Source organism: Astatotilapia calliptera, chromosome 12 (genome assembly GCF_900246225.1).
Source record: "Astatotilapia calliptera chromosome 12, fAstCal1.2, whole genome shotgun sequence".
NCBI lineage: Eukaryota > Metazoa > Chordata > Actinopteri > Cichliformes > Cichlidae > Astatotilapia > Astatotilapia calliptera.
The window spans coordinates 1,895,938-2,040,116 of NC_039313.1; the positions used below are offsets into that span (position 1 = coordinate 1,895,938).

The 144,179-nt window shown below is 41.1% G+C and overlaps 2 protein-coding genes across 3 annotated transcripts; one reads left to right on the forward strand and one right to left on the reverse strand.

The window, feature by feature from the left end:
* Positions 1-40,891: 40,891 nt before the first annotated feature.
* LOC113033212 (steroidogenic factor 1-like) lies at positions 40,892-58,965 on the forward strand. The gene is made up of 7 exons (XM_026186750.1): positions 40,892-41,164; positions 42,566-42,684; positions 43,023-43,164; positions 43,700-44,355; positions 51,624-51,743; positions 52,577-52,724; positions 56,909-58,965. Exons 1-7 carry the CDS (start codon positions 40,933-40,935, stop codon positions 57,160-57,162), a joined length of 1,671 nt encoding a protein of 556 aa, XP_026042535.1. The 5' UTR covers positions 40,892-40,932; the 3' UTR covers positions 57,163-58,965.
* Positions 58,966-60,129: 1,164 nt separating this feature from the next.
* adgrd2 (adhesion G protein-coupled receptor D2) lies at positions 60,130-117,603 on the reverse strand. Of its 2 annotated transcripts, XM_026186752.1 has the most exons (25): positions 117,155-117,603; positions 116,916-116,973; positions 116,600-116,824; positions 115,888-116,517; positions 114,349-114,471; positions 108,572-108,666; positions 107,283-107,564; positions 102,911-103,022; positions 98,743-98,877; positions 98,511-98,619; positions 90,984-91,089; positions 90,841-90,896; positions 90,566-90,692; positions 90,310-90,413; positions 89,978-90,080; positions 86,272-86,425; positions 83,417-83,550; positions 81,977-82,092; positions 79,937-80,057; positions 72,566-72,607; positions 72,396-72,449; positions 72,155-72,302; positions 64,623-64,681; positions 64,506-64,536; positions 60,130-62,211 (listed from the first exon to the last, which is right to left on the reverse strand). In XM_026186752.1, exons 1-25 carry the CDS (start codon positions 117,197-117,199, stop codon positions 62,204-62,206), a joined length of 3,177 nt encoding a protein of 1,058 aa, XP_026042537.1. In that variant the 5' UTR covers positions 117,200-117,603; the 3' UTR covers positions 60,130-62,203. The 2 variants fall into 2 exon arrangements, with proteins under 2 accessions (XP_026042537.1, XP_026042536.1); XM_026186751.1 differs by lacking the exon at positions 60,130-62,211 and having other exon boundaries at positions 63,961-64,536.
* Positions 117,604-144,179: the final 26,576 nt, after the last annotated feature.

The following is a 144,179-nucleotide window of genomic DNA, read 5'->3' on the forward strand; positions in this document are numbered from 1 at the left end:
ATAGAATAAACAACATCACAATGATATATGGGAATATGACAGTAAATACTAAATGTTAAACATTATTGTGCAGCACATAAGATCAACAGAACACAGTGTGCTTTGAGGTAGGAGCCAAAAAGGGTGTAGTTTGTGGGTGTGATCACCCGTGTGTACACCTGTGAGCATGGACGCGCTTGTTTTTTTTAAAAGGTTCCTTCATGTAATGATCTGCTAGAGGGTGTGGGGGGGCCACAGCCCCGTCCTCCAGGGCATGAAGCAGGTATGGAGGAGATCAAAACTCCAGACATCCAGAGGCCCCCAGAACACAAGAGACCAAGGAAGACCAACAGAGGGGCAGCTGCGCCACTGTTCCAGTAAGAGCTGAGGAGAGTCCCAGATGAGGGCTCACTCAGCAGCCGCGGAGCAGAAGCCAGGGGGGGTTGCAGTGACGCGCCCGTGAGCTCCGCCAGCAGCCAGCTGCGCCTGAGTGACCGAGCCCCAGGCCGAGAGGCCGGGGGCACCCCGCCTCCGAAGTGGCCCGAGCGAGCCCCAGGCTCCAGGCCCCGATAAGCGGCCGCCAAGGAGTGAGCCGGTGTGTACCTGGACGCCCATCCCCGGACACAAAGAACCACCAACGCACCGACACCTGAGGGAGTCCGCCACTGGCAGGGGAAGTGGTGGTGGGGGGAGATAGGCCTCCAAACCTTGGAGGGCCTGAGTTGTCCCCAGAGAGGTGGCGTCTGATACCCAACCTGACATATAGACACAGACATACAGGCACACACAGATACAAACATCCATTCCCACCCTCATGCTCTCATATGCACTCACTCCACACTCAACCAACGTGGAGACAGACATAAAGAGACGCTGTACACACGATCACACTCCCCAAGCGTACTCTACAAACCGGGTCTAGGTGCCCCCGCCCCTGGAGGGGGGAACTGCACCCAGACCCAGGTGGTGTTTCCCTTTTCCCTGCGGTGGGGGGAGGCAGACCGCCCCGACTCCGCAGCAGCAGGAAGGCTCCACACTCCAGACCGCAGTCGGACGGCCAACTCCTCCTCCTAGCCCCCCTGCTCCAGCAGGTCGCAGAGAATGGGGGTGAGAGAAGACTCCAAACCTCCCTCCACCCGCTCATTGTAGTGTTGATGCATGTGTGTTCTAAGGTGCATTTAAAACCCAGGAGCGCATGGAGCTACCTGCCAAGGAGCAGCAGGTACGCGCATGGTCCCTCCTGCTGGCCCTCAATGTCTACGTGTATTTAAAATCCATCCAGCTGCTGTTTGAGTAACAACTGCTAAAACTGCAGTACCCAGGTCAGTGGTGCGTCATCATTCCAGATGAGTTTATGGTCTCAGTCACTAGTTTCATGTGTTACTGAAGAAAATATTAGATCTTTGAAATGAGGTGACTTTTGTTGTGATTTGGCACTATATAAAGAAAATTGAATTGAAATGAATTGAATGTTCCCCACCGGAGTCGGTAATATTTAATGATTGTGTACTACAGTGTCACAGTCAGAGCCGCGCCATTCATGAAGTGTGGTTTCAGATGGTGATGACCAAAGCTCATAGTTTGAGCCTGAGCGTGCTGATCGTGCTCCGTTTCACTAAAGTTCGACTCTCATTACCACACAGCACTGGAGTGTTGAAAGAAATGATTTTAAATACTAATCTGTCACAACATCAGTTCTGAACCATCGTGGCAAAAACATGGCGATGTGGATTTTGACAGACTGTCCTGGGTTACAGCAAAGGTCCCCAACCACCGGGCCGAGGACCGGCATCGGGCTGCGGGTCATTTTGTACCGAGCTGCAAAGAAATAATACGTTTGTTTCAAAAAGGGTTTTATTTTCATTCGTCTTTGGGGTTCTTTAGTTTACAGTGTACACAGACACACACACACTCAGGGCCTCTCAGCCAGGCTTGTTCCTCACATTTGAGTTTGTGGTTCCTGAGCTGTTGGTTTACACAGTATGTTAGACAAAGAGTGTAGTACAAAACATAAATTATGGTCCAACTAAAAGCTTCATACAGTACAGATATAAAATATAAACTGCTGTTGACTGGTATAGACATTGTAACAAACGGGCCTCAGTGGAAGAAGCATACACAGCCACAAATTTTGATACAGGCACAATCTGGGTTACCAGAAGATCACAACAACTGGCAAGTTTTTCATCCTTACAAATGTAGCAACAGGCTTTCCAGCTGTACAGGATTTATTGTTGCAACAATGATCAAACCCAAATGTTCTTACTTTCTTTGCTAGGCTTAGTAGACGTCTACAATCTTATACCAGGTTATATTAGACTGAAAAAATAGCTCACAGGATACCAGCATTAATGTTTCTATTTAAAATGTATCATCACTTATAGTGACATTTGCAACACTTTATGGAATCAAAGTAATGTAAAATAAAGCAGTTTATTATATTCACCTTCATCACTCAGAAATCACATTTTTAAAAGTATAATATTACATTAGGTTTCTCTGTAAATTGATGGGTTACAAACAAACCTCAATAACTCCTGCAGTATTTTACTTGATCTTATTTGATCGTACTGTTCCTTCATGATTGTCTAATGATGGGAAATAAAGACCCAGTGTTGGCTCATAATAAATCCCTCGTATCGTGACTTGGGCTACATCTTATGTAAACTGTACAGCAGGAGCAACCACGTGGTCAGATGTGGTTTGATTACAGTTTATGGTGTAGTTTTCATCTAGGCCAACAGATGATCCTGTAATTACCTGCATCATCCTCTAAGCTCAGTGGTACTATCTAAAGAGCTGTGGTGATGTCATTTGGTATATCACAACACTGCATTGCCAAAATTGTTCACTCATCCATCCAAATAATGAAATTCAGGTATTCCAATCATTTCCATGGCCACAGGTGTATAAAATCAAGCACACAGGCGTGCAGACTGCATGAATGAGTCGCTCTCAGGAGCTCAGTGAATTCCAGTGTGGTACCGTGACAGGATGCCACCTGTGCAACAAGTCCAGAAATTTCCTCGCTACCAAATATTCCACAGTCATACTGCAGTTATAACAAAGTGGGAATGTTTGGGAATGTTCTCTGGGTACCTCAGCTTTGTGCCACTGCTCACAGACATGCATGTTACACTAATCGCCATCTCTCTATGGTGACCCTGTGAGAGACTGGCAACCCATCCAGGATGTACCTTGCTTCTTGTCCCATATTAGCTGTAACAGGCTCTAGTCACCATTCTTACCCTGAAATGACAAAGGGTCAAATAATTCAGCAAGGAAAGTGTGCAGAATCCATCCATACACATCCAGTGCAGCAAGATGCGGGTGCTTCTCAGCATGTATGAAAGAATAAACGATTTAAAAGAAGAGGGCCTCGTCCAGCAGATGGACACAGGGTTTGGTATATTATCTACCACCCAGCCCTCCTCTGTAAACTGACTGGTGCTTGTACCTTTGTACTCAGCTGATCATTCAAAGGACTTGCTACTAAGTCCCATTCACACATTCACACAGTGCCCAAGCAGTTTGTAATTCTTCTCTGGGGTTCATTACGCTGCCCAAGAAGTTAGGGATCGATTCACCGACCTAACGCTTTACATTCAACCTACTTTCAAAATATTCTTACTGTTTTGTCCCTGAATCGGGCACATGTTAAAGTGCACACAGGTCAGTGAGTGATGGTTCTAAGTGGGGCTGCTGATTGCATCATGAGCGCAGAGCAGGCTGGAGGTCCAGGAGACATCGCTTTATCTCCTCAAGGCTGATGGAGTGGCTTTTAACAGGTTGTCCTAACCCTCCTGCCCCCAACCGCCCGCCACCCCAACTAGCCTCTAATCAGATCACAGCTAGTCAAGGCTGCTGATTCCCTTGGGCACAACACCACCACTGACAGATGGAGGGCTAGGGTGGTGGGGGTGTGACAGGATGGATTTCAGACACGATTATGTAAGAGCCCAGAACCTGAGGCTTACTATCTGCAGGAGATAACCATCTTGCTGCGAAAGCGTGTTTATTTGCCTCGTGTGTTGGTGTTTCTGGTCTCACCTTGGCACACAGCATCACACGCTGCCCTTCACAAATGCTAGCCACTGAGATTGTGTTATCTCTACCACAGTCCAACATCCTCTCTCTTTGATAAAACACATAGATGTTTTACACAGTGATAAGATTCCTGGCCTGGACCCCTCAGTTGTACAGGACAACCAATGCTTCACAACTTCAGGATGGAATCTAAACAGTCAGGATTTTTCTCTTTCCGTTCTTTATCTCATTTAAGCTTCACAATTATAATTAAACGTTCTCTAAAGAAGCACTTTTTTCATCTAATGAGTCTTAAATCTACAAAATGAAATAATTTATTCAGTAAAAAGACTCAAACCAGTCAAAGTCAGGTGAAGTAAGTTAATAGTGATCAGTAGTAGTTTTTATGGCTACCTCACGACAAGACTCTCGGGTTCTGTTTCCAACCACACACCATGTCAGTAAGTTCAGGTAATCTTGGTGCACCATGGAAATAAAGCTTACACCCGAAAGGGAATCCACCCATCCAAGGTTTGTTGTCATTATCCATCCTCTTTCATTGTAGTGGAAACAAAACTCCACGGCAGATGGTGATTTCTCTCTGTGATATTGTGAAGTCGTGACTTTTCTTTCTTAAGTGCCACGAGATGTCTTATGATTTGGTAAATATATAAGTCAGATGAATGTTACATTTATAATGTGGCAACTCCAAACACAACATGAATCTAAATCAACTGCGTATGCGCTCAAGGTCATGTGATGTATTGAGTGTAGGCTGTATGTAAAGGATGGACATGGTCACCTGGTCTGAACAATGAAGCCCATGATGCACGTTTAAGTTGAATGTTCACACACCTGCGAGGTTTTAATGCATGTTTAGTGTGATACCCACAACATGCTCAGTGAACACTAAAGCTAAATATTTTGGCGATAACTTTAAAAGCATTTGAGCACTATTAAATATATTCGAGCACTGCAATTCAGATTTTAAATGTTTAGCATCAATCCTTCATGTTTAAGGAAGCGTTAAAAAGAGGTGATGATGTCCAGGCAGGTAGCTGAGAGACTTTCAGCAGGCTGTGTGTGTTTGGTGCTTACTGACGTAACACCTGATCTATTTTTCTTTTACAACAACTTTGTCAGAAAAAATTCCAACTGACCAGCCTAGAGGAACAGTTTCTTAGTATCACAGGACATTTTTAGGTTTGGCCACAGATGGAAAAACGTGGTCTGACATGTCCTGGTCAAAAATGACTCCAGAACTAGTCCTGGAAGCCATGATGATGCCATCCACTGACGTACCTGGTTAGACGCCATGTTTCTGAGGGTTTTAGCTTCAGATCCAAGAACTTCAGACATTTATGACTTTTAGATAAGAAATTCATTTTGAGTATAGTTTGGTTAAATGTATTTCATCCCACTAAACTATGATGTCATTGTTTCACGTGCTGCTTTAACCAAAATATTTTCTGCTTATATTCCAAGAAGCGCTTTGTCAGCATTCAGAGATTCTCCTCAGGTGTGCTTCACTGATAACACAGCTCTCAAATCTGTGAACTGCACAAAAGCACAAAGCATTGATTCAGTCAGTGAAGTTGTTACTTTTGTGCACAGATATCAGATGTGCTGCTGCATAAATCTTTCAAGCATGCGTCCCAGTTAAGGTGAAGGACTTCCTGAGGACATATTTATTTTGACTAATGATGGTACAATAAACACAAAATTCTCAAATGCAGATTCAGGTTCGACCAAAAGTTTCGCCATGTTATTTGTATGTGTAGTAGAAGTCACTACCAGAACTATAGCATGCTGTGTAAAAGTCTCAAGCCCAATAGCAAACATACATGGGAATAAAACCTATGGGATAGTCGGTATGACCGTCTTTATCATGTAATAAAACCTGAGCAGGAAACAGCTGCACTACTCTGCTAACCCAACAGTCCTCTGCTAACCCCCTATGAACAAGCGCTTTGGTGACAGAGGGAAGGAAAAACTCCCTTTCAACAGGAAGAAACGTCCAGGAGGATTCAGGGTCACCTGATCCGGCCCCAGCTGCATGCTAAATCAGAAAGGAAAGTTTCAAGCTTTTGGATGTTGTCACTTCTATTTCTGAGCACCATTAAAGCACAGGAAGCTCCCCTGAATGAAAGGTGTCGCCACTCAGACTAGACAACTGCATAAGCACCGATAAAGAAGGAAAAGCTGAGACAGAGGAAGTTTCCTAATTGTGTAAGAACGATCATAGTGAAAGAAAATCTCATCATCCTGTAATTAGTGTCATTTAACCAAACTGTAGTTTTGTGGGAAAATTTAGAACAAATAAAGAAAAAGCAACAGCAGAACTTTGAAATGATTGTGTGTAAAGACAGACATAATGCTGTATTAGAGCTGTATTATATGAATTAGAGGGAGCCTCCTCAGTGAGTTTGATAAAATGCAGGTTTCATGCTAATGAAGAGCGTTTCCTCTCAGACGTACATGTTCAGTGGTGCCTTACAGCTGTGTGTGCTGAACATGACGAAAGGCCATCGACACTCGGAGGAGATTAAACGGTTCATTTTTGCTGTGTAAGGAACAAAGAATGAGAATAAATAAAATACTGTTTTAAGATGTTCATGTACGTTCTCTCTTTGTATCCTATTCTCTACATCCACCTACACATTAATTTAGTTTTGGTCGACTTTATTTGCGTCACTTGAGAGATGTGTCAAGGTTAGAACTGCTTTACTAAACTCCGCCTGTTTTAGCATCTTCTGGCGCGCACACTCCACCACGCTCCCGAAGCGTGCCTTCACCTGGTGTGGTCCTCCTCTGGCCCTCCTTCGTACGCTGTTCCTCTCATCTTGTTCCCCTTGACCCTGACATGCTGTGACCTGAGGCTGATAACGGGACAGCAGACCGCCATTCCTCACCCTTTGCCAGCTGACATGCTTCCAGCAGGAAGGAATAACCTTGTTCCCTCACATTTTTCTCTGTGCTCCTGAATCTAATCCCTGGTTGTCTCTCTTTTTGCTTTCATTCACTTTTAGTGATGCAGCTGCTTTAAAGCCATACAAATAAAACTAGTTATGAACACTGAAAAGCTTCTTTCAGATTCTGGGTTTTTCACGTGTCGATAACTGGGACAGAATTATATTCCAATGATATGGAGGGAAAAAGAAATGACGTTCTTTATGTCGGTGCATTTGTCTTCATGGGCATAAAGACTTTTTCTGTTAAAATGTTATTTATCCAAACTGGCAAATATCATACAAAGAGAGTTGGTTTAATGGGAGCCTACACACGACCTGAACCCCGAACCTCGGGGACCGTGGCATTTATGGAAGACCACACACATCGAAATAAAGATTTCTGTGGTTAAATCATGAACTGTACAATAAATTATGCATCTGTAAATTCATTCACAAACTCATTTTGTATTATTTTATTAGTAATTTATTATTTAATAATTACATTTTAAACAAAAACTATTTTTAAATCTATTTGTTCCACGTGAATTATTAATTGATAATGAATTATAAATCCAAAATGAGTTTCACAACAAAAGAGTTAACTTCTCAATCAAAACTTCCTTTTACAAACATTTTACAATTCCAAATTAGAAAACAGATTTTTCAAAATCGTTTTTAAAACACAATAAAAAAGAGAAATAATTGTTTTCAAAAATCAAAGATTTATTTCTCATATTTAAAACGGTGATTCTACTCCTCATTTCAAAATCTCATTTCTGAAATCCTGACGCAGAGCGAATCAGCCCCACGGTGCGATGCTTGTGCACTACATTGTTATAAACTGTATATTCCACTCAGTCATGGATGTCAGTGATAAATCAGCAGTGATTCACCTGCAAGTAGGTAAAACCATCGCGTGTCCGCTTGTTTATTTTCCACTTAAACCTTTCACAATAAAGCTCAAGATCCTGTTGAGACTTTTCAAAATAAACTGAATCACGTGAAAGGATATGCAGAGTGTTTACGGATGAGAAGCAAAAAAGAGCCGTCAGGTGCTAAAAAATCAACCTTAGACTCAAACGTTCGAACAGGCTTTTCCCCGCAGCACGCCGTGGAATAAATACAAAGAAAATGGCAGCCGTTACAACGTATGTCTAAAAATGTATCGTTTCATATACTTCACGCAAGTCGAGCTGCCCGAGATTCACAGAATTTACAGAAAATGTTACATTTTTGCGATTTATATCGTTATCGGGACGATAGATGTCTTATATTGGGATATGAGATTTTGGTCATATCCCACAGCCCTACTTGAACCTGTTCCAAACAGGTTCACCACCAATCTTAGAAATATGGTATCTAAGCAGATTCTTACTCTGGATGGCATTACCTTGGCCTCCAGTAACGCTGTGAGGAACCTTGGAGTCATTTTTGACCAGGACATGTCCTTCAACGCACATATTAAACAAATATGTAAGACTGCGTTCTTCCATTTGTGCAACATCTCTAAAGTTAGAAATATCCTGTCTCAGAGTGACGCTGAAAAACTAGTTCATGCATTTATTACTTCCAGGCTGGACGACTGTAATTCATTATTATCAGGAAGTCCTAAAAACTCCCTGAAAAGCCTTCAGCTAATCCAAAATGCTGCAGCAAGAGTCCTGACAGGGACTAGAAAGAGAGAGCAGATTTCTCCTTGCTCATAGGCGGTCATATGATTGTTGGGTTTTTCTCTGTATCTATTATTGTACTACTGTGCAATATAAAGCACCTTGAGGTGAGGTGAGGTTGTGATTTGGTACTGTATAAATAAAATTGAATTGAATGTTTTTTTTCTGGCTCCCAAATCTGAGGAAAGTAGCCCTGTACATCTTGACCATGTTTGGCTCCACATACAGCTGTGAGGCAGCTTTCTCCACAATGAACATAATAAAAACTAAATATTGTTCCAGGCTCACCAATGCGCACCTACACATGTGTATGAGAATGGCCCTGACACCATTCCAGCCCAGATTTACAATCCTGGTAGGGAAACGTAAAGCTCAATTCTCTCACTGAACAACAGAAAGTAGGAAGTGGAATATAAGGGGGAAGAAAGAGAAACTGTAAAATTGATACAGGGCAGTGATACAAGGAATGAGAGAACGGAAGAGCACAGCAGCTTACAAAACACGTAGCCATGTTAGCACGTTACCTTCAACAGGTGGTCAGGCTGAGTCCCCAGGTGCACGCTGGGAAGTCCAGCTCTACCTTTCAGTGCAGAGCCTCTTCAGTCGTCACATATCCGTGTCGAGTGTAAATCCCGAGGATGAACGGCCTTTGTGCAAGCAAACATACAATTCTTAGCAGTGCAAAACTACGACCACAAACAGTGTAGCAAAACCCAGGCAGCCAGCAGCCTGCGTCTGTCCAACCAATCAGAGGGGTCCATGCACCGCATTGCTTCGGGATTTCAGAAATCCTGTTAGCTTATGGATTACCTATTATATTAACTTTTTCCCCAAACCTTTATTTAAACATCAGTACAATACAAAGTGGAATTAAACAGTACTACATTAAAGGTGTTGTACTTACAAAAATTGTAAACCATAAACAAACAAATAAACATTATTCAGAACCTACAATATACATATGCTAGGGGGAGAAGTTTAGCTGATTAAGCCAAAGAGTAAAGTGATTGAAGGATCTTCTGTTTTTCACATACAACCATAGTTTTTATAGCTTTTGGGTTAGTACTATTCTGAAATAAAGATCTGATAGATTTATTGTTGCTTTTAGAATTCTTAGAAAAGCAAATCTTATCAACGAAAGTGTGTACTGGAGATGCCAACGACCTTTGGTATGAAGCGATATTAGGTACATTCTTAAAAAGCATACAAACCCCTAATGGTATTGAGCCAAATACTTTAGTATAATCATTATAATTTATAGCTAAATTGAAATGTAGACAAAATTCTTCCATCCATCCATCTTTATCCGAGGCCGGGTCGCGGGGGCAGCAGCCTAAGCAGAGAGGCCCAGACCTCCCTCTCCCCAGCCACCCTTCGGAGGAAGCTCATTTCTGCCGCTTGTGTCCGCGATCTCGTTCTTTCGGTCACTACCCACAGCTCGTGGCCATAGGTGAGGGTAGGGACGTAGATCAACCCGCTGCTTCACACTCGGCTGCGAACGGTTCCAAGGTAAGCTGGAGGCCATCACCCGATGAAGCCAACAGAACCACATCATCCGCGAAAAGCAGAGATGAGATTCTGAGGCCACCGAAGCGAAAGCCCTCCGCCACTTGGCTGCACCTAGAAATCCTGTCCATAAAAATTATGAACAGAATCGGTGACAAAGGGCAGCCCTGGCGAAGCCCATCACCCACCGCAATGCGGACCAAGCTCTTGCAACGGTTGTATAAGGATCGAATGGCCCGTAGCAATGGGCCAAACACCCCATACTCCTGCAACACCTCCCACAGGACACCCCGAGGGACACGGTCGAATGCCTTCTCCAAGTCCACAAAACACATGTAGACTGGTTGGGCAAACTCCCATGCACCCTCAAGTATCCTGGAGAGGATAAAGAGCTGGTCCAGTGTTCCGCGACCAGGACGAAAACTGCATTGTTCCTTCTGTATCCGAGGTTCGACTAACGGACGAACTCTCCTTTCCAGCACCCTGGCATAGACTTTCCCAAAATTCTTCATAGGAGAAAAGCGTACCATTTGAATCGAATAACTGGTTGGCTAAAACAATGTTATTCCTAAACCACCTAAGAAGAGAGATTTTCTTTTAAATAGGATATCGCTGTTATTCCAGATACTGTGTGGACTAAAGTTATGTTTGTAAACAAGAGTCCAAAAAGCTTGACGATGAAAAGCAGAGATGTTTATAGGGATTTTATCAATATCAAAATTACAAGGAAAAATTCAGTGCCACCTAACTTAGAAAACATGAACACAGGTGTAGTATTCCAAATGGAAGTAGGATTATTAATTACATTATTTTGAATGTGTTATTTAGAGTGTTCAAATCTAACACATTAAGTCCTCCATTGACATAGGAGTTCATAAGAACTGTTTTTTTATTTAGTGTGTCCTATTTTTCCAGATAAAGTTGAAAAGTAACTTATCAGCCTCTTTTATGAGTTTATTATCAAGGTGCAATGCCAATGCTGCGTATGTAAGACGAGAGATGCCTTCTGCTTTAGTTATTAATACTCTGCCTTTTAATGATAAATCTCTTAAGAGCCACTGAGTAAATCTGTGTTTGAGTTTCTCTAGAATAGGATAAAAATGTTGTGTGATTCTTCTTTCCTGGTTTTTGGTTATTATGATACCTAAATAACGAACTTCTTGTTTTATTGGAATGTTACACAAAGTTGTTTTCAAACATTCTTTTATCGCCATAAGTTCACATTTAGGAACAATCAAGTACAATTCAATCCAGAAGCTTTGGAAAATGTGGAGATTGTTTCAATAGCAATAGAGATTTGATATTCATGTTTTAGGAATAATGTAGTGTCATCCGCTAACTGTGTTATGATTAAATCTTTGCCAATTAGCGATATACCTTTTACATTGTTTGACTTCATATGGTGAGACAATAGTTGGGCAATTAATAACAATTAACTTGTCTTATCCCTCTTTGTGTAGCAGGAGACTACTGTACCCATACGGCTGTGGGGGGAGCTTCTGGTAACGAAGTAAAGTTGGGAAACTTCACCCGAACGTGCTGAGTCCAGTGTCCTCATTATACATGGTGTCAGAAGTGCGAACGGCGGGTCTCCACGGTATTTTCGAGTACAGTACAGTTAACTTGCGAGAGAAGTTTTTGCATGGGTGACCCGAAAAAGACCGGCATGCAGGTGAAATGTGGCCGAGGCAGTTAACAGTGCTAGCAACAAGACGCACGTGCTCGGTCGAGCACGAGCCTCACATGTCGGAGGAAGGAGACGGGGTCGGCGCACCGGAAAGCTTGGATTCTGAACGCGAAGAAGCCAGGGATCCACACATCACGATGGCGACCACGGTACAAATAACTCCCCCAGAAACATTTGACTTTTCTCGTCCTGCCGACTGGCCAAAGTGGATCAGAAGGTTTGAAAGATTTCGCATTGCAACTGCTCTCGACAATAAATCAGATGAGTATCAGGTTAACTCACTCCTGTACGCTATGGGAGATGCTGCTGATGACGTTTTGGCAGTGTTACCACTGTGCGATGCAGATAAAAAGAAATATGCAACTCTCAAAGAGGCATTTGACAAACATTACGTAGGAAAACACAACATAATTTTTGAAAGAGCACAGTTTAACTCCAGACGGCAACAGGAAGGGGAAAGTACAGAGTCGTTCATCACTGCTGTGCACAAACTTGCAGAAAATTGTGTATTTGGAGCACTCAAAGACGAACTCATAAGGGACAGAATTGTGGTTGGCATAAAAGACAAAAGACTGTCCGAGCAGCTGCAAATGGACTCAGAGTTGACTCTTGCTAAAGCCATTGAGAAAGTTAGGCAGAGTGAAACGGTAAAGACACAACAATCAATACTTCACAGCAGCGCGGCAGTGGAGAAAACAATGAACATGGACACAATACGGACAAATACAAAACGTGGGAAAAACGCAGACGTGGCAGAAGAAAGAACAAAAGCCAATCAAGCAAAGTGAAAATGTGGCCGCTGTGGTCGCAAGAACAAACACTCATGGAAAGAATGTCCAGCCAAAGAGGTACAGTGTCGAAAATGTCAGAAGAAAGGACACTTTGCTGCGGTCTGTCGCAGTAGTGAAGCTGCAGTAGTGAAGCTGCAGTAGTGAAGCTGCAGTAGTGAAGCTGCAGTAGTGAAGCTGCAGCGCTACACGAAGTGACAGAAAATCAGAAAGATGCAGACAGCGAGGATGTGTGTTCTTGGGAGAAGTAGGGACTGAGAGGTCACAGCCCTGGGTGCAAAAGGTCAAGTTAAATGGGGAAAATGTATATTTTAAGCTCGACACAGGGCGGATGTTACGTCTATTCCAGAGGGTTTGTACAGTCCAGACAGGGATGGTAAGCTGCAGAGACCCAGAAAGAAGTTACTCGGGCCGGGCAGTTGCCCACTCAATGTTAAAGGCAGCTTCGAGGCACAGCTAGCAGTGAAAGGGCGCGGTGTTTCTCAAGACGTCTACCTTGTGTCAGGTTTAGTACAGCCACTGCTAAGCAGGCCAGCGTGTGAGGCTCTGGGTCTTGTGTGCAGAGTAACGGAATTGGTGACAGATTTCAGGGCAGCATACCCCGATGTTTTTAAAGGTTTGGGCATGCTGAAGGAGCCTTACCACATCGAGCTAGAACAAGGAGCTGTAGCCCTATCCGCCCCAAGACCTGTTCCTCTTCCCCTCAGAGATGCCGTGAGAAACGCGCTGCACAGAATGGAAGAAATGGGAGTTATCTCCAAAGTCACTGAGCCTACAGAGTGGTGTTCAGGCGTGGTATAACATCGGCGCCGGAACATTTCCAAAGGAGAATGTCACAGATGCTGGAAGATTTTGAAGGGGTGATTTGTCACGCCGATGATGTTCTTGTATACAGCAGAGACAGACAGGAGCACGACCAGAGGTTGCACTGTGTGCTCCAAATGTTTCAGAAGGAGGGTCTCACTCTGAATGAGAAGTGTGAGTTTGCTAAATGTCAAATAATCTTTGTGGGAAACAGAGTGTCAGCAAACGGCATTGAGGCTGATCCCAACAAGGTAACAGCAATCCAGCAGCTGCCGCAGCCTCAGAGTGTGGAAGATGTGCGCCATCTCATGGGCATGGCCAACTATCTTGCCAAGTTTATGCCACAACTAGCCACATTCACCACACCATTAAAGGAACTGGGGCGACCGTGGCTCAGGGGGTTGGGAATCGCATCTGTAACCGGAAAGTCGCCGGTTCGATCCCTGGGCTCTCTGTCCTGGTCCTTGGGCAAGACACTTTACCCTACTTTCCTACTGGTGTTGGCCAGAGGGGCCGATGGTGCGATATGGCAGCCTCACCTCTGTCAGTCTGCCCCAGGGCAGCTGTGGCTACAACCGTAGCTGCCTCCACCAGTGTATGAATGTGAGAGTGAATGAATAGTGGCATTGTAAAGCGCTTTGAGTGCCTTGAAAAGCGCTATATAAATGCAATCCATTATTATTATTAACTGCTAAAAGACAGAAACGAGTGGATATGGGCGGAGCCACAGGAAACAGCGTTTCAGAGACTAAAGGGGATATTAAGCTCTCCAGAAGTGCTCGCTCAGTACTCCAACTCAGCAGATACACGAGTCGCTGCAGATGCATCGCCATACGGTATTGGAGCTGTTCTCACTCAGAAACAGTCTGACAACTCCTGGCGACCGGTCACATACATCTCAAGAGGTCTCACAGACACGGAGAGACGCTACGCGCAGATAGAAAAGGAGGCGCTCGCTGTAACGTGGGCGTGTGAAAGACTGTCATCTTACCTCATGGGCCTACAGTTCACTCTAATCACAGATCACAAAGCCCTGGTCCCTCTTCTGAGCACAAGAGGCCTGGACGACCTGCCTCCACGCATCCTGAGATTCCTCCTCAGGCTGCTGCGCTTTTCTTTCACCATTGTCCATGTTCCAGGGAAGAACCTCGTCACCGCTGATGTCCTCTCACGAGCACCGCTGGCGGGGCCTCCTTCTGCTGAGGAAAAGCTGGAAAAAGAGGTGGAGGTTTTCATGGACTGTGTAGTTTCCCATCTCCCAGCCACAGATAAAAGGCTGGAGGAGATTAAGTTGGTTGATTCAATGCAGAGAGGTCTATTAACACATAGTGAGTGAGAAACGTGACTAAAGAGGAAATACTCAATGCATCATGGGAATCCCCCGGCAGCCTACACCTACTGCAGCATAATTAAGGGAGGATTCAGGGTCACCTGGTCCAGCCCTAACTATATGCTTTAGCAAAAAGGAAAGTTTGAAGCCTAATCTTGGAAGTAGAGATAGTGTCTGTCTCCTGAATCCAAACTGGAAGCTAAAATTAAAGCAAATACTTAACAATCGTTATCTAATAAGCCAATTGGTCTCCAATTATCAATCATTAATAGTTAATTAATATCAATCAACGTGGTCAAACTTTGACTCATTGAACTGGGAAGTTGTTGGTTTCCTATGCTTTCTGCAAAAACCTCAAGAAGAAAGGGAGACAACTCTTCAGAAAAAGTTTGATATAATTCTGCAGTAAGACCATCGGTGCCTGGAGATTTATTATTTTTTAATAGCCCAATTGCATCTTTGACTTCTTCTAATGAGATGGGTTGATCACATAATACAGAATCTTCTTTAACATTACAATCACTTTTAACATTCAGTGATTCTAAGAGGTGATCTGAAGCTTCCTGAAAAAAATGTAGAGCTATAAAGTTCCTTATAAAAACAGTGTTTAGAGATTAATCTGTAATCCTCTGTTATAACCCCATTTATCTTTAATTTTCTAGTATTATTTATGCTTGAGTGTTTCTTTTCTAAGCTGATGAAATAATGAGAATTACGCTCACCTTCTTCAAGTCATTTAGATCTGGATCTGATAAAAGCTCCTTTTGCTTTGTCTGAGTAAAGGCGATCTAATTTATCTTGTAATTTAGCAAAGTTCAATATATCCTCTTCAGTTAAAGTGTCAATTTGTTTATTAGATAACTGTGTAATTTGAGAGATTGTATTTTCTTCCTCTAATCTTTTTGATTTCGCATTAAGGCTGCCAGCCTTCCTTAAATATTTGCCAATTTCAAATTTTAGTAATTCCCAGTTATTTCCATACTTTAAATCTTCTTGAGCTATAGACCAATCGTTTGAGATCAGTTCTTTAAGATCCTTTTTCACGTCGTCTTTCTGTAATAATGAGCTGTTGAGTTTCCAATATGTAGATTTAACAACAGAAGATTTAGGGAAGGAAGTTACATTTATTTTCATATATATGGCTTTATGATCTGTTGCTGGAGAAGGCCATGCACCTACATCTATGCTGTCGCTATCAAAACATTCTGAATCTAACCAAAAGTCTGTCCTTGAATGTCGTGAGTTGGAATTGTTGCACCAAGTAAACATTTTGGTATGAGCATATTTAAATCTCCTGTCTATGAGCTCAAGGCGTAGCATAACAGCTTTCAATGTAGTATTAATTCTGTTCGAATGTCCTGGAGGAAACGTATAAGATAATAATATATAAATAAATATATAATATAAAATAATTTGGCATTTGGAAATTTATTTAACCAGCTAGATTGTTTTTTTCAATCTTCAAAAAGAAATTATCATTTTCTAGCTTCGTATATGTTAGTTACAACTAAAACTAAATCGTTATATTTTATGACGACATATGTAATGACCTGCAGAATCACATTCTGTATGTAAAACATCCCCATTATATCTGTTTTTCAGGACTGATACCCCTGCTGATCGTTCCGTTCCATGAGAAAACCATATCGAATTTCCCCATTGAGAAAAACTAACATCATTGAGAATAGAGTGAGATTCTCATAAAGAACACGTTGTAAACAAACCTAAGAACTGAGATTCAGGGAACATTTTATTTTGCTTTCTTTATAATGGGCCACAGCTTCAGTCTGTTTTCTTTGTCCTCTCTCGTCAGGTCTTCAGTTAACCGCAGATGATTATTCTGAAGGAAAGGATTGTTCTTGGCAGCTTTCCACACCGCATCATGAATTCTCCTTGAGATGAACCGGATGATGATCCCTCTGGGTCTCGGGTCATTTTGTTTAGGTTTCCCCACTCGATGAGCGACGTCTAAGATCCCTGCAAGCTTTTCCCTTTCTGCTGGCAGAATCATTTGGCATATGTCAATCGCCTTCTTCTTTCTCCAGCTCTGGTACCCCATACAGTCTCAGGTTCCAACGGCGGTTGTAGCGTTCAACTTTAGAAATGCGTTCGTCACATTTCTGTGTAAGTGTTTCGTTCTTCTCAACCCTCTTCTCAATGTCCATAATCTTATCACTTATATCCTTTAGCTCTGTACGAACTGTTCCTACCATTTCTTCTATGGTGTCGCTCCTGGTGTTGATCAGATTGATCAGGGTGTTGACAGCATTAGCTTTCAGGGAGTCACCATCAGAGTGACTGGTAGATAATGTTGGTTTTTTAGCCACTGGTGGCTTGGAAGGTGTTACTGGTAGTGGTGGAAATTCTTCCTCAACCAACTGCTGACAATCCATTTCTTTCAGGTAGTTATGGTCGCTAGCTAGCATGCTAGTTGCATGTGGTTTGCTCGAGTTGCTCAACCTTTTCTGAGCAGATTTCGACATGTTGTTATTAAATTTGGTTTCAGATTTATCAGGTTTAATACGCTGATCTTCAAAAAAGTCTTGGAAGCTAGAAAGACGTCAAATAGGTGCTAAAAATCTGCTTTCTTATATTCTAGTGCTGAGCGCTCGAAAAAATCCTCCTCTTCATGCCGACATCTTGCCCGCTCCTATTATATTAACTACTGGATTAACTAGTTAATAGCTGATCTGTGAGCTAACAGGAAAGGGAAATGAATTTCGAAATGAGGAGTAGAATCACCATTTTAAATGTCAGAAATAAATTTTTGATTTTTTTGAAAACATTTACTTATTTCTTTTTTTTTTTTATTGTGTTTTTAAAAATTTTTCTAAATCTGTTTTTTTAATTTGGAATTGGAAAATTACAGAGCCCCGCAAGGGAGATTGGAGAAAAAAATAAAGAACTTTTGCGAGATCTCGCAAAAGTTTTGCGAGATAGGAGATAGAAGTTTTGCGCAACATAGGGCGCATGCTTCGCAGGTCGCATTTGAAGGCCGTGTCACTAGCTGATCCATGCCACGCATGTGTGAAAGGCGTCTACTTCCGCTCAAAGCATTTTACGATAGTTACGGGTCAGAGTATCTGTTAAGATGTTAACAATAATAAGGATCTCTTATAATGTTTGCAGCAATGAAACATTTCAGTATAATGTACACAAAAAACGAAAAAACGAAAAAAAAAGAACGAGTTCCGCCCCGGCGACAGAAAGGAGGAGAGAGCGAGTGGAAGTGAGAGAGAAAGATAGAAACCTCCTCCTGGCCGTGACAGATGATGATGTCCGCTATCACTGTCAATTGTCAGTAAACACTTCATCTGGCTGACGAATCTTCACGTGACACATTACTAAGTCTATATTATTAAGTCTGTAATTAGGTGCCATTCTTCTTATTTTACAGCGCTGTTGTTCAATCGGGGGAAGATCTCCATTGAGGAGAAAAGCATGAATTTGTTTGTATACGAAGGTCGAAAAAGAGGCAGAGCTGTTGAGAAATGCTAGGAGCTAACTGGGCGCTAAACATGTCATTCAAATATATTAACTGTCGCAATGTTGGCAAGCAAAGAGAAGAAGTGACGTAAGATTTGCGCATGCGCGGTGCGGATCGGGTTTCCGGTAGGGATCGGGTAGTGACAGGCCGAGTCTATCCTTCGTGGCCCAACCTTTCAAAGCGCGGCCCAGTATCCAACAATGGAGGCAGCTACTTAGTTATAATATTAGTCTTTATGGGTCGCAAAATAAACTTTTAATATATTTTCAGGTGTGAATGTAGCTGTGTAAATTTAAAATATCTGCTCGGTTTATCAAGACTAGGGATGGGTATCGTTTAGGTTTTATCCAATACCGGTGCCAAACCGGTACTTTTGAAACGGTGCCGGTGCTTAAAGAATGGAGAACACACACTTTGTCCAAAAACCTCCTATGTTTTTATTTTTAGCAGTCTCTTTCTTTTTCTGCAACACGTGACGTGTAACACATGTAACTACGACGGTGTTTGCTAGTTCACCTTACATGCATTAACGTAATAACGTGGTTAGCCCACTCAACGTAAATTACACACCAACAACATTAAGCTACTCATGCAGAGAAGAACGGCTGCTGCTGCCATCATCATCCTCATCATTTCAGCTACACTGGCAGGGCTAGGGGCCAGGACTCTCCTCTTCGGGTTCTTGGGGGATGTTGCTAACTCCGGGTCGATAACAGGCACCACACCCGCAGTAGATGTGCTCGGTGTGAGGTCTCGCAGCAAGCTATCAAATACGGCGCATTTCTCGGCTTTTAACAAAATGCTATACGTCGCCAGGTGTTTCATCAGATTTGAGGAGTTACCTCCTTTGACAGTATCACAGTATCAGCTTAAAGCACTTGTTGCTGCTGAGTTTGCATCTTTTGCTGTGAAGTACAGCCAGACTTTGACCGCTTCGCCTTGGACATTTTTAATCTGTAGCTCTGCTCTAAAAGAACGTACGTACCTGGACCCGCCTACTATCCTCGGAAAGGTAAAATGATTGGCTAGAATCCAAAGTGTATGACATCTCAGGAAAAAAAAGCACCGAAATAAAGCACCGAAATGTGCGCTGCTTTTCGGTTTGGTTACTACCGTTTATGTCAGAACCGGTGCCATCATGGCACCAGATACCGGTACCCATCCCTAATCAAGACATCACATATTTGTAAAAGTTCGGAGACGTCTGTTACCCACCAGCTCAAAGCTGACCTGGAGGTCGAGGCCCACTAGAGCCGGGGGGAACACCGCACTCCCGGCACATTATGGCTCGACCTCCCGGTCAGCTTCGTGGCGGCCTGCAAAGGATGCGGCCTATTTTGCGAGATCTCGCAAAAGTTCATCTTCAATTTTTTTTCCCCTAAGGTCTCTTGCGGGGCTCCGTATGTTTCAATCTACTTTATATTATGTAAAACTTATTAGTTTTAGTTGGTTTTGTCCTACTAAACACTGGACATTGGATAGATGTGGCCAATTCTTGACATCTATAGAAAGTCTCCATTTTTCTGACCATTGCACCATTTCCCTCTGTGTAATATATGAATGTCTGAGCCTCTGTATTGATATTTCATTAACATGTCTGTAAAAACTGACATGATCAAGCACTAGTGTTGTCAACCTAGCGGCGGTGGCAACAACACAACGTGCATCGGCACCGAAACATCGGCCTGCACCAGAACTTGTGACTTCAATTTCATCACATGGCTCAGGCTGACAGGAGATGAATGGTAAGCGTAAAAGTGCCAGACTTAAGAGGGTTCATGTAAATGTCTTTTCACACTTAGTTTTATCTTTGCTATAATAGACTCAATTCCTATATGGCTAAACTGCTTTCTCAGTTTCAAAGAAAACTGATTTTTCTCTCCCACATCTGCTGAGGCGGTTCTTAAATAGTATTGTTGTTATTCAGCGATAACACACAGACTCACAATGAAGACTCCATTTGGAGGAAAGCCGGTTAAAGTTTTAGAGTTCTTCATCTTTTTAGTGAAGTTGTGAAAATTCTTCAGATATATTCATTAGTATTTTTCCTTTTTATTGTCACATGCTGCACTCCATGTGCCATCTTCCACCTCAGTGAAGTATGCTGTCAAATACAAGGACATTTCCAAGAAAGTTCAACATAGTTTTGCTCTAATCAGAAAGAAATCGTAGAATGTTTATATTAGCATACCGTTTTTCATATTCAATTTGTGAAGAAAAAATGCAATAATGTGTAGTGAAGTGGAAAAAAAGCTTAAAATGTGGTTTCTACAATGCATTCACCACTGGGAAAATATATATAATTTAAACACACACACAGACAGTCTGAGTCTGCAGGACTGTGGGGTAAAGACTGGTAAAGGGAGCTGGTGTGATGGAGAAAAGCAAAGTAAATATACTGAAGAGTTGCTGTGATAAAAAAAAAGGAAAAGGTTTACAGTGAGTTGTATGTGAGGCTGACACTGAGGAAGAAGACTTTCACTGTACTGACTGGCTCCACCCTCTCTCTATTTTTAAGGCTGGGCTGCAGTTTTTCCTTTTTGCTAACCCTGATCGTTAGCGTTGGATCAGGTGAGCCTGAGTCCTCCCTCAGTCACGCTGCAATCAGGCTGATGGAGAGTGTTTTTTCTTCGCTTACCTCTTTTGACTCTTGATGTTTTACAGACCATTTAGCATTTAATTATTAGTTATTAATATTACCTGGCTCTCTTCCACAGTGTGTCTTTAGTCCCGTCTCCTCTCACCTACAGATGGTCGCCCCTCCCTGACCCTATTTCTGCTGGAGGTTTGTTCATCACAACAATGTGATTGCTCTCAGGGGCTCATTTAACTGTTAGGTTCTCTGTATTATTGTTGGGTCTTCACCTTACTTAAAGCGCTTAGAGGTGAGTGTTGTTGTGGTTTGTTGCTATATAAATAAAACTGAATTAACTTAAATTGAAATTAAACTGAGCTGGAAAGGAGTTGCAGCACTTTAGGCTCATTGTCTGTTGTCAAGCTCTGTTTTGCATTTTATGTATTTTATGACTATTGTTCCTTTTATTAATTTTGTTCTTTGTAAGGTGACCTTGGGTTTCTGAAAGGCGCCCTCAAATAAAATGCATTATTATTATTATTATTATTATTATTATTATTATTATTATTATTATTATTATTATTATTATTATTATTATTATTATAAGGGTGGTACAAGACATGTATGAGGACAGCAAGACAGTGGTGACATGTGCAGTAGGAGTGATTGGCTGATTCAAGGTGGGAATGGGATTACATTAGAGATCTGCTCTGAGCCCCTTCTTGATTGTGGTGGTGATCACAGGCTGACAGATGAGGCAGGCAGGAGTCTCAGTGCAACTATGATGTTTGGGGATCGCATTGTGATCTGTAGTGAGAGTAGGGAGCAGGTGGAAGAGAGCCTGGAGAGGTGGTTATGCACTGGAGAGAAGAAGAATGCCAAGACAGACAGAATACATGTGCAAGAGAGGCAACTGTGAGATGATCTGGAGATGGCAGAGGAAGGATAGTTGAGATATTGGACAAACAATGTTGAGTATGGAGTTGCCAGGCATGGAGAAATGAGGATGGCCTCAAAGAAGCTTCGTGGATGCAGTGAGGAACGATATGCAGAGGGTTGGTGGAGAAAGGATGATGCACCAGAAAAGTAGGATGGGGTGCACGCAGAGGATCTGCTGTGAGAACACATTTAAAGAGAGAATGATTTCAAGTATCATACTGTTACTATTATATACACCTTACTGCATAAATGTTCTCAATTAAACACAAAGAGTTTTCTTTATTTGCAAATTTGAAATGTCTAATTTGATCTTGATGCATGCATTACACAAATGCATTGTCAGTCATGCATTGATCCATGCACTTATGTAAACTGCAGCTTGCAACATGACATGACACTCTCATGTGTCCATTTAGACAAATTCAATTATAGAAAAAAGCAGAACAACAAAAACTAACACACGAACCAAAAACTAACTTGTGAACAATGCACGGGCATGCAGGATTAAATGCAATGTGAGGGTCACAGTGTTCTACGTGTAAGAGACGAGCCTTTGCAAACCTGGCCTCTGCTGTTCACCACAGGAGAAGTTTCCTCCACGGTTAGCCTCAGACCCTCACCTTTCACTCGACTGTGTTAACTGTCATTAAAAACCATATGCAACACTGTGAAACCATATCAATCAGCCAAATAGATATACAAGTGTACTAATATCAATGTGTTCCACACAGTAACACATGAGCCTGCCCTGTTTGAAAGGAACACACGGTTACTGTGCTGTCAAAGATTTGTAGGCATTCACAGAAACAGTATGTGTACCTTTGAATGTAGCATAATTACTCAGGGGCATCTGGACCATCACATGCCCCTGAGCGGCATTGGAACTAACAACGAAAGCGACTCCATTGATTTTAATTGAGTTCACATTTTGCCACTCTGTTTTGTAAGTAAGTGCATTCAGAACTGCCTTTCTCGCTTCAGTGTTTTGCTTGTTCTTGAGTCTGATGTCCATGGTTTTTCAGAAGCATCTTTTATGGCGGCTAATTACCAACCACCCTGTCACGGCCTTGAAAATGAATGTAATTCTGGATAAATCTACACTTGAACATCTGGTGTCCAGATAATAACATTTCTCTGCACTGCTCTCATACTGCAATAAAAAAATAATGTTTAGCATTAGCGATGCTGGAAATGGTGATTGTGTGGTGAGGAGGACGGATTTTAAAGGAATCAAACCCAATAGGCATCATCTTCAATTTGCAGTTGATTATATCCATAAATATATATGAAAAAACAACAAACAAAAACACTCTCGCTGCAGAAAGGGAGCACGAGGCATTTTAAAAATGTTAGGAATGGTTCACAGAGAACGGCTGTAAACATTCTCATAGAGAGGAGCTGAAGAAGCTCCTGCACACGTTCAGCAGTTTGGCTTACTTGGTGGATCCCTCCCTTTGAGCCATGCGTGCTCCAAGGATCAACATGGTTAAGTAGTTTTGTTGTCCAAATAAAAAGTCTTTTATCCTGTAAAGCTCTTTAACATTTCAGATAATGTCAGAAAATGTTAAAAAATGTTAAAAAAAACTGCAGTGAGTGGCTGCGTTTGCTTTTCTTTACATATGCATGTGGAGCATTGATAAATGGCAGGTTGTGTGAACTCCTGTGATGCATGTTTTGTATTTGATCTCACTTATTGTACTTTAATGCAAAGCAGCTCACATGAAGGTTGGTTAATTGGTGAATGTAAGTTGGTCATAATTGTGTATTTGAGTTTAAATGATTATTAGCTCTATGATGAGAGGATCGTGGGTACTTCTCTTCCCTCCCTCCAGGACATCTACTACACCCTCCCTCTGCATTACAGGTGACTCCACTCATCCATCCAACAGCTTCTTCAGTTGCTGCCATTGGGAAGGAGACTGAAGAGTCTTTGTCCATCAGGCTGTCAGGATGCTGAAGTCTCTCCGTGCTCTGTCTCTCTTGACTCTCACAAACACCACCTCTTCCCTCTGGACACCCCCTCTGAACCTCCACCATCGCCCTTTCACTGACTCCCCCACCTTACTTGCCCACAAGCACTCAGATTGTGTTGGACACTCTTGTTTATATAGGATTGTACTGTGTTGTGCCATTTAGTCAAAACCACTGGAATACCGGAGATGCAAGGTGTCCTTTAGTGGTGTTTCTGTGATGCACTTCATGTAACTGGTCTCACTGTTTCTGTTCCTGAACCAAACCAAAGCAACATGCTGGTGAAAAACTAAACACGAAACTATGAGTGAAACAAACCAAACTGAGATCCTCAATCAGTCTTAACAGTAAATAACTATTAGCTCTTGTCTAATTCACTATCACATTGCCTTTTAACTATTTACTAAAATGATAAATTAGTATTTATAAATGATGATAAATTACTATTATTACAAAATGCCTCTTTTTGTCTGTCTTTCTGTGTTAGCCATGCGTCACACTGGTGACACAGTGTTCCCCTGCACCATAGTTGCTGGGATAGACTCCAAGACCCCGAAACGGGAGGTTGAGTCAAATCACACAAACAAAATATTTTGTTGTGAGAATGAGTGAAGAAAAGCAAGAAACTGATCAAATCAGTCCCGCTGCCTGCCTTTTGTTGATGGCCAAAGATGGCCAAACAGAGCAGAAAGACAAGGCCGGATGCTGGAAAGTACTCGGAGATATACACAATTTGGAATTTCATGTAATTTGTTGCCAGCAGTCATAACAGACGAGAACACCGGGCTCATCTAGGTGTGCAGCTTTTCTGGAACTACACAAGCATTGATGTCGTTGATAGTCGTGTTTATAATGCTCAATAGATACATAGATAGATTAAAATCAACATTTTCACATTTGATGCAACCCATTATCATACTGAGTGAGTGGTTTGGTGCTTAAACCCAGTAAAAACAGCACAAGCTGAAAGTCAAAGGAGTGATCTCTCCTTTTGTTTGTGAGGTGCCTTTCTTTCCCATCTGCCTTAATGATATATTCATGTATCGTATGTTGATCGCACAACATACACACAACACCACAGACGGACAGATAATGATGAGAAATGCTTTATTTACCCCACACCTGTGCAGTTCTGTGAGCCTCAGTAAGTGATGGTCAGGATTATTAATGATTAACAGTTTATTCATTATGTCTTCTACACTGTAGCTTCCAGAGCATCCGTTTACTGCGACTGCATTCAAATCAAATCTGTTCGGTGTTTGGGTTACAATATTTGAATGTGTGTGAAAAGTGATATTAAAGCAGTGCAGTGATGAGATGCAGATTAATGCTTGTTTGACTGAACATCAAGTTGACTCATAAATCACTGATTCAGTTTGTAGAATTATTAATAAATGAACGTTATCATTAATATAACTTCTCATTCATTTTCTGAAGTGTTTTGTAAGTAAAAGGTAAATAAGGTGAAGAGCCACGTGGTCAGGATGTGAAAGGATGGTGATTTACTGTTTTTGTGTCCGTTTGTCTTATTGTGCGTTTTCTATTGAGCCACGGCAGCTTATATAAATAAATAAATCCTTTGAAAGTTATGATTTGATTCGGTATTATTATATAAACTGTTTTCTCCCCAATAGTCGATTTACCCTCAAACAAAGTAAAATGCCTGGGTAATATTACTAGATTATTAGTAATCACATTTGCTTCATAGGTAAATGTTTCTTTCCTCATTATTTCTCTTTGTTAATGAGATGTGCTGCAGATTCCAGTGGAAATAGAGGCAAGCAGCGATAGTGACACAGTGATTTAAAAGGCTGATGCAGACACTGCACGAGCTTAATTACAGCTTTATGCTGTTTGAGATGAAAAACAACATTTTCATTGGGGTTTATTTTTAGTTTTCCCTTGACAACGACAGCTTTCCTTGCTTGGCTGTTGTATTAAAGAAAGTCATTTCTTACATACCTGTTAGTATAATGGGTTTAGCTTTATTGCTAAATTGTCTGTTGGTAACATGGCCACCATTTGTAGTTTATTCGATGCCGAACAATTCTTACATATATCTTATAGAGCTTTTCTATTTTATACAACAATCCTCATTCAAACAGGACTTTTTTCTACAGCTAAGTGCTTTCTGTCTAATGTTTCATGCACATTCACACTCCAACGAACACATCAGGAGCAGCTCAGGGTTCAATGACTCGCCCAAGAATACTTTGGCATACAGACTGAAGCAACCAAGGATCGAACAACTCACCTTCCAGTTAGCAGAGGTCTGGTTCTGTGTCCTAACAAAACTATTGTGTATTCATTTAAATTTTATTGATAACTATTTGTATAATATATGACCATGTTCCATAAAGCCTAACAATGCACTGGCAACGTACCCAGAGTGTTATCCAATAGGCTCCTGTATCTACATGAGTCTGAATTAGTTGGTTAAGAATTCGAATGAATGGATGTTTTACATAAATTCCCCCATTAGTGGGTTCATTTTAAATAACACCATTTCCAACTGCTTCACATGGGAATTCAAGGAAGTGGTTCATTACACAGTTTCTGCCAGCTGTGATGGATTACTATACGGGAGATATATTTAAGTGCAATCAAGGTTGCAGTTCAGCCTTAGCTAACAATGTTTTTCTATTGTTAACAGAACACAAAAGCCAACTTCACAGAGAAGCGCGGCTAAGAATAGGACTGTTTCAAAATCACGAACATTATCAAGGGCAGAAAGTGGTGATTTACTATCCCCCCACCCCGTCCACAAGCCCACAGACACATGCAGAGAAACCTCAGTCTTTGTACTGTGTGCCAAACGTGGAACGTACAACACTGAGATGATGTTATTGGGCTGTGGAAAAAAGTGAGTTAGAATTTTACCTTTCAAAGACATTTAAACAATTCTTCATAGAATAATTTATGGCAATGAAATTACAGTCAAAGTTTTGCCACAGTAAAAATGATTTCACGTATAAATTCTTGCTTATGTGTCTATAAACCCCACTGACGTATCTAGTTTTTGAAAGATAACTAAAGTCATACATTTGAAACAGTGATTTCTGGATGCTTGATCATCATGTGATGAAGCGCTCGGCTGCAAATTATTACAAGTTGACACAAAGAGAAAAAACTTTTTGGTAGTTAGTGGTGAAACACATCACATTTTAAACATTAAAATCACAAAATCAAGTTCAGTGTACTTGCTGCCATCGGGAAGGAGACGGTAGAGCCTGCAGACCAGAGCAGCAGACTGAGAGACAGCTTGGTCCATCAGGCTGTCAACTATCAAGGTCAACACAAACAAGGACATCGGGGTCAAGCGCATGATTGCTTCAGGTGTGTGGAGGCAGAAGACAAGCCCCTTTTCTACCAGAACACACACCTGTACACACACACCTGTACACACACACCTGTACACACACACACACACACACACACACACACACACACACACACACACACACACACACACACACACACACACACCTATATTAGAAAGACAGAGGAGAGGGAAAGGTTCGTACGAGACATTTTATGCTCAAATATACGCATACTGCATTATTTATCTAGAAACCATCAGTACTGACTTAGTGCCACGTTAGTGCCACTTAGTCCCCCACATGATTTGTGCAATACCCAAGTCTATCTTTGTAACCTGTAGTTTTCCTGAGCCAGGTGAAGAGTACCCCATTAAGAAAAAAGGAACAAAGGCCAAAAACTTTCAAATGCTCTGTTCTCTCAGGCATCAGGCCTACGTCAGGGGTGTAGCTCAGGAGGTAGAGCAGGTCATCGACTGATCGGAAGGCTGGTGGCTCAATCCCTGGCTCCCCCAGTCTGCATGCCAAATATCTTTAGGCAAGATATTAACCTCAAGTTGGTCTCCGATGCATCCATCAAGCCCCACTAGAGTGTGGATGGTAGTTAGTGGGCAGAGAAGATAGTGAATGTGGCATGTTGTATAGAGCGCTTTGAGTACTCTGGGAGCAAAGCTTCATATAAGAATCAGACATTTTACACAAAAGCAGTGTAACAACAATGTGAACACTGAGTTGGACTGCACTGAGGAGTCCACTCGTGTTTATTTTTGGGTGGAAGTATACACCTAGTATTGTGGCTTCAGGCTGTTTGTAACTCTGGTTACATGCATTATTAACTGATAGATGCATTATTTGGGGTCCCTTTAAATCAACCAGAATTCAATTATTAGGTTCTTAAAATTATGCTTATGTAATATGCTGTATGTTGTGAAAGACGTCAGGCAGTGGTTAAAATAAACCAACAGGGGGCACACGTCAGCCAGACAAGTCAGCAACTATTAGCAAGCAATCACTATTTTCCTTTTTAATGAACAAACCATTTAATGCAACATTTGTGCAGGTGAATCTGGAGTAAATTTAAAGAAGAGCTGTGGTTCATTGTATGGAGCACAGAGATATATTAGGGCTTTTTGTTTTGACCTTGTAGGACAACACTGCGGAAAAACCCTGCCAAGTTTGCTTGCTTTCCTTGCTATTGTAGTCATTCTATTTAATTTCCCTTTTCTAAGTGGCTTGTTGTGGTTGTGCCCCGACTTGGTCAAGGACAAACACGAGGACACTGAATGTGGGCTGTTTAGCACAAAATCCCACTCCTCGTCTTTTCTTATCGTGCAACACGAAGCCCTGATGCTCTCACCTGTTCACCAAGCTGTCAACTCAGCTATAGATTACCCAATTTACTTATATGAACTTGATTAAATGAAAAGGCTAATGGTATTTGGTAATGTGCTCTGTAAGACCAGGTCACTTGTATGGAAGAGGAACATTGTCAAAAAAAAATCTGTGAAAACTTGAGGGATAAATTTGTATCAAAAGCCCATTTTTGAAGCTAACTCAGTGCCTAACTATCACAGTTTTATACACAGTGTGTGGTTTCAGCTGAAGCACTGTCGATCAGTCTGTGCAGGCAGATTTAGTCACTTCATAGAAAATAGCCCTGATTTACAGCATGGATGAATGCATGGCAATAAGACTTCTTGTGAATACTGAGCAGTTAAATTAAGTCACAAGGAATTTTGAGTCCATGTGTGCTTTAAAAGCAAAGCTCATGGATTCCTAAGAGATGAGGACCTGGCCTCTCATGACCTTTGGACAAATCCAGTGAACAGTTGAAACTTTCACTGTAAAAGCGTCACACAGAAACAGAACGTCTGCTCTTGTGTTTATACAAAGTGAAGGACAGTCTGAAGACTGTGCCGCTGTTGACACTCCTGTGTTCTCTGACTTTGATAAAATGTTTGATTTTCTTGTGGTAATAGGCCATTAGCAAAGAAAAGTACTGTCTGGTAAATTGTATATACTTTCAAATATCATCCTTCCAGTCTAACAGAAAAAATCAAATACTCAGAAGTCGAGCTGCACTGGTGCAGTAGCTGATCATCTAAGCACACCCTGATGCTTAAAGCAACATTTGTGAGTGCAGATGATAAATATAGATGATAGGCAAATAAATAAATAACCAATACTTTTTTTTTTTTCTAGTGCAATGAACAATGCATTTATTTACAGTGGGGGTAAATGTACACCACGCAATAGGTCTCCAGAGTGCTCCCTCAACTCCTGTGTTGTGCCTTCTCCCAAGTGCTGGTATTCCGTGCGCTCTGCTCCCGTGCCTGCGCACAGCCTGTGCGTCCTGCAGTCCCGTGTTCCGCTCTCATGGAGTCTAACTCAACGATCCTGCACCGGAGGAAGCTCCATCGCTATGTTAAGTAGCTCCCCCGACGAGCCTGATCAGAAGCAGGTGTGTGAGAACCTAGGCGTGACCGGCAGCCGGCAGGGCCACGCCCATCAGGTCTGCAGGTGGCTGTCCTTCATCCTTCAGCCACACCCGCAGACACCCACACGTACACACACCAACATGGAACACAAGAGCACAGTGCAGCAAACATACATCCAATACAATAATAATAACAATAATGGTCCACACTGTTCACGGACCTCGAGTCCCCGGAACCGGGTCCGTGACACATGTGCTACGTGCATCGGGACTAAGCAACCCAGCTCTGTGACTTCACATGTTCTGCAACTTTGTCAATGAGTTGTTGAGGTTGAGTTTATCATAGAATATCTAGGAGGGAAGAAATTTCATAAACTGACATTACTTTATATTACAGTACCAGTGGGCTCTTTAGGAAGGCCCATTTTTTTACAAATGTTTGTCGAGGCAGACGCCATGGCTAGGAGCTTGATTTTACACACCCGTGGCAATGCGACTGATTGAAACATTTGGATTTAACAATTACACAAAAGTGTGGTTTAATACTTTTATCCATACAGTGTAACTGTCAATGAATATGTGACAACCCCACACATCCTCAACAAGTTACAGCAACTTGTGTGTTGTTCCTGATTGCTAATACTAATTTCTCAGGATCAAATCGGTCTATTACTTTTTTCACAGCAGAAGCAACTGAAGCCCATTATAACCTATTTCATCTTTCACCAGGGATTCAGAAGTTATGCTTTTTGGTAAAAAATGCTACCATCTGAAATATTATTTATGTTGGTTCACCAAAAACAGATTAGTGACAAACAAAACCCTTACTGTCTAATTGAAACTTTGTCCTCAACCTAGGCAATATGCTTGTGCATGCAAGTCCATTTTGAACAACTGTGCTCTGTACAGCCGTGTATGGTAACCCCTTCCTGTAATAATCAGCAATTATGCAGTCTTTTCCATGGTTGTGGTATATCTTGAGAGAGAAGGATTATGGAGATTCAAAGGGAGAAGTTATTTTTTTTGGGCCTGGGGCTCGGTCACTCAGGCACAGCTGGCGGCCGGCGGAGCTCACGGGCGCGTCACTGCAACCCCCCCTGGCTTCTGCTCCGCGGCTGCTGAGTGAGCTCTCATCTGGGACTCTCCTCAGCTCTTACTGGGACAGTGGCGCGGCTGCCCCTCTGTTGGTCTTCCATGGTCTCTTGTATTCTGGGGGCCTCTGGATGTCTGGAGTTTTGATCTCCTCCATACCCGCTTCACACCCTGGAGGACGGGGCTGTGGCCCCCCCACACTCCCTAGCAGATCGTTACATGGAGAAACCTTTGGAATACAAGCGCGCTGATCCACACAGGTATGCACACGGGTGTTCACTGCTCGTAGACCCAAATTACACCTTTCTTGGCTGCTACTTCGAAGCACATCTGTCCTGCGTGCTGCACAACAACATTGAATATTTAGTATTTACTGCTGTTTACACTTAGCTAGATTAATGCGATGGTGTTGTGTTTAGTATGTTGCTTTGTTTCTTTTTTTTGTCTTTTTTTGCTTGTTTTCTATTCTTCTCTCAACAGGTGATCCAGGAGATTTTTTTTTCTCCCCCCCTTTCTCACTGTCCCTCTCCCCTTCTGTTTTTCCTTTCCTTCCTCTTTCTTTCTCCCTTTCCTATCCCTCACTCATGTCTGTCCCGTCTGTAACATCTGAAAATTGTATTGTATCTTTATTTGTTTCAGACATATAAAACAAAAAACAATATATACACACTACATATATTTTCATTTACAGATACGAATATATATGTAGATATACACACACACACGTATGTGTTCAGATAAACAAAAAATATATAATGAAATAAAACAAAATCGTCTGACATAATGTAACAATGTTTGGTCTGAAAAATATAATAAATAATAAAAACAAAGATCGACCAAATGGACCAATACGGCAATGCCACGATGATCCATTTGGCAAAGTAAATCCATTGGGTATCCTTGTTGGTCTTCAGACAACAATTCTGACGGCTAAAGAACCAAATGGGACAGGCGAGGAAAAAAATAAAATAAAATAAAATAAATAAATAAAATAAATAACCAATACTGATGCAAACAAACTACAACTAAGGCAAAATGATGCAACAGAATATATAAACACTACTTTGTTGAATTATCTCCACCAAGGAGTTTCTGTTGTTTTGTCATGTTTGCATGTGTGAGTCTGTGAACACAACAGCATGAATTCTCATGAAAATCTGTAGAGGTCTAGAGTGGGGTCCTATTAACAATACAATAACTCAGTCTGGCTCATATCCACCAAGGTCTCGAAGCCTCACACCTTAGAAACTGTGAGTCTTATGAGTGTGGTGCGTACGCTCAGCGTTTAGAAAGAGCATCGTCACATTTGACCTCTGATCTTAATTTTACACTTCAGACCGATACTTCAAGTTGACCCAAAAACACATTATTTTTTCTTCAGTATGTTTAAAAACAAAACAACTTTAATACAAACAAAATTCAGTTCCCATAAAAGTAAATACTGCTGAGAGAGTACGGCATTGCATGGACGTATTGAAGTGTTGTACTGCACTGATGCAGGTTTGCACTCTCACAGTGCTTTCTTGTTGTTCATATTCTACATACCCCATGCATGTGATATTCCTGAGTTTGTGCAGCATGTTGGAGACTGTAGTGTCTGTAAATGACGTGCAAAACTTTCCATATTTCCAAAAAGAAAAGACGTTTACGGGTCAAACTGCAACAGTCAATAATTGTAAACACTGTCACGTCGTGTCCATGACAGGAAACAAATTCAGTGGTTCCCCTCAAATCTTTTTTATTTTTCAGTACTTGTGAATATTTTACATGTTACACCATATTTCATAAAATGATGAAGTTGCAGAAATGAAAATGAAACCGATCACATACCAGATCCAGTTTTCTGCCAGTCATACAAAGCTTTGGCTGCAGCTGACCTGATGATGGTGCGGTGTGAGCTTTTAGCCCAGGGACGCTTCTTAACCTAAGTCATCATCAGTAATGACCTTCACACGCATGCTAACCCTGTGAATTTGTCATTTTTGCTTAAAGATTACTCTTCAAAATCTTGGAAATAAGAGGACAAAGAAAAGGACATGATTCTAAGATATACACATCAAAAGTCTTTTACATTTTTTCCCATGACTGCCTGCTGTTTGCTGTCCTGATTTAAAGCAGAAGAGAGACAGATGAAGAGAAGAAAACATTAGGCTGCTTCATTTAAAGACAACTTTTTAAAAAAAATATTGAAGTAAGTGCAGTAAAAACTTTCCATCTAACACCAAGGTGGTACACAAAAACACCAAATACTGCAAAACGTTTTTCAAACTGCACATTGATGTTGATGCTGGAAGCTCTTTCATTTCAGGGGCTCTTTCTGCCCCCGAAGGGCGAGAGCTGGACTAAACTGTTGATGCTTTGTGCTGATGTCAGCAGTGGTAATATGGAAGTGGAGCGTAGTATAGTAATCTTTTTGTGTCACTGTGATGTCATATAATGTTGTGTAGAGAAAATAATGAGCTCCAACAAAGAAAGTGCCAACGTCCACTAAAATGAAATCTGTCATTGGTTTCACACACAATTTGAAAATGAAATGTTGAAAACTGTGCAACAAACTTCAATTCAGTTTTATTTATGCAGCGCTTCATCACAACAACAGTCACCTGAAGGCAGTAGTTTGTTTTTCCTCATGTGGACAAAGAACGTAAAAAGATCACAACATCCACTAAGATCCATCGTGTCCCTGGAAAATTGTCCAGCGTTAGACACACGATGCTTAAAATGCACAAAAAATAAGAAGAATGACCTGTTCAATAAAGTTATCCACATTCTGGCTTTATAGTGTTTCCATTAAGAGCTTTCCTATTTGGGTCGTACAAACAGGAGATAGTCCTACAACCTATGACCTCCTGACCCAGTATGAACCTTCCAGATCCCTCAGGTCATCTGGATCTGGTCTTTTATCAGTTCCCAGAGTCAGAACCAGACACGGAGAAGCTGCATTCAGCTTTTATGCTCCTTATATCTGGAACAAACTCCCAGAAAGCCTCAGATCAGCTGAAACACTCAGTTTATTTAAATCCAGGTTGAAGACTCACCTGTTCTCAGCTGCATTTGAATAAAGCACCAAATCCACACTTTAAGCTTAAATTTCAAAACTTACATTTAACTACTGATTTTATCTACTGTTCTGATTTTATCTGTTTTGATTTTATATACTGTTGTTTGTTTGTTAATTAGTTAGTTAGTTTATTTGCTTGTTTTAATCAATTTTAAATCATGCTTTTTATTTGTTCTTGTTTCTAATGTCTCTGTAAAGCACTTTGAATCACCTTGTTGTTGAATTGTGCTGTACAAATAAACTTGCCTTGCCTATAAAAGAGGTGGATGTTAACCCAAACAGGTCTCAGCTGACTCTGTGAAAGTTAAAAAGATTAAGTTTGTTATTTAACACATCAAACTGACTGCATATCTACTTACAGTGTGTTTTTGCCTGCCGTCAGTGTTGAGCTTGCTGTGCATCATAATGAGGAGGGTCCATGTCCCAGCTCATGTTTGTAGCACACACGGATGCCTCATTAAAACAACCAAAGTTAGGTTGCAGTGAAATGTGTTTGATCTGCAGAGTTAATTAATACAAACATCTTTTCCTCCACATTAATGGAGGAAGTCAATGACTGACATGTCTTAATGAGTTGAGTAGTATTGAATTACACAGTAATATGTAGAAAACAGAGTCCACCACCTGCTGCCCGCACTGTGGCAGCATGTTGAAAGTAAAATGTCTTTCCAATATAGAAGCTGCAGAATGAAACTGAGTCAGTCCATTTAACCAGCCCTTTGAGCTCCTTCCAAATGGTCTGTGGACTGCTGGTTATGGGAACGTAACATTTCTCGTGGCGATGATACAGAATGAATCAGAGCAACTGAGCTGTTCATCGTCACAGTAATAGTTTCACTTCTGGGGATCATAGCCAACACAACTCTCAGCGCTCAAGTACTGTTTATATTGCTAATCTGAAAACCTTGAAGCTATTCTGACATAGTGATTACAACCTCTTCAGCTCACTGCTTTATCACGTAGTGATGCAGGGAAAACAAAATCCCCTCACTGGTATTTACATAAACCCAATCTTACTCATTTTGTTTCCAACTTTCCAGATCCCACTAACACAGATACGTATTTGGACACACTTGTTGTCCTGACAGAGCAAAACGAATGTTTCCTGATCAGCAGTTTAACTTCTTCATTGAGTAGCCTCTAAATTTGGAAGCTGTGCTTCGGTTTGTGTCTTTCTAACGTGTTTACAGTCCCTCCTCCAATGACGAAGAAAAATGTTAGCTTAAACAAAATGAACCAACCGCAGTCGTAACCCTGGGCAACCAGAATATGTCGTTTAAAAAAGAAAAAAAGAAAACTTTTGTTTTGTCAGTCAGTGAAACAAAGAAATAATTGTTATAACTAATAAACATCAAAAATATTTTTAAATATAAAAATGGCCAAAGTTTCCCCAAAGGACAGGTTGAGGGAAGAGTTAAAATGATCTATACCTGTAATGTTTGAGACTCTAAGCATTATTTTGACATGTTGGTAGAAGGAAGTCAGGCTCAGACCACCAACACTTACAGAAAGTTCAAGCCAAGCTTAGCATTTGTTCAGAAATAAGGAGATTTGTAATCTGCCTGCTTTTCTGCATCTTTATCTTGATCACAGATGGGCCTGAGTCCTGTCAGCGATGGGATTTCATTCTGCTTTGATGGCTCATTGGAGTCTAATCATCACATTGAATATCTCAATAAAACATGTTCAAGTCATTCGACAGTGCTGTCCTTGCTGAAATAGATATATGTAGGATAGGAAAGTTTTGTCAAAGTATCAAAAGAGTTTCTTTTCTTTTCTTTTCTTTTCTTTTCTTTTGGGTGGAAACACACAGACCACACCAGCACAGAGAGCCAGTCTTTCACCTTTTAAAGTCTACTGGTGACTCCTCTGATTCAGGGTTGTGTTTCCTTTCCTTAGAACTTTTGGAAATAATTTTACCAGAAAAACTGTTCTTCATGCTAACATGTGCGAGCCTTCATTTCAGATGTGTCATTTCCTCTAATTTCTGAAAATGTTTGTAACTAAAACTAAAACCAACTCCAGACCAGTCGACAGTGGACGATAGCAGACTAACTCTCCAGGATTTCTTCTTAAACAATCACAGTCAGACCCACAGTCTGATTTTCTTTCGCACTTGCAGCAAAGTTGCATTAAATTCTTCAAATACATGATGGTAGAGTAAAACTACAAATATGAGATGGAGGGTAGCCTTGAAAGCACGGCAGCTGAGAAATCTTTCCAAGAATTGAACCCATTTCAGTTTGTAATATTGTTGTGTAATGTATACTTGTGAGTGACATACAAAGAGACCCATTCATTATAGTTCAGATGATTTTGCTTTAATTATTTTTTAACAACCAAGTCCTGTAAAAGAGAATCAATAAGCTGACAATCTGAAATCTTACAAACTATCTTTAAATTTTCCAAACAAAGAAAAACTTCCTGCTGCCACTTTCACCCAGTGATTGCAAAGCAATCTGCTTTTATCCACAAAGATCCTGCAACTGTAGCACAAAACAGCTGTGTGTGTGTGTGTGTGTGTGTGTGTGTGTGTGTGTGTGACTGTGGGAAGTGGGGGTGGGGGGTAGATGAACAAATAAAAGGGTGAAGTCAAAACACCAGCCAGGCCGTAGCTCTTCTCATTTATTTGTTGTACAAATATATCTGGGAGACAGAGACAGAGTTGTCGGATGCTTAGCTCACTGACCTGTAGCCACAGCACACTTGCAAAACAAAATCATGCCAGAGACAAACAGGAGATAGGCCATATTTCTTGGTCCCTGTGACAGAAGGGTGAGGTGAGGTGCTGGGATGGGGGTCTCCTCCTGCCAGCTTGTCTGGGTAGGTGCCCTGTGCTCCCTAATAATCGGAGCTGCAGATATAGGCCAAGGCAGGACCTTGTTGTGAGGTCAGAAGGGAAGCACGGTGATCGATAGAAGCGGTCTCCCTGAGCAAACACTTCAGTGGTAGATATGTGCTGTGGTTAGCTTAATGGTCTTTGCATTAAGCAGTTAGACATAACTCATCAATGTCCACCAACAAACTAGGGAAAGGGCAGCAATGATTAATGGTCTATATGTTTAAATGTATCCCGACATCCTGAGCACACTGAAAAGTCAGAAACTCATTTTTCCCAAACCCCAAATTAAATTGGAGACACTACAGTTACCGAAAGATCTGGGCGGGTGGGGAGTGCCAAACATAGAAAATTATGTTCTCTCAATGCAAGCGAGGATTCATGAACATTCTGGGCTGCCACGGCTAAATATTGAGGAAGTATTATGTAAACCATCCTCACCTGTTAGCTTTCTAGGGAAACGCCTAAATGACTTACCTCACGTAACAAAGCACAACCCACTGATATATAATGCTATGTGGACGTGGGGAAAACTGAGAAAACTTTTTAACAGTAGTCATCCGTTTAATATTTTGTCAATGCTTATAAATAATCCAGACCTTCTGACATAGTGTTGAGCTTTGTGGGATGGCATAAAGTAGGTGTAAAGAGGTTTTAAGACCTCTTTATACATGGTGAGTTTAAATCATTTGAATCCCTGAAGTCCCAGTATTCTGTGTCAAAGACTGAGTTTTATAAGTATTCGCAATTGAGACAATATGTGTTAAAAAATGCTAAATCATTACAAATCTCAACTGCCTCTTCTCGGTTGGAGAAGTTTCTTCTGGATAAAAGGGAGCATAAACATTTTGTATCAAAGTTTGATTCAGAGATTTATGCCCTAATTGTGGATAAACTGGCATGGTTGAGAAAATCTTGGGGGACGTTGCTTAAATGTGAAATAGATATACAGGCATGGGACAAAATCCTGCTCCTTCCATCTAAAATCTCTGTTTGTAACCGATTTAAAGAACTGCAGCACAAAATTTTGCACAATGTGTATATTTCTCCGTATATTTATAGTAAGTATAATATGGGAACATCTCCAAATTGTCTCCAGCGTAAGGCCGGAGTGGGCACTAGATTTCATTGCTTGTGGGAATGTGCTATTATCCAGTCACTTTGGAAAGAGGTCTGCGCCAATGTTAGTACAGCCATTGGTCATCAGGTGACAGAAAACCCATTAATGTGTTTATTGGGATATATTCCTGTCTCACTGGTACAACATGAGCATGTGATTCAGTCACTGTTAATGTTGGCCAGGAAAAGCATTATGTTGAGATGGGAGGGGGCTGAGCCTCCCTCCATTCCTCTATGGAAGTCGCTCATCATTGATGTTATGACTCTGATCAGGCCGGGACATCATATTGATGGGAGCTCCCGAATTTTTGTGGACAAATGTAAGAAACCACTGGAAACACTGGGAGCAACCTGTAAACTGGATTCTAATGGACAACAATTATGGACATAATTTATCACAAGTTCTCTGTGGACTCTGGACAATGTGTAATATTCTAGTGCTGTGCAGTCTTACTGTCTTGGATGTGAAGCAGTCTTGTATTTGTTGGGGAAAAAAAGTTAAATAAAAGTAAAAAAAAAAAGAAGAAAAAAAAGAGAAACTCACTTTTTCTTTTTTCATTGTACCGATAAAGGAAAACAAAAAGTGGACCCTAGTGTGTTTGTTACCATGACGCTTATAAAATATCCATTTATTCTGATGCCAGGTGAAGGCCAGCCACAGACACAACGTGCTGCTGCAGTGTGCCTCACAGAGGAAAACTAAACATTACAAAAACATTTTAAACGTATAAAATTCAATATGTGAAATCAGATTTATGATGCAGTTGTTCTTGTTCCCATGCTACCACTAGGGGGTGCCAAATTTAAAGGACTCCAAATCAATACACTGCCTTTGAAATCTCATCAAGCTGTGTTTTATTGTCATCAGGTTTCATGTCCTGGTCCTGGGTCGGTGACCCAGCGCTTTGTGTTTACTGTTATTATGTTCTAGTTTATTCTGTTTTGTATTTGTTCGTAGGGTTTGAGTCGTGTGTTTACTGCTCCGATCATCCCTACCTGTGTCTGTACTGAGTCTGAATCCTGCATTTTGGGTCCACCACAGAAAACCAGAGTTTTTGTTTTTGTCTGGATATCCTAAACTGCTGCAACACACATACTGTGGAAAAAACAAGGCCAGGAGCACTGAAGGTGCAATCAAGCTCTTTAACTATGGTGTAGACACGAAAACAAGTGGAGCAGTAGTATGTAAAAGTATGTGAACAGCACTGTGGAGAGAAACAGAGTGCCAGACAGGATTCTCCAATGCTGGAGAATGGAGAAGTGCACTGGTACTGAATTTCAAGAACAAGGGTGATGTGAGGAACACCTAGAAGGTCAGTAAGAATCTCACTGCATCCAAGAGAAGAACTGTGGTGCTGTAGGAGAAAGTGACAGAGAAGTACATGACAGTGGTGCATGAAATGCATTCGGACAGCAAAACAGTTGTGAGATGGGTTCAAGGTGGAGATGGGATTACATCAGGCAGCTCTGAGCCTTTTCTTGTTTGCAGTGCGGATAGACAGATGATAGACAGATGCTTAGGAGTTTTCCTAAGCAAGATGTTTGCACAAATTACTGTAAGTGAGAGTGGGCGGGTGGAAGAGAGCCGGGATAGCTGAAGGTATACGCTGGAGAGAAGACGAATGAAAAACAGAATATATGTGTGTGAATGAGAAGGAGACAGGTGGAAACAAACATGTGCAGAGGAGGGTTAGAGGATAGACTGGACAAAGTATGGAGCCTCCAGGCAGAAGGAAACAAAGAAGAGCTCAGTGGAGGTTCATGAAGGTGGATGTTCAAAGGGTGGCAGAGGAGGATCCCAGGGATGAAACTGTAACTGTGTGTAACTGTATTGTTGCAGTTTTATTGTGGAACAGGTGTCTTATGTAAATGAGACCTTGAGTCTCAGTGGGCTGAAGGTAATGAAGGTTAGATAAATAAATAAAATGGAAACAGATGATCTGCTGTGGCGGCAAATAAAACAAGAACCCAGAAGAAGTGTGATAAGCAGCAGACACTCAAATTTCATTTCACCAAATCTGAAGTAAAAAGTCCTTGTAGGTCATAACATAATATACTTTTACTCTGACAGTCCATTAGAAATGTTAGTAAAGGCACCAAAAGCAAAGCATGGCAGAAATGCTGCACCAGGGAAACTGTCCAAAGAGGTCAAAAGTGTCTTTCATCCCAGGCTGTAAATGCTGCAGTTTGTGGGACTTCATTTTTCCGCTCTGGATTTTGTCCTCTGGTAATACTGTCTTTATTACATCACTGGACCTGTTTTCTTGTAAACTGAAGAAACACAAAACAAACAGGCCCACCTCCTCAAGGACAGTCAGCGGTCTATGAAACTGTTCTGATATGAATGAATGTGAGAGTTTTGCAGCACAACTGCAGTCACCATTGTGTTCATCCGGTCTTTAAAAATCACACTGGGGGCCTAACAGTTGAGGACTCTCAGCTTTGTCCGTCTCACAGTGACCCCCAGCGCCCTGACGGATCTTCAGGAGCCACCCACGGCTTCCTGCATCAGCTAACAATAGGCAGTTGGACTTTTTCTTTGCGCTTACCAAGCAAAATGACTTGTCAGAGTCAATTATTATTAATGGCGATCTGTATCGTTTTGCTGAAACACCCTCTTATGTGCTGGCACCACTCTGTAGTATGTAATCAATCAGCAAGTGCAGATAAATATAGCAATCTGCCTCATGAAGTAGCAAACATGGTCTCAACAGCCAGTGTAACAATAAGCTGATAGACTTACTAAGCAATATCTATATGTAGGCCTATAAGGAGTTAGCCTGTAGCATAATTAGGTTTAGGGTTTTTAGGCTTATACGATTAAACATAAACTCATTTTTAAAATCTCTTCTGATTACATGAAATGTGCAACACACTCACATAAAAACTAACAAAACTACAGTAACAATATCTTTTAGAGTAATCGTACAGAAATACGCTAAAACACTAAAACAGCCTGTTTCGTTTTTCCCAGTTATTATTATTAACGTTAAATTGTTTTAAGCCTACCAGAGTTGAAACATTTCTTTTTCTACTGTAATGCAACCATGTGGATCATTCAAATGATGAAAGAAGAAAACAAAGATCGAAAGAAAACACGCGTGTTTTATTCTCTAAACGTCGAAAGCTGAGCGCTTTTCTAATCTTCTCTGACAATTTATTCATTCACTTGCACGTTTAGTGCGTCTCCTCCATCGGCTCGGCTCTTCTGTCCAGGCATTTTTCTGTGGCTGCGGAGAGCATCTGTCACATGACTCGGCATCCACCAATAGCAGCGTGGCAGCCTAACTTTGGCGATAAGGGAATCGCAGTAAAGAGCGAGCGAAGGAAAGGAGTTTCACTCTGAGCTCGTGAATGGTCATCATCGTACTACACTTTCTATTGGCCCTTCTGGCTCCTAAAGCATCCCGATATAGACAGCACTCACCCGGAATTCTGTTGGCCTTTCTTTCTTTCTTTTTTATTTTGCTCTCCTCTGCAGCCCATGCAAGGCTGCTGCAACACCTACATCCAGGTTTTAATCATCAGACAATCATCACTGCCTGCCTGCTGTCTGCTGCTCAAATGTTGGGAGACAAGGCTCACGGTAAGTGCCTCCGTTTTCCTACATGGCCTTCTACACTCCAGCTTCTGTCACCTTCACAGCTGTGACTTTTTATTTTAACCAAATGCTTGTCAAGAAACAAAAATCAGCGACATGCAGTCAGAAAAATATTCAAAGAAACACACAAGCTCCAAAGAGCCACAACGCGTCGTTTAATTATTAAGTTAATTCAGACTGTTTGAAAATAAGACGGCAGCATTTTTTCCTCAATGCAAATTTCAATTAACTGAAACAATCATCAGTCCAGGAAAACATCTGTCATTTTTTTTACATTGTTTTAAAATCTTGAAATATTGCTGCTCTGTGAAAAATAAAGAAAAAAATATGATATTGCTTATGATCTAATAATAATACTACCCGTCAAACTGCGAGGCCTCCACACTTCACTGTTCAGCGGCCTTCATTTCGTTTTACCGCCGATGTGTGCGGACAGTTTCTACAGAAACGTCAAAGACAAACAAACAAAAACGGTAAAAATAAAAAACTAAAAGTAAACATTTGGCCGGATAATCAGTCACCGCCGCGTGTGTCTGTAGGTTCATGAACGACGTCAGCTTAGAGACTGAACCACGAGACTCAGCAGCGGAGTCAGATCAGGTGAAAGCAACAAAACCACAACAACAAACTGCAGACACATTTCGTTGTTAAGAATAGTCTGTCAGTTATTTCATAATGCAATAGAGAGAGTCTCATTGATGCCGATAGTGGCTGTATGTAGATTCATTTTTATTTGACTTTTCTTAATTTAAAATAAAAAAATAAAAAACAGGTAGATATACGCATAACGTTTTTCTGCGGTATGCCTCCGTAGAGATGAGCTTCTCTAACAACACACAAAATTAAAGCTTAAATTTACTTAAATAACCTTTCGGGCAAAAGTCTTTAAATACATCCGCTCTTGTGTTTTTCATCTAATTTGTTTTTATTTATTTTTTATTTTTATGTATTTAAAAAAATATAATTTATTCATTTAAAATCTTACATAACCCAATAATTCCACTCCTACATAACATTTATTTAACTGTATGATGTAAACACATTTCATAATTTACATCTAGAAATGCCTGTAAAAAAATTAAATGATTTATTGCAATTTATGTATTTAAACTTCTATTAGAAAAAAAACACATTATCGTTATTTCATATCACATTCACATGAAAACAAACTGTCAAAGGTTGAGATGAAACTACAATAAATTGTAGGAAAATGATTAAGTGCCGAAAAGTAAAAAGTCATGTTTGTTGGAATAATGCACAATATTACGCGAATCTGTATTTTTTTTTAATTCGTTTTTTATAATTGATAATTCTTTTAAAAAACACGGCAGAAATAATTATCAGAGGCGATTTGCATGGTAGACTCACTGTGCGTGTGTGTGGCAGGTGTGACTTTAAAGGTGATGGAGTACACATACGACGAGGACCTGGAAGAGCTGTGTCCTGTGTGCGGAGACAAAGTGTCTGGATATCACTACGGCCTGCTCACCTGTGAGAGCTGCAAGGTACGCAAACGGTAGCCATGCGCGAGGACATGCGCGAGGACATGGTTTTTTTATTTATTTGAAAATGAGCGCTAACCACAAACCTGCTGCTAATTATTGCTTCTCCAGCTGTTAGAAATAACTGCTGAACTTGTCTGAATTTAATGTCCGTGAAACATAAATGCAGCGAAAAATGGACACTTACGTTATCCCAATTTAGCTAACGTGTGAAGGCTTTAATGTTAATGAAATGTGCTTCGAAATAATTAAATCTAAATACAAAAACGGCAGTCGCTCTCGACCTTTTATTTTGAAATCTAAACCCAGTCGTTTGATACCAGTGTGTCGCTCGTTTTCAGGGCTTCTTCAAGAGGACAGTGCAGAACAACAAGAGGTACACGTGTGCGGAAAACCAGGAGTGTAAAATAGACAAGACCCAGAGGAAAAGATGTCCCTTCTGTCGGTTCCAGAAATGCCTCAGTGTTGGGATGCGGCTGGAAGGTAAACTACTACAATAATAATAATAATAATAATAATAATAATAATAATAATAATAATAATAATGAAACAGGGACATTTTGCCTGTGATTTGCCACCATTTATTTTAATATGATAAAATAAATCTAATAAATAATATTAAAGTCTATCTGAGGCCACTTCTTTATGCGATGGTGCTGGCTATCATGCAGTGTTTCCTGCACACATGGGATGGGATTGATTCCCAGACAGCAATGCAAAGGAAAGCACCTGCTTCCGTAGCAGAAAAACGACACATTCTTGTCTTGCTGATAAAATTCTGGAGACTCCCCGGGGAAGAAGGAGTAAAGCTGCACAGACTCCTCGGGGATTCTTCTCAGCCCTAAAAAGGGAAGCAAAAAATAAAAAAAAGACCGACAAGGCTGTTAATTACTTTGTAGGAATACTGTGAACAAGAGTTTAGTGCTCATAAAGCTCAGCACGTCTGCACAGTGTAAGAGGCAGTCGATGGTTTTTGGGTCTGTAAACCTGTTTTCTCCTTTTGTCTCATGTGTGACAGCGGTGCGTGCAGACCGCATGCGTGGGGGTAGGAATAAATTTGGCCCCATGTACAAGAGAGACAGGGCCTTGAAACAGCAGAAGAAAGCTTTGATACGATCCAACGGTTTCAAGTTGGAGAGCACGGCTCCTCCGCCAGCCTCTCCTCTGCAGGCAGACTACGGCTTCACTGGCACCTTGCACACCCTTCCCACCATCTCTAAAAGCCTGCTCCCCTCCACCCCGAGCTCCATCACTCCCACAGACTACGAGGCTAATCTCTACGGACCCCCGTCTTTGGGTATGGCCATGCAGTCACACGTGCCCCTCACCACCCAGTACCAGTACACAGCCTTTCCCGGAAGGGCGATTAAAGCCGAGTGTCCTGACTACACCAGCTCCCCTGAGACTCTTACAGGATACCCTTACCCAGACATGTACCCCTCAGCCTCGCCGCAACCCCCCAGCCTGCCGCCACTGGTTCTGGAGCTGCTGCGCTGTGACCCGGACGAGCTGGTTGTCCAGAACAAGATTGTGACTCACCTGCAACAGGAGCAAAACGGCCGGGGTCGGCTGGAAAAGCCCAGCACCTTCAGCCTCATGTGTCGGATGGCAGACCAGACTCTGTTCTCCATAGTGGAGTGGGCTCGGAGCTGCATCTTCTTTAAGGAGCTGAGGGTGAGTAGCAAACTCTTTACCGTGTTGAGTGTTTGAAATGAACCGTACATGGTTTCACTTGCAAAACATGTGACAAAGACACAATACATGTACATACAGGCTCCATGCAGTATTTTAGTAAACCTGAGATCTACCAGAAAATGCTTCATAACCCAAAATTAGAATTTTCATGTGGCGCATTCACCCAAAAAGAATCTGTCGGTTTAGATTTGAGGGATGTTTTCTCAGACTCAGCCGCTTGAGTCCCACATTTGGTTTTCCAAGAATTCACAAATAAAAACTGAAATAAAAGATACGAAAGAAAACACATATTGATCCAGTGACAATCAAGCAGTAAAAGCCGAACATTTCTGAAGATCTTTTATGGTTATGTCTAAAATATGCAGAAGTGAAAAAATAAAAGTTCATCACGCTCACAAAAGCTTTTTACAAGGACGGCTGAATCCATTCTTCCTTTGTTTCTGTTTGCTGTTTGTCAGAAAAAGGGAGCACGGTGCCGCGATGTTACCGTTTCTGAAAAGGATTAAGACGATGGCTTGTTTTAAGTCTGTATTAATAAGTTCACAGGCTTTCAGACCCAACAAACACATGAATGCAATTCAAATGTGATGAAGCTGGCGCCCACGGCTGACTCACAATCCACTCGCAGTCCATTCAGAAAGTGTTCCCAGCACGACTGCTGCTGCTATCACGTTCTCATAGAGGCTCTCACTTGCTTGAATTCATGTGAATGCTATTTCTGATTTCACATTTCTCAAATGTCCCGTTAATTTTTACTGCAGAGGAGAATTTCTTTTTCATAACTCTTAAAATATGTTTTTTTTCCTCTAAACGAACAGAAAGAAGTGCTCTATTAAACTTCAATAATTATGATGTATGACAGTAATGACAGATTAAAGCGAAAACAAGGGTCTTTCTAAGGTGTTGAGCAACCAGAACAGCTTTAATTCTTCAAATCTCTCTAAATCTGCTGAAGGGAGAAACACCATTCTGCCAAAAAAATCTTCTCTTATTTGGTCGAGTATGCTGGTGACATGTCATACAGGTGTTTGGTTGGGCTGAGATCTGGTGTGTGAAGGCCAGTGCATAAACCTGATGATTGTGGCCCGTAGATGGGGATAAGCAAACCTAAACCATGGCAGCAAAAGGCCTCACCAAGCATAACAGAGTCAACCTTTTCCTTTAATTTGTCACCAGTCCCCATTATTACATTATATGATGTCCTGTTACAGTCAGTGCCTTCAATAAGTTTTTCTTGAAAAATCAGTGTTCCTGATATTGAACTGTTATTTCCAACACTGCGCAGCTCTAAAAAGCTGCAGTTGGAGTAACTGGACTAGTTGGTCTGATGTCGTTTAGCTGTGTAACACAGCACTTTCAGCCTCTTATTTCCTCCTGGTAGGTGATAATATCACACACACCTCAGAGAATGATGATCAAACATCTGTCTGTGTGCCGACCCGTCTGTGTACGCTGTAAGCTTTAGCAGCGCAGTCAGAACGAAGTCAGAACTCACTGCGCTGCTGCTGATGGCACTGCTGCACGCACACCTCGTATTCTGAGTGAAAATGGAGAATTATTATTCTTTCCTGACAAATCAGACAGGTAACACAACAAAGACGAAAATGTCACCTTCTTCAATAAGTCATGATATGATGTGTCTGTGCTGACGAACAATCATCTGTCAACCAGCCATGGCCAAAGGGATTCTACCAATTAAACAGTTTAACTAGCAACAAAAGGTTGATGCTGTCCTTGGTGTGATTTGGTCCTTGGTGTCTTTTCATCAGATGCAGTTTATTTACTGAGGTACAGTCAGAGCAGTTCTGCTCCTTTCCTGCTTCACACGCAGTCACGTCTAGATATTTACTCCTGGGTCTTGGATGTGAGGAGCCAGTGGTTCATATTCTTGCATGTGAAAAGCATTGAGTGGTTTCCTTATGACTGGATTTACTGCTTGCAGCAAAAAGATCACGCATACAGCAATTTATGCAGTCAAGTCAAAAACTAATCATGCAAAATTACCAAAAAAAGAAAACACAAGAAAACCTACAATGATCGTCAGATAAACCTTTCTGTGAGTCCAACCTGCATGCAGGGAGATGGAATTTGAATTGTAACAGTTCTTCCCATTGAGCTCAGTTTTTCTTTCTCCAGTGACAAACACTAACCCCCACCCCTCTCTCCCCCACCCCTCTCTCCCCCACCCCTCTCTCCCCCATTGTCAGAGGCCGAACAGTTTTTTAAAATGTTAAATATAAGAATGTTTTTCCAAAATCCTTCATGGGTTTTGCTCTGGTCTACAGATCCGATGAATTTTAACATCTAATAAGACTAATAAGACGTAACATCTTATTAGTTTCAAACATTAAACACAGTATTAGGCCCTCTGATGTTTTTGTACGATTTTGTAAGCTCTTTGTGTGTGTGTGTGTGTGTGTGTGTGTGTGTGTGTGTGTGTGTGTGTGTGTGTGTGTTTGGAAAGCTTTATTGAGTAAGTGTAGCTCACAGCTTCCAGATTTTATAACATTTTATTCGAGCTCACTGTCCTGCTCAAATAGCAACTCAAAGTATGAACTGAATGGACTAAAAATGATTATTTGTTTCTGAGAACATCGATGCATGCTGATTAATTTATTTTATTGTTACTTATTTATTGTTATTTTATTGTTACTTTGTCTGTTTATTGTCGCAGAGACAAAGCTCCCATTGTGGGGATGATGGTTTTTTTGGTTGCATCTTCTCACACTAACACAACGAGGTATCTTTATACTGCGTCTGTGCCTGTGTGAGGGGATACTTGGCCAAACTGCTGCTCAGTCTCAGCAGCACAGGAGGAACACACAGCAGCTCATCATATTTTGTTATCAACAAATATCATCAGAATATACAGTAAATTTTAATATCTGATCATTTTAATCCAGCTGCAGACATTTAATTCTTTCTACTGATAATGTACAAAGTGTGTGTTGGTATACAGTCGACACAAGCACAGTACAAAGTTTTGGGATAAATGGGATAAATATCCTCTCAGTTTTAGTTAAAAAGATGTTCTAGTGTTTGGTCCTGACAGCTCCTCTAAGGAGGTCAGGACCTTGGCCTCCTCACCAGTAACATCAAATCATCTGCTTGGGATCATCTTTGACCAACATCTAAATATTGAATCTGACTAAGCTCGCTAAGCTCATCCAGTCTCGTTTCCTTCATCGAAGATATATCCCCCCAAAATCAAATCTTTACTGTCATTCAATCATCTGGAACTTTAACTGCTGCTCCTGCTTAGCCAGTTTCCTGTTGGTGCAGAATACAGCAGCAAGTCAACAGCTACTCAGGACTCACATATCATACCTATTTGCGCTTTCCAGTTTGGCTGAATCTGTGGTTTGTTTTATACAACTGCTGAAAAGTCATTTTTAAAAATCTTTCCCTCTATATTGCATCTATTTGTAGGTATAGAAGTGTGTTGGAATTAATGTTGGACCGCATGGTTGACAATGCGTCTGCATGTTGGAACATGCATGCTTATACATTTGAGCTGAGGAGCACTTTTAACTCTGTGATGCACAAATACATTTATATTAATTATAATTATTATTACTACTTCACTTTATGTGAAGCAACAGTAGAGCATTATGCTCGGCCTATCTCTTCAGTGATTGTCAGAAACCCACTGCACTCATGGTGTCACAGAGTCACAAAACCAAAATGTAAATTTTGTGGAAGAAACACAAAAAACAACACATTATGACAAAATATGCACACGCTGGAACATTCCACAACATGCCCATTCCCAGTTATTAATTTACAGCTAGAAACATAATAATGGTCATTTATTCTCACCAATTATCAGTGATATTTAAAATAATGTAAATGGAGAAGGTATTACTGGGGGGGGGGGGATACACCTCTGAAGATTAGCATGGGTTACACAAATACTTCATGTTAGTCTTCAAATAATGCAAACTAATTAAAAACTGAATATAAGATACAAAGGTGATTTTCTTTTTGCTAATATCAAATTATTTACTCGTACATATATATAACCCGGCAGCAGGAAATCAATGAGAGCTAACCTTAGCCTTCTGTAACCTTAGGCTTTGTTATTTAATATAAAACATTTTAATCAGACTTAGAAATAGTTGTAATTACAGCATATAATTTGTAGCTTTCATTTAAAAGAGCACATTATTATAATTAGTAGTAGTCATAGTACTAGTAGCAGGACTGCTAGTACATGCTGCACAATTATTTTTCCTGCTTGGACAAACAGACATAATCAATCACGACAGAACAATAATAAATACGAGTGCTTCTTTTTTTAACCCATTGCTTGGTAGTTGGAAGGCAACGTGATGGTATTATAATATCTGATATATATAACATTCTTAGTAAGATATGTTGTAAATGCATTTTCAAGCAAGTATTGCTGCTATAGAGAAACCTAAATCTGACAAACAACAGATTTACTTTGGACTGGTTTGGTTCTCACGGACTTCATGAAATGTCTAATTCTAGATGTCAGACTAAACAACAGCTTTTAAAACATAATTATATCGCTTCAGATTTGAAATATGTTCTAATTTGCATTAATGTCTAATTCCCCGTTCATAAAAGTTTTGTCAGGCCATGAACCAAAATACGGAAAAAGATGAATAATGCTGGTTTTCCTCTTATATCCTTATTTTGAAGTGACAGCTTTTCTCACAAGTTTCATTTCCCTGCCAGGAGTCTCCTTTTATACACATCCAATGTACTTGTGCTGACATTTACACCATTTTTATGCACAGTGGACAGCCAACATGGACAGTGAGAACAAAGCTGTGCATATTTTGCCAAGAAAGCCTCCCGCTGAAAGAGCCGTTTCCCTGGGCTGGATAATTACATTCCATGCAGACGATAACGGGGGAATGTCAGCTCTCCATCGCAGCTCTTCTCTGCGCTTGCCTACATTGTTACTAAATTATTTGCAGAATGAAAGCTATCGATTGCTGCAATTTCCCCAGAGGTGGCCTTTGTCTGTCATATGTTTGACCTTCTGCTCACCTGGTGATGATGGAAAACGTGGCTGAGATGCACACAATGAACACAAACGCTACTAAAGGCTGGAAATTTTACTTAAAATACACGTTATTCATGAAAATATGGACAGAAGGCAAAAACTGCATTTTGGAATGACTGCAGGGTCAAACTTATTAAAGATCACATCTAAATATTAAATCAAAAACTTTGGATTAGTTGAATGTTGCTTTCTGGTCATGAATTATTGCTTGTGTTCTTTGCTCCCCAGAGTGTGTGATATATTAGTGAACGTGCACTCAGAGTGTTACCGCAGTACTCCAAGTGTTTCGCTAGTTACTAAACACAGGTGCACAGAAAGCAAACAACCCCCAGGTTTGTTTGAAAAACTGTCATATCACTTCTCTATCAAAGCTCAGAAGATAAATAACTGACTGATTGGCATGCAAGAAGCTCTGCTGCTATATTCCCATGCTTGCACTGGTGCTGCATGCACATTTCTGTTCCCAAGTTGCCACTTTGACCAGAACTGTCAAAACTAATATATTTTCTTAAAAGTCACTAACACCATATTTGTTAGCTGGCAGGGCCAGGTCCAGCCTCTGCAACTCAAAATGTAATAGCTGTCTTTGGAAGATCAAGGCTGGAAACAGACCTAGAAGGAATGGTGAAGTACATTCATCATTCTCTACCTCGAGAATAAAGCTGTGTTCATATCAGATCATTCTGCCTTGCAGTACTTGGGCCAGTATAGTTGCTGGAACGCTTTTGGAACCCTGAACAGTTAAAACAAGGGTTCAGCTGATAGCTGGAATCAAGTTAAAGTGTTTTGAGATATAATCAATAAGTCCTCTGATTTAGATTTTTTTGTAGCCCTGTTCCTTTGTTCTGTTGTCATTACAAAAAAGCAAACTTCAATCATATAGCTGTGGCTGTCCAATAAGAAGAAAGTAGCAAGAAGCCCAAATTATTACACCAAAGTTTAACCAGACTTTATTTTATCAATGTGAAAACCAACTGATGACCAAATGAAGCCATCTGTGAGGTTACTGCTGACACAACAAAGCATAGAAATAGAATTAGGGGTTGTTTTTGCTACATTCAGAATCTAGAAAATTTGCTTACAGCTTTTTTAACCAAATAGGTGATGATTTTTAAAAATTCCTGAACTGCCAACCCGCCCATCGGTGACCTTTTCCACATGCAACACAGATATCGCTTGGGAAATATCATCACGGTTGGCTGCTCTGCAGAGGAATGGATACAGTATCAGTGTGCGGTTGCGATGTCAGTAAAGGCAGTAGACTATGACAGACAACATTTACAGTTTCCTGTCATTTCATAAAATATGGCCCTCACAGGTAATATGACACTTAACACGTATATACCTGACATATCAGTTTCAACCCAGCAGAGACACAAACATTAAGAATCCATGTGGCAAATGAAAGAAATGCCTTCCTTCTACACTCAGCCTGCTATTTCTGAGCTTTTTTTTGTGGGCCGCAGCTGAGTGTCCAACTTCTCTTGGAGAGGAAGCAAAGGAGGTCGCCGAGACCTCTTGCTTCCTTAACCCCTTCCTTTATCACTGCACGCCCAGACCCCCACCACTGCACCGGTGCAGATGAGTGTTGTGGCAAGACTGCAACCTCTGTGACTGATATATAGCTTCATTCAGATGGACTGTAATTCTGTCAGCTCCATGTCAGATGAATGGGGTCTGGGCCTATTAGCAGCTGCGACCGCAAAATTACTGACTGCTGTGTCCTTCACTTTACAGACAATATTGTGGCAGCAGGATTATGGGTGTGATACAGTCGGGTGGGGGGAAACACATATGCACCCATCCCCCAGAGCAGAGCAGAAAAGGGAAAGGTGGGGGTGCTGGGGAGAGGTGAGGAGGCTGGAGAGGTCCTAGGTGTTGCTGGGCCAGTATGAAAGGAGAGTACACACACACACACACACACACACACACACACACACACACACACACACACACACACACACACACACACACACACACACACACACAGATGTTTTGCTATTAAAAGCCTAATTTTTCCCCCCATAGTCCTTTTATTTTTAAACTAATTGGTGACAGTGGTGTAAATATTTTTCGTCTTTCTGGTCAGAAACGAGCTCAATGTGAGAGCGAGTTTATCAAACAATATGAGATGTCTTTTGTTTTCCACTGAGTTCATCTTTGTTCTTTGTCTGCTTTTCTTGCGTCTGTCTGTCTGCGTTTCCTGAAGGTGGGAGATCAAATGAAGCTGCTTCATAACTGCTGGTCTGAACTGCTCGTCCTGGATCACATTTTCAGACAAGTGCAACACGCAAAGGAAGACAGCATTCTGCTGGTGACCGGCCAGGAGGTAACAACTCCCTCGCACAACTTCCCATCAGCACACCACCCAGTGTGCTCCACACATTGCACCCAATCCAGAGGAGTTTTGTTTTTACTGTTTTCGTATAAAAATATATATACACTATGTTTAGCAGTATTCATTTATATTTCACTGGCTGTTGATATCTGTACTAACATATTCTGATCCTAACAGTAGTTCAAATTCTAATGCAAAATCTCCATGCTCTAAACTAAATATAGAGAGACATATGTGTCTCATCAAAAAAAACATATAGTTTTTTTTATTTGCCAACAATTATTAGTGAAATAAACTTAACAGACATATAGAAAAAAAGGGAAACTCTGGAAAGGCCGTTTATCCAATAAATCTCTCAAAGTCCAGTTTAGTGTTAAAGTTAAGGCTATTTATGTTTCTTTGTCTTTATTTAATTCACCTTACATCAGTGTTTGCAAGCATATATAATTCTGGTGGTTAGACTGTCATCACTGTGAGGTGCAGGGACTCTGGAATTTCCCCGGGATCGATATTCTCTACAAAATGGGTGCAGTTAACCTCGGGGAACAAGTAAGCTTTAGTGTTTGGAAAGTCAAATACTTAACATGACACTGTGGAAAAAAAATAAAATGTCACACTTATGTACTCAGAGGTGATCCAAGCCTTTGGGTTTTGAATGTAATCGTGTCCCCCGCTCACTGCTGCCCCATCCAGGGGGAGTGGATTTGTTAGCCATGTGCTAAACAGGCAAAAAATCCTCCAACGCACTAACCCGGGATATTTGTCTTTGCTAAAGTCTCATGAATATAAGGGGCAAAGGAAATAACCAGTAGCCCGTGTTGCAGGTGGAGCTGTCATCCATCCTGTCTCAGGCTGAGGGGACACTCTCCAGTCTGGTCCAAAGAGGTCAGGAGCTGGCAGCGAGGCTGCGGGTGCTGCAGGTCGACCGCAGAGAGATCGCCTGTCTGAAATTCCTCCTCCTTTTCAACCCAAGTGAGTCATCTTGTTTGTGCATCATTGCTGCAATACAATGAGGGGATGCATTATGACGGCAAATAACTAGCATCCGGCACCGTTACCGTTGCTTCCATCCAACTTACTACGATGTTTTTACAAACTGCTGATAAGTTTCTCAGCTTAGAGGCTGAAGGAGGAGACACAATACAGACATTTCAGATAGAAAGTCTCTTCTTCTAAAAATGATTATTTAAGTACAGTAAGAGGGAACCTTTTGACCTTTTTTGCAAATAAAACTGTTTTGAAAAGTGTGGACTTATGTGTGTGGTCTGTAAATCACGCATTTTTCAAAGGCTAGCAGATGCAAAAATCAATCAACTTCATGGAGCTGCACGGCCATACTGGTGCTGTCTTTTCTCAGATTGCGAATAGCAACACTGACATCCTAATGAAAAAAATGTCACAATTGCAGATAATCTGCAGGAGCCTTTTTATCTATGAGGTTACAAGTGTTTTCCAAACTGGCCTTTTTCCCTCCAATAAATTCACTTAATTAAATTTCTAGGCTTGACAAAAGCTGATATTAACAAAGACATCCTCCTCCATTGTCCACTAATGGCATTCAAAAGAAGCGTAATGGATGGGTCTATCATTTGATAGCAGGGCCGGCATTCATGTAGCGGCTTGTGCAGATGGAGAGAGCATAAATGTGGCTCGAACAGATTCCCTGAAGTGTTTGCTGTTTAGCGCTGGCAAAGCAGGGAACAAAGAGCTTTTTGAATGAGGAGAGCACTTGTCATAGGCAGAAAATATTTGCTGCCTTTGGCAGTGGCTCCTTTGCTTGCTCTGTTGCTTTCCCTCATCTTCAGAGTCAGGTTTGTCAGGGGTAATTTAATTGCCCTTAAGCAGTTTGAAAAGATGATTCAGAACATTGATTCAAAACATTTAATTACTGCGTGAATGGATTCTCAACGATGAGCTCAGCTGATGCTGAATGCCAGTCCACCAGAGGGCTCGGCTATTGTCTCACATGCACCGCGCACGCATAAAAACACACACGCAGCCACCCACACGCATTCACCTTACTAAATACATAAAGTATAGGTACATCATACACATAAAGCTAGTACTGAAAAAAGGCCATGTGGACATTGGTTGCACACAACTGTTTTTCTTTGGCAGAAACTTAAACAACTGAGTTAAACCAACACAACTTATTCATATTCAATAAGCCTGTGCATGTTGTGTTGATAAAACGCGACTGAAACATGTTCAGATGAAGTAAGTTGAGCTCTTGGAATATTTTAATTCTTCGCAATTTTGTCATTTTATTTGAACATTACTCAATAACCTTTACCCCAATACTACTTGGTCACTTAAATACTACATGTTGACTTCATATTACATAATGTTCAACAAAGTCTAGAGTGTGGTTAACATAAAAGCTGAATGGATCTACAATGACTACCATCCTCTTTATCCGGGTTGCAGGGGTATAACCCTGAACTGACAGCTCTATCACATAGAGACAAACAACCATTTGCACTCACATTCACGGTAATTAAGAATCACAAATTAACTTAACTCTAATAACTGCACGACTTTTAACTGTGGGAGGAAATCAGAGCACCCAGAGAGAAACCACTGCAAACTAGGCAGATTGTGGATTTGAACCCAGAACCTTCTTGCTATGAGGCAACAGCACTAACCACCAATCCAGAATTAACAAAAGCAGGAAAGCTGTGATTTCAAGGCTTGATGCAGAATTTTCTGTACGTTTTTGTCCTTGACAAGTTAAACCACAATAAATAGCGATAGCATGCACGGTGTGTGTGCAGTTGTCTGCCTCCTATAACTCCACTGATTTTACTGCAGCTTGAAATCTCGTGTGATCTTGTGAATTTCATGAGTCCAGCAACTAACCACTCTCACTAGATTGTATCAGGTCATCTCAACAAGAACAAATTAAACAGATCCTGCATGATTTAATTACATTCAAGAAAGAAACATGAACTTTTTGTGTTCAAATTACAAGGAAGCCTTTTTTAATGTAACAACCACCCAATTTACTGTTTTCGGTAAACTGAAAAAAGTAGAGGCGGCTGCTCGACTTGCCTGAGATGGATGCCTTCCTCAAACCACGATCCAAAGAGTGCGAGACTGGAATCCCGTGCAGGGTCGCGAGATTTAACGTTGCTATATTATTGACTTACTTCAATCAAACATGATATGAACAATTTAATCTACCCTCTCTGCATATCATGTAGCTTCTACACTATATAGTTACACTTAACTTTAAAGCATGAGGCACTTGTGTTAAATACACGCAAGATGCTTACGTAAATCCAAGAGATGGCCAATCCCTTTTTTTTCAGTGTATTTATCCCTCAAATGAATGATTTATGAGCGCTTTTAAACCGATTTTGAAATAAAGCCTTGAGTCCTGCTGCACCTTTTGCTCTGAGAGGGAAAAATGTTCTTTTCTTGGCCAGTTCTGGTTGGTCAGTAATGGTAACCTTTACGTCCAAATTTGGCTAAAAAGTGAAGCCGACTTTTCATAATTAAAAAAAAATGTTAAAATTGAATATAGATCAGACCAGGTCATTGTGTGTTGCACGTAGAGCTTGTATGGCCCTCAAATCACTTGCAACACACATCTTTGTGTGCTACATTTTTGCCAGCCCTTCCCAACCTCCACCCATCCATGGCCCATAATGGCCCCCACCTGTGTCTGGCTCTGCTGGAGGTCTCTTCCCGTTAAAAGGGCTTTATTTCTCCACCACTATTTAAAATGTTGGGTTGAATCGCTGCTATATAAGTAAACTGTTATACTTGGTAGTGGAGTGGTTAGCACTGATATGGAGAAAGGTCTGGATTCAAATCTGCTGTGTTTGAGGAATGCACACGTGTTCAGCGCTCTTCCTTTGAACCTGAGGTGACGTTCGTTGTTGTCAAAAGCGTCTTTTTAACTTATTTTTGCTGGGTGGGAACAGATTACAAACACCAACCACAAAGCCTGTAGAACCTTCATACCGGTGGCTTAACGAGCTGTTCATGTTACTGATAACGCAGCCTTCAAACTGGGCTGAAATGAACCTTCAGCATCATCAAACAGCTAATAATATTGTTCATTCATCGTTTTGTGCTCATCACAACCAGGCCCCGCCCTTCGAGTTAACAGGATTGTTTTGTTTGGGTCTGCACGATATGACTCTGCCTCAGTTTGTGTTTCTGATGCTGTTGGTACAACTGCAATTCCAAGGTGAAAATGTGCAGCTGTGGTGAAGATGAAAAACCCTGTGTATATATATATATATATATATATATATATATATATATATACATGTAAAGCCAAGGTTAACTGACATAGCAGAACAATAGTTAGATACTTAGAAATGTTTCTAAATGAAAATGGTCTTTACACAGAGCGCTGCCGGCTATGATCAGTGTGAATCGCTCCATAAGCCTTTACAGAGGTAACTAATTTTCACATTGGTGTGAAAAACATACCTGCAAATCTTTTCTGAAGCAGCTCCCAGTCCTCTCTGGTCCATAGTTAACTTTTGATAATAAAACTTTAGTCTCAAGAAGACAGAAATGTGCAGAACAAATTATAACAAGTTATTTTACTTCAAATGGCTAAATGGTGCTGAGTCAACGCTCATCACTGTGGTGACCCATGCAGGGTTTAGTCTGGGGCGTGGTTGTTTGTTAAGCCACTGACATAAAAAGACGAGTTTGTGAAAAAGGAAACATCTGATGTCTTGTTCCAGCTCCACACTGTGCTGATGTACTTCATCCCCAAGTTCACAAAACATTTAAACAGCTTTGATGTTTGTTGGCTTGAATTCCTATTTTTTGACTTTGGAGATGTGCATTTTATACACAACATCCTCCATGTGTGACATTCATGGTGATGGGTAGGGTTTAACATTCTTTATAGAATTTGTTCTGTTGTCTGAACAGGCTGCCAATGTCAAATTTTATATATGAGACAGACTTTGCACAACATCTGCTAGAAAAGCCACATTTCTACTGCAAAAATGTGTCTGTTTACATATGACTTCAAACCCAGCATTAACCAAACCGACCTTGGTCTCCACCTTGGACAGCTCACCGGTGATGTGGCGCATATTAATAAATGAATGATTTCTTTCTGCACTCGTCAGCCAGTTTGTAATTGCTCACACATTAACCTGAACTAACTTTGCTCTCTTTAGATGTAAAATTGCTGGAGAACCAGGCGTTTGTGGAGGGCGTCCAGGAGCAGGTGAACGCTGCTCTGCTGGAGTACACCCTGTCTGCCTACCCTCAGTTCCAAGAGAAGTTCAGCCAGCTGCTGGTACGGTTGCCGGAGCTGCGCTCCCTCAGCACGCAGGCCGAGGACTACCTATGCTACATGCATGTGAGTGGAGAGGTGCCCTGCAACAACCTGCTGATCGAGATGCTGCACGCTAAGAGGGCGTGTGTGTGAGGAGCGTGAGCAGGACGCTCCGCCACCATATATTATTTGTCTAGGTGAGAGTGTGTGTGGACGGAAAAGAGCGAGTGACGAAAATGTTGAATGACACTAGACAGGTTCCCCCGGGTCACCTTTGTGGCACTTTTTATGTTTTGAGTTGGATGGAAAAAAAGTTCCTTAAAGTTTGGAATTATAAAGCTGCGTGTGTGCTCACCGGTAGTTTGGAGATTTTGAATATTAATGTTTTCATGTCCTGCAGAGCTACATTAACGTGACCTTATACCTATAAACTGGATTTTCTAACTTGTTTTCAAGCATCTAAAGTTCGACCTGCGTATAGAGTTACATTCTATCTATTTTGAGCAAATATAACATGAATTCCACAGAGCTGCCCATCAAACAGTTACTCTTTAGATACACGTCATTCATTGCCACCTTTTTCAATCTGTAACATTCACACTCAAAATATCTTTGTCGTATCGCTACCAAATTTTGACAAGGCCTTCAGCGTGAAATTTGCAGTCACATCACTGGATGGAGGTATTTGCTGGATGAGCAAATGTTTACTTTTTACAGCAAATATTTGTTTTCTCTTTCCAAAGTAATATTTTAATATCTGAATGAGACGTTTTTGATCCCAGTATCTGATGCTACATCCTAGATGCTTATCCTAGATTATCTTTATTATTTTGATGATGTCATGTCGTCAGACTAGAGTAGCACTGCTAGAGAAGCCCAACAGACATAAATAAAGTTTAGTTTAAATCTATCTAGATGTTAATATATAAATGCCAAGGCAGTATTGAGAAAAACACATTAAGTGTTTTATCAAACAACAAGAAGAGAAAGTGAGAGAGAGGCAGAGAAGAGAGAGACAAACAACGCAGGAGATAAAAGAGAGAAACTGTACACAGCGAAGCTTTGGAGCTGACAGGAGCTACAATAGACGCATCAATGTGCACTTGGTAATGACAATGACAGCAAACACGTGAGAAGCACGTCTGTAATGTTTGTCCTTCGGCTCAGTCCGTAAAGATGCAGGGAAGTAAAAGGTGCATCTGGTCACATTTGGCTCATCCATGCGAGTCACGTGCTCATTCACACTGGTGTCACTTTTCAACACATCGGGCTGCACGCCATCCAGGAGTGATGCGTCTCACGCGGATTTTGATCAGATGATCCAAACTTGTTGCTTTCAGTAAGTTCCTTTGTTTTCAGAAAATTACAAAAGGAGGTGAAAACCCACATCTCAGTAGCCCTCGACTGCTTTGTGCTTCTGAACTGAGGTTTAAAGAGTTTCAGTTTTCCTTGAAAAAACATGATTTGAGCAAACACACAAAACAAATTTGTGAGGACTATTTTCAGCCACCATTGTCCATGTGGTGGACGGTAGCAGGACAGGGGACTGTTATGTGACATGTTAAAAGGAATGTTTGTGTCCTGTGTCACGCTTAAAGGGGACCTGTTCTGTTCACTTAGAGAGTAGCTTTAATTACAGTTACAAGTTAAAATACATTACCCTACTGGATACACTCAAGCTCGTTTAGCCCCGCCCCCTTTAAATGGTGGGTGGAGCTTCTGTGGTCACAGCCAGGTGACCATGTTTGGGATGCACACGTTCAAACGTATTAATAACTGAATTATTGGCAGCTTCTAAAAACAAAACACTGAAGTATAATATTGTATTATTGTTGTACCTTGATTTGGTGCTACATAAATAAAACTGAAGTGAAACATAAGAGAAGGATATTAATGAATCTGGTTAAGCTCATTTCAGCTTCACTTAACATGCTTGAATAAATAATTACAGACGTATACGTGTGTGTGATGTCTCCTGTAACAGCGTCCAGTCAGAGGGAAAACATTCAGGCTCACAGGGATTTCTCTTTATTTGACTTCATTATTTGAATGTTTAATATGAACATCCACCTCTGTAACAGGACACAAGACTAAATATAAAATTGGAAACTCCACTACAGATTCCCTTTAAGTGACAGCAATATTTAGAGATATCTGATGACTTTGCTGATGCATTTGCTTGTTTGTTTGTTTTTAAAATTATGTACATAAACAAAAATCAGGTGTTATTCTCATTTGTTGAAATTTGACCTCCAATTTTCAGGATAAATAGTTCATTTGTTTATTCAGCCTTAAGAATGTTAGAAGTTATTTATCTTCATTCTCCGCCCACTGCTCCATTCTGATGACATCATCACGGATGTTGGTGACAGTGCTAGCTTACAACAAGCTGTACAGCTGACCTGTGGTTGTTGACGTGTTGCTTAGTGGGCATTTCTCTTCAGATTTAGCGAGCACTACGTGAAAGAGCAACGTGTGCAACGACTCGCGGAGCCAAACTTTGTACCACAAAGAATAATGACAGCGTGCTTTAAACCGAGGCAGTCGAGCATCCACTGCATCGCAGCCCTGAAGTCTGTGTTTGCAGCATCATCTGTGGCACTTCCTTTGTTCTGTCCCACGCTGGGTTAGGGTCTCACACAGTCAGAGTGACAGTGAGAGTTAAAAACAGTCAAATGTTTTAATGTTGTGCAGCTGTTTAAGATCATTTGTTATTGGTCCACTGATGTGGGCGTCGACAATCACTCCTCCAGCCTTACCTTTACGTCTGTCACACCACCTGCACACACGCACACACACGCACACACACACTTAGTGTTCCAATTGAGATAGTTATGTGTAATCACTCTGTATAGTATATTTATGTTGTGAAGTGAATATCTGCTGCAAGATAAAGATACATTTCAGCACAAAAACGTTCTCTGCTTTATGTTGAGGTCAAATTGCTACTACTGTGGAGCTGATTCTCTTGTTTTCACTTTCTTTGTTCTGGTCTTGGTTCTCTCTTCTTTCCTGTGAGTTGAGCGTCTGTCCTGTCTTAAACTGAAGTGCTTTTCTCCTCAAAGAGAGAGTGACCAAAATCTTTTTTTGTTTTTTAAATATATTTTATTGTAACAGCATCAAACCAATAAAAAAAAATCAATGAAGTAAAGCTCGATTGGTGTGTTGGCTGTTTTTACACAACATTCATCAGCTTTGCACTAAAGGCACAGAGCGTTGTTTCACTGTGGAAATATTCCCGTCAGTTATGTTATGTTGTACAACACGAGTGACATCCTGACAGGAATGTCAGTGGTTTGAAATATACAACAGTTATACTGACAGTTCTTCCAAAGGGTAGCATGTCTTTTAAAGATGTTTTTATTTATGCATTTAAAAAATATTTTTAACCTCCCAACATCTACCAGCTGATCAGTGACCTGTCTAGGGTTTGTTTGTTAGCCACATGCTAAACAGGCAGACTAGACAAACAACATGTTTCTGTCTAAAGCTTCTGTTGGCGTTTCAAATAAAATTCTATTTAAAGGTGTAGATGTTAATTTAATCACAGACAGGTCGCCAATGATCTGGTGGATATTAAGCGATTAAGGATGCCAGAACAGAAACTGTCTTCCTCTACTGTCCAACTACATAATCTCTAAATATGCACGATTTATAAAAACATGTCAAATTCTTACTTTGATATCTGAACAGTATTTTGATCATTTCCCCTCCACATACTGAGACCGTTGTTGCTGTAGAACAAATTACACGAGCACACAGTTACTGTGGCAAATAACACGAGCCAGATACATCCGATTTCAGGCACAAACATACTCATTGCTCCACTTGTTTGTTGAGATCTGGTCAGTACAAATCTGTGTTTTACACTCCACATGTTGAACTGTACGTCTACAGTCTTACTTTATGAACATTAAACCCACATTAATAATCTGAGTGGTCCGCTGAATCTGTTCCTTTTTCTCATCTTTAATGCTAAGCTGGATTCGGAGCTATTTCCACTGAACTTGTGGGCAGGAGGAAGCCGAATGAAGCCTGGCATTTATTGTGCATGAGATTTAAACGAATGAGAGAGCAACATGTCTAAATGTGTCTAAATGGGAAATATGATTAGATAACCATCCCATATACAAAGACACTTGCACATGGTTGTATTAGAAATTCATTATGGCAGCAGCTTCCAGTTGTTCCTGTTGTTTCCTGAATATGATGCAGAATTCCCTGGAACAGTTTTCAGGGAGGTACTTTAGATCTGCAATCACAGAAACCTGGAAAAAGCTCTAACTGACTGACAACAGGAGCACCGCGAAACACCTCCGAGCTGATGTTATTTGGGTGAAGTGAGGGTGAAGGTTACTGTGACAAAATATTTCTACAGACATTTAAACAAGTGGCCACAAACTCAAAGGTCTCCCGAGAAAAAAAACGAAACATCACTAATTTGTGTCGGATTATATGCACCTGTATATAAAAGATGGACACGCTTCCTCGTGTTTTCTGGACTCAGTATATTTTGCAGCCTGAATGTTTCGGGTGGGATCGTGCTGGTGTTCTGTGCAGGCCCGATCCACAGATATGCGCTAATTAGTGCTTAGCTGAAGACAGACTAATTAATGCGACCAAAATGGAGCACACTGCCCCACGCAGTATTTGTCAGATAACGCTGATGGGGGAGGAGTTAGCACACACCTGTTGGTTACAGGTGCCTGTCAGGAAAAGCAGCATCAGGCTGTAAACATGCTTTTTAATGCTGTCGAGTTTACGGGGACTGATTTGGATTTGGCATCGCACTTGTGCCCCTTTCTCTAATTAACAAAAGATGGAATGATAGAATCTATCGCTGCGCTGCGGGTCACCTGTGGGACATTGGATTTGCTCACAGTTAAGTGTGAGGTCGTAAAACCTGCTTCTGATTTTGCACTTTGAACTGAAAAACATGGGCACATTGTTCTGGAGCAACAACAGTGAACAGAGCACATTTTTGTGTGTGGACTGCGTGTCCTGGGATTTAAAAGCCTCTTCAGTCCAACATTTGCCAGACATCAAATGACTAAACTATCAGACGGATTCTGATGAGATCTGAGAAGAGGACAGTGACGGCATCGGGGCTTCATCTTCATCCATTTTTCAGCGTCATGACGATGGTGAAGATGCGTGTGTAGATACTGAGTGTAGGTTCCACTCCATTTGTAGTTCAACAACCTGCGTTGAAATAGCAAAGTGAAAGGCATTAGCTATGACTCCCGGCTCCGTCTGACATTTAATGTTGTCTGCGTTACGGGAGTGAGAGCATGTTTGTGTACAAAAGAGAAGAGGGGGACCGAGAGGAATGAAAGGCTGAGCGAGAGAGAGCAGGTGCTGGAGTGGTTAATGGCTGACAGCATGAATGGCCAGCGCTGAATTTTTCTGATTAAGGGAATGAACTTCTGCTTTGTCTCTGCTGTCAACAATGAACGCCCGCAGCACTCCAAACCGTCCTCCTAGGCGCCTAAACATTTAATGAATCTATTCCAAACTTCCTTCTCTCTACCGGCGGCCAATTTGGAGCCATTGAAGACAACCTAGCCCTCTGGAAATATGGGGACCATCTGTTGTGTGTGTCTGCACATTCATCTTTATGAAAGACAGCTATGCGGCCTAATGCTACACGCTAAGCAGGAAATAGAGACAATGGGAGAAAAGGTAACCTGCCCCTCCTTAATTTTTGCACCCCAGCTCTCTCTATTAAATGTGGATTTTCTTCACACCATTGGAAGGAATCTCATCATCCTAAGTGAAAAATTACAGCTACTATGTTTTCTTCTGCTCTTTGTGCAACAAGCATTGAAATTACTCTAAAAACAGCATTCCACATTCTAACAGCATTATAGAGCTCTTATACTATTAAAAGATAATATCAACAAAAGCCCACTGAAGTATATGAGTCACTTCATTCAGCCAACTCAAATGTCAAATGAGGAATTTGAATGAGCATAATTGCAGATGCTTATTTCTATTTTGTTCTCAAGGCTTTTTTGAATACGCCATGTAGTGTAGTTTGAAGGCAGATAAAGAAGAAACAGGTAGGATTCGAAGCACTCCTAACACTGGAATCTGTGAAGGCACAGAGGCCACAGATGGATATTAAAACGGTAGAGGCAGCCAACAGCACGCAGTCATTTTCAGAAACCTATAGGTGATGGCATTGACCAAACTCATCTCACAAAGAGTGAATAAACGCAGCTCTGCCATCAGAGGTTCTCTGATCAGAATGATCACAGAAGTATGGAGCACCCACCATCAGGCCAGGGTTAAGGTTTCATGTGCACATAGAAACAAAGGTTTAATTACACACTCTTTCTACACGTCCGGTCAGTGTAATGGTCGGCAGACTTGTACCGACCGCTCAAGCTGCTTTAACTTTACACACCAATTACAGTTCGGGCTTCAGTATCTTGCCCAAGGACACTTAAAACTGCACACTGGAGGAACAAGGGGCAGGTTGTCCCCACATCAGGTAGTGCAGGGACAACCTGAACCAACTGATGAGCCACAGCTGTCCATAATTCTAAGCCACAAGGACAGTTGTTGGCTACTATACAACAACTGGATATTAAGTGGTCAACAATGCGATTTACTTCTCTGGTACACAGCAAAATCTCCAGTGTTAAATTAACACTAGAGAGTGTCTATATGGGTCCACACCTCTGAGTGTTAAATTAACACTTTTGACAGTGTTATATGTTTAAAAGTAACCCAGTCAGTTTTGAAGATTAACAATGACTAACACTGAGCAGTGCTGATTTTCTAACACTGGAAAATAACTCAAAATGTTAGAAATATTCCAGTGTTAGAAAATCAGCACTGCTGTGGACCCATATAGACACTCTCTAGTGTTAATTTAACACTGGAGATTTTGCTGTGTACTGACGCCGACAATGAGCTGACAGGATTTCACAGATTTCATTTATTTTATGACCCCCTGAAATCCTGTGATTGTCTGATTTTTGCACACTGTGATACATCCAGTTTGCCCGTCTGAAATGGAGAGCACCAAGTAAGGCTTGTGAGCGAGTCCAGCAACAGACTTCAAATCAATTCAATGCAAAAACATTCATATTTTCAACAACTGCTGTTTGTTGTTTTTTTCAGAGAGGGTGTCTCTGTGTGAAGAAGAGCTCCTGCTGCTGTTTACTGTGCAGTTCAGTCACTGCTGCTCACATCAGACCAAAACAACTCGTGGCCTTTAATTCAGTCGTTCCACTTCACTGTTCACCGGCTGCCCTGCATTGCTGTGTTTGCTGTCAGTTTGTAATTATTTATTGCTGCTTCTCCTTAATTCTGACTTTCAGCTCGGTGCCACTATTTCAGCTCATCATGTTTGATACTTTCTTCTTTTCCTCACAAGTTCTCTTTGCATCATTTTCTCTGTTCTGCTGTTGAACTTGTGGTGTGAACGTAAAGCAACACATTCCCAACCAACTCAAACACAGTATCGGGGGATTTTAGCTCTGTACCTGATGGCTTGAACCCCGTCAGCTGTACCACCTGTTAACGACAAAAACACGATACATTCTTAGTCAGCAGATGTAATAGAAAACATTATGTATTGATAACGCATACACATGACTTACTTGGTTTCCGGATCCTGGGTTCAAAAAGAAACTCACAAAGCTCTCCTTTCTGAAACTCTCTGCAAGCACAAAATACACCTAATTGCATTTAAACTTTGCATTTGTCTTTGAGGACACACACAGTTGCTTATGCAAGGCCAAAGTAGTCTTATAAGCACATCACAGTACAAAGGAAGCTTTATAAAACACGGAGAGAATGAAAAATGCAAACAATTTGAATGACAAAAGAGCATTATGAGAATTTTCATGGAGAACTTTTTTCTTTTGTTTCTGCCTCTGTTTATTAACAATGAAGCGTTTAATCACTGCTTATGTCAGCAGGACAGATGGGATCAACTCATCTATGAAAAGAGCCGAGTCTGAAGCACACTATTAAAACGTATCATTCATTCAATCATCATGGCCAGGGGTCGGCAACCTTTCTGATGAGGCAAGGCAAGTTTATTTGTACAGCACAATTCAACAACAAGGTGATTCAAAGTGCTTTACAGAGACATTAGAAACAAGAACAAACAAAAAGCATGATTTAAAATTGATTAAAACAAGCAAATAAACTAACTAACTAATTAACAAACAAACAAACAACAGTATATAAAATCAAAACAGATAAAATCAGAACAGTAGATAAAATCAGTAGTTAAATGTAAGTTTTGAAATTTAAGCTTAAAGTGTGGATTTGGTGCTTTATTCAAATGCAGCTGAGAACAGGTGAGTCTTCAACCTGGATTTAAATAAACTGAGTGTTTCAGCTGATCTGAGGCTTTCTGGGAGTTTGTTCCAGATATAAGGAGCATAAAAGCTGAATGCAGCTTCTCCGTGTCTGGTTCTGACTCTGGGAACTGATAAAAGACCGGATCCAGATGACCTGAGGGATCTGGAAGGTTCATACTGGGTCAGGAGGTCATTGATGTATTTTGGTCCTAAACCATTCAGAGCTTTATAGACCAGCATCAGAACTTTAAAGTCTATCCTCTGACGGACAGGCAGCCAGTGTAAAGACCTCAGAGCTGGACTGATGTGGTCCACTTTTTTGGTCTTAGTGAGGACTCGAGCAGCAGAGTTCTGAATGAGCTGTAGTTGTCTGACTGATTTTTTAGGTAGACCTGTAAAGATGCTGTTACAGTAATCAAGCCTACTAAAGATGAATGCAGGGACTAGTTTTTCCAGGTCCTGTTGAGACATCAGATCTTTTATCCTTGATATATTCTTGAGGTGATAGTAAGCTGACTTTGTTATTGTCTTAATGTGTTTTTGAGGAGTGCATCTAAAATTCCCCCAGAGGTCAGTGTGCCATATGATTGCATTAGCAATAAATTTAATAATGCTCTATACTAACAGTTACTCACTCTATAGAACCACTTTATAGAATTGTATTTGTTCGCAGATGTTGGCAGCTGTCAGCGAACAGTTATCAGCTATATGAAACAAATCCATAACAAGAACTCCATAACAGCAAATGAACTGTACAACAGAAAATGCAAATGCTATTTATGGCCTCCTCACAACAATGATAAGAAAAATAAACTGGGCCAATATGGCATGTTTGTTAATACAGAGACACACATGTTAATGTGATCGCTGGTCTCCGAGTGTCCAGCGTTCAGACGGCTACCTGAGGACTCGTGTGAGAGAAAATCTGCTCACACAGACATGTAGAGCCAAACACTGTCAGTAAGGCCTCTGCAATGTTCTGAAGACAGTTAAACCTGTCAGGTAGTGACGTCCAGCAGGTGAACATGCAGCTCCATGAACACGCACAGCTGTGGATTCCAGCTGTGCTCGTAGTTCTGCAAACTTTGACCCCACAGAGTCAAGCTTTTCAGTTCAATCAGCTGCATTTCGATGTCCTCTGTGTCCAACCAGTTAACGAGAGACAAATCCAGCTGCTCATTAAAGCTTTCTGGTTTGAATGGCTTGAATCTGGTAGTTGGGGTTGTTAGCTAACATACTGTCATTAAGAAGCAGCACAACTAATGTGTCTATGCGAGCTAATTTGCGATGTGCAAAGTGACAAACAAACAAGAGAGTAAAGCTGATCAGCTGATCATTGATCAGTTTCATGATTGAAGTAGCAACAGTAGAGGGAGGGGGGATATGGAGGACCACAAGAGCCTCGAAATAAAGAATTCTGTGCTTAAATAATGAATTGTACAATTCTGCATTTGTAAATTCATTTTTGAATTCCAATTTAATAAACTTCATTTCAAAAACCATTTTCGAATTGCACTTTAATATTAAGTGATTTTCAAAATGCTTCAATTTCCCTTTCCTGTTTGCTCAGGGATTAATTTTTGGATTAGCAGTTGGATTAACAACTTCATTTTAAAAATCCTGCTGCTATTCAAATTAGCCACACCGTGGGATGTAAGGAGCTCTCTGATTGGTTGGTCAGACACAGGCTGTCTGCCTGGACTTTTGTAGCTCATAGCTTCGCCCTGCTAAGAAGCGTGTGTGCTCGTGCAAAGGCCGTCCAACCTCGGGATTTACACTCGGCTCTACACGGATAAATGAAGAATGAAGGAACCCTGCAGCGAAACGGAGAGCCCAACCTCTGACTGAGTGCCTGTTTATGCAGTCTGACCACCTGTGAAGGTAACATGCTAACATGGCTAACGCTAGCATCACCGCACGTAGCCCCGTTATTTTAAGGTCATCTTAGCTTAGCTTCTTCACAAATAAAGCTGGAAGCAGCTCAGACTGTTAGAACCAGCACTGAGGCCTGTTACATTTATACAGTGTTAGAGCGACGGCCTTTAAACTAGCGATTAAAATGCTGACAGTAAACCCGTCAGTCCAGATGTTACCACATTACTTTGTGATACTTAAGAGTTAAAACAACTGAGACAGGCTGATTAAAACTGGAGATCACACTACTGGTTTCAGTTCATTTAATATGTGAGTGCACTGATTCATTCTCAACTGGACATAAACGATGATCAAAGGTTGTATGTATGAGGAATTCATCCAATCCCAGCCTCTAACACAGTGCGCTGAATCTTAGCTTTGAATGTCCAATATATTCTAATCAGTGCAATGTAAGCATTCACTGAACCCACAGTATCTACACCTGTGTGGCAAATGTGTGGTAAAGACACAGATAATGAAATTTAATTATTAATACAATATACATCATGAGAAACAAAAGCTGAAATTGATTCAGCTCAGTACTTTTCTCTGTATGCTGTGATTATAAAGGCCTTAAATTCTGTGATATATACTGTAAATGATTTTCACAGAGGTCTTAAAGTAGTTAAATCACTGCTGATAGTCTGGTTGTTCATATTTTCACGTTTTTGTGTCTGTAGGGCTGTTTGATGACGATGTGGACTCCTCTGGGACATGAGGACACACCCACATCTGTTCCATACTGCAGCCATTAGGGCTGCCACGATTTGTCGACTAGTCACGATTACGTCGACTATCAAAATCGTCGACGACTAATTTAATAGTCGAAGCTTCGTTTGAAGCTTTGTAAGATCACAAAAGACGCAGGAATAAGTAGCAGGATTTAAGAGTGTAATAACGGACTGAAACAGAAGATGGCAGCACTGCATGTACAAGGATGCCAGCTGCCGTTAAACCCCGAAGAAGAACAAGCTGTGTCCCAGAATTCATAGCGCAGCCCAGCTCAGTTTCCACCAATGGTGGCAGCTAGTTAGTTTTAATATTACTTATTATTCTTTCTGGGTCACAAAATAAACGTTTAACATATTTTCAGGCTTGAATGTAGCTGTGTAAACCTCAAATATCTGCTCAGTTTATCAAGACACCACATATTTTCAAAAGCGCTCCGACGTTTTCGGAGACGTCTGTTACCCACTAGCTCGTTAGCGAGCCGGGGGCAAGGCTCACTAGAGCCATGAGAACACCGGACTCCCGGCCGTCACTTAGATAACTTTAAAATGTTATTGTTTGGCTTTTTTTAGTATTTTATTTGTTCCTGAGTAAATCAGTTTGTCTGAGATTAAAGTTATAGTTTTTACACAGCTGAATAAACGTCAAGCAGACAGCTGATTATCAGAAGTGTGAGATGCTCCAGAATATACTCCGGTGTCCTGTTATATTTTAGATAGCAAGGAGTTTATTAAACTTCACCGAAACAATCTGCAAGTTTAATTAAAATTTAATAAACTATCATCTTGTCTTTATTTTTAGTTAGCACAGACCTTAAACACTTAAAGCTGTAAGCTAATGATAGTTATATGAGAGCAGATGCTGCTGGTGCAATAAGCTGTAGTTTTACGTCCAATGGATGATGATCTGATTAGTCGACTAATCGCAAAAATAATCGGTGACTAGTCGACTATCAGAATAATCGTTTGTGGCAGCCCTAGCAGCCATTGATGCTGTTACGGGTGTGAGTCAGCTTTGGGGCCTCAGACGCACACACTGGAAAACCAGCACCTGGACTTCATGCAGGAGAGACTGCATGAAGTTTTTATCTGATGTCAAATGTATAGAAATCATACATATACCAACAAGACTGTACATCACTGTCACCACAGCGTCTGTTTTCATTCACCAGGTATTATGGCTGTAATACCTGGTGGGCCGGTCTCTAGGCCGATGTTCTGTCCCAGTCCAGCCCTGCGCACGACACGCAGTGAATTAATCTGAGAAGGTGCTTTAAAAAATAAATGGCCGGGCCAGCGCTGCACATCGCAAATTAGCTCGCATAGACACATTAGTTATGCCGCTTCTTAATGACGGTATCTTAGCTAACAACCCCAACTACCAGATTCAACTTGTAATTGGCTAAAAATAACTTCGCCTACCGGTGAGAGGGACGTTGCTAGCTGACAGTTTTTTCAAGTGATGTTGAAATTTCCACGTTCCAACACTTCAAATGCTTCAGCAGCTGTTCGCTCAGCGCAGCATCAGCACTGCGGAAATACACGGATACATCCGTAGACTCGAGACAGATAAAACCAGAAAGCTTTAATGAGCAGCTGGATTTGTCTCGCATTAACTGGCTGGACACAGAGGACATGCGCGTGGCTCTTGTGGTCCTCCATAGGGGGAGAGAATGAGAGGAGAAGAAACAGCTGTGCAGCAAAGACACAGAATAAATCCAGCTTTGCGTCTTTTTCCATTGTAGCTGAAGTCCGGGACAAACTGTGTTCCTTTTCAGCTCAATACGAAACGCGTAATATTTTCTCTGAATACGAGACAGGTTGGCAACTCTACTAACTAACCTTATGAATAAAATAAAGTTCACTATCAGTAACATCATAGCACCACCCAGCTGTATAGAAACTCTGTCATGCTAGCTCACGCAGTACGCGTTATTGCAACTGACTGTAAAAAGTCAGCACAACGAAAATAAACTCCAGCTAAACTTGGTTTATATCTGACCCAGATAGACTGCAGCTCATAACTTCTCACCTGAAGTTCAGTTCACCTGACACTCGGACCGGCAGCCGCCCCGGGTCTCTCCTCCTCCTGCCTCCCCTTTCCCTCATCCACCTGCTGGCCTCTGTGGAAGCTCCGCCACAGCCACCACCAAATAACTGAGTTATTTTTCACATCGGCCAGCATCTGCCCAATCCACCACCTTTTGTTTATACCGTTACAAAACAAAAGAAATCATCGGCCCATAAAAACGAAAAATCACGGCCAGTCCAACTATGGTCGTGCCATCAGTTAACCCTTCGTGTGCCCAGGGTTGCCGACCCCCGATCATGGCTAATGACTTCTGAGGGAAGTCTTGTTCAGAGATGACGATCTTTCAGTGACCTGAAATATGGAGAATAGATTTTTCTTGTTTTTAATGACCTGCTGAAGGTTGGTCCAGCATCCCTGTCAGGACTGTTTGAAAGTGTTGTTTTAGATGATTTACATCACAAACATTACAGAACATATTCTTTGGCACTGATATAGTGATGCAGCTGTCACAGCAATGTGACCCAACATGTTCATAAATGATGCTGACTCAGTGCATTTAAATACGCTGCTGAGGTGTCCTTCACAAACATCGACGTAACAATCTGGGCAAGAGACTCAGCGTTTCACATCACAGACAGCTCGTCATCTCTAATAGAATATTTGAAGCAAACATGCTGTTTTTCTTGACCTTAACTCAAGTTAGTTTTTATTTATATAGCTCAATTTCCAAACAACAACCATCTCAATCATCATAGCAGGGAGGAAGAACTCCACTGAACCAAGCACATAAGGAAGTTATCATGCTTCTACAGGTTGATGGTCCCCTGATTTAGCCCTAACAGGGGACCATGTTAGGGATTGGGTTAGCTGACCAGAGGGGCCGATGGCGCGATATGGCAGCCTTGCTTCTGTCAGTCTGCCCCAGGGCAGCTGTGGCTACAACCGTAGCTGCCTCCACCAGTGTGTGAATGTGAGAGTGAATGAATAGTGGCATTGTAAAGCGCTTTTCGGGGCCCTCAAAGCGCTATATAAATGCAATCCATTATCATTATAACAATAAGTTCTATGATAACAAACTCACTCATATTCACGCCTGGATGAGTTTTCCAGAATCATTTTGATATGAAATGTTTCTAAATGTCACAGTGTTGTTACTGAGTTTGTGCCTTCGTCCAAATACTGAACTAAGTCACCTGACTAACCTTCTAGTTTGCTTAATGTGTGCATTAAAGTACATATCTTGGTTATAAATCAGACTCCATGGTTCTCACTATTCTTCTAGAGGTGAAAAATAACTCGTGCAAGACTTTTTGTCTTCAAAACATGCCTTTAGTTTAACTGAAGGATTTGCAGATAAATATAACTGCACCACAATAATACTTCATTCAATGTTTTCTTATGATAATATTCACAATGGCCAAAAGTCAGTTGATGATGGCTGCATCACATCCACAGCATCTGATAAGTCTGAAGGATGGCTGATTTATTATAGTTTCCACAATAACAGTTTTTGTAACTCACAAAGACTCATAACACTGAAGCTGGATCAAGGTGATGTTTTCTTGCTGTCTCCAGAGGAGGCAGCCGCTGTGTAGTGTTCACAGAAACATCATTCAGCTACACTGCAGTGGGATTGCTTCATCAGATAGGGTCATAATCAGATTCATTTTGTGTTTTGCATTGGGTGATAAACCTGTTGAGTCATAAATGTATAAAGTGTGATCAAACATTATCATAAAAAAACTTTTTAATCAGCCAAAGCCCAACAATAAGACGATTATGGTGATTGTGAGGCAAATATACAGGCGGGTCTATGTGCATTTAGATAACCAGGGCTACAGAACCTGAAAACATGTAGATGCTAATAATCACTGTCTGTTTCATGGAGTTTGCAAAAAGTTTTTTTGAGATTGCTCCGCCCACCTCACCCACCTCCCTATTCAGTTTTGTTCTCAGTGTTGGGGTGAGAGCAGGCTGGGCAGTTTGCTCTGGGTCATTACTTATTGCACTGTACATCTGACCAGTGCTGCAGCGTTTGGCTGAATCTGAGCCTTCTTCTAACAGCAGACACATGATCAGTAAACTCCAATCAGTGTTCTTAACAAAATGTGTGATATTTGAGTGAGGAGCACATCACGTCAGCTCACCGTTCTTGATGACCATGGATGTGGAAGTAGTGCCGGCAGGTACAGACGTCTCACTGGTCTCAGGGCTGGAGGTCGTCGGTAGGCTGTGGCCCCAGGAAGTGATCGGGGTCCTCTGAGAAGGTAGGAAGCTGGTTGGCTGGGAGCAGTTCTGCCAAAACATCACAATCCAGTCCATATTTCAGTCCACTTTTCTGAAGAGGGAATTTATTTTCTGTCCCGATGGATCCTTCTGCCCACTCACCGTGAAAGATAAGGCCTTTCTCTTTTCTTTGATCCTCTTTATGGCATTCCTCACCTAAATGAGAAGCAGTCTTTACACCCACTGATTTGTCCAAAAGGCTTGCAGCCTCACATAATGCACAAGGATGTGCTCTGATTTTGCAGGACAAAAGCTGGACTGAATGCATTTACCTCACTGTTGTAAACAGCATAGACTAAGAAGATGTACAGACCCTGTGGAGAGAAGAGAGGTGCACTAAGAAGCACGTATGAAGACAGAAAAGAATCATCTCCATTCATACTGACTATATGGATTTCACTGCTCTGTTTTGTAACCTCGCTCAAACAAAGCTTTCATACTGTGGTACCGTCATTCGATGTGGTTTTCTACTCCTGACAAGAGCTGCAGTTAGAGTCAGCAAATTTCAGCTTCAGCTCAACTGAACGCAATACTACAAATTTTAGAGCTGCATTTCATGGCTCCCCAAAAAGCTGATTCTGTTCATGTGGACGTAGAAACGATTCATCACTCATCCAAGTGACTTCATCAGTCTCAGCTGTAGGTTTCCTCAACCTGATAATCAGAGCACTGTTCATTGATCAGTGCCCATGAGTACCATTCACAGAGAGTTGGAAAGTAATCAGATGTTGTGCTAATAATGTAGGTAAAATATAATAATTACATGTAAAATACTTAAGGCTGTATAGAAATACTTACTGAGATGTGTGACCACTAACCATGTCATATATCAACTTGTCCAAGTGACCCCAGTCACATAGCCCTAGATTGTCAGTGACAGCTGGTCACCACCTGTGTATTACCCAGCTGGCACAACCCTTTTTGTGATTGCTTTGGTTGCTCCAATAGTGCTGCAATTGTAGTTTGAATGGAAGCGATGGACTCTACAAACACTGTCCAGGTTCTCTCAGTCGTAGTGAAACTTTGAAAAATGTGACACAAACTGGAAATGGAGATTAATCGCCTTCAAAGTAAAAGCTGTATCTTCTGAAAAATGGCTGCAAAGGCAAAGCTTCTCCATCTTCAGTCTGTGCCACACTTTTTCAGTTGCATTGCTGCTCAGCTAGTGTTTGCAGACAAACATGCATCTATGGGGAATGAGCCAGCAATCAGAACAATAGCTATGAAGGTTTTTACTGCAGCAGCTTGCTTTCACCCAGCAAAGACAGCACCCTCCAGAAACCACTGCCAAGCAGTAACCAGTATTAGTATCACATCCACTATGGCAGACAACTACTGATGATGTGATGTGAGAACTGAACAGGCTGGATTCACAGATTTTGAATTCTGTCAGAATGAGGCTGTCAGACGCCCAAATCAGAAATAAAATAAAATCCTCAGCAAAGAATTCCTCTTCTTCATAATAACTCCACTTTATAAGCATTTTGAATGTAAGCATTCATCCTGTGTGCAACACACCCACCACCCCTCCTCTTCAAATATCCAGCCTTGCGTGTCTCTTACTTTGTCTGAGCTCACAGACTCATTTCTAATTGCGTCCCTTATTACTCCCAAAGACAATGTTAGCATCTCCCATCTTTTTGTTGTGCAACTCTGCCAGACGTTGACTGATCTCACTAGCATGTTGTGACGCTCTCCTTGCACTCTTCCTCCACCTTCATTACCTCTGCTTCTTGCATCTTCACCGTTACACCTGTTGCCTTCCCATTCACACATATATATCCTGTCTTCTGCTCTCGACATACATTCCCCTTCTCTACAGAGCATACCTCCACATTTCCAGGTTTCCCCCACCTGCTCCCTACTCTCACTGCAGATCAGTGTTGTCTAATAACATCATTATCACAAAGAGTCTCCTGCCTGACCTCATCTGTCAGCTTGTCCAGCAACATTTAATCTTTTCCCTCACTTGCTGCTCCTTCTTTAATCCCTTTCTGATGCAAACCTCCCAGTTTCTCCAGGCCTGGGACCAGCATTGAGAGTACACTGGTTTGTGGTTCCCCATGGCTGGTTTCTGTTATGCTAGGTCTTTATTATTGTTAATATTTGGTTTCTTGTTAAATTATTGCCTTTGTGTGTATAAATAAGCATGTTCTGTGTGACATAGCTCTTACTAAAGCCTCTGTGTTCTTACTAGTATTTTAAGTACATATATCCAACATGTCTTTAGTTCTTAATTCTTTTGATTATGAAAACAAATGTAATTTTACTAAAAATTAAAAATATATTTTTTTCATTATTAAGTTACTTTTGTTCTCGGGTCATAGTTAAAAACTACAGTGTGTAAAATGAATGATAAATGTAAACAGATGTCGTGAAACATTTAAATACTGCAGTCAGTTCATTGTATGATTAATAGGTAACTGGCTTGAATGGTTCAACTACTGAACTGGACAGTGTGTGAACATTTATTAATTCATCAGCGTTATTTGTTTTCCAACACATGTTATGTCTTTTCCTGGAGTAACACTTTTAATTTCAGACTTTGCTGAAGGTGCAGAAGACATGCAGTCTCATAAATGCTCATGTAAATACAAAGAGATGGGACTATAGTAGCTATGCTGTACTATAGCTACTGTACCCCCCTCCACCATAACCTGCAGTGTGTCTAACCTCAAATGATATGTTATTATTCTTTCTCTCTACACCCTTGTTTTTTCTTTTTTGTGGAAAGAAGAAGAAGACAGGCTGGCCCAGCATCCTCCTCCTACCTACATGAGGAAAAACTCCTACTGTAGTGTTATCTGCCCTCAGCTGGACACTGGCAGTAAATCTAAATTAACTAGCAGCTCTCTGAGGGTCACCCAGGGGCTAGCTCATTTTGATTAATTAAAGACCTGGGAAGGGCAAAGAGGGGTGGGAGGTTTAGGAAAGGACAAGAGAAGAAGGAAGGAGGCAGAGAGGGAGAGATGCACAGAAAGCTACAAGAATAACAGAGCCAGTGTGTGGAAAGAGGGACGTAAGGATGAATGTGAGAGAGGAACTGAGTCCTGTGTTATCAGGAGAGCTCGAAGTAGATGTGGTATGACCTGTGGTTCAAAGTACTGACTGCCACCTCCCACACACACACACACACACACACACGCACATAAACAGAACACAAAGACATATTAAAGTATTTTGTGGTGAACTGCTGCAGCTTGGCGGTGGTGCACTTTTAGAGCTCAAGTCAGTGATGTCACTTCCTGCATCGTCATGATCATCTATCAGATAAACAAAACTTGTCTTCTGTCAGCACTCAGATATATGAACATCTGCCAAAAGTTCTTCAAACCAACTACTTATTGAAGTTTAGTGATATAGGAGGTGTCTCCAGCATCTCTCACACACACACACACACACACACACACACACACACACACACACACACACACACACACACACACACACACAAAACAACAGCAGATATCACAGCAAAAAATAAAAAATCATATTACTGCTAAAATACTGATACTAATGACTACTGAGAGAAAGTTGTTCATTGTGACCTGGTGAATGTTGAAAGATTAAAATATGCCCATATGGAAAAGATATTTATAGGTCTTATAAAGTTTGTATCTGTCTTGTGTGAAACTTGTATGAAAAGCATACAAGAATGAAAACAGATATAAGATCCCTTGAAAAATGATATAAATGAAACTTGTATCTTTTGGATATTTACTAAAACAATATATGAAAGTGGCCACTTTCATGAGTGAATCATATCAGCCTTATATGAGTCACTATATGAAGAAGGCCACATCTGATGCAAGTCTTTTATAAGTTTATTCTATTTCTTTTCCATATGGGGAGCAACTCAGTGGCACCATGATCCTGTATGCACTGTTTTTATGTATTTATTTTTTCCATGCATCTCGAAAACTACTCTGTTAAACAACGCTGCAGATGCTTTACATTCTGTAAAGGCCTGTGCTGGAGATGTGTCTGTGGCTGCATTCTCTTATGAAAGCTGGTATTTGAGGTATAACTGGGGTTAATCTTATTAGATATAAGTCCCTGTAGCAGTAATGAAGAAATGGAGCCTGCAATGCTGTTTTTTCTTCTTTCTCCCATAGTGTGGATGTTTTCTGTCTCCTTACAACCTTCTTCTCTTTTCCCTTCTCTTCCCTTTACTCCTAATGGCTGCTCCACCATTAGCCTGGTTCTGCCGGATGTTTTTTCCTGGTGCTTGCTCATAGGTAATTATCTGATTGTTGGTGTGTCTCCCTAATTTTGTTGAGTCATGAATTGGCTTGAACTGAAAGGCAGCCTGATTGCTCATCTCTGTTGCAGGTACTTGTTGGCTTTGGTTGGCATACAGTCAGTTTTAATGCCATACTGCTTTTTATTGCTACAAACTGTGTGTTAGGTTATTGTCTAAATGACTGAAGAATGTACGTATAAGGACATCACTGTATCAATAATGTGATTGTAATGTGATTTCACATTACACAATACTTCTGACATTTCATACGTATGCTGTCTTTGGGAGTAGTGTTAAAAAGATGGCATACATTGTCATTGCTATGCAGATCATATCCAGCTTTATTTATTCAGACATGTCTGCAGTAATCATGTTATCGCCTGGATTTCAGTCCCGCCTTCAATAGAAGGTTATTCTCATTAGATCCCCGCCTGCTTATGAGTCTGCATGTGGCGTTCTCATTTATCATCAAACCTGACAATCGCCCTAAAACTCCTTCACTTCATGCAGAACACTGCAGGCTTACATGTGCTTCCTACAGTTTCCTAAAGTACAATGAGAGGCTTCAGCTATCAGGACCCTCTACTATGGAACCAGCCCCCAGTTTGAATTATAGTTGTATTATTGTTCATGAATACAAGTGAATTGAATTGAGTTGAATTGGATTTGAACTTTAGGATTAAAATGAGTCTTTTTGATCAAGCTTATAATTGAAGTGAAACTGAATCCCCTGGTGTGGTGCAATAGACTTCTGAGAGGCTTCCCATGATGCACTGAGCATTTCTTCTTCACTCATCACTTTTCAGGCTCTGTGTGTTTATACACCACTACTGTACTGAATTTTAATAGAGGTGGTATTCTCCAGAGGTGGGACCAAGTCATTGTTTTGCAAGTCTCAAGTAAGTCTCAAGTCTTTATCCTCAAGTCTCAAGTCAAGTCTCAAGTAATGTCAGGCCAGTCAGAGTCGAGTCTCAAGTCACTGGTGTAAAAGTCCGAGTCAAGTCACAAGTCTGAAACTTTGAATTTCAAGTCCTTTCGAGTCTTTAAAAAAAAACGAAAAAATAATGTTGCAGTTATGCTAAATGTAAATATTAGACCATGTAATTTTAAAATCTGTGTTTTTCTCAACACATGACAAAATAGTGAACTTAGAAAATATACACAAATTGTGAAATTGCACCTCTTTAGAATGCAGCTCAATTAAACCTAGCTCCAAGAATAATTTTCACCGACAGTTCTGAGATAAGCTGCATGTTATTCTTGGATGCGGTTGTAGAACCGGCTTTAAAATCGCATGACAAAAATATCATACACATTTAAAAAAAACTGTATCATCAACGTAGCCTGGACAACATTTGCTAGTTAGATGAAGTCAGCTATCTCATCGTAGCATATTTATATGCATATTTATAATCATACGGCTCTTGGAGTGAGTGCACACACTCATGAAGTTTAGTAACTTCCGGTCACTGCAACAAGCCCAGGTACAGTTTACCGACGGATGGGTGCAGGACCTTGAAATGCACCGTGTAGAACGAAAGACCATCGTACATATCATAAGTTTACCAGTCTCACAAATCGTCGTCATAAATACACATTCATTAACCGTTTATTAATAGGACCTTTGAGCTTAACGGTAATTAATTAGTAGTGGAAATAATTTCTGGTAGCATCACAGAAATGTAGCAGTGACAATAATACTGTAATCTGTAATCGTACTGGGCAATTAGTGATACAATAATAATACAACAGCTTCTTGACATTTTTGTGTTTCTTTTTATCGCTGTGTAACTGATTTTAATTGAAAGCCTGCGTGCGCTAGTACTGCTTGCCACGAGTTCCCAGAATCCTTTGCGGTTTTACCCCTGAATGACGTCACATTTTCAATCTCTATATAATATGCATGTTAAATTTTATATTTGGGGTAAAATATCAAGTCTTTTCAAGTAAACCGGTTCAAGTCCAATTCAAGTCCCAAGTCATTGGTGTAAAAGTCCAAGTCAAGTCACAAGTCTTAGAACATTTTTTCAAGTCAAGTCTAAAGTCATAAAATTAATGACTCGAGTCTGACTCGAGTCCAAGTCATGTGACTCGAGTCCACACCTCTGGTATTCTCCGCTGTTGTGCTGGTTACACTAACATGTATCGTCACAACATCACAGCACTGGATACACTTCACTATGCAGCTGCTAACCAAGAAGGTGGAGGAAGACTGAACCACTGGAAGAGGCTGGGGTTCTTTGTTTCCCTCTTTACAACAAAAGTGCAAAATGCTTTAAACCTTTTTTAATACATTTCATCATTTTAACAATAAACCTTTTTGACAAAAGTAACCAAGTAATTGATTGCTTGAATACCTAATTCAACCCATTCAAGTGAAAAGGCCGCCCGAATGAGCCAATGGGAGATTCTTAAACATTTATTGGGTGTTCAAAGACTTTCCACGCTACACAACACATTCACCAATTCACGAACACATCCATATTGCACTTTATTCTATGCACTTTTTAAATTTTTTGAATCACACCCACTCACTGACTGATGCACCTGGAGCTACTCTCAGTATAGAATTGTTCCCTTGAAAAGCCGAGGTTAAAAGCACTGACATTCCAGTTAGTAGATAACCCCCAATACATAAGCAACTGTAATGTTGCAGTAATTATGATTAATAAAACACAAATGTTACTTTTCACAAGACAGTCTACAGTTACACCTCTGCTTTCTAACCATACAAAACAACCAATACTTGTTATTGTCTCTTTGTTGTATCATTTGAAGTATGCGGTTATCTGAGAGCATCTCATTGGGCAGTTACCTTCAGGGAGTCCTCTGTGCTGTTTGGTCCAAAGACCTCTGTGGTGTGTTTTATTAATGTTTCATCACGCTGAGCTTGTGTATTATATGTTTCTGTATGCCATTTACTCATTTAAGAGCCTCTCCTGTAGATGACATGTGCACGTCATAAAGCCAGAAGTGTGGCTTTTGGCATCAAAAGTCTAAATGAATGATGTAATTTGAATTCTCCTCTCTGAGTAAATGAAGAAGAAAGATTATATATCACATCGACACATTGTCTAAATCAGGGCTGCCCAATCCCAGTCCTCGAGAGCTACTATCCTGCAGCTTTTAGATGCATCCCTACTCCAACACAGCTGAATCAAATGAATGGCTTGTTATCAGGCCTTTGCCAAACACGATGGCATGCTGAAGAGGTAATCAAACCATTTGATTCAGCTGTGTTGGAGTAGGGATGCATCTAAAAGCTGCAGGATAGTAGCTCTCGAGGACTGGGATTGGGCAGCCCTGGTCTAAATGAACACAATTCAGCTGCTGTTTTGTTTCCTTTTGCAAGTAACCACTAATATTACAGCAATATGCAAAGAGCTGGGGCTTTGCTTACCTGGAAGGAGTTGAGAGCAATGAAAATATAGGCAACTACCACAGACAGATGGACAAGCACGCCACACAGCCAGGTCAGACCCAGGACAGGCAGCAGGATCAGAACTGGACGGGTCACAGCCCTGCAAGCACACATGTACATGAAACATCCATGAACACCGGGTGTGTGCAAAGATGAGCTCGAGGTCTCACACCTATGAAAGAAAATTCACCTTGTGTTGATTCCTGAGTACTTTTCTTTCTCTTTGTTAACCCTGTTATAAAACTTGAGGACAGACAGAAGGAACAAGCAGAGCGGAGTTTTCAAGTTATTTTGATGACATTTTCTTCTCAGATATTTCCTCCTTGAATTCTCATCAAAGATCTCTCCATAGCTAAAGATTTTACCGCCTACCACAGTCATGCTCCTGTTCCTTTGCAATCTTTCTTTCAATGATCCCGGTGCTTATACGGCCAATAACCATTTCATGGGGCAAGGCAGAAGAGGTTGCCTTTGTTCAAACCACTATTGTTGTCACACTGCTGCACCTGGGTAGAGAGATTGAGTTTTCAGACTACACTGTGTCTGCAAGGACAAAGCCAACACTCTCTTCCCTTTTATTTTTGAAAGTCGTTTTCCCTCTAATCTCTTCAATTGACGTAACACTGGCACAGACTTTTAGTCTGTTTGTGAGGGAACGAAGAGACAGCGAGAGCGAGAGGGGGAAACAGCTTTGGGCTGAGATAAAAAGGAAGAGAGCTGCTTGATGCTGGGTTGAAGCATTTTGTTTACCTGAATCTGAAATTATCATCAGGTAAAATATGTGAGATCCCAGTTTCTCCTTCAGACAGCAAGACTTTCTAATTGTAATATTTTGACCTGTGCATTATCCTCTGACAAGCACATTACTGAAGAATGCCCACACATTCTACATATAAAATATCTACAGGTACATGTAGATGTGCATTAAATAATAATTTCTTCCCTACCTGTAATGATTTTAACATCTTAACCACTTTTTAAAGAATATCTGCTTAATTGGAAGCAGAAAACTAACATTTATAGGATGTAATGGGAAATATATTTGCACGGTTTAAAAAAGTAACGTTTATTTGGGCCTAAAACAAAAGACACACCTTAAACCGGTCGATGATGAAAGAGTGGATATTAAGGGGGTAAACATCAAATGGTTTGGATTCATTTTGTCCAGAAAATGAAAACTCGACTGTGTCTGAAATAATATTTACGTAAAAAACAACAAAAACTCACCACAGATCTGCATTTTAACAGGAAAAGAAAAAAGCATATCGTAGCAGAGCTACTAAGTTTAACTGTAGCACTGCAACAGAACTGGGTGGAAGTCGTGTTTGCTGCTCAGCATTTGGAAGACTAATACATTTTTACATGTATGTAATTAACAGTTAGTGTAGCAGGACAACAACACTTTGTTGTTTCTGCCACAACTTTAAGGGCAACAATGACTGTTACATAAAACGAACAAACACCGTACTGTACGACATCTACAGAGAGCGTTTGGCTGTCCTCTTCCTCTGTGCCTCTTCCAATCCTGGTGGGGAACTCATTTTTTCAGGTATCCTAATTTTAAGAGGACTTGATAGGAACAGAAATGCTAAATAGGAGAAGGGAACAATCCGGTCCTTTAATGTGAGGAGAAATTCTAAAGAAAAGTGCTTTAAAGAATAACAGTTGTAGCAAAGTTGTAGCAACCGCACGCACACACACGCACGCACGCACGCACGCACGCACGCACGCACGCACACACACACACACACACACAGAAACAATTGTGCAGGGCCCAGGTGTTAAGCTGATAAGCACTTACAACTCCCACAGTAAACTCCCCGTCTCTCACACTGTCTCTATTCATCATGGGTTGCTCAACCAAAAAGAAAATAGCAAGCTTGTGTGTATCTGTGTGAAGAGAGAGAGAGGCAGAGCGAGTTTGGCCAGACAACAGAAGAAAAAAAATCGTAGGAGAGCACAGAAAAAGCAGGAGGAGAGGGAGTGACAGAGAGTGCTACAAACTTTATTGTATCTCACCAGGTAAGGTCATAGGTTTGCATCTTTGATGCTGAGCTTGGACTGAGCATCTTAGCACGGCGACGAGCGCTGGAAACAGTCACCATGACAACCCGACACAGCACAACCGCATTGACCTGCAGGCAGAGGACAACAGCATCAACACGGCCTCCGGCAAACACAAGACGTGCCACTGCAGAACCACTTGGCCTCCAGCTCACATGAGGAGGAGGGAGATGTTCCCCTTCTGCTCAGGCTGCAGGAAATCAAATCACAGCAAACAGCATTCAGTGAATGCAGTGTACGTGATTTCAGTTTGCACAGCTCCTCGCCTCTGTCAGGTGGAGGGAACAGAATATACAAATTAAGGAAACACTCACTGTTATGATTCTGCAACAAATCCAGAATGACCTGATACTCTCATTAAGACATCCAGGTATTTGTTTATATATTTGTATTTCTATTAGTAAAATTTACCGTATGAATAGGCAAACCAAATAAATGCATTTTGTCATAAAGCATTTTTAATAATCTTTTAAAAATATAAAATTTGCATTTTTTGCCCCCACATTTGAGTAGCAGGTTCTTTGCAGCTCCTTGTTGATGCATTGTGATGTCATTTTTGTCTACTCTCCAGTTTGTGTTTGGTTTGGTGACTCTGTGTTTCCCTCCCTGAGCCTGGATCTGTTGAAGTCTTCCCATTAAAAGCGGGTTCTTCCTTCCCACTGTCTCATAGGGAATCATTTGATCTTTTGGATGATAATATTCTCCTCTAATATTGCGGTGTTTTAACCTTATAAAATGAAGTGATTGAAAAGAATGGGAACTTATATGTAACACATTTAAATATTCTTAAAAAACATAAAAAACACCACACAAACAGACACATAAGACAAAGTGTAAAGTCTCTTCATCAGGATATAAGTGGCTACAAATAAAAATGTTATTTTTTGTAAACTTTCTTTTCAATCTCACATCACTTGAACCTTCTACTGTTAAAAACGACTCTGTTAGTAACAATAGATGATCTCTAATTTTTTAGTATAAGGATAGTTACTTATGTGGTTACTGTTGGCTTAATTATGGCAACAGCATTCTGTCAGATTATGTCTAAGATTTATTACATCATGGTGATGGTGGTGGTCAGAGGGCCCGGTGGCGCCAGTGTCCGGCAGCCTCGCCTCTGTCAGTGCACCCCAGGGTGGCTGTGGCTACAATGTAGCTGCCATCACCAGTGTGTGAATGTGTGTGTGAATGGGTGGATGACTGAATGTAGTGTGAAGCGCTTTGGGGTCCTTAAGGACTAGAAAAGCGCTATACAAATGCAGGCCATTTACCATCTATAAACTTTCATGAAATTTGGAACAAAATGTGCGACATGAAATTTTGTTTGCTTGGCCAATAAAGATACTGAATAGAATGAAAATCAGCGACAGATACAGCAAAAATAAGATTACATACTGTCAAGACAAATATCACAGGTCCCACAAAGGCCCAGATTGTATCGGTCTTCACATTGAGCCAGCAATGATCGTCTGCTTTGTATTTGTCCATGGATATCACCAGGGTTACCCCAACAACCAGAACAGGCACACCTGAAAACAGTTTAATAACAGAACAACTGCATATCAAATAATACTATGAGTTATAGTTATAGTTCTATATTTTTACTTCATTTACAGTTTTTTGTGCTTATTAAATTGGTTTTGGGATTTTTGTCTCAGTTTGGTGTGGTATATTACATTATTAGTATGTTAGTGTTCGGTTTTTAAATACATCATTTTTATTATAATGTGTGCATTTTTCAAGGAAATTTTATAAGAAGTTATAAAAGACACAACAGATGTCACGTCTCATCCTCAATGTGCGCCAAGGCTCTCTCACGCCAGTTCTTCACACAAAGACCAAATCCAAAGATATTTCCTCTAATTTTAAATTATTTACTTTTGTAATTCCATAATATGAAAGTTTTGTTTCTAAAGTTCTGTTTTTACTTGTAGTTTTTAGTTTATCGTGCTGAACTATACCAGCCTTGCTGTGCTGGTGTCACAGAGGCGACACGTTTAAAGACGTTGCTTCAACAGAGGAGCGCTATGAAGCCTGTCCCACTGAATGTCTCCTCTGAAGGGTAACTCTGCACATCTGCATGGAGAGATGAGAGGAACACCTGAAAACTGTTTGTGCTTCACTTCTCATCATATGACAAAACACGCAGACTCACAGATGGATCTGGGAAGTTTGAAAGTCAGGTGCAGGAAACTTGTTTTGTTTGGTTTGTTTGCTATTTAGTAGGAATCATGTCTAGAATATAAAAGAGTTCATCTGCAGTTTGACTGATTAACTACTGTAAGCATGTGTAACATGTGGCTTTAGACAACATCAGGGCTCGCCATCATTCTGCTTCTGCACATCTTTCACAGTTTCACTGGCCACCAGTACCAGCTGAGCCAAGCTACAGATCAAAACACAGTTTGGTTGTTGGATGACTTCTGTGCCGTAGTGGTATCTAGTGACAGCAGACATGAGCACATGTTTGAAAGGAATGAAAGTTGGACAAAGAAACATAAGCAGAACTACTTAGTGGCCACTATGTGCTACAGTGACGTCTACATTTTACACTTTTAATGTAGCAGCATCTTCTCTAGACTCAAAGTAAAGCTAGTTAACTCAGTCTTCTTCCCAATCATTGTCTTATTCTTGTAGCAGCTGAACTACGTAATGTAGCTTTAAAAGTGACCTTGTCAGGGATTTGTGAACGCACAGAAACAATAAACGTGTACTCTCTCTGTGGTTAGATTATCTGTATCCTTTGAGGAACCACTTTATAGACAGAATAATTTGACACTGTTGTTAAAGCAGCTGTACCTATTTTTGTTGTTAATACAAATTTCGTCAAAATGTCATTCAGACTGCTGAAAGACTGTGACGGACTTTGCAGTTATTACATTTAAATAATGCACAAATAGCCCAAAAGGTGAGTTTGTAAGGAGAGCCAACCAAACCAAAACTAACTGTCTGTTTAACATACACGACCATTCTTGTTGTATTTATGCTGCTAAATGTTGTTTATGCTACACTGAGCCCACTCAACAAAGTGAACACTTTACTATCATTAAGGCCACTTTGGTGAATATTAGTGATGTGCACAAAAGCATCGGCTCTTTGTATTAACTGTCTTCCCACATCCATCACACACAGCATCACTTCTATGCTGAACGTAAACGCAGCTATGATCTGTGAACAAGTCAAGACTGTGTGTTTTGTGCTCTAATGTTTTGTGACTCGGGTTTCTCATTGACTCCCACTCTTGCGGAGGCGTAGCACGCACATGAATGAGAGGCGGGAGGCGATTGTAGTTCCTATTAACAGGGTGTTTCCGACTATCCCGCTAATTGCAGAGTTTACTTTTGTCTGGATGTCATATTTACGATTAAAAACAAATTTAATCAAGATAGATATTTACATTTTCATATAGGAATTGATCCTGAAACATGAAACGCTGGTAATGGAAGTATAAATATTTCAGGATTGCGTCACTACCCCTCAGTCAGTGAGTGAGACGAGGACAGCGGTGAGGAGGAGAGTGCGAGTGCATCGCAGAAACACATACATATAACTGACAGCAGCAAATGAAGCAGCATCTGGCTGCAGTTTAAAGAAGCAGATACTAAGAGGAGAAATCACATCAGCCCATCCAAGCTGAGGCTTCTGAGTTTTCTGAATGTCAGCCTGCACTGAGGACAGACTGCTGAGTTTGTTCTGCTTCTGTTCAGTGGATTTGTAAGAATCCTGCTTTTGAAACAGAACAAATACACTAAATTAGGCAATTATAAGGCTTCTCATAAAAACGCTAAATGCAAAAGGGTTTATCAACACACAAAGCATTCATATTTGCCAAATAAAGCTAAAATATGAGGCTACAGATGATAACAAATTAAGAGCCATTTGGGAGCCAAAAGAGCCGGCTCTTCTTTGGGAGCCGTGCCACAAGAGCCAGCTCTCTGAAAAGAGCCAAACTTCCCATAACTAGTAAATATTTGAAGATTTGGGAAGATGAAGAGTCTTTCTGCCATTATCAGGAGTTTATTTGAGAATTAACTGTTATAAAGTTTTGTGATATTGTAAAGTTGATTTGAAAAGATTTTATTTAAAGATGATGAAATGGAATTAATCCTTGTTGGACTTGTTGCCACTCACTCAATGGCGACACTCTGAGTTTCTAATCTGATATTAAGTTTTTAGAATGAATGTTTCTTTCTGAATGTCATAAACCAGACTGAAATTTGACAAGCTGCTTCAGTGAGATTAGAGTTTACCCCAGCCAATGGCATAGTAGACTTTCATCCTGCGGTCCTCGCTGATATTGACAGACACGACTTTACTCCACAGTAGCAAGCCCTCCACCAGCATCCAGGAAAAAGAAGCCATGAATAAGAGATGAAGTAGTGCAGTCACCAGGAAGCATGCTGTCTGCAGGATTTAAGGAATACAAAAGCAAAGGTGAGCTGTGGGCTGAGCTGCATTGTTAATTACCTCCCTGAATCATGGATGAAAACGATTTTGTTGGTCATGGCTTTGCAGATTTTCATAAAACATAGCCATTAATTACTGGTTAATGGTTATACTTAAAAATTGTGCTAATGACACATGGCTGTATATTTCTGCTATGCTCACAGACTACTCACAGCATGAAGTCATAACATGCACTTATATCATTTACTGCAGTGCACTTTCTCTGCTGAGTCACTGATCAGACTATAAATAGATCCAGGCAGATCCAGGTAGTAATCAACTGGCCCGCACATATGATTAGCCAGGGGCGGAGCGGGGGTGTGGCTTAATGGGCTTAAGCCCGGGTTGTTTTGTCAGAAGCCCGGGGTCTTTTGGAGTGTAATTTTTTCATAGTTAGATGCCTGGCTGACAACTGTATAAAACAAAAACTACACACAATATTCGAAGCACATAGTGCACACTGTGGGAATTTACGACTGTGCGTGAATCCCCCCTGATATTGGTATGATCCGAGCTCAGACAGACTGAGCGAGGGGGCGGGGCAGCTGCTGCCTGCGAGTGCCCTGTTGGAGAAACGCAGCCAGGCAGACAGAGGAGAACTGAAGTTCGACCAGGTACCAAAGCAAATCATTTGTACTGTACAAATAATGTAAATATGACGGTGAATCACGAAAGATTGATATCAAACTGATCACTTGACCCATATTACGTTACTCGCTCTTCAAGTGAATCAACAAATGGCGAAATGAAAAGCCGAACAACAACAAAGCTGTTTCTTTAGAGAGTCTCAGCTTACATGTGTTTATTTCATATTTTCAGTTGTTTCCCTCCACGGCTAAACAAAGCGTTTCAGTAATGCACTGATATACAAGAATGGACATTAGAGGCTTCTTTCAAAGAAAAACTCAGGTAGATGTTATTTTATATATTATGCTTTGTATGTTGTTCAGTATATTTCTATGCAAAACAAGAGGAACTTCAACACACAGCAGTATATTCACAGTTGAAACCAGATATTTACACTTTATGGAAAACACAAGAACAGTTTTTTTACTGTACAACATCAATTTAAAGTAAACTTGTTTTGTTTTAGATAAATAAATATTGAAATATCTTTCGAATTAGTTAAATGTCAGAATAAAGAGAGACAGAGCTTCTGTTTTTATCACTTTCAAATTTAGGAGTACATGTACACTAAGTTTATTGTTAATTAATAAGAAACTCCAGACGATTCCATTCTGAGCTGAAGAAGCTTCTGATTGGTTCGTAGAGTCCATGTGAGTAAACTGGTGGCACAGCTGTGGATGCATATAAGGCAAAACACAGAGCCTGTTTCTGTGACATGGGAACATCAAGAGATGTCAACAAAACACCAGGAAGAGAACTGTGGAGCTCCATAAGTGTGGCTCAGAATAAAGTTAACAAACATGTTTTTTATATTTATCAATCTAAAAAAATAAACATTTAGTCTGATTTGATGTTACAATTAAAAAAGTGTTTTTATCTGAAGAGTAAATATCTGGTTTCAACTGTATATTTAATGATTTTCAGCACAAAGAGGGAGAGAGGAACAGAGATGAACAAGAGCAGGTGAGACTCACATGTTAGTCAAATGGTTGTTTACCAGAAGTATCACCGTATCACAGGTCCTCATGTATCTCGTACCTAGTGTTTCTTTTTAGGTTTACTATTTTTCAAATTCTATATTTATTAAGTTCTGCAGGCTTGTTTGCACAACAAGACTAAATAATTATATAAACTTTTCTCAATCTAAATATTGTACTTTGGTAGAATTAAAAAATAAGTGTAGTGCAGGTCTATGATGATTTTTAGTGCTGCTATCATCTAGTTCTGATTCTGGTTCTGTCTTGGTTAAGTCCTCAGTAGTCCTGATTTTGAACTGTTGTAGTCCTGTTTTAATTCCGGATCAGTTAGCTGTGTTTTTACTCACAGACCCGACTCTTGGAACGTCAGACCCGATGCCCTTTTCTGTCAGTTCTTGCCCTTGGATGCCTCTGCAGAGGAGACCACTATATTATCGCCGCCTGTATCGCTGGATTTCTGATGTGGGAGAGCGAGTCCCAGGTTCCCTGATCCAGGTAACGACCCATCCTCAGTTTGATCCCAGGTCATCCATTGGTGGCATGCGGCCAGGTTCACGTGCTATCCAGACTTGGACTGCATGATAATTTTCCTGCAATGTTTGTTTTGGTGGCCTTCCCTCAAAAAGGATGACCGGGAGTATGTGTCAGCTTGTCAGGCGTGTGTCCAAAGTAAGGCTTCCAGTTCCATGCCCGCAGGATTCCTCTGGGGGCATTGGACCCACATGTCTCTGGACTTCATCACCGCCCTTCCTCCTTCAGCAGGTAACATAATTATCCTCACTACTGTTGACCACTTTTCTAAACAACCCATTTTATCACCCAAAGTGCCATCCGCACTGGAGATGGCCCAGCTAATGACTGATGATGGGCTCCAGCTGCATCGTGTCAGACTGTGGCTCTCACTTTGCCTCACAGGTGAGGAAAGAGTTCTGCTCCATTCTGGGAGCCCAGATTTCACCCAGAGACTAATGGTCAGGTGCAGAGGACAAATCAGGAGCTGCAGGCCTCTCTTCAATACACCTGGAGTTCCCAGGTGGAACTCCAGGTTGGCCTGGGTCGAGTATGCGCATAACTCCCTGACATCCTCAGCGACTGGGCTCCCGCTATTGATAGGCTATCAGTGATTCTTGTTGCCCTCTGTGGAAGGTGAGTGTTTGGTACCACCTGTTTAACACCATCTCGGCAGGTGTTGGCAACTCAGGAGGGCGACACAAACAGCCCTGCTCTGGACGAAAGAGCAGAATAAACAATGTGCGCATCGCGGTAGGACACTTGAACCGCGTTACTCACCTGGTCAAAAGGTTTGGCTTTCCAGCAAGCGTTTTAGGTACAGACTGAATCCCGCAAACTCTCTCCTAATTACATCGGAACATTTGAGATCGACTTTCTAATTAACCCTGTCACAGTTTGTTTGTTTGCAACATGTGCATCCATGTTCCACGTCTCTCAGCTCAAGCCCACCGTTTCCAGCCACTGTAAATAAGTTCACCAAACTTCATTCTGAGTCCGCGATTGAGTCTTTTAGACTCTGACATAAAAGGAATACAAACTGAAACATAACCACATGACAAACATCATTTTATTCATTTAAATATGAAATGTAGTGAAAAAAATCTTCGTTATTTGCATATTCTTCACACTTAAATGTTTCAGATAAAGCAATTATCAATAAACAATTAATAATAAATTATCAATTTATTAAGAGCAAAAAGCTTTTTACAAAATCCACATTCTGATAGCGTAGGATTAGGATCAACACTGATGCTGATATCGCTCTAAATGACCTATAAAAATTCAGATATTTTCCACTTGGGTGTCCAAACAGGATTTTTCTTTGTTTTTAAATGGGGGATATTCATTTTATTTTTAAAACACTTGATGTGTTCAATTATATGCAAAGACTCACCTCGTTTTCAGAAGCCCAACTGCTGCACATCAACAGCAGCTCAGCCACTCCCAGAGCAACTATAAGGTTCTTATGGACAGTTGTGCGGTCTGATTTAGGGACACTGTACAAACACACACACGCAAGGACACACAGTAAAAATATGTGAGCAAAGCTCTTACAGCAGTTCTCGGGATTAAAAAAGTTTTACTGCGATGCTGTTCACACATCTACAGAGCACAATGTTCTGCTTTTTTCCGCTCCATTTATTGATGGGAATCTAGCAGGGTTATATGAAATGCTTTTCACCCTTGATGCTTTACAGAGTGCACTCTGTGACGTTTGTGACTCACCCCACGGAGATGAAGAGGATGAAGGTGAAGAGGAGGCCACACAGAGACACTCCACAGCCAATGAACGTCAGCACCTGCAGAGCTTTTTCATTCTCTGGGCTCCTCTGACACAGTAACACACATTTACAGACACACACACACACACACACGCACACACACACAGAGCAAATGTTGTATTAATAGCTCATAGTGAAGATGAAAGCACAAATAAAATCCAGAGTACCACAGCCGTGACAGCTGAGTAGAGGAATATTACCTGGGCTTCATACACCTGCAGCAGTAATGCAAAGTTGGTGGTGTGGTTGCAGTAGCACACAGTATATCCATACTGCTTGGACACTATTTCACAGCCCTTGGTATTCCACCACCCACCAGCGTCTGGGCTAATAAGACACAATTTATTCAACAAACACAATTTACATATGTACATCCCCATTTTTGATTAAAAAATTACATTTATTCTGGTTTTATGGGGAATTTAAAGAAATTCAAAATACAAATCCTTAAAAAAAACCTGTAATTTTTACTTACGTTAGATTAAAATCCCAGAAGGCACACACGGGATCATACACAGTACCATCTGGATTCTGTATAGAACATATGAGAAATATGAATATAGTTATAAAAAATGGTAGACATGTACAGTTAGCAGAAAATAGAGAGATTTTGTTGACCTGTACTCTATGTTGGAGCTGGAAGCGAACTGCCATGCTAACTGGTTGGTCATCTCCCAGTACTGTGGTAGAAATGACTGAAGAACCCAAGATGGTGCCTAAATACCTGGTTTGGCACAAAAGATTGTGAATTCTCACAGTGAAAGCACACAAGGTAGAACCAAGTATAAAGAACAGGCACCAAAACCTTTTATCTGAAACAAATACTGATGAATCTTTGTACGTTTGTAAGGTCTTTACCTTACAAGATAAATCTACTGCTGTTGTGATTTGGTGCTGTACAAAAAAAAAAAACTGAATTAAATAACCTGAGGATGAAATTTCAACAGAACAGTATGTAGAAATGTTGGGCGATCGTGGCTCAAGATTTGGGAGTTCGCCTTGTAATCGGAAGGTTGCCGGTTTGAGCCCCGGCTCCGACAGCCATCTCTAGACCCAGCAGTCTTAGCTAATTATAGGCCAACCTTCCTTTCATATCAAACATCCTTGAAAGAGCAGTTGTCAAACAGCTAACAGATCATCTGCAGAGGCTTATTTGAAGAGTTTCAGTCAGGTTTCAGAGCTCAGCACAGCACAGAAACAGCTTTAGTGAAGGTTACAAATGATCTTCTTATGGCCTCTGACAGTGGACTCATCTCTGTGCTTGTCCTGCTAGACCTCAGTGCAGCGTTCGATACTGTCGACCATAATATCCTATTAGAGCGATTAGAACATGCTGTAGGTATTACAGGTACTGTGCTGCAGTGGTTTGTATCATATCTATCTAATAGACTCCAGTTTGTGCATGTAAATGGAGAGTCCTCTTCACACACTGAGGTTAATTATGGAGTTCCACAGGGTTCAGTGCTAGGACCAATTCTGTTTACATTATACATGCTTCCCTTAGGCAGCATCATTAGAAGACATAGCATACATTTACACTGCTATGCAGATGACACCCAGCTCTATCTGTCCATGAAGCCAGATAACACACACCAATGAGTTAAACTGCAGGAATGTCTTAAAGACATAAAGACCTGGATGGCCGCTAACTTTCTGCTTCTTAATTCAGATAAAACTGAGGTTATTGTACTCGGCCCTGAAAAGCTTAGAAATATGGTATCTAAGCAGATTCTTACTCTGGATGGCATTACCTTGGCCTCCAGTAACACTGTGAGGAACCCTGGAGTCATTTTTGACCAGGACATGTCCTTCAATGCACATATTAAACAAATATGTAAGACTGCGTTCTTCCATTTGTGCAACATCTCTAAAATTAGAAATATCCTGTCTCAGAGTGACGCTGAAAAACTAGTTCATGCATTTATTACTTCCAGGCTGGACGACTGTAATTCATTATTATCAGGATGTCCTAAAAACTCCCTGAAAAGCCTTCAGCTGATCCAAAATGCTGCAGCAAGAGTCCTGACAGGGACTAGAAAGAGAGAGCATATTTCTCCTGTTTTGGCTTCCTGTTAAATCCAGAATTCAAAATCCTGCTCCTCACATACAAGGTCTTAAATAATCAGGCCCCATCTTATCTTAATGACCTTGTAGTACCATATCACCCTATTAGAGCACTTCGCTCTCGCTCTGCAGGCCTACTTGTTGTTCCTAGAGTATTTAAAAGTAGAATGGGAGGCAGAGCCTTCAGTTTTCAGGCCCCTCTTCTGTGGAACCAGCTTCCAGTTTGGATTCAGGAGACAGACACTATCTCTACTTTCAAGATTAGGCTTCAAACTTTCCTTTTTGCTAAAGCATATAGTTAGGGCTGGACCAGGTGACCCTGAATCCTCCCTTAGTTATGCTGCAGTAGACGTAGGCTGCCGGGGGATTCCCATGATGCATTGAGTTTTTCCTTTCCAGTCACCTTTCTCACTCACTATGTATTAACAGACCTCTCTGCACTGAATCATATCTGTTATTAACCTCTGTCTCTCTTCCACAGCATGTCTTTTATCCTGTCTTCCTTCTCTCACCCCAACCGGTCGCAGCAGATGGCCCCGCCCCTCCCTGAGCCTGGTTCTGCTGGAGGTTTCTTCCTGTTAAAAGGGAGTTTTTCCTTCCCACTGTCGCCAAAGTGCTGCTCATAGGGGTCATATGATTGTTGGGTTTTTCTCTGTATCTATGAAGCGCCTTGAGGTGACTTTTGTTGTGATTTGGCGCTATATAAATAAAATTGAATTGAATTGAATTGAATTGACAGTCTCGGTTGTTGTGTCCTTGGGCAAGACACTTCACCCGTTGCCTACTGGTGGTGGTCAGAGGGCCCAGTGGCGCCAGTGTCCGGCAGCCTCGCCTCTGTCAGTGCGCCCCAGGGCAGCTGTGGCTACAATGTAGCTGCCATCACCAGTGTGTGAATGTGTGTGTGAATGGGTGGATGTGTAAAGCGCTTTGGGGTCCTTAGTGACTAAGTAAAGCGCTATACAAATACAGACCATTTACCATTTAGAAATGCTGCCATGTTCTGTCAGTTACTCTGGGAATGTTACTGTTGAAATGCTTCTGAATGCAGCGCATTTTTAAAATAAAAGTGTATTATATATTATTATACAGATTATTTCATATAGATTTTCTGCTATTTTGCAATGCATTCAAGCAGATAAGGACTCTTTTTTTGGAGCCTTTTCTGGTCTTGTTAACTATAAAGAGAGAGCTACACCTTTTAATATGATGTTTTTTCTGTTTTTGACTATCATGACTATTTACATTTTAGATTCTAACTGAAGGCATCAAAACTATGAATGAACACATATGTATGTATTAAACAAAAAGTGTGAAATAACATGAAAAAACATGTTTTATATTTTAGATTCTTCAAAATAGCCGCCCTGTTGCTTTGACTACTGCTTTGCACGCTCTTGGCATTCTCTCGATGAGCTTCATGAGGTCGTCACCTGAAATGGTTTCCAACAGTCTTGAAGGAGTTCCCAGAGATGCTGAGCACCTGTTGGCCCTTTTGCCTTCACTCTGCAGTCCATCTCATCCCAAACCATCTCCACTGGAATTAGGTCTGGTGACGGGAGGCCAGGCTATGTGGCGCAGCACTCCATCACTCTTCTTCTTGGTCAGGATGCTGTGGTAGCTATGATGGTTCAGTGTGCCTTCAATGTTGAAGGCACAGTGTGTCAACAGTGTCACCAGCAAAGCACCATCATAATAACATTCCTCCTCCTCCATGCTTCATGATGGGAGCCATGCATGTAGAGATCATCCATTTCCCCGTTTCTGTGTCACACAGGTGGAACCAAAGAGCTCAAATTTGGACTCATCAGACCAAAGCACAGATGTCCACAGGTCTAATATCCATTTCTTGTGTTTCTTGGCCCAAACAAATCTCTTCTACTTGTTGCTTTTCCTTAGTCGTGGTTTCTCAGCAGCTATTTGACCATAAAGGCCTGATTCACACAGTCTGCTCTGAACAGCTGATGTAGAGATGTGTCTGCTACTGGAACTCTGTGTGGCATTAATCTGAGGTGCCGTTAACTTGTGATTTCTGAGGCTGGTGACTCGGAAGAACGTATCCTCAGCAGCAGAGGGACTCTGGGTCTTCCTTTCCTGCAGCGGTCCTCATGTGAGCCAGTTTTGTCATAGTGCTTGATGGTTTTTGCGACTGCACTTGGGGACATATTCAAAGTTTTAGCAATTTTTCGACTCACTGACCTTCAGTTGTTAAAGTGATGATGGACTGTCCTTTTTTTACGTAGCTGATTGGTTCTTGCCATAATATGAATTCTAACAGTTGTCAAATACAACACAACTGATGGTCCCAGCTCCATTAAGAAGGCAACAACTAAACCCTCACAAGGCACACCTGTGAAGTGAAATCGAGTTCAGGTGACTACGTCATGAAGCTCACTGAGAGAAGGCCAAGGGTTTGTACCGCTGTCAACAAAGCAAAGGGCAGCTACTTTCAGAAATCTAAAATATAAGACATATTTAGAGTTATTCATCAATTGTTTCTTTGCTACATAATTCCATATATCTTGCTTCATATAGTTGATGTCTTTGGTATGTATCTACAATGTAGAAAGTAATACAAATAAAGAAAAAACAATAAATGAGAAAATATAGCAGATCCCGGGAATAACATCGGAGATCTCTGTCCAGAAGAGCGCAGTCCTGGGAACAGCTAAGATACTGCGCAGGACCCTCAAGCTCCCAGGCCTCTGGTAGAGGACCCGAGCTTGAAGGATAAACCGCTCGCAGGGGCGTGCTGGGTGTTTTTTTTTTTTTTGTATATATATATATATATATATATATATATATATATATATATATATATATATCCTCAGATACTCAACTAATCAAAGTGATGTCATGACAAAAATGAATGACCAACAAAACATTTTTTCTCCTTCATTTCTGTCAAACACAGCTGTATGAGACGTTTCTCGCGGTTAGTATCATGGTTGCTAGGCAACCTGAACAGCGCTACGTAGGCTAGACCGTCCCATTTCACAAGCCTCTCACTTCCGCACTTCTCGTACTTATAGTACGCACCGTACGTAGTACGCGTAGTGCGCGTACTTCAAGCGTGCAGACCCTGAATTGGGACACAGCCAGAGACTAAATACACATAAGAGATGATCAAGGGAAGTGGAAACACATGAGGGGGAACAGCTGATACACATGAACCTAATGACAGGACAGGGAAAGTGAAACTACATACACTGACATTAGACACAGACTTTCAAAGTAAAACAGGAAACATGGGGATTAGACGTGACCTGAACTGAACATAACCACACACACATGACACATGACAGGTAGACGCATGAACCAGGAGGAGATGACATAAACAACTAAGAAACAAAGGACTGAACTGCAACCTTGAAATTAACTAGATGAACTAAACTAGGGCACAAATGAATACCAAAATATATAAAAACTCAAACACTGGACCCAGCCCATGACAAAAAATGAATGTACTCCCTAAACTTTTTGGAATGTAAAGTATCACACAGATTTTCTCCATGAAGTTATTATTGTACTTAACACATGTGAGTAATAAGCGTCAAACTAAGAGTGAATTGCTTATGAGAGTGAGCCTACTGGACAGTTTCAACTACGCCTTTTTCTTTGTAACTCAACTTCAAAAGCCAGGATTCTGGGGTTGCCTCAGTACTGTTAATGCTGAGTCCGTGTTTTGAGGGTACCATTCAATAAAACTTGATGTTGAGCCATCTGTTTGTTTAAAAATTACTGAAATCATTGATCTGAATTCACATTTTTACCCAAATTTGAGCCAGCACACCGGGCTTCTCTGAGAAGTCAGAAATTAATCACCTTTATTATAAAATAGTAGATTTGACTAGAACATAATTGTTCAGTATTTAGCACGTTGCTTCAGAGAAAGGAGGCTATCTGATTGAATTGCCCGGTCAGCTGGGACCTCTCTGCATGGAGTTTGCATCTCCCTGTGCCTGTGTGGGTTCATATGCGTGTTAGGTTAATTGCTGATTCTAAATTGGCTATGGATGTGAGGTATATAAATTTCAAAGAAAACAGCAAGTTGACTGTTATTCTAAACCATTCTGAGTCATCATTAATTTGTTGTCTCCTCCTGCAGAGTAGTTCACCCGCCGTGTCTTCGTGCAACGCAGAAACAGTAAATGGATGGTCTCTACATGCATGGTTTCCATCATGAAGGATGGAGGAGGAGGATTGTTGTTATGATGTTATGAACACACACTGAGCCAGCATGGCTAACACAAAATCTTGCAGCAACATGCCATCCTGGTTTGCGTTTAGTTGGACCATCATTTATTTTTGAAAAGGTCAGTGACCCCAAACAGGCCGTGTACGTGTTATTTGACCAAGAATCAAATTTGAGTCCTTCAAGACTTTTGGAAAACATTACAGATGACGACCTCATGAAGCTCATCAAGAATGTCAATGTGTGTGTGTGTGTGTGTGTGTGTGCATGTTCTCTCTATTTTTATATTATAATAATAAATGAACCAGTGTTTTAATATTATTTTAATCAAACTTGAATCAAGATAAATGGTGTACTTTTGTAAGGGATGTAATTATTTTTACATCTGTGTACAGTGTGAAATTCTTAAAATAAAAAAATAGGTTATAAGGTGAAAAAAACTTGATGCAGTCTAGCAATACATTTTTTATATAATAATGTAATACCAGCCAGGTTTTCTTTTTTCAACTAGAGCATTAAAATGTCTATAGCACACTGGATTAGTGTATCCTGTATCACTTTGAAATTCCTTGATGTCTTGGTTCCCAACATTAAAAAAGTATTTGGTGTATTATTAAAACAGGAAAATAGTCATTTACAACCTCAGCAAAAAGCTAACTGACTAAGCTATAACCATTTCTGTACTGAAATAAACAGAGAAATTTTACAATGCACAAGTTCACTGGTTTCTCCAGCTTCTCACTCTGAAGCCAATAACTGTATCTTTAGTTTTCATGAAAAAGTTTACATAAATATACAGCTGTAATTTTTCATTTTGACAGATAAAGCTAAAACCTTGAGTAATAACTGATTGTAATTTGGTGGTTTTCAAGCATGGGAGGTGGAGATACTGTATACCTGTATACTGGTGTTGTGGGCAACATGGGGAAATGCCTCAACTACTAATAAGTCACAGGTTAGCTGACCTGCTGCTGCTGTTCTGAGCTTTACTTCTTTATTCAGCTGAATTGAAATTATACAGTTTATAAGCTGATATTTGATGAGCCACGATGGCTATTCTTCAGCTCCGAGTCAGTATAAAGCTTTCAAATCATTAAATTGGACTTTAGCAAGAATCATAATATTAAATGGTAAATGGTAAATGGCCTGTATTTATATAGCGCTTTACTAGTCCCTAAGGACCCCAAAGCGCTTTACATATCCAGTCATCCACCCGTTCACGCACACATTCACACACTGGTGATGGCAAGCTACATATATTAGATTGAAATCAAGAAGCAAGTCATGCTGAAATGCATCTAGGCCAGGCATTCTCATAGTGAAGAGTGCTGCGGCTCACTTAAAACCACAGTGTTTTAATGCTTTGATGTCATCAACAAAATATGTGGCATATTGTCTAAAGTCTTAGATTTTGTCTTAAATCTTCACACTAATCAAAATATAAGAGAAAGTAATGTATTTTCTTTGAAACTTTATCCAAAAATGATCAACAATACAGACTGTTGGCTATAAACAGCTAATGCAAGCCAGTGATATGCAGAGTGTTAAATGGGAATAAATGATCCAGGTGCTTATTGGGACAGTTGCTTTGAAACATGGTCTAAATTAACTGCAATTTCATTAAAAACTATATGCACCAAATACCCAGTCGAAATTCATCTAAAAGAATTATTTCAACAAATCAGGTTTTAAAGCCTTTTGCCCGGGAGTTACTTCTCTCACATAACTCCAGAATAATCCTCCATATAAACGTAAACATAAACTGCAGTGCTGTAAATTATATTGAAATTTTCATTTTATCAAATGTCAATGTTTGCTGAAAAGTCCCATCTTTTTACATCACAGTCACAACTTTATGGATAACACATGACAGTGGGTTAAACTTTTACCTTTGGCTGCCATCAGTGACGGTGGGCTCCATGGTGATGTTCTCCTCAGGATTGAAAAAAGGCCGCAGAGAGCCGTACCACATGTTGACCAGCGTGAGCTTATGGAAACCTGCACATGTGATAAAATACGATGGCAAAGGTTTGTCAGGTTGAACCAAGAAAAAGAACATGTTTTGTTTTTGCTTGCTTGAAGAGCAAGACAGGGAAGATGGTTTTTGTAGCAATCTCCAACCATTGTTATGGAGATCCTGCATCTTCTGATGTGGGACTGAAATACAGTCTAGGATGGTTGGCGTCTCTGTTTCAGGTCCACAGAAACTCGATCCTCTGAATACTTCCTGCAGCTTCTGCTGCTGCACCACCAATTCTACGAACAGGAGTAAAAAGGTTTAGATACATTATTCATCATTTTAATGCTTATAGTACATATTACAACTCGTGTTATATTCATTTAGTAACACACGTTTACACTTTTTCAGTAGCAGGTTTAAACCAAAGTCTCAAAACAATGACAATAATGTGATTTACAAAGACTGAAAACATCTTAGCAGAAAGCTAAGATACAGAGGTGGGAAGTAATGAAGTACAAATACTTTGTTACTGCATGTCAGCAGCACTTTCAGTTATCTGTACTTTACATGAATATTATTTTTTCTGACAACTTTTTACTTTTACTCCCAACATTTTTAACACAGATCTGTACTTTCTACTCCTTACATTTTCAAAGCAGGCCCGTTACTTCAGGCTCAGCAGTATCATTTATAGCGTTTATACTTAGCAGGTAAAACTGGGCCGAGTGCATGTGTCCATATGTTGTAGTCGAGCTTCTAGAGGAATAAACATGAGTAATGTTTCTACACAACGTAACATTTGTACACATTTTCACCCAGCCCAACAAACATCAGCAAACACACAAACTGTTTGTGTGCAGTTAATATCACATATAGTATAATCTTACAATAAAATATTAGTCATTCTCCCTGTGAATAATACGTTTTACTTTGAGTACATTTCAGAGACTGTACCTTTTCACTTTTACTTGAGTAAAGAAGTAGAATCAGTACTGCAACTTTTACTGGAGTATTTTTTAACTCAAGTATCTGTACTTCTACATAAATACAAAAATGTCTGTACCTTTGCCACCTCAGCAAGATAGAACATCTTCCGTAGCAACATTATTTCTATACTGCACCAAACCAGGACTTTAATCTAATAATAGACAGTTTCTTGTTGCAGAGGTGCTTCAAGCTTTATAAGTTTTACAATTTTGTATTTTTACATAACTCAAACATCATCAGAAATTTAAAAAAGTCCTGAAAGCAAATAAAACAAACCAGACAAAGAAATGAGACCAGAATATTAGATTGTAATTATTACATATCTGTGAGTGGGAGATCACATTTGCGGCCTTTTGCTTTTAGTATCAGTGACTTTCAGACTAAATATTATGTTATTATTAATGTTATTATTAGTGATAAGTTCAAACTAAAGATGTCACCCAGAAGCTACACAGTTGCCATTTTCCTAATAATTTTTCCACCAGAACTCTGAAGTGATAACAGGAAACTGAACACGACCTTGTGTTGTGAGGTTTTGTTGTCATGTAGTTTTGTCTCAGACTCTCTATAATTCAATTACAATTCAATTCAATTAATTACACAAACTCACAACAGTCACCTTGAGGTGCTTTATATTGTAAGGTAGACCCTACAATAATACACACAGGGAAAAACTGGGGGGGGGGGGGGGTCATATGATTGTTGGGTTGGGGGTCAGCTGCTTTATGGTGTGGGTAATAAAGTTCAGAGAATTTGTTAGTGACCATGTTTACATTTGGCTCAGTGAAGTTTGGACTTTACTCTCATATTTTATTTTTTATTTTCTCCATGTTTTATTTTTCAAGGCTAAGAGTGAGCATTGTTTACATGCTTATTGTTTTTCCATCGTGTTTTTTAATTGCTACGACCAATGCTGCATTCATGTGTTCATCCAGTCAGTATATATTAAAAAAATACTATGTTATTTTATCCCAAGACCCAGACCGCATGCAGTGTTTGTTATTGATTCTTTGGAATTGAACTGAATTGTATTCAGTCTGAGAGCATCTGAGTTTTGTTACTTATGTTTCTAGTTTTGGTTCTTGTTTGCTTTCATCTCTGTTCCATTTTTCATGTCCAGTCTGTCTTTGTCTCGTCTCTGTGTCCTGCCTCCATCTGTCTGATCTGTGCTTTGTCCTTTTTCTTCCCAGTCTGTCATGTCTCCATCACTGTTTATTCCCCAGTTGGTTAAATCAAATGAAGAATTGAATTTATTTCTTCTCCTCATATACAAGGTCTTGAATATTCATGTCCCATCACAACTTAAACACCTCACAGTACCTTATCGCCCCAACAGAGCACTTCCCCCTCAGACTGCATCCTATTTCTGGTTCCTGGGTTTTTAAAAGGAGAACAGGAAACAGCTGTCATGCCATCAGCTGTCAGGACCCCTGTCTTGTAGAACCAATTCCCAATCTGGATTCAGGAAACAGACCATCTTTCTACGTTTAAGATTAGGCTTTAAATTTTCCTTTAAAAAAAAAAAAAAAAAGCTTATAGTTATGCCTGGATCAGGTGACCTTGAATACATCCTTAGTGATGGTGCAATAAGCCTAGGCTGCTGTCGGCTTCCCATGATGCACCGAGTCTTTCTCCTTCACTCACCTCTTTTCACTACCTCTCTGTGTTTATCCACCACTTTGCATTCAATTGTTTGTTATAATTAATCCCTGGCTCTCTTTAACAGTCTGTGTTCTGTCCTGCTCTTTCTCCTCATCCCAAACCGATCGTGGCAGATGTCTGTCCCCCAGTTCTTTCTTCCTGTTTTTCACCTGATTGTTGGGGTTTTCTCTGTATTTTCGTAGGGTCGTTAATATAAAGCAACCTTACAATATAAAGCGTCTTGAGGAGATTGTTGTGATCTGATGATAGTAGATGACAGCAACGGACAGGCTGTAACAGGCTGAGCGAGTTAAAATGATGTCACTCTGCAGTGATTCTTCATATTCTTCTTTTCCATTGTCAGCCAGTGCTTGTTCGTGGGTGGGGGGGTCATCTGATTGTTGGAGGCTTCTCTGTATGGGACTTAATCCAGTCTCATCCTTGTCTTTGGACTTACTGTAAGACTTTGTTTTGATGGTGTTGATTTATAGCGGGCCAATAGTGATTTGATTGGTAATGTTATTTTAATGGAGAAAGACAGAATATAAATTAAATATCTATATGAATACAGATCCATCCATAGACAGACATGCAGCCAAGTGATACACCCAGCATATCTACACAGCAAAAACTCCAGAGTTAAATTAACACTGGAGAGTGTCTATATGGGTCCACACCTCTGAGTGTTAAATTAACACTTTTGACAGTGTTATATGTTTAAAAGTAACCTAGTCAGTTTTGAAGATTAACAATGACTAACACTGAGCAGTGCTGATCTTCTAACACTGGAAAATAACTCAAAATGTTAGAAATATTCCAGTGTTAGAAAATCAGCACTGCTCAGTTTCCTCAGATATTGTGTCATATTAAGTTAGTGTCACATAGTGAAGAAAGGTGAAAAATTACTATACAAAGTGACCATCAGCAGACGAGAAGGCATATACTTAACTTTAAAATAAACACAGGTACACAGGTGTGCATTGTTTGTTTGTGGAGAATTTGTTAAAGCAGTAGCCAATCAGCTTTAATTGTCATAGTTGCACTGAGGACATCAAAATCCACAGGACAATGGCAGATTTTACCATTTGAGCAGTGCAATAAGGAAGTGTCTAACAGATCAGTTTAAACATCGTTTGGATACAGTTTAATCCATCAGTGTCTGAATAATAACAGTGGATTTCATTAAAAACCATCCTTATAGCTCAAATGATACTTGTCAACTGAACTGGCTGCAGTTCCTAAACAGCTAATTCAATAGTTTTGTTAAACAGTGTCTTATGATCCATGTTCATGAATACACGCTGGAAAAAAGGTCTACGATCTTAAAATTAAAGCTAAGATACATTCTGCAGTTAGTCATAGTATATCATTTTGTTAAACGTGTATTTGATTATCAGTACAAAACTCCTTTTTATGTTCTATTATTGTGTTTCTGTCATCACTGGTGAATAGATCTCATCTTTCTGAAGGTCATTTGTTACATAATTGCATTTTTTCAGAAGCTTTCTAAAACTGCTTGATGATGAAGCCAGAGCCTGTATCTGTTATACCTTTGTGTCCAAATTCCTCTGCTCTATTTTCACATTTAAGCCATTCTAATGTGTGTGTGTGTGTGTGTGTGTGTGTGTGTCTGTGTGTGTGTGTGTGTGTGTGTGTGTGTGTGTGTGTGTGTGTGTGTGTCAGAGAGAGAGATAGACTCACTGATGTTGGGGCTGCGGATGGTTAGGTGATTGGTCTCTGCCATTAAGCGAGGGCTCAGGCTGGTCACCATGTGGTCAATGCGTTTGACCACATCCATGGGGCCGTTCACCACCTCAAACACAGACCACGAGCAGGTTAGCAGCAGTGACACGTGCCCACTATGGCCTGCTCACGGCAGTCATCAAACCAAAGAAGGCAGATCTCAAAATGGCCATTCATACAGTACTTTTATCCTCTTAACTGTTTCCCACACTGTTGCAGCAGAACTGGGCACGTACACACCTCAGTGGATGGGCCTATAATGCAGCGCACAATCAGAGATTTCCTGTTGTCTGTATTGAAAACCTGCATTCTGATTTCAATTTGCCCATTGAAGAACTGAGCCTTGGAGACAGCTGGGAGCAGAGCAAGAGAGGGAGGTTTATGGATGAGCACATGCACAGCTTTTTTAAATGGCTCATCATTGAGTCTGCGTTGAGTTGGCCTTGGAGCACTGCGAGTTCTGAGGGGGAAGGGAGGCAAAGTGCTGAGAGAAACACTTGTCATAAGGCAACCTTTATACAGATCCATACACATCAATAGTGCAGAAGCAGAGGAGGAAAAAATAACAGAGTCTGGTGACAGAGATGAGGGAAAACACAGTGCAGCGAGTGTGAACAGGGTTACATGGATGCTTTTACTCAATAATTAGAGAAAATTTGGGAAAATCTGGATGACTAAGCAATGACTTGGAGGCAGACTTTAAATTTATCAGCTCTGTTCTTCATCACTGAAGCTGATGTTGAGCTCTTGGAACAACACAAACCATAGAAGCATACTGTCCTCTGGTGGATTTGAAGGAAAATAACACCTATGTTCCTACAAAACCAGTCACTGGAGCGTAAGTGGGACAACAGCCTTTCTCTTGGTCCTCACACTTCCTCACATCTTTTGATACTGAGCAGTGATTAGACCAGTGCTCTCTTCACCAAATTATAAAGGTTGGGCAAAGCCAATCTAACATGTAGCATCTTTTATTTAGCATCTGACGAAGAAAAGAAACATCACCAATCCTGGATCAATCAAGAGTCAGCTGTCTCATTCTGGAAAGTGCAGCAGGCAGGGAACCACTTGTACAATTAATTAGTTCTCAAAGTTTAAAAAGTTATTTTAGCATAAAGCAGCTTCGCAAATTAGGGAATGTAGTCACAGGTGTTTACGTAGCAGTGAGGTTGTAATGCCTGGGTCCTGAAAGTGTGGCCCATGGACCATCAATATAAATATAATATGATGACCATAAATAATAGAAAGTGTACCAACAGTTATGAGATTCAGCAAAGCATAGTGACATCTAGAACAATTTCTACACGTCTTTAGTACATTTCAGTTTTCAGGTACAAGCACTCTCCTTTCTTGCCATTATCCCCTCGTTGAACCTGGGATTGGGTCATGTGACATGGACTGGGTTTTATAGCACTTTTCTACTCTGAGCACTCAAAGATTGTACGAAAGCTGCCTCATTCACATAAGCACTTTTTTTTTTTTACACGAGTCCTTTCTATACTCTGACGGATGCATCGGGTTAGTACCCTGCCCGAGGACAATTGGCACGTAGGGGCTTAAGTTGCAGTGCCATTTAGCAGCGTTATGGCTTGAGTGTAAACTTGAGTGATTAGCAACACAGGGGCACCACAGGGGACTGTCCTCTCCCCCTTCCTCTTCACCCTCTACACCACAGACTTCAGCCACTGCACAGAGACCTGCCATCTTCAGAAGTTTTCTGATGACTCTGCGGTGGTTGGATGCATCAGCAGGGATGATGAGACAGAGTACCGGGCTGTGGTCGACTCCTTTGTCACGTGGTGTGAGCAGAATCATCTGCAGCTCAACGTGGCAAAGACCAAGGAACTGATCGTGGACTTCAGGAAGACCAGGAAACACTTGACCCCTGTTTCAATCCAGGGGGTCAGTGTTGACATTGTGGAGGACTATAAATACCTTGGAGTTCACATTGACAATAAACTGGACTGGGCTAAAAACACCACAGCACTTTACAGGAAGGGCCAGAGTCGTCTCTATTTTTTGAGGTGACTGAGGTCCTTCAACATCTGCCAGAAAATGCTGAGGATTTTCTATGAGTCTGTGGTGGCCAGTGCGATCCTCTATGCTGTTGCATGCTGGGGGAGCAGGCTGAGGGTCGCAGATGCCAACAGACTTAATAAACTGATCCGTAAGGCCAGCAATGTTGTGGGGATGGAGCTGGACTCCCTCAAGGTGGTGTCGGAGAGGCGGATGCTGTCCAAGATAAAGACAATGTTGGATAACACCTCCCACCCACTCCATGACATGTTGGTCAGTCACAGGAGCTCGTTCAGTGAGAGACTGAGATTACCGAAAAGCACCACTGAACGACACAGGAAATCATTCCTGCCTGTGGCCATCTCCCTGTACAACGCATCCACTTAACACACTGTTTGCTGCTACAGCTACACATGTTTCTTTTCCAAATATTTATTTATAAGTGACTTATGTATGTATGTATGTATATATATGTATATATTGTACTATTCTTAGTTAGCGTATTGTCTGTCTTGTCTTAATGTTGGTTTAAAATGGAGCACTGTAACAAAAAATAATTTCCCCCAGGGATCAATAAAGTATTCTGATTCTGATTCTGATTCTGATTCTGATTCTGATAAACATTCCTCCTCATTCGTTCTGTCCTGGCAGCCGCACATGGCAGCTTGTTATTAAGGTGGCTGGTTCCCCTGCTGTCCTCCTGGCTGCAGATGCGTAACGTTTGCTGTCTGTCCTACAGATTCAGGAGGTTAAACTAGCTGAATGAGCTACCTTCCTGAGGACCAAATGGTTCCATCAGATGTGTTTCTACTTCCAGGAGGTGATGCTCCAACTCAGGATGCAAGGGTAGACGTTCCTGAGCACCCTGGGTGGGAGTTTGAAGCCCTTTAATCATCTGAGGTACTCATCAGGACTATATCCCTGAAACTAATTTTATGTTAATTGCATATAAAATTCAATACATTTTCAATAGGCTTAACAAAAGGTTTGCAAATCTATATTTAACTGTTTATATTTAGGGATGCGACTTCTGTGGATGATACAAGTGTTACGTCTGTGTGTTTTTGGTGCTTTCTAAAGGTTAGTACTTCATACCTCAAATACTTACAAACAAAGGAAATACCAGAATTCGATCTGTGTGTGCATCATAGAAGAGGACAGTGAATTCATTTTTGCTTCTAAATGTATTTTGAATTTATCAGGATCAGCTCTTGAATAGAGAACCACACACACACTCTTAAATCCACTCCCACGGTGAATTTACAGATCACCAGTGAACCCACTATTTTGTTAGTTACTTTAACTCAAGTTACTTTAAATACATGTAGCAAAGGTTTAATTCCAAATATAGAGAGTACTAAACATCAAAACAAACAGAATAATCAGCGATGAGTTAAGCAGACGTTTCCTGCCTTGCCTCCATTTTAGCCACGTTGAGCGAGAGAGCAGGAGTTTGTGCAGCAGTTCTTCAGCATATACAAAGAATAATGACCCTTAAAGACTTGTTTCCCATTTAGAAGCTGCCATTATTCCATTTATTTGAAAATCTATTCCTACTACTTGAGCTTCGGATCCTTAAAGGAAGAGTGGGTTAAGGCTGACAACTACATTCTTCTGTCTGACTGTACAATAGTAATCAGGTCAGATGTAGAGTTATATATTGCACACATTTGGAAACAAAATATGCATTAATTCCCTGAGAGATGGAACATGATCCCTAAAGTTTAGAATAACTGTCGTAGGCTATGGTTTGGGCCACATCCCATTTTTCCTGGCTGTATCTTAATTGGCCCGTGGGGATAAATAAGGTCTTTCTGATTCTGATTCTGGCAAACTAGAAAAAGTATCCTGAACAATCCTGAAAGTAATCATTTGGCATCTTCTACCTTTACGTTTATTCTAATAACAAAAAGAGGGAAAGATTTTTTGGTCTTAGAGGAATTGGCTGTTCAAACAGAAGATGCTGAAGAGAATGATGACTGTGTTTATTTGTGAATGAGGGTAAATGAAGCTTTGAGTACTCAAGTAGAGTAAAAAAGTACTATGTAAGAATCAGTCCATTTACCCTTTATCCATCAGTTTCCTTCTGTTCACCCAATCCTGGAGTGCGGGCTTGCTGCAGCCTCTCCCAGCTATCACAGGCTGACAGGCCGGTACACCCTGACCAGGACTGCCACAGGGCAGGAAAACAAGGAACTCTAAGCACTTCTGGTACAGTCTGAATGACAAGTTGAGGTTGTGTAAAAACTTCTGATATTGCGACACTGCAGGTAAAAACACACAGTCAGTATCAGAGTCACTCCGTGTGAACTACCTCTTTGATGGCTTGCCACTTTAAGGTGTCTTCTTCACTGATGATGCTGTCAGCCAAGCTGATGAAGTGCTGGCTGAGCTCCTGTATGTTGTCCTGGCTGTAGTTAGTGTCATGGGTAAATGGCTGTGAGGGGACGTCTGCAGTTAGAGACAGAAGCTGTATGAGGGACATCATGTCTGCTGGCTGCAGTCCCTCGTCCCGGGTGTCCTCCAGGGCCTGGACAGAGACGTCAAGCAGGGCAGATGCCTGGGCCAGGCTGCTCAGCCCTGATGGCAGCATCAGCTAGGAGAGGACACAGCGACGCTGAGTTTTTAGTGTGATTAATATTTACTAATAACTTTCTGTGACATCAGGTTGAGTTCATGTGTTTTTATTGGTGTTTTCCTGTTGGAAAGTGGAAAAGGCCTGATAAAGAATAAGAAATCAAATTTAAAAAGTCTGGATACAGTCTGGACACAATTATTGTCACAATTATCATAAATAGCACAATAACAATATGATCACAATGTGTTTAGGAGGTGAAAAATAACAGTTGTGTTATTAGTCAGCGTCATCTCAGATTTATTTTTCATTTAAAAAAAATGCAGATTCATGTAGTTGGCAGGAGACACTAACTGCACAAAAGCATACAAAAAGAAAAAACAGTCTGATTTCCTAATGATAGCATGACCTGTATATCACTGACACACTATCAATATTTCATTTTCATATGTTGCAGTTACCCCTCCGTGAATCGCTCCCTTATCGTGGTGGAGGGGTTTGTGGTAGCGTCTCCCTACCAGGGGAGACCAGACAAAGAGTCATTCAGACCCACTATGAGCAGAGATCAAGGGAATTGTCTGCCTGCCTGGGGTAGGGTTACCGGGGCCCTGTCCTGGAGCCAGGCCCGGGTAGGGTGTGTGTCTGGTAGCAAGCCATTAGTCCGGGTACAGCCTGAAAAAGGGACATGAGCCCACCCTCTTGTAGACCCACCACCCTCAGGGGGCGCATTAGGGGTTGGGTGCAATGTGTTCTGGGCCAGGGGAGGCTAGGGGCAGAGACCCTGGCGGACCGATCCTTGTCTACCAGAACTAGCAATTGTTACATGCAATGTCACCTCTCTGGTGTGGAAGGAGCCTGAGTTAGTGCAGTTGAAAGGTCCCAGCTAGATAAAGTCCACCTCAACCCACGGTGTGGGCTCTGGAACCAGTCTCCTGATACTTTTCAATGCAAAGTATGTTACTAGATTTAAATAAAGATATAAAAAATGCAGTGCAGTTATAAAACATATAAAACATGTAGAAGTGTACCTGGCTCTGGTTGGAGAGCTTCATCAGCTGGCTCATGAAAGCAGTGGGCTGAGAGCTCTGAGAGTCACTCATCTGCTTCATCTTCAGGTAACGCTCTGTGCCAAAAACAATATGACATGAATGTAGGTGATATATAGTAAGAGCAGCATGCACTGCTGCTCACAGATCATTACTCAGTCCTGGGCCTGCTGCAACCTCCGAGAGTACAACACTAAACCCAAATCAAAAGTGACCTCCCGTACTTAGAGCTCAGATAGTGTGATTTAGTTACAGGAGGCAAAGAACTGAGACTTTATTACTCAGTATTAATGCTCAGTCGAGGACTGTAACTCCAGCAACCCTGCTTGAAACCATTTTTTTTTTTTACCATAGATCAATTCTTTTGATCAACATTTAGAAGAAACTTGGGGGGGGATACAGTGTAGGAAGTCAGTGTAGAAAACATGGAGGATCATTTTCATGGTCATCATGGTTTTGTTTTGTTTTTTGAAGGAGTACAGCATCAACTCCTCTAACAAAGCATCTTTACAGCTCATGTGTCAAAATGTTTCCAACACAGCTGAAAGTTGCATGCAAACAGGAAAGATGTGACCCTGACCTGATTTCAACGCTCAAATTTACAGTTTGTTCTGATGGCTTGAGCACATTTTTTGTAACTATTGGCTATTTTTGCAAAACTCTACACACAAATAAGAAAACTCTTCACCCAATCAGCAAAACATTGTAGTTTTCTTGTAAAAGTGAACAACCCTGCTTACAGTTTTTTCTGAATGCTTAAACCCTAACTGTGATTCCTGTAGCACAATCTCTAAAACTATTAATACTTGTAGCAAAACCACTCACTGAGTTTGCAAAACTAAAAGCACAAAAACTGCTTTGCACTCAGTTTGCAATTTTGTAACACACACTTTGCAAAACTGTAGGCACAATTCACTGCACAACACTCAATTACCAAATTTCCAACACACTCCTAGCAAAAGTATACACATGTATGGCTATCATTAACACTAATTTGCCAACTGTCTGGCACACTTTCACATGTCAAAACTTTTTTAGATAATTAGTTCACTTTGCAATCAGCCTAAGCACTATAATACAGGTAAGCTGTGTGTGCGGAGTACAATGGAGGGAGCAGAAAGAGTGAGAAGTAGAGGAGGCCGAGGAAGAGGACGTGGAGGTGAAGAAGTAGGATGAAGAGGACGACAAGGACAAGGAGGAGCAAGAGGAGGATGAGGAGGGGGGAGAGGAAGATGAGGAGGGAGGAGAGGAAGACGAGGAGGGGGGAGAGGAAGGGTAGGAAGAGTAAGAAATAGAATTACTGATGACATCAGAGCTACAATACTGGACCATGTAATCAACCGTGGAATGACCCTGAGGGAAGCTGGCCAACGGGTCCAGCCTAACTCGAGCCGCTACACTGTAGCAAGCACCATAAGGACATCTTGAAATGAGAATTGGTGAATACAGTCACTTCGCACAAAGATTTGTAGCACTGCCATATGCCAATGAGAAACACGCCAATACCATTGATGTAAAAATACTGAAATTGTTACTTTACAGAATTGCTAGATGACCAGATGCTGGGGCAGAGGAAGCATGTTCACTGCAGACCAAGTAACCCATAGAGTCATTATGGCGGTTGCAAATAATCCTATACTTGGAAATAAACACTTGTGTTTGTTTTGATGTGTTTGAATAAACAGCAGTACTTGAAGTTTGGATCCCTCTATGCTTATGGATCTATGACAGAAGTATGAGCTCAAACTGACATAGCCTACCTTGTGCACAGAGAAAGCAAAAGCCAGATGTGTTTTGTATTCATACCATCAGTGTGCAGTTGGTGCATTGTGTGCTTAGTAGATGATGGCTTGTGTTAACTGTTGGATACGGAAACACCATTTTTACGAAGGTGTGAAGAGTTAATCTAGCTGTGTTTGCTTTTGCAAGAGAACTACAATGTTTTGATGATTGGGTGACAGGTTTTCTTATTTGTGTGAAGAGTTTTGCAAAATTAGCCAATAGTTACAAAAAATGTGCTTACAGTTTTTGCCCGTTGCTTGAACACCGTGAACCCATGCCTAGACTAAAGTAACACAAGTTGAAGCTTTTGTTACCATACCTCAAACACATGTACCCCTACCTTAAACAAAAGCGCTGCTTTGCACCCCAGTACCAATTATGCAACACACCTACTCCTTTATGCAACACACATGGTCCTGCATGCTACACTCCATTTCATACATAAGACACTTCGCTCACAAAATGAAATTTCAGGGTGCCATTTGGAAAACACATGTATCCAAAATACAAAACACATCGGGTAATTGCAACCACTCAAATACACACCTGAAGGCACTTACTTGCAAAACCAAACACCAATTAGCCAACTACAAAAAGCCCTCAGCGTAGCCATTTCAAGAACTTCGCAAGCATGGATGGAGGGAGAGCAAGAGGAAGAGGAAGAGGAAGAGGTAGAGGAAGAGGTAGAGGAGGAGGAGGAAGAGGAGGAGGAGGCCGAAGAGGCCATGCACGGACCCATATTTCTGATGAAATAAGAGCAACTTTGGTGGACCATGTCATCAACCATGGCCTGACTATGAGGGAAGCTGGGCAGAGAGTCCACCCACATCTAAGCCGCTTCACAGTGGCATCTGTAATACGAACATTCCGACTAGAAAACAGGTCTGTCTTCATCTCACTGCCTTCTACTCTACTCAGATGGTTCCATAGCACTGTTCTACAGTATATCACATCACCATATCAAGTGTACGGGGTGCTAATGCTCCTTTTGCAGCCAAAGTGGCTGATTCCTTATATTGAAGTACAGTGCTGTACAGTGGATGACACAGTACATACAGTAAAGTACTGTAAGAAAAATAAGCAAACCGATGACAATATGTGGTTGTATTTCTCCAGAATGACTCGAAGACCTTCTGGGGGAGGACGCCAACGCCTGTTCACACAACAGCAGGAACTTGCTATTGTGGACCTAGTGAGGGCAGACAATGCCATCCGTCTCCACCAGCTACGACGGAAAATACTTGCAGACAGGCGAGTGTTCAGCAACATAGACCATGTGAGCATCACCACCATCAGACGCATCTTGGGTAAACACAGCATCACCATGAAGCAGCTCTACAGAGTCCCATTCGAGAGGACCAGTGACAGGGTCAAAGGACTTCGAGCTGAATATGTACGGGTACGTGTAACTGTCCCTTACATTTACAATAGAGTATTGGTGAAATCCAGTAGCAGCTGAATATGTACCATATCAGTACCACATGGATCTATTCTGAGAGCTACACAGGTACCTGTGTGATGGGGTGAGGGTGCTGCATGTGTAGCACTGTAGTACAGTGACATGTTCCCCTTTTTTTCAGAGAATCTTGGCCATGGATGGAGCTGCACAGCCTCATGAATACATTTTCATTGATGAAGCTGGATTCGACCTGAGCAAAACAAGACGACGGGGTCGTAATGTAATTGGCCAAAGGGCAATTGTGCACGTCCCAGGGCAGTGCGGGGGGAATATCACATTGTGTGCCGCCATAAGCCTTCGAGGGCTTCTGCACCATCATGCAATGCTAGGTCCATACAATAGCCAACATATACTCACATTTCTAGATGCTCTCCATGATATAGTTGTACAGAACAGAGCAGATCAGCCCAGGTTTGTGGTGATCTGGGATCATGTCAGTTTCCATCGGGCTGCTCTGGTCCAGGCCTGGTTCTCCAACCACAATCAATTTGAAGTGGTATGCTTGCCCCCTTACTCACCATTTTTGAACCCTATAGAGGAATTTTTTTTCGGCTTGGAGATGGCGAGTATATGACCGCCAACTACATGCCTGCATGCCTCTTCTGCAGGCAATGGAACAGGCCTGCGGCGACATTCAGGTGACAGCAATCCATGGATGGTTTTGACATGGAAGAGGATATTTTCCCCGGTGCCTAGCGGGAGAGGACATTGCTTGCGATGTTGATGAGGTCCTGTGGCCAGACCCCAACAGACGGCGGGATCCATGAGCCCACTTATGCACAATTGTCATGGTTTTTTGTGTTTACAGTATAGTGTTTTTTCTATTGCAGTATTATTGTGTTGTTGTTGTTGTTGTTTTTTTTGCTTTATCTGAATTCCTGGTACTGCAATGTACACTATTGAGTAGGTCTATTTGCTTTTTTGGTTGTTTGAAAATGTGTCTCCTGTAAATGTGCCTTCTGAATAAACAATGGAAATCAAGGACTGCAGTGTTTTATGTAAAGAAGACTAGTATGTTCCCCCTGCTCTGTAAGTGTTTGCATATGATGCAAGTATGTGTCATTTTGTCAACAGAGTTACATTTTGACAAAGGAATGTCAGGTTTTGACAGCAGAGTTTAGGTTTTGGGAGTAGAGTTTCAATTTGGTGCAGATGTGAATGGTATATTTCCCAGTGTTGTGTCATGTGTACTTGTGTGTACAGTTTTGGCACAGAGAGCGGAGTTTTGCAAAATGTGTTCAAGCAGTGGGCAAAAACTGTAAGCAATCAGAAAAAACTGTAACTCTCCACACCTTTGTAAAAATGGTATTTTCGTATCCAACAGTTAACACAAGCCATCACATTAATAAGCACACAATGCACCAACTGCACACTGATGGTATGAATAAAAAACACATCTGGCTTTTGCTTTCTCTGTGCACAAGGTAGGCTATGTCAGTTGGAGCTCATACTTCTGTCATAGATCCATAAGCATAGAGGGATCCAAACTTCAAGTACTGCTGTTTATTCACACACATCAAAACAAACACAAGTGTTTATTTCCAAGTATAGGATTATTTGCAATCTGGTCTGCAGTGAACATGCTTCCTCTGCCCCAGCATCTGCTCGTCTAGCAATTCTGTAAAGTAACAATTTCAGTATTTTTACATCAATGGTTTTGGTGTGTTTCTCATTAGCATACGGCAGTGCTACAGATCTTAGTGCAAAGTGACTGTATTCACCGATTCTCATTTCAAGATGTCCTTATGATGCTTGCTCCAGTGTAGCGGCTCGAGTTAGGCTGGACCCGTTGGCCAGCTTCCCTCAGGGTCATTCCACGGTTGATTACATGGTCCACTATTGTAGCTCTGATGTCATCAGCAATTCTATTTCTTACTCTTCCTACCCTTCCTCTCCCCCCTCCTCGTCCTCTTCCCCCCTCCTCGTCCTCCTCTTGCTCCTCCTTGTCCTTGTCGTCCTCTTCGTCCTACTTCTTCACCTCCACGTCCTCTTCCTCGGCCTCCTCTACTTCTCACTCTTCCTGCTCCCTCCATTGTACTCCGCACACACAGCTTACCTGTATTATAGTGCTTAGGCTGATTGCAAAGTGAACTAATTATCTAGAAAAGTTTTCACATGTGGCAGTGTGCCAGACAGTTGGCAAAATACTGTAAATAATGGCCGTAAATGTGTACAGTTTTGCTAGGAGTGTGTTGATCATTTGGGAATCGAGTGTAAAGCAGTGAGTTGTGTTTACAGTTCTGCAAAGAGAGTGCTGTGCAGTGGATTGTAGCTACAGGTTTGCAAAGTGTGTGTTACAAAATGGCAAACTGAGTGCAAAGCAGTGTTTGTGCTTTTAGTTTTGCAAACTCAGTGAGTGGTTTTGCTACAAGTATTAATAGTTTTAGAAATTGTGCTGTAAGAATCACAGTTAGGGTTTAAGCATTCAGAAAAAACTGTAAATGGCTTAAACTGGTGGAAGGTTAAATAAGTCACATCATGTACCAGACCTCTGCAGCGTACAGCCTGTGAGGCTCACCTCTGCTGCTCCTGCAGATGAAAGGCAGGAGATCCAGGCAGTCCGTCAGACCCAACTGTGGAAGCTCAGCTGACCAGCCCTGCAATGTTCTGCAGCCCTGTAGCTCCACCTGCTGGTGCACTGCTGCAAACACGTACCAATGGTCACACAAGACAAGAGTTAGTATGAAAAAAATATCTGAAGCCTTGTTAGGTGAGAATTAATGGACAGGGTATGACATTTGATTAAAGCAGAAAACTGAATAATGGTTTTAAATTATATCAAATTGCATCTGGGTAATGTGCAAACACAAATGAAACCTATCTTAGTGCTGATAAGAAAAAAAACTGCTCAGATCTAGTAAGAGGAAATATGGGGGAGTAGTCAACACTGCTAGGAGCTGTTCCTTCCCAAGCCGCCCCCCCACACACTGACTGAGCTCTGGGAATCCCCTGCAGTCATCCAGCCCTCCCTGCACACTTTCTTTCTGCTCGTTCTGGAAGCATCCCAGACTTTTCCTGTATAAATTTAATTCTTTGGTTTTATACTAAAGTAAGAATGTGACAGAAAGGCTTTTCTGTGATGCTTTGTGTAAGAACACATGAAAGAGTTATAAAGATTTTCTTTTTTGTGTAGACAGTACAGTTAGAATCAGTTCCTCCATAGTTAGAATAACAGGATGTAATTATTTTTCATAGTTTAATTTTACTGGTGACTATACATCAGTGAAATTTTAACTGTTTACTGTTATTTTACACAAGTATTTTTTGTCGCATTCTTAAAAAAGTAACTATTTCAGCCCCTTGACTGTTTTATCCAATGACTACCTTTTACATGGGTTACTGTCAGCTCAACTGTTTATTTGTTCTTGTAAGCTAGGCTGTCAGCCTGGTGGCCAAACCAGGTTGACTTTTGAATGAAGTGGATTCAGCTTTATTTCTGTGTTACACGTGGCCAGCTTAACCTTTACATAATTACTTTTTAGTCATTATTTTAGCTTTTGCAGTTCTTTAATAAAATGCACAGATTACGTTTAGCTGTCCTATTAACCTTAAATTTACTTACTCATCACAGCTGTTTAGCTGTTACAATTATTTAACATTTTTAACTATTTATTCATAATTTATTTGTCTTTCAGTTGCTTGTATGTTATTCTGTTTTAGCTGTGACATTTTGTTTATCTGTTACTTCTAACTAACCTACAATAATTTTAAATATTTACCAGTTTTAGATCAAATCTTTATAGTTTACTGGATAGTTTGCGCTACCTGGGACTATTTTATATTTCATTTTTTATTTTTTTAGTTGTCATTCATTTTTAAATTTGAACACTGTCTAATTATTACACTTCTCTGCTAGCTTTCAAGGCAGTTTGACTTTAACCGTCTGACATTGTGCATATTTTTAAAAAATCTACTTTACTTTGTATTTCTCCTTCATAAAGTAGAGCAAAAATCATCAAAGCAAGGTTGACAAGGCCAACAAAGTATACCAACATACAACAGCTCTTATTAGCAGAGAATAAATTTAAGTTATAGATTTTAAAAGGAGTCATCTTACCCGGGCAAAACAATCGGGCCTGCACCTCTTTGACCACAGGGTGGCTACTAAGGAGCTCAAGGTTCCAACTGAAAAGCAGGTCCTGGGTGACTGGTGAACATTCATTTAGCAGACGGACATGGTGTGATTCCAAAGACATGTTCCAGACATTTAGGTCAGTTATATTTCCAAAGAAAGGCTCTGTAAAATTCCCGCCAAAAGAGTCTTGGTCCTGTCCCAGGATCAGAATCCCATCACCGTAGATATCCCTGGAAGTGTCTGTGTCTGAGCCTGTGTCTTTCCTGTCTCCGTCCACATAGGTAGCCCAGTGGCCACCACTCTGCTGCCATGTGACACAGATTTGATGCCACGCACCATCATTTGGGAAGGATGCCTTGTATGGTAGGTGCTTCCCATGGATGATGAGCGCCAGCAAAATGCGACCCTGCATGTCTGCTTGGCCTCGCAGCTGGAACTCATTGGTAAAGACAGGTGCAGCGTAGGAAAATATGGTCGACACCTCACTCCACCATGGGTCCCACTGAACTCGAACACAAACACTGACAGATGAGAGGGCTGGGAAGGACTTGTTGACGTGTGCAAAGCCGTCACGCGACTCCTTTGGAAACTTTAGAGCTGAGAACTGCAAATCTGAAAGATGAGACCAAAAAGGTGTTTCACGTAAAACAAAACAAAACAAAAATCTGCAGCTTAAAACTGCGTTTTCACTCACACTGCTGGGAGAGCGCCACAGGCTTGGAGGCTACTCTGCTGGAATCCCTGACCCAGACGGAGGAATGAAGTCCAGCCTGCCGAAGCAGCTCCAGAACTTCCTTCTGGTCTGAGGTGATGAGAGAGCTAAACCGCCCTCTGCAGAAGCTGTCGGCCCTAGAGAAGGACAGCGAGTCATTGACCAGCTGGAAAGCCCAGTGTGGTGTCAGATACACCAGTGTTTCTCCTAGAAAGTCAGACATATACATGAAGTTTCATTAAACATGGATAATATAGAGATTTTATTTAGCCTTTAGTGGAGAAGCCAGAATTCTCACCATTTGAGCCCTCTACTCTTTCTGGCACGGCATGTGTCGGCTCACTTTCACATCCCACCTACAGGACAAAGGAAACCAGTTCACCAAAATACCAAATTAAAATAATTTGGATTTCCATGTTTTAAATGTTTGTTTGGGGTTTTTGTTTTTACATAAAAAAGGTAACAACAATGAAAAAATCACACATCAAATAATTTGTATCAATTTAAATCATTATGGAAAAATGAGAAGGTTATTACCTCAAACAGGAAGAGTATGAGTCCAGTAAGCAGGGTTCCCATCATCTCTAAGCCAGTGTAGCGTTCTGCTGTAATAAACCATTCAGGTCACCAGTGCAATTATGAATTATATTTCTGCTAAATCTAGATAAACGCCACTGATTATGAGCATTTAAGCCATAAACATTTCAGATGCTGCTGTGAGCAGTGCATGACAGTGCTGGTGGCAAGCATGTGTCACTCTTCCACAGCTGGTTCGCAAATATTCAATTTTTTCCCAGTTTATGGGAGATGTTAAATCCCTTCTTTCCTCCAACCAGTACAAAAAGTAGTGTGAGGTAATATGGGAACAAGATCCAGCTACTCCGGATAATGGAACCCAAATCCAGACGAGTACCGCTAATACCTCAACCACAGTGTTCGATATACCCTGCAGTGCAGTCTGATCTCCTGACTGGGAGAGAGCTGGCGATCCCAGTGCATCTGTCCAACAATCCCAGTCTGTCCTGCCTCCTCTTTGCGACAGACTCAAACTCCTCCCTCTCCTTCTGCCCTCCACCCTGAAACCATCGGGCTTTGTCATGCAAATAGAGCCATTTTTAAAAGAAGCCTATTTACGTAAGCAGTGTCAAGCATTTGCCAGAGAGAGTTCAGCAGCAGCAGCAGGGTGGCAGACATTTTTACTGTATGGGCCTTATTTATGTTTACTACAGAACACTTTGTGTTAAGTGGGGCATCTGTTTCATTATTGTACTTCAAAGTTAGTAAAACATTAGTGCTACTCATGTAATCCACCCACAAAGTTTGTCTTTGTAGACAGATTTCATCAGGTGGCTTCGTGCATCATGTCAGCGAGCTTTTACAAGCATCAAGCATCTCCTCACCTTCACAGTACACTTCCTGCATCAAACAGGCATCTTCTGCTCTGAGGTTTATCCAGTGGCATTGCACTGACTATGTGTCAACAGCAAAAAGGAAGGGCAAGAAACATACACTGCATTTTACAGGTTGTAAGCAAACCACTGGTTAAACTGGAACTTATATAGCACTTTTCTAGTCTTCTTGGCTGCTCAAAGCATATTAAACTACAAGTCACATTCACCCATTCACATTGTGTACTCTTCAAACACTACATTTACTGTACCTGTACAATTAACCTGACACACATGGACTGTTGGAGGCAGCCAGAAGAAAACCAAATGAGTTATTTCTATTGTGTCATCCTGCGAGGTGGTGCTTGTGTAACAAAGGCTGCTAAAATCACTAACCAACAACAAGAAATCCAGCCAGCAGTCGTACATTACAACGACTTTATGTCTGACAGTTTTAAGTACATGGCGTAGTAAAAGTATTTTCCAAAGACTGCGATTATTGTCTTATTCTGCAGTAGTACTGATACTGCAGTAGTACTGTGCTAAAGCTATTTCCTCCAGTCAGACGCACAGTTGAGGTGAGGTTCTCAAAGATGCAGAAAGTCTGGTTACTCCTGTGTTCATGTGCCTTCCCCTCACAAGAACCTGTAATTCAGTTTGCTAATGCCAAAAGATATCTTTTCATCTAATAGAGTCAACAGCAAGTTCAGTCAGAACACACTTCATAATTTTTTTTAACTGATTTACATGACACTGAGTGAAATAAGTATTTTATCCCTGAGCCAGAATTGTCAAGTAGGGCAGTCGTCTACAGCAACTGGTTGGGCTGAGGCGAGGAAGACCAGTGTTGGTCAAGTTACTTGAAAAAAGTAATCAGTAACTAATTACAGATTACTTCCCCCCAAAAGTAATCCCGTTACTTTACTGATTACTTATTTTCAAAAGTAATTAATTACTTAGTTACTTAGTTACTTTTTAAAAACACGATTTACAACCTGAAGAGGTGATACAGCGATAGATCTTTCAGCCCAATTCTACTTTTTCTGCATAATCCATCATACAAAATGTAATCAAATGGAAAAGTCTCTTTTTAAAACTTGTTTTATCAGTTTTAATCTTTTAACTTTATGCATCAAGCAAAACATTTTATTATCTGCAACATTCTCTGACTGGAAGAAATTAGTTTAACATTTAAACCTATTTTCTGCACATAAAATGTTTGGTTTTTTTTGTGTTTACACTCAGTCTTTCAAATAGATGCAAGTAAAACACAGCAGAAAATAAATAAAGTCACAGACTCAGCGGTCCTGTTGCTCTATTTTCACCTGTAAAGCAGGAGTTGGGTAGGCGGAGGTTTACCCTGGTGCAGGTGTGCAGCGGTCAGTGGAAGAATCCACGAGTTTCTCTGTGAGTTTCCCATTACGTCGTAGCTACTCGGTGCTTGTTGGAAGTTTAGGGTTTTTTTTCACTGTAAAAAGAAGTTTTCTTCCCACGCACAGCGGACACTAATGTTTTTGTCACTTTTTATGGAATCAAACTCAAAGTAAGGTCAGTACTTCCAGGCTTTAAACGCTGCACGCTCACACTCTCTCTGCACTCGATATATGATCCATTGTTGATCTGCACACAGCTGCTGTCACGAACGTCGCACTCGCTTACGTCACTGTCGTGAGACATTCTCGCAAAAAATCACGGTTTTAGTAACGCAGTAACGCAGCGTTCCTACGGGAAAGTAACGGTAATCTAATTACCGTTTTTGCGATAGTAATCCCTTACTTTACTCGTTACCTGTAACGCGTTACTGCCCATCTCTGAGGAAGACAGAAAAAAAGACAGGCTGTGGAAGACAGCCAGAGATTACTAACAGCTAATGATTAAATGCAGAAAGCACATAGAGAAATGAAAAAGGTGTTGAAGAATTTTACTATTCTAGGCAAGACTGTAGATCTGCACAAGGCTGGAATGATTATTAAATTAGGCAAGGGGCCAGTTGCATTAAGAGACTTGACTGGGCAATACAATGTCAGTAATGAAAATAAATGACTGGACTGCTGTCAACGCTTATAGGGCTGATGCACAATGGCCCTTCAATTGACTTATTAACCCAAAATCCTGTCAGCTCACCAGGCTAATGCCCAGTATGACTCAGTAAAAGGACTAGCTGTTATAGTCCCTGATGATGCATTGCTTTAAATGGAGAGAATCTTGAGGGATGGCTGTTATGAGGAAAGGCAGCCCAGAAACTTTACCAGCAGCACATACCGACAACAAAGGAGCAGCTAAAGTCCGGTCAAAAATTTGTGGAGGGAGCTGAAGTTTTGAGATGCCAAGTGGCAGCCAAGAAACCGAAATGATGTAGACGGTGTTTGTAAAGAGGAATCGGCTGGAATACCTCCTGAGACAAATCAAATTCACATTTTATTTGTCACATACACAGTCATGCACAGTACGATATGCAGTGAAATGCTTAGACAACTGCTCATGACCTAAAGAAAAAAAAGAAAAGGCTATGATTAAGATAGGAAATAAATATGAAAAATTAAAAAGGGTAAATTTAACTAGGAAGGAATAAAACAAAATATATAAATTAAGGTTAAAAATGAAATAACTGTACAACAAAATACACAATACACAGTATAGAACTATATAAGAATGTATGACGAAATATAAATATATATATACACAATAACAGCAGCTGTACAAGTATTAACTGGAAATGAAGAATATAGTGACCAGTGTTGTGCAATCCACATTATGTCCTGTGCAGTGCAAATATGCTAAAATTGATTTAAGTGATGAAGTGAAAACAATGTCCAGAAAGTCCAGTGTGTGTGTAAGAACTGTATGTGTGGGTCAGTACTGTGTGGTGGTGTGATTGAGAGACCGTATCGCCTGCGGGAAGAAGCTCCTCCTCAGTCTCTCTGTGTTGGTCTTCAGGGAGCGGAATCGCTTTCCTGACCTCAGCAGAGAGAACAGTCTGTTGTTGGGATGGCTGAGGTCCTTCACCATCTTCCTGGCCTTGGTCCAGCACCGCCTGCTGTAGATTGAGTGCAGGTCAGGGAGCTCGGAGCGGATGGTGCGCTCAGCTGACCGCACAACCCTCTGTAGAGCTCGTCTGTCCTGCATGGTGCTGTTCCCGAACCAGGTTAAGATGTTTCCCGCCAGGATGCTCTCTATGGTGCAGGAGTAAAAGTTCCTGAGCACCTTGGAGGGCAGTTGGAAGTCTCTCAAGCGTCTGAGGTGGTAGAGACGCTGACGGGCCTTTTTCACCACGGTGTTGATGTGACAGGACCATGACAGGTCCTGCGTGATGTGAACTCCGAGGTATTTGAAGCTGTCCACTCTCTCCACTGGGCACTCGTTGATGACGGGGGTCTGGTAGTTCCTCTCCTGCTTAGTGCTGAAGTCCACTATCAGCTCCTTTGTCTTACTGACGTTTAGAAGGAGGTTGTTCCTCTGGCACCAGTTCTCCAGATTCCTAATCTCCTTCAGGTAGGCCGTCTCGTTGTTATCAGAGATCAGGCCCACCACGACGGTGTCGTCAGCAAACTTGATGATGGTGGTGGAGCTGGTAGTGGCCACACAGTCATATGTGTACAAAGAGTACAGCAGGGGGCTCAGAACACACCCCTGGGGGGCTCCAGTGCTGAGAGTGGTGGAGGCTGAGACATGTCCGCCCATCCTTACTGCCTGTGGTCTGCCAGTTAGGAAGTTGGAGATCCACTGACACATAGATGAGCTGAGTCCCAGATGCTCCAGCTTGGTGGTGAGTGTGGAGGGAATTATGGTGTTAAATGCAGAGCTGTAGTCTATGAAGAGCATTTTAACATAATTCCCCCTTCTAGTGTCCAAGTGAGTGAGTGATGTGTGGAGGAGATGAGAGATGGCATCGTCTGTGGAACGATTTGGACGGTAAGCGAACTGTAGTGGGTCCAGTGTGTCTGGTAGTGAAGAAATGATGAAGTCTCTGACCAGGCGTTCAAAGCACTTCATCACTACTGAGGTGAGGGCTACAGGGCGATAGTCATTGAGAGAAGCAGGGTGGGGTTTCTTCGGGACAGGAACAATGATGGACTCTTTGAAGCATGTGGGGATCACCGACTGAGATAAAGAGATGTTGAATATCTCAGTGAACACAGGAGCTAGCTGGTATGCGCAGTCTCTTAGGATACGACCTGGGATGCCGTCTGGTCCTGCTGCTTTCCTGGTGTTCACTCTCTTGAAGGCTCTCCTTACTTCATGCTCGGAGATGACGAGCACGTTTCCGGTGCTGGCAGTATCTTCCTGTCTGCAGCCGTTAGCGCCGCTAGCACTAGCATCGTTGGAGTCCTTAGCTGCAGCCTCGAAGCGAGCATAGAAAGTGTTCAGCTCGTCTGCCAGAGTCACGGCCGCGTTCGTCATACCGCGGCCGTGAGACGTGTCTAAATCTGGTGACCAACCACAAGTGCCTTACTGCTATATTTGCTAAGAAGTGTTTCTCCACCAAGTACTAACTCATATAATTTTCTTGGGGATCAAATACTCATTTCACTTACTGACATGCAAATCAGTGCATAACTTTTATGTCATGTGTTTTTGGTTTTGGCTGATATTCTCTCTCTCAGTGAAAATGAAACTACCATAAAAGAGACGTCTCATTTCTTTGTAAGTGAAAAACATACAGATTCAGCAGAGGATCAAATAATTATTTCCTCCACTTGTCACGGTTCTGGGTCAGTTTCTACCCAGTATTTTGAGTTTATTATGTTTTGCTTTAATTTTGCATCAGGGATTGTTTTCTTGTTCTCTTGTTGTGTTAATGATGATGATGATGATGATGATTATGATGTTTATTATTAGAGTTTCATGTTTCTGTTTATTTGTGTTTAGGATTTGTTCTTCGGTTGTGTCTGCTTAGTATATGTCTAGTTCCATGTGTCGTTTTCTGTCTCTCTGTGTTGGGTCCGTGTCTCTGAGTTGTGATTCATGCTTCCTGTTTTGTTGTGGAGGTCTTTGTCTTGTGTTGGTGTGTGCAGCTTTGTTCCCCCTGTCTCGTTGGCCCTGGTCTCTCCCAGCTGTGTCTCCCTCCTGTTGACGATTCCCCCGTTGTTGCCCTGTGTGTGTGGGCCCTGTGTTTTCCCATGCTCGGTGTCGCGTCGTATCCTCAGATTATGCCTGTGTGTTTTCGTGTCAGTGTTTCACGTTCATTGCCATTGCTCCGTTTACGTTTTGTTTTATGCCAGCAATAAAGCTGAGGTTTTGAGTTACAGTTCAGATTTCCGTGACTGTTTTAATGCAGTACTGCCTGAGGGCCTGAAGATCACACGCATCTAATATTGATTTTAAGCCCTGTCCCTTATGCAGAGAGATTTCTCCAGATTCTCACAATCATTTGATGGTGTTATGTACAGTACGTAATGAGATATTCATAATATGTTTGTAGGTGTTTATTTTATTTATGCATTGCACATTGGTGAACCTCTGTCTAACCTTACTTCTGAGGAACTCCCTCTCTCTTTTTGTACCCAATCACGTTGGGAACTGACCAAATTAATTAAAAAAATAATTTTTTCATCTGATTGGCCAATGTCATGTCAATCACAAATTTAACTATCCAATCAGAGAACAGGTGGGTTTGGCTATTGGAGGGGTGCATTATGGAGCTTCAGGTCCTTGAAGGGAATAAATGCCCTTTTAGATGCCAGCCCAGCGTTTTCCTTCATCACCACGAAGGAGAACAGTCTGTGGTGGTCTGAGTTTTTGTGGGGGGGTGGGCAGTGTTGTTGAAATGACAGTCTTCATTAGTGAGGATACTTACAAAGCTTCCTCCGTTAACATGTTTTTATTGAATATTTGAAGAACCAGCAAAAAAACCCAGAAACTCTTGTAGAGGACATAAAGTCAGAGATAGAAACAACAAGGAGCAGGTGCATCTAGTACAGGTAGAGCTGCTGCAAAAACCCACAGAGCCCAGCAGCCAGCGCAACAAATTCTGGATCCTTGGCTTTTAGTTAGCAGTTAGCATTAGCAGCACATGTGATGTGAAAGGACCTTTATGCTGCACACTGTGACTCACAGCAATGGTCCCGGGTCAGCCCTGACTTTGTGTTAAACTAATACTAAAGTAATAATGGTATTTCTAACCACTGATATACCACAACTTTATCCTTTCAACAGCTGCTGAAAGTTAGGGGACCTAGCTGCTATCGGATATTTACACAGAGATCTTCCAGCTTCAAACTGTATTACCCTTCCAGGACCTGCAGTTCAAAAAAGCGCCCCTCTGACAGCCAAACCCATCTGTTCTCTGATTGTATAGTTAAATTTGTGATTGACATGACATTGGCCAATCAGATGAAAGAAAAAGAAAAACAGGGTCAAAATTCGTACTTGTAACTTGAAACTTGAGTGCAGAGTTTCACACATATTTTTTGGCTAAGTCCACACACAAATTCTTTTTGCACATACAAATCCTGATTTACAAGAACAAAACTGATTTACAAGTACAAAATATTTATGACCACAATTTGAGCCCATATTCACAGGCATGTGTAAAACTGTGGGAATAAGAATTGGCACCTTCACGTCTGAGGCCATGATTTTCAGGAGGAAAGGATGGAATTCCCACTCCAGGTCAAGGACGAGTAGATATCTTTAAGTATCTCAGAGTTTGTTGTGGTAAAGAGAGATAAGCAAAGCTGATGATTCACTGGTTCCTACCTTTACCTGTGGTAATTAGATCACAGATACGTGCTTTCTCCAAAGGATGGTTAGAGATAGGAGGAGGAATTCAGTCATTCGAGAAGGAGCTCCTGGTCGTCCTCATTGAAGGGTCCCAGCTGAGGTGGTTATGGCATGTCCTACTGGGAGGAGGCTCCAGAGCAGATCAAGGCCCAGGATAGACCCTGGTAAAAATCAAGAAAGAATTAGACTGTAAAGGCACTCTCTCAGAAAGACTTTGTACTAATTTTCAGTGACTATTCCCCAGATTTAAACCATGATAGGAAAACACTGACCATAAAACAATAGAGCCACCTGATCCCCTCAATGTAGGGGTCAAATATTGCACTGGTTCATGTGTAGCTACTAATTTCTTCGTGATGTAATTTAACTGAACATTTATTAATGATATTAAAAAACTTAGATTGGTGCATCTGAGTCAAGTTCTGAAGCTTATTTTTGAAATCTAAGTAGAGTTTGACATGTTTATTTGCATATATTTTCCTGCTGAATGTCTCTTTCAGACCACATCTTATAGTGCAATTTCACAAGGTTAAAAAAGTAAAAAAGAAAACTCATTACACAACCTCCCACTTCCAGTAGGCCTTTAAACTAAGACCGCAACTTTATTGTTTTCATTCACTGTCACAGTTCTTTTTAGGTTGTATGCTTTTGGTTTGCTATAGCTCACAGAAAAAACTACTAGAGTCTGAATGTTAGAAAAGAACAAAATACATTATTTGACCACTGAAAGTCTAAGACAGTAGAATACCCAAGCTTTACAAAAAGGCAGGAAAGAAGCAAACTTATATTCCTCTAGTTATAGTGTAGCAAATTCCTAGTAAACTGGCAGCTGGCGAAAACAGAGAGTGGGTCAGCTGCAACCCAGCAAACTGGGTCATAAAACCAGTGGCAGTCTACAGAAATGCAGAGCAAGAGATACTAAGGCATATCTTTGTGCATCCCAGAGCAATACCACATGATAAAAGCAACCCTGACCTACTTTACAACAATAAAAGATTATTTTTAACAAAAAGACAAAATCACACTTAACCTTTCAAATATATATTCTCCTACCATATGTGCAGACATAATTGCAACCTATCTGGAGGCTGGAGTGAGAGCACTTAGTGTGTTTGTGCATACAGAGTGTTTTCTTTACACTATGAGCTCAGTGTGTAAATAGTTGTTCACAGCTCGTTTTACCAGAGCCAAATCAACACAATAGTGCAAGAAATTGCACTTCAAAAGAGAAGCATTCAGGAAAGGGCTATTTGGGTTCTGCTTTAGTAAAGCCACATAAATCTAACGTCATACCGCGTGACTGTCTCTAAGAGCTGAACCCCAGTTTTTGGGTTTTTCCAAGTTACTTTTTTCCTGAAGCCAACAACATCTCTAGTCAGAGCGCTCTTCATCAACAGGCCAGCAGAGGCTCACAAAAGAGGCCTGGACTAATTGACCTCCTCCCACTGCTCACTCTTTCCTCCACTGTAACTTTGCTGCTGCTGCCCCCAGTGCATTTCCATGACAACCCACAGAATGTAAGAGAGGTATGGAAACGCCAAACACTTGGTGGAAGCACAACGTCACACACAAAAGGCCAACGACCTACATATGGAGCGAAGATGAAGGCTGTTCCCAGAAGAACAGGCCCAGCAGAGGAAGGACAGAAATGCTGTGACAACCCCCTCAAGCTCCTTCTGTTTTAATCTCATCCACCTGCTCTGGGATGAAGATGACTCCAGACTGTAAACCTGCACCTCGTAAGAGAAATTAGTGAAAATAGAGCAGGCTGTGAAGGGAAGACCCTTTTACGAATAAACAAAAGAGAGCACTGTTTGTACTTTATGGTGCTTCTATTCAAATGAAACAGCAGAAACGTAGTGTGAAACAGCACAAGCCCACATGTGAGGCTCAGGCGACACATATTCGTAAATCTGCAGACTGAAGATGGCGGAATTTTCCATAGTAAACACTTCTGGCTGGTTAGTAGCCATGTTTGTCTGGGCTAATCTGGCAACGGCAGATAGCCTTTATGGCCACCTACTGGCTATCAATCAGACACACTACTGATGAGCAGCAGCAGGGGTCACGCCGTCGCCACGGAGACTGTCTTTAAAAGCAGCCATATAAATGATAGAGGGTGTTGGCAAGATACAAAAAGAATGACAGAGGCAGAGAGGAATGAGCGACTCTGGAGTTAGTTGTGTTGTCTTTGGACTGAAATGGACTTCAGCTCACAGGGGACAGTGCTGAGCTGTACCAACCTCTATCCACCCAGAACAAGAAAGTGAGCTGCACACTGGTAACATCAGTTTGCCAAAATGAAACATTAGTATTTACTTTCATCTTGCATCTGAGAAATAGTGTTAGAACATGACTGTTCTGAGCAATCGCAACTTAGAACAGTTGTGATTGCTTAGAATTACAACTGTTTGGAAGTTGGCTTTGTAGGCCAACTTCCAAAAGTAGGAACCAAATACACACTAACATAAACCTAAAAATAAATCGAAAATCATTCCAAATTTAACCTTCTCAATAAAGTTGCAGTGAATGAACAATTACCAGTTAATCTAACCCCACATCTTTGGGCTCTGAGATGAATCACCCAGAAAGAATCCACAGAGACACGGGCAGAACATGCAGTGTCCGCACAGAAAGAACCAGAGCTAATTATTGCACCACCACCACCACAGTTTTCTGTCATTTCATAAAGTCTAGCAGATAATAACATGAAGCTTTCGTATATAAATGTTGACACTTTGTGACTCAGACCAGAACAGACTGTTACCACCCTGGACGTTAGATTTTGGGGAAATAGATGTGACAATGGTCATTCTGGGGGACATAACCTAACCATTACTGCCCTGGCTTATGAAGCTATTTCCATCAGCTACACAAGTTGTAGATTATGGAAGTTGTTGACAAGTTGCTGTGTACCACATAACTTTTTGTGAGACTCACAATCAACAGTTTGCTGAGAGGGACGAGAAATAGGCTGAGGAAGCTGATGAAGGGAACAACTATGAACATTTTTAACACACTGGAGAAATCATGCATACTCTTCAAGGATATGACCTCATAATCATTGCAAAAACAAATAAATAAAAATAATAAAAATAAATAAATGCTTCTGAAAAAAACCTTTAACTGAAACACCTTTTATTGTGTTGCCAAAGACAGCCATCAGTTTATTTTACTAACCTGTATAGTTATATGTTCATTATGTTAACCACATGCCATATTTTTTGGACCAGAAGGCACATTAAGCAAAACAAAACAGTCAGATAAGTCAAACTTTACTCAGCTCATTCTTCTTGCTTCCTGCTCTACCATTGATTCATTATTGCTGAATTCTCTGGCAGCTGCTCTATTCCCATGTTGTTGCAGTATATTAATGACTAACCTCGTATTCAATGTTCCCTCTAAGCTGCGCACTGCTGGCACGGTCTCTGCGCACAGAAAATCTGTGTTGTGCACAAAAAAAATCTCACCTGAATTGAAATTAAGATTAAAACTTTAACAATTCTGTTCTGCAGTGTTAGTCAGTGACTGGCTGCTCCAGTATGGGATCAGAACGATGCCACCTTATCCCACAGTCCAGCCAATGATGCAATTCACATTCATATATACGCAGCTAATCAACGTCGTTGACAGGCTATGACAGCGTCCTTATGTGCCGACACCGGTGTTTTAGCGAGCAAAGCGGCTGATGAGGAGTGAAGCCACGTTAATGACAACGTGTACAACCACTGGAGATGTGAGCAGGACAGACGGAACAACTGACGGAAAAAGTGTGGACTTTATACCAGTTTTTAAATTGTGTTGATCGGCCACGTAAAACCAGAGTTATGATAAAATATCTGCAATGTTTGGTTTTCTTCCTGAATACTGTCGTTGTTTATATTTACTGCAGGAAGAAACAGTAAAAACGGCGTTTTAAGATAAGATAACATAAGAAGAGGTTTATTTATCTCGAGGGAAATTCTTTTGTCATACACATGCTCAGTGCAGCAAGAGAGACAGAGGAACAGAGTAATAAGATATACAATATGTACAATAGAATACAAGTATACAGTAATATACAGTAGGATAGTGCAAATTATAAGATCAAATAACTGTAACGAGGAACAATATAACTGTATCCTGAGAAATAATAAATAGCTTAGCTTAGCTATCAGTGCAGGTGATTCTAAAGTGACATAGTATTGTCCAAATGGATAAAAGAGTAGCAGCATATGATGGGGAGATGAAACAAACATTCAATGAAAAACTGTTGGTGCACGGTCTGAATGACAGAATAGCTTTGTTATTAATCCTCAGGAAAATCACCTACAGAGTGAGGAGGAGTTGTACAGTTTTATTGCCACCGGCACAAAGGATTTCCTGTGGCGGTCAGTTCTGCATTTCGGGGCAATGAGTCTTTTGCTGCGTGTGCTCTGATGGTTCATCATGGAGGCGTGCATGTGGTGGGCGGGGTTGTCCATGATACAAAGAAGCTTTTTTAGCATTCTCCTCTCAGACACCTCCTCTAGGTCCAGTCTGACACCCAGGACAGAACCAGCCTTTTTAATCGGTTTGTTCAGCCTGTTGGCATCGGCTGTCTTCACCCCACTGCCCCAGCACACAGCTGCAAAGAACACAACACTCTTTACCACAGAGTGATAAACATGGTCAGCATTTTCCTACAAACATTAAAGGACCTGAGCCGCCTCAGTAGGAAAAGTCGACTCTGCCCTTTTTTAAAGACAGCATTGGTGTTCTTGGTCCAGTCCAGTTTACAGTCCAAGTGTACCCCCAGGTACCGGTAGTCCTCCAGGATCTCTACATCAGCCCCTCTGATGGTGACAGGGGGAGGAGGAGGAGCCTGCTTCCTAAAGTCCATGATCAGTTCCTTTGTCTTTGTGATGTTAAGTTGTAGATGGTTTAGCTCACACCACTCAACAAAGCTGTCCACCACACTCCTGCACTCCTCCTCCTCCTGTCCGTCTGATACAGCCCACAATGGCAGAGTCATCAGAGAGTTTCTGCAGATGGCATGACTGAAACTTGGACCTGAAGTCAGACGTGTAGAGGGTGAAGAGGGAGGGTGATAGGACCGTCCCCTGTGGCGCCCCCGTGCTGCTCAGGATGTTGTCCGAGCGGCAGCCCTTCAGCCGAACATACTGTGGTCAACTTGTTAAGTAGTCTGTGATGCAAGCTACCAGTGGGGCATCCACCTGCATTTCTGTGAGCTTATTCCCCAGCTGTGATGGTCTGATTGTGTTAAAAGCACTAGAGAAGTCAAAGAACATGACCCTCACAGTGCTTCCAACAATGTCCAGGTGAGAATAAGCCTGGTCCAGCAGGTAGATGATGGGGTTGATAAGCAAACTGTAGGGGGTCCAGCCAAGGCTCCACCAGCAGACGCAGATGTCTCAGGATGAGTCTCTCCAGCGTCTTCATGACATGTGAAGTCAGAGCCACTGGCCTGCAGTCACTGGGGGTCGACGGGTTAATCTTTTTAGGGACAGGAACCAGGCAGGATGTCTTCCAGAGTGATGGGACCCTCTGCAGTTTCAGACTCATGTTGAAGATCCGATGTAGAACTCCAGACAGCTGGGAAGCACAGCACCTGAGGGCCCTGGGACTGACACCGTCAGGGCCAGCAGCTTTACTGGAGTGGAGTCTGCCCAATTCTTGATGTCATCTTCTGAGAAGGACAGGGTGAGACAGGCTGAGGGGGCAGGAGAGGGGGGAGGAGAATGGAGTAGATGGAGAAGATGAGAAGAGCTGGGTGTGGAGACAGGAGACGCAGGGCAGTCGAACCTATTGAAGTGTAGATTTAGGTTGTTTGCACTTTCGATGTCCCCATCCATCCCAACACCTCTCTTTTGTTTCAGGCCAGTAATGGCCAACATTCCATTCCACACCTCCCTGGTGTTGTTTTCCAGCCTCCTCCTGTAGGACTCTTTTCCCCCTGCAATCATGGCTTTCAGCTCCTTCTGCACCGTTTTCAACTGATCTCTGTCACCGTTCCTGAAAGCTCTTTTTTTCTTGTTCAGAGTCGCTTTGATGTTCTTGGTTACCCATGGTTTATTATTGGGGAAGCAAAGAATGTTCTTTTGGGAACCACAGTATCCACACAGAAGTTGATGTAGTCTGTAAGTCTGTTTTTCTATAAGGAAAATGCTCAAAAGCACTCTCCGCCTGTGAGCAAAAACAGCCCCCCTCCCAACCCCCCCCCAGCCTTTCCTATTGGTGGAAAAATGTACCATGTTGACCAATCAAAACTGATATGGCAACATGGCATTTAGTTGTTCAGGAAGGGGGGAAGTTTTAGGAGTGACGGCGATGTTTTGAGATGTGAGAGATTTGCGACGTTTAGCACAAATATTGTGTAGTTAGTGTGTAGTGTAGTTAATAGTTTTGTTGTGTGTGTCAGAACAATGAGGCGACTGCTGAATGTTACAGGTGTTACAGCAGTGACACATCTGCTGTTGTCAGGCCTGCGGGTATCAGGCTGTTGTTCTCCTTTATCTCATAGTGGACAGAAATAATTTTTTGGAGCAGCACAAATAATTTTGTGTGGCATCAAATTTGATGCAGAACAGCTGATTGTTCTGTAAATAGTTTGAAATGTTTATTTTAAAAAACGCCTTGGCTGCATTTTTAGGTAAACAGCTGCAAAAAACTTTGTTGTTTGCAAAACTCAGTTACTTTTTTGAAGAAGTAACTATATAATTAATTGCCCAACATTGGTCATTATTTACTGTATTTTGCAGACAAAGAGTTACAGACTCTCTCCCAGACCACAGACTCATAATACAAGTCAGAACTTTATAAAAAAAAAAAAAGAGATGTGTTTTCAAAATTGGAGTTCAAGTTATTTTTACTTCCAATGTTGTTAACATACTACACAGGTCATGAACAAGATTTTTTAAATTTTCATTGTAAGTGAGCTAAAGGAGTTAATTAAATGTAGTCTAACATAAATGTAAATGCTGTAATTTGATTATTTTAATAAACCATGTAACTTGGATGGATTCGATGCTGGTGTGACCACAGTGCACACGTCTGCTGTTGCTCACAGTGGTCCAAGTGTCCGCTCAGGGAGTTTGTGTGTTCGCTCAGACACGTGAAAAATTAGAGGGAACATTGTTCGTATTGTGGATGGATTATCTCAGTTGTTCTCCTGGCTGAAGTTTGGTCCGTTTACAGCATCCTGCCATGCGATTACATTTGTCCCTAACCATCAGGAACCCTCAGCACATCATTATATACCAGCTAGCCCATCTTCAGTAACCCTACAAACGTCACTGCTGTTTAGTTTTCTGTCTTCATTTATGTTGAAAGTGATAACAGAGCTGTACGTTTGAATTTGGTTCAGAAATCTCTCAGTCAGAACATGCTATATCATGTTTAGCTAACTAGCGAGCTAACTTCCTGCTAACTTCTACCTCCGTTAAATTTAATAAATTCTGTTTTCATGGATGCCTGGATGTTAAACTTCATTGTTACACCTGGTAAAGCAGCAATGCTGATCGTTTTATTAAAGATGAAAGAATTTAGACAGTTTTTAACTCTCAGTGATGCTGCAGAGTTTGTGTGACTTTGGGACCTGAAGCGGACAGAGTTTTGGACCCAGATTACTCTGCGAGGCTCCTGACTATGGCAGCCGTAACGCTACGACAATCCATCAAGTGTTGCAACTTTGTAGTTTACCAAAGTCGTACTAAAACATTTTTTGAGAGATTTTTGAGCGCCGTGTACCACATAAAATCGGTTCGAGGTCAGTAAACACAACCAGAATTCATACATAAGGTGCACCGGATTATATGGTTCACTGTCGATTTTTGAGAAAATCAAAGGATTTTAAGTGCGCCTTATAGTGCGGAAAATACGGTACTTGAGATGTAACTGAGTCCTAAAAAGTAAATAAGTTAGACACTTCCAGGAAAACTGTAACAAAATTTAAAATCTTACGTCACCTTGTTTTGAAATAGACTATAGGGGTGTCCAAATTCTTGGGCCGCATCCTGCTGAGGACCCGTCCTTCGCAGTCTACGTGGGCCGGGTCCTCAGAAGGTCGGGTAGACCGGAAGTAAACGGTTGTGAAATTGGACGGTCTAGCCTTCCGATTTGCGTCACCGCTGTCTCGGTGGAGTCTAATAAACTTGCTCCTTGCTATCTAAAATATAACAAGACACTGGAGTAAATTCTCGACCGTCTCACACTTCTGTTTAATCAGTTTTCTGTTTGACGTTTATTCAGCTGTGCGAAAAACACCCAAGAGATTAATAAAGTTTTATTTTATCTAATCTAATCTAACAACTTTAATCTCAGCCAAACTGATTTACTCATGAACAAATAAAACACTGAAAAAGCCAAACAATAACATTTTAGGTTGTCTAAGTGACTCATATATTACGTTTAACCTGAGTAGCGAAAGTCCGCGGTGATCTGAAAATGATGTGCCGGGAGTTTGCCGTTCTCACCAGTTCTGGTGACCCTTGAGCTCCCGGCTAGCTATCGAGCTGGTGGGTAACAGACGTCTCCGAAAACGTCGGAGCACTTTTGCAAATATGCGATATCTTGATTGACTGAGCAGATATTTGAGGTTTACACATTCTCGCCTGAAAATATCTTAAATGTGACCCACAAAGAGTAATAAAAGTAATATTAAATCTTAGTAGCGGCCCCAATTGTTGAAAACTGGAATTGGCTGGCCCGTGCTATGAATTCTGGGATATGGTGGGCCACGAAGGACACATCCGACCCATCCTTCAAATTCGGAGAAAAGGAGGACGCATTTGCCGGCTGCATTCGGAGAAGTCTACGAATTTGGACAGCCTTCGTGGCATCGCTGTGACGTAATCGGTCTACAAATGCGGCCTCAGGAGGATACAGCCCATGAATTTAGACACCCCCTATGTGCACCTTAGCATATGCTACTTCCGGTGGGGAAACTCCTGTAGATCGCTTTGTTTCCGGTGTGATATTCGTACCTTGTTTACGGTCGGGTTTTCCAAAACAAGTCAACCAAATGCATGAATCAAGTGGTGATTTACATTTCTCAAGATGTCCTGGGCATTTACCGAATATATCTGTAGATGATGTTCATCGTTTTGTCGATATTTTTCCCCCGCCTCAGAGCAAAAGAGAGAAAGGATTTAAATTTTATATTTCTCAGTATTTGTATACAGTGGTCCCTCGTTTATCGTCAGTGTTATGATCTAAAAATAACCAGCGTATAGCACTTCAGAGTCACACTGCTAGCGATCGATGTAGCGATTCTGTACTGTACAGGAGAGAGGGCACGGAGGACATCGACATTGACCTACAGCTGATCAGGACGCAGGACACAATGCGCTGAAAAACTGCGAGGCCGCGAAAAGTGAACCGTGTCATAGCGAAGGACCGCTGTAATTTTGAAGGTACGTCACAACATACCAGTTGTAAATACTAATATATAGAGACTCTTACCAGCAATCATTCATTAATTTTTTTCTGTGGCTTTTTTTCATGTACTTGACTAGCCGATATCAACATAACAGGGGAAACATCTGGCCTTGACTATTGTTCACTTGTAGTTTGAATGCTGAACATTTGCCTGTTTAAATCATAAGAACAGTCACTATACAGAGATGTGCTTCTGAATGTGGACGATGTGTCTTCTGATTTTGTAATGCAGTTCTGCTTGTGTTAAGTGATGTAAACAACTGATCGATCTACACTCTTCAAACGTTAAAATTGATCATTTGATTTGTTTATGAAACAGTAATGGTGAGTGTTCCCAGCTTCAGCTCTTTGTAACTTAATGCGATCTTTCCGTTTTCGTGTTTTGGACTTTTTTGAGTCCACCTTCGCAGTAGCGATTGACAGCAAAATAAAGCTAAATGTACAACCCTACATCCGGTCTTAAAACAGGAAGTTAGCATTTTCTTGTGCACAGGGTCTATTATTGCAGTCACACGATTTTCAAAAAAACACTGACCTTTGGGTCGAGGTCACTGCAATTACAAGCTGCCTGAGATTTTGAGTAGATGCACCTGTGGTATCCATTTGAAGCTACGCTGCCTCGTTCTCGATTCATTGCCTTTATTGTAAATGTCGACAAAGCCCTCCTGCTGATCTGGTGGGGTGACGACAACACCCCATCACAACATGTTTATTGATAAGGTAACAATACCTTCATTTCACAATGCATCTCAAACACAAATGTTACATTAACAGATAATCAAGATTTCTTTGTTTTTACAATATTTTTTACAATATTTGTTTTAGTGCAGTTAAAGTGCAAAGTAAAAAATATACCACATTTGTTAAAGTAAAAAAAAAGAAGTCTGAATTATCCAGGGACGTTTGCTTCACCGGGGAAACTGCTGTAAAATCATCACGTTTCATTTCACAAAATGTTTTTAAGAACACATCAAAACATGTGTGACAAAATGTTAACAAAGGCTTTTTTTTTGTTTAACAAGTGAAAGTTGTTTCAAACTATCATCGGTGCTTTGAATCCGCTCTGTGTGAAATATAACCAGAGGTGGCAAAAGTACAGACATTCTTTATTCATGCTGAAGTAGTGATTCAACTTTTTTACTCAAGTAAAAGCAAAAAAGTGCTTTTAAATGTACTTAAAGTTAGAAAGAAAGGACAGTTTACCAGCTATTTCTGTGCAAACTGAACCTTGTAATAATGATTGTAATACATGGGGTTACAAACCTCTTTTGTCGTTTCCTCCTCACCTAAACAGAACAGTGAGTACAGTTGGGGGTTGTAGTGGCTCAGGGTGGGAAATTACCACAATAATTTCTATTGTCAGCTTCTGTAGATTTTCTGTGGTCACTCACTTTGCTCAGCTGACCTGTGCTGGTGCTATTCTGACTTTAACTGGTCTCAGTTTTTACTGAGTTTTTGTGGATTTACACAACTGCATTTGTGTGTTGTGTCCTTGGGCAAGACACTTCACCTACCGCCTGCTGGTGATGGCCAGAGGGGCCGATGGTGCGATATGGCAGCCTCGCTTCTGTCAGTCTGCCCCAGGGCAGCTGTGGCTACAACTGTAGCTGCCTCCACCAGTGTGTGAATGTGAGAGTGAATGAATAGTGGAATTGTAAAGCGCTTTGAGGGTCTCAAAAAGCGCTATATAAATGCAATCCATTATTATTATTATCTAAAATTCCCTCAAAAGTCAGTGTGCCATATGATTGCATTAGCAATAAATTTAATAACGCTCTATATTAACAGTTACACACTATATAGAACCACTTTATAAAATTATATTTGTTCTCAGATGTTGGCAGCTGTCAGCGAATAGTTATCAGCTATTTTGAAACAAAAAAAGACTTTTTATCCATAACAGCAAATGAACTGTACAACAGAAAATGCAAATGCTATTTATGGCCTCCTCACAACAATGATAAGAAAAATAAACTGGGCCAATATGGCATGTTTGTTAATACAGAGACACACATGTTAATGTGATCTCTGGTCTCCCACTCAGAGACACAGGTCTCCGAGTGTCCAGCATTCAGACGGATACCTGAGGACTCATGTGAGAGAAAATCTGCTCACACAGACATTAGAGCCAAACACTGTCAGTAAGGCCTCTGCAATGTTCTGAAGACAGTTAAACCTGTCAGGTAGTGACGTCCAGCAGGTGAACATGCAGCTCCATGAACACGCACAGCTTTGGATTCCAGCTGCTTCGTAGTTCTGCGAACTTTGACCCCACAGAGTCGAGCTTTCAGTTCAATCAGCTGCATTTCGATGTCCTCTGTGTCCAACCAGTTAACGAGAGACAAATCCAGCTGCTCATTAAAGCTTTCTGGTTTGATCAGAAAGAAAACATTGGTCCAAACACCTGAAAGTCCCAAAAACACATTGTGAATTCTGTCCTGAGTCTACGGATGTATCCGTGTATTTCCGTGGTGCTGATGCTGAGCGAACAGCTGCTGAAGCATTTGAAGTGTCTGAATGTGGAAATTTCAACATCGCTTGAAAAAACTGTCAGCTAGCAACGTCCCTCTCACCGGTAGGCGAAGTTATTTTTAGCCAATTACAAGTTGAATCTGGTAGTTGGGGTTGTTAGCTAAGATACCGTCATTAAGAAGCGGCACAACTAATGTGTCTATGCGAGGTAATTTGCGATGTGCAGCGCTGGCCCGGCCATTTATTTTTTAAAGCACCTTCTCAGATTAACTCACTGCGTGTCGTGCGCAGGGCTGGACTGGGACACAACATCGGCCTAGAGACCGGCCCACCAGGTATTACAGCCATAAAGCCTTTGAATTAGGGATGCAACGATACCAATTTTTTCAAACCGATACGATACCGATACTTGGATCTGAGTACTTGCCGATACAGAGTACAAAAACCAATACTTCTACCACACACACAGACAAATGCAATGAATTGGAAGAGAGGTTTTATTTTATTCTCTGCCGATAATAAATAATATCTTAATAAAAAAGACCACAAAAAAATTTCAAGTGAAAAATAAGCACTTCTGTTAAATTATTGCAGAGTCTCCACATTGTAATTTAACAAAATATCACTGAACTATTGGCACTGTCTCGAGCTTTCGGAATAATAAATAAACACTTCTGTTTGGAATAAAATAAATACAAATTAGGTTTGAGAATAAAATAAACTTTTAAATTATTGCAGAGTGTCCATATTGTAAACAAACAAACAAAATAACGAAAGTATTTGGCATTGACGAACGAACTCCCCATCTGCCCGTGGATCATCAGTCCACTGTGCCGTTAAATCAAGGACTGACATCGCGCACACACTGCTTGTCTTTACCTCTTTAGAGAGTTTTGGCACCATTATCTCCCTGATGTGTGGGCAGCTGGGAATTTCATATCGCAGCTCGAGTGTGCTGAGAAGAATCCTATGTTTTCCACGGCCGGCATTGGCTGGTCATCCAGAGCGATAAAATGAGTCAGAGCCTGTTATTTTAACTGCCCGTGGATTTTCTCTTGACATTTTTCATCGCTTTTCCAAAACCTGAGTTAAAGTTGGCTGTTCCGGTCCACACTGCTGACATTTTGTTTAGCCTAGCTACAGCAGCCTCCAGTTTCTCTTTTTTTATCTGGAGCTGCCAGTCTGACTCATCTAACCCTGTGCCTGTTTAGCGCGGGATGTCCCCCTAGTGGCCAATCTAAAAAACTACAACAAAAATGACATGCCACCCTCTGATTAATGAAATAAGTTAGTATCGGTTCATGGTATCGGTTAACTGTTACGAGTATGAGTGCACACACATTTTACAGTATCGGCCCCGATACCCGATACCAGTATCGGTATCGGTGCATCCCTACTTTGAATGAAAACAGTCGCTGTGGTGACAGTGATGCACAGTCTTGTTGGTATATGTATGATTTCTATACATGTTACATCAATTAAAAACTTTGGTTGTAAGATTCAGATAATTATTTAATAAAAGCGAGAAATTTTAAATTAAAAGTATTTCTTTGTGCCCCCCTCTCCCTGTTAATGCCCTACCTGCCCCCCTGGCAAAGCTTTGCTAGACCCGCCCCTGCACAGTTACCAGCTGTCAGCTACTTAGAAAAGGATAATGGTGTTATTTGTGTCTCAGAAACAGTTCATAACTTCAACTCATTCATGTCACCTAAAAGGTAAACCTGTTTCTCCATCACAGCTCTGATGATCCAGTAAGGACGTCTCCTGGTTTCATCTTCATGTTTCCCTCTCACCAGATAACCAAACCATATCATAACCAGCAGCTTTACAGCTGTGGCTCCAGCAAACATCAGCTGATACTAGAAATTAATATTAAATAAATTCTAACAACAGCTGATCAAGCTTAAACGTGCTGCTGTTGTTTAGCGCGACATCCGCTGGTTTCCTCTTTCTGGCACAAAGTGGGCGATAAATAAACAAGAGAGAAAAGCCGATCAGCTGATCATTGATCAGTTTCATGATTGAAGTAGCAACAGGAGAGGGAGGGGGGAGAATGAGAGGAAAAGAGGCAGCTGTGCAGCAAAGACACAGAATAACTCCAGCTTTGTGCCTTTTTTCATTCTAGCTGAAGAATGTTGAGCTGAAAAGGAACTGTATTCCTTTTCAGCTCAACATGAAACGCATAATTTTTTTTCTGAATACGAGACGATTCCGTTTTTACGGGACGGTTGGCAACTCTAATAACTAACCTTATGAATAAAATAAAGTTCACCATTAGTAACATCATAGCACCACCCAGCTGTATAGAAACTCCGTCATGCTAGCTAGCACGCAGTACGAGTTATTGTAACTGACGGTAAAAAGTCAGCACAAGGAAAATAAACTCCACCTAAACTTGGTTCATATCTGACCCAGATAGACTGCAGGTCATAACTTCTTACCTGAAGTTCAGTTCACCTGACGCTCGGACCGCCGGCCGCCTCGGGTCTCTCCTCCTCCTGCCTCCCCTTTCTCTCATCCACCTGCTGGCCTCTGTGGAAGCTCCGCCACAGCCACCACCAAACAACTGACTTACTTTTACATATCTGCCAGCATCCACCACCTTTCATTGTTTATACTGTTACAAAAAAAATTAAAAATAAAAATTATCGGCCCATCCAACTACGGTCGTGCCATCACGCATGCCCAGGGTTGCCGACCCCTGATGTAGCCTAACTCTGACCATGAACACAGATTTACTGTAAAGTCACCACAGTACAGTGAGCTAAAATGGTTATGCTGCACTAAACTGTTGTGTATCTTAATGGCAACTTTGAATAACACAAACCTTTTATATTTTTTTCACAATATGAAAAAAACACAACTATTAAAAAAACACAACTTACACATCATACACAGACCCAATATCTGATTAAAAATGAACAGATTACATGTAAGCTTTAAATTTCCAGTTTATCACATGCCACTGAGCAGTCTTTACCTTTAAATGTAACCTCTCTGCTTCCTCTCCTTCCTGCCTTTTCTTACATTTTTCTCCATCTCTGAGTGAAATACAGCAGCTGTACCTTTACGTCTCTTTGTATGTGATCAGGATGTATTTTTATGAATCATTGTTCCCTTCATTTAGGTTCACATCGGTCTGACGTCTCTCTGATCACACTTGCAGACTGAGGTTCAGTCATTTACACATTGCTGTATCATGAAAGACACAGCAATGAATATTCAAAGGTGTTATTATTTATTGTCTCACATCCACATGTATGCCTCCACTGACTCAAATCATTATTAATTCATTTTGTTTCACAGCCAACTTAAAATGTGAATTTGATCAAATTAGTTGTCATATATCAAATTAAAAGTAAAATAAATATAAGTTTAATGCATTTGTCTAAGCAATTTTTGAAAATAGTGTTATGCATAAAGTGGACACTGATCAACTTGTCAAACTGTGTGTGTGTGTGTGTGTGTGTGTGTGTGTGTGTGTGTGTGTGTGTGTGTGTGTGTGTGTGTGTGTGTGTGTGCCACAGTGCCACCATGTGGTAAACCATGGTAAAAATGTGTATTTGCATGTCTAATGTAATATCTGTATCTCTCGCTCTAATGCTTTTTTTTTGCATTTAATAATTGAAGCAGTTATACACAGTTTTGTGCAAATACCTACACATATCTTTGTAACTGTATTTGTGTTGTTTGTGGTTTTTTAAAAATATCTGGACATTTTCAGTGTACTGTGCATGTGAGTGAAGACCGTTTTCCAAAAATATGCTTTTGATGGCTCTTGTTACATGTAACTGTTTACATTTTTAATTTTTTGTAATAGAACTTTTAAAACAACAACTAAAAGAAAGTCATTTAGATCATAACAAGATGTACAGCGGTAGTTCATAAAATGCTATACAACATTATGACTGCAGTTCTGAACAGCTCTGGCAGCCTATCCAGAGTTTACCCACCTCTCCCCCAGTGACGGCAGGAACTGGATGGATAAAAATACATTTATGAAGAGAAGTGTTCTTAGTGGTTCACTGGCTCTGTCAATGTTGCTTTAGTACAGAAAATATAAGCCAAAAATTAGTTAATGAGACAAAGGAGAGGAGGAAAGGTGAGTATGTGTGTCAGAAAGAGGGCAAGAGGAATAGATGGAAAGCCATCAGCCACTAGGTGGTGCTCTGGTGTAAGACTTGAGCATCTCCAGCCACACTCAGTGTGTGTCTCTGTTTCTGTGTATGTGTGTCTGTGCCCAGGAGAAGCTGTCAAAACATCCATCCCAGTTTTCCCTGCCTGTCTCTGCTGATGAGAGAGCAGACAGGTTTCCTGGTCTCGTTTCACCCGCAGTCACCTGCAGCCGGCCTCTGCAGAGATGACTGAGGAGGAGGCAATTACAGGAGCAAGCAACGGAAAACAGATGTGCAATTATGAGAACAGAGGTTTGCACTTAGCCTGCTCATTGCCCCAGCGTCATCGCTGCAATTCACAATGCAATCTGTGGCAGCCAGATCCACAAACAGCTAATTAAGTCCTCATCATACCTAGAGAGCTACAAGCACTGATCATCACAAACACAACTCAGAGTCAAATCTGCTGTTCGTCACGGCGTGCTCAAGCAAAATAAGCATCACCTTTCATTACCCTGATAAATTCTGAGGCCTGGAAACGGAATTAAAATATGCTTTCAGCACACTCCCGAGGTAGTAATGGGTCAGTCAGCTGCTGTGAATTAAATCAAGCACTCACAGTTTTATATATATATATATATGTGTGTGTGTGTGTGTGTGTGTGTGTGTTACTTACACGTTTCCTTGCATCTGAAAAGCATTTCTGATGTGTGATGATTCTGATTTGTGGATGTCACACTTGTCTGATGTACATCTGAGGCACCATGAAGTAGGATTTTGGGTTTACTTCAGGTTTTCCCCGGAGTTTCAGGTGGTTCATATCCTACCTGGATACATCACAGTGGCATTAACCTACTCTGGAGTAAGTCATATTTATAGTGTAACACAATGCAAAATCCAGCACAGGTCAGGCATTGCTGGTTGCTGAAAGTCACAAGTTGAAGTGTGTCTGTCCCTCTGCTGCAATAAAGCATGAGAGTATTATGCACTACATCACAAGTGCTGACAGTTCATTTAGTCTTTGAGCACTCAGCACCCAAAACACTTTTCATTACTTTATTGAGTTGAGCACACCTGTTTTTTTTTTTGGTTGTTTTTTTTGACATTTTCATATCCATGTGGCAAAAAAGCCTTTGGAATATTTTACACTATTACACGGGCACTCTCTTCTTAAATGTGTTTATTCGTTTGTTACACAAGTGAACTGTAAAAAGAGACCAGCTTTCTGATTTCAGTTGCTGGACATGATCTCTGGTTCCATTAATGCTTAACTGTTCTACAGCCGTGCTGAATGAAGCCAGTACGGGAATGTTTAAAAGTTCCTGTGGTAGTAGTACGGTGTAAAACTGTGTTTTGGGTGCTTTTTAAAATAACTAAACCATTTGAACTTTAGGCAGGAGCTTACCTAATTTGACTGACATGTTTGGTGACATATCTGTTTGCTATGCTGAACTTCTCAAATGTGTTTGTGTGTCGATGATATGTTTTACTTTTGTTACTCCGCCCTAAGTAGCTTGTAAACATGTCTGTATGATGCACTCGTACAGTACTGATGTAGCTCTTGTTAAGTGGACTTCCAGCACTTCTCTACTCTACATGAGCACTCACAGCGCTTTACACAACTTGCCTCATTCGCCCATTTGCAAAAAGCCCTTTTTTCTATGTAAGTGCTTCTATCTAACATTCATATTAGAGCAACTTGGAGTTATTATCTTGCCCAACGTTATTTAATGTGCACACTGGAGCAGACGGGGCTCAAACCACCAACCTTCCCAGTAGCAGGAGAGCCGCACCACCTCCTGAGCTACAGCCACCCGCTGATAGTTACCAGTGTTACCCGTGTTAGCAGGCTTTACAAAAAACCCCAAAACAAAATATGGCAGCAGCCAAAGCTGCTAAATTCACTGAGTTGTAAAAGGAAAATAAGAGACTATTTTTAAAAATCTAACACAGAAAACACATAAAGAGGACACAGCTTTCACTTTGACCATTTCCCTGGAAAGTCTTTCCTTGCTAGGAAACGTGATCTCATTGGTGATTTCAGTGAGTCTGTACGTTGGATTGATATGCTGACAGACTTGCTTTAATGACTATCAGAGTGGATGTTGCACGACTTACATAAGGAACCACGGCACTGTTTTTCTTGGCCTTCATGCATTAATTACACTGCAGTCTGTGAGGCCTTTTCAAGGTGCTGAAAAAGTCAGGAGTGTTGGTTTGTGGTGATGACACGCAGCACTCTGTATATTCTTTTTTTTTGTTTCTGGTAACGTCACTTACACTAAAGTATTTACAACCAACAGATAATGAACAAAGACAAATGCACCGCCTCACCTTTGGCTATGCCAGATAATAATATTTCTCTCATGTGGCAGCATGGTGGATGCCTCACAGCAAGAAGGTCCTGAGTTCAGTTCCACCATCAGGCCCGGGTCGAGTTGGCGTGTTCTCTCTGGCTACTCTGGCTTCCTCCCACAGTCCAAAGACATGTAGTTAGTGGGGATAGGTTAATTTGAAACTCTAAAATTGCCCATAGGTGTGAATGGTTGTGTTAGCCCTGCGACAGACTGGTAACCTGTCCAGGGTGTACCCTCTCACCCTCACTAAGACAGCTGGGATAGGCCCCCTATGACCCTGAAAAGGGGGCCTATAAGTGAATGGATGGATGTCTGATTTACTCGTTCATACCAGTTCAGGAAACTTCAAGTGTGGTGCTGGGAAGAGCTGTGATTGGCTCATATTTGGTCAGGTGCACACTTTGAGAGTGCTTGATTTGTTTTTGATTGCATTTTAAATATCACGCTCATTTAATTGTCAGAAGCCCAAATGAACATTTGATGAACTTTGCAGCTTTACTATGTGACATATTTTAAAATGACTAGTAGATAAAACTGTGCTTTTTTAAGTGGAAGTGTGAAGCACGAATCCACTTGCTTTACTTCTCTGTCACGCCTAGTGTGCTGTCTCTTATTAATAAAAGTGCTGACAGAGAATGAAGTAGAAAAAAAAAGGTTTAGCACACTGAAAAGGACAGCTTAGCTGTGACCCAGCTCTCGTTGCCAGAATGAGGAAGCATTCCTGATTTTATTTTTGCTTATTATTGTTAGAGAATCATCACGTGCATCCATGTGCTGTAAAAGGAGGCAAAATAATCTCTCTGTACACCTGCGACACCACAACGTCTGAATGGCAACAGATCAGATGGAAGCAACAACCTGAGGAAATCTTGACACCCAAATTATTGGTACAGCCCAAACAGAATAGCTTTCATCATTATTAATCATTTTCACTGATAGCTTTCTCTTGTTGTCTGTTACACAAAGCTGTGAGGAGGACAGGACTCCTGAGAAGACAAACAAAATGTCATCATAAGAAATATATTTCCATTAAGGTAGTAGCAGTTCAGAAAACACACGAAATGCTGATGCTCAGTAGCTTCTTAATGTT

Excerpts from the sequence above, each read along its gene's own strand:
- LOC113033212 (XM_026186750.1), top strand. The coding sequence starts at position 40,933 with ATGGTCATCATCGTACTACACTTTCTATTGGCCCTTCTGGCTCCTAAA. Across the intron at positions 44,356-51,623 it reads TCTTCTTTAAGGAGCTGAGG|GTGGGAGATCAAATGAAGCT; the intron begins GTGAGTAGCAAA and ends CGTTTCCTGAAG. Across the intron at positions 52,725-56,908 it reads CCTCCTCCTTTTCAACCCAA|ATGTAAAATTGCTGGAGAAC; the intron begins GTGAGTCATCTT and ends TGCTCTCTTTAG.
- adgrd2 (XM_026186751.1), bottom strand. The coding sequence starts at position 117,199 with ATGATGGGAACCCTGCTTACTGGACTCATACTCTTCCTGTTTGAG. Across the intron at positions 107,565-108,571 it reads AGCTCTCCAACCAGAGCCAG|CTGATGCTGCCATCAGGGCT; the intron begins GTACACTTCTAC and ends GTCCTCTCCTAG. Across the intron at positions 98,620-98,742 it reads GCAGGATCTCCATAACAATG|GTTTCCATAAGCTCACGCTG; the intron begins GTTGGAGATTGC and ends TCACATGTGCAG.